The sequence below is a fragment of the Eubalaena glacialis genome, chromosome 11 (assembly GCF_028564815.1).
Source record: "Eubalaena glacialis isolate mEubGla1 chromosome 11, mEubGla1.1.hap2.+ XY, whole genome shotgun sequence".
NCBI classification, from domain to species: Eukaryota; Metazoa; Chordata; class Mammalia; order Artiodactyla; family Balaenidae; genus Eubalaena; species Eubalaena glacialis.
Window position 1 is genome coordinate 6695606 of NC_083726.1, and position 124395 is coordinate 6820000.

Consider the following 124395-nt stretch of genomic DNA (forward strand, 5'->3'; position numbering starts at 1 on the left):
CCGGGGCTGGGATGGAGTGTTTGCATTTTCTCAGTGGCCTGGGCACTGGTCATCAGCTGAGTGAGAGGACGGGCGAGGAGGAAGTGAAGACAACACAGCAAGTGTGCAGTGGACCAGGAGGAGAGTGAGAGGGGAAAGGACAGAGCGGCGAAGGTAAAACACTGGGTGATGCAGGCAAAACGTTTAGCACGGGTCACTCTGTGAGGAGGTACAGTAGCATCAGGCAGGCCCGAGTTCAAACACCGATACTGCCCCTTCTCAGCTGCTTGACGTTGAGTTACTTAACCGCTCTGAGCCTCGTTTTTCTCATCTGTTAAATAGGGGAAATGGGATTATAAACCCATAGAACAGGCGGCAGGGAGGAACGGCGAGCGCGCCATACCTGCTGGCCCGCGGCTCGGGGATGGTCCAGCCCCGGGCGCCGGGAGCGATGAAGATGCGCGGGACCCCTCAGGGGCGGGGCGGGGCGGTGCTGACCACGCCCCGGGACTGAGGGGCGGTGCTCCCGCCTGCCGGTGCTCCCGCCTGCCGGGCACTACCCTCCCACCGCCTCGCCGACCTCCTGCCGGCCCGCCCGGCCCGCTGGGCCCAGTTGGCCGCCTCCCGGAGCCGCGGGAGCCGGAGGTATGAGGGGCTCTGCGGAGGGTGCAGCTGGGCGGGCTCCGGGACACTGACCTGGGGGCTCCCCGCGCACCGGTGGGGAGGAGCGCTCCGAGAAGGAAGGGGAAGGGACAGGGGCTGCGGAGGGGTGGGGAGGGCTCGGCCGCCGCCCGCCCGGGCCACTTGTCCCGGAGGGACACTTATGTGCGCACCGACTGGGCGCCCTGGTCCCCCGGCCGCCGCCTCCACCCCAGCTGCGCCCCAAGTTGAGCGCGGCGGCTGGGCCAGGAGCCCGGCCCGCGGAGGGAGGGCGCAACCCCCCCCCCCGGGAGCCCTCCGGGTAGCGCCGCCCTGGCCGGGGTCCCGCGGGGGCGAGAAGCCCGGGTCCGAGTGCGGGCTCCGCCGGCCCGCGCTGCGTCCTTGGGCGAGTCGCGCCGCTGTGTCTGGGGGCACGGAATCGCCCCGGGAGGCCTCACCGCCCGCTGCGCTCGCCCCTGGCCCGGGAGGGGGCGCCGCTGGGGAGAGGGGTGGGGAGCGGCCGGCTGGTGGGAGACTGCGGGGGATGCGAGGCGTCCCCCCGGGCCTTTAGGGATGCTGAGGCTTTGGACGGCCGGCAAGGGGAAAGGGCTCTCCAGATGGAGGGACGGCCTGGGTCGGATCCGGGAAGCGGCGAAAGTCGGGCCTAAGCGCTCGCTCTCAAGGATCCGGATCCTTAGACCACTCCCTCTTTCGGGAGTGCTTCTCTCCCTCCCTCTCCTCCAGATGGGAAACCCTGAGTCCCAGCGGGAGCGGTGGTGTGCTTGGGAGAGGCTCTGGCTCGGAGGTCCAGTCGCAGAGGCCACGCCCCTTCGCGCTAGGGGAGTCCCCTGGTCTCAGTTTCCGCATCTGACACCTGCGGGTAGAAGTTCCCACCTCCTCGTCAGACTCAGCTGAGCCTCTAGCTCTGAGAGGGTTAAAAGCCACCCCTCTCTCAGAAGGACACCCTTTGGTCTGCTCCAAATGCTGAGTGATTGACTGCTCTGTGGAGGCTCCTTGGGGTCTCTGAAATCGATCTGTGCCCTCCTTCAACAAACACCCGGGAGCACCTGCTATGCTCCCGCTCTGGCGCTCCCCCCACCACCCGCTGCCTCCACTCCAGCTGTCCAAGGACTTCCCCTTTGTTACCTCCTCCCAATAAAGGAGGAGCCATCCTGCTCAGGGTGACAAAGCAGGGCCCAGGCTGGGGGAACTGTCCCCTCAGTGCCCACAGCCAGATCCCCTAGGGGAGTCCCCAGATCAGGCCCAAATAAAAACGGGAAAAAAAGAAAAGGAGAGTCGAGATGGAACCCTCTCAGTTGTTCATTTTCCTCCCAAACATGTTTCTAGTGCCTCTGGGGCCTGTCCCTCCTTGTCTGCTAGGGTCATGCGATAGATATCAGAGGACAAACACCGAAGTGGAAACTCTGTAAAATGTGTTTTGCTTCCCTGTACCCATCGAAGCCCTATAGCTGCCTAGGTTAGTGGACTTGCTCCTGGTGTGTGCAAGGGTCCCAGGTCCCCAGTGTGTGCAGGGTTGGCAGAATCTTTCAAGGTGACTTACTTGGAACATCAGAAAGTTGTGACTCACCACATTACCTAATCAGCCCCAGCCAGCAGCTCCCAAACCCATGCGGCCATGGTGGTCCAGATCTTCAGGGACCCGGGGCAGCAGGGGATGCAGGTCCCCTCGGGTCTGAGTTGGTACCAGGGCAGAGTGAGACAAGGTGGCTGCCAGGGACATTTTTAACAAGACCAGAAGAAGGGGTGGATGAGAAAAGGGAAGCTTGAAGTGTGAAAACGGCTCTTCCCCGCCACGACTCCCCCACCCCGCAGCTGCTGCACCTCCAGGTGGGTAGAGGGGATGGCTCCACCTTTGACCTGGCTACCCAAGCTGTGCTCAGGCAGTGCTCTCTGGAATGCACTTCCTTCCAGCCAGGTACCTCTTAGGTGTGCCCTCAACTCCCGTTGATTGATCTGCATTTCGTTGCCTTACCCCTTCTCTCCAGATTGGAAGCTCCTGGAGGGAGGAAGCTTGCCTGAAGCCCAGTGCCCAGCCTGACACATAGTAGGCATTCACTGCATTTTGCTTGAATGAATTAACTGAAAGAAATAGGGAAAAAATTCCATATTCACATCACTTGGAGATAACTATTGTTAAAAGTTGCCCTTTTTGCCAGACTTTTTAAAAAACACATTGGTACATATTTGAGTGTCTTGTTTATACAAACATTTTAAATTCCTCACCTTTCTCAAATTATTTTTTATATTTTTCAGTGCTTAGATATTGTTACATCTTATTTAGTTAATGGATCTCATTTGACATTTAGGTTTTGTTGGGTTTTTTTAATATTTGGCTCTTTTAGATGTTACATTGAGTTCATACATAAATTTATACATTGCCAGATTTTTTTCTGGAAAGGGAATTACTTGGTAGTCACTATATATGAACCTCTAGAATGGTTATACCTAGAACCAGCAGGCTCTCCAAAGGGAGTGTACCATTGCCTACTTCCTTGGGCTATGAGTGTGCATTTCTTGTTATTTCCTGGAAATGAAATTACTGGGTCAAGGAGCATGAACATCTAGGATCTTTGTGTGTTTCTTAATCATTTGTTTGAGTTCATCAATGAGATATTTGCACCTTGTCTGGTCTCTTTGCGGCAAAGATCTTCTCCCAGGTTATCATTCGGCTTCTAGTTTTGCTGCTGATGGTGTGTGTATTTGAGCAGCACGTTTTTAGTTTTTATTTTACTTTATCTGTGTGTGTGCTTTTCAATAAGGTAGACTTGGCTGCACTTATAAACTGATGGGAAAGAGCCAGAAGAGGGAGTGGCTGCAGCCCCTGGAGAAGGAGGGGCAGGTCGGTAGAATGAGGTCCCAGAGGATGCAGGAGGTGGGAGGGGTCTGGAACTGGTCCAGAGGGATCTTCTGAGCTGATGAGGACAGGAGGTGTGAGGGAGGGGGCTGGGAGGACATCTTATGAATTGTCTTTGATCTTCCTAGAGAAGGAGGTAAAAAAAGCAACAGTGGAGAGAGGGTTCTGCACCCGAGGTCCCCAGCTCCCTGTTGCTGTTTGCCCGCCTCATTCCCTTGAGTCCTCCCTGCTTCCCTGGGAGGTAGCAGGTGTTATCACCCTCACTGACAAACTCCAGAGGGAGGGGAAGTGCCTTGCTTAGGGTCAGTCAGCTGATGAATGGCAGGGCTGGGTTCAAAGAAGGCTCTCCCTACACTAACCACATGCCCTTGAGAATCGCTTTCCTCTCCGAGCCTCCATCTCTAGTAGATATCGGGAAGCGGTACCCATCTTACTCTGTCTGGTGCTTGGTGAGTGAGCATCCCTTCCTCCCCTGTCTACCTCTGTTTGTCTTCTCTCTGGAAAGACCCCAGTGAGTCCAGGAGCTTCCAGCTCCACAGGGTTGGCCACAGGACTAGGAGGGCCCCTTCCCCTTCCCTTCCTTGTGGGTGCCTGCACAGTCTCCCCTGTGCCCATGCTGTCACCCAGCAGGAGCCAAGTCCAGCAGGAGCACACAGCCTTCTGGATGTCACACCTGTGCAAAGTCTGAGTTGCTGGGTGAACGTGAGAAAATGGGAAAAGAGATCTTTACGTTCTGTGAGCAGGCTTGATTTGAAAGCACAGAAGCCATTGTCCCTGATACAGATACGGAGCCCAGAGAGGCACCCCTCCCCTCCCAGTTGTCTGAAGTCTTCAATTGCTTCTTCCCACGGGCCTCCAAGGCAATCGCCTGAGTTGAGGGCAGGCTTCCATGAACTGAGCCCCCTCTAGGTGCCAGACACTTTGTTACCTGATCTTTTTTAAACCCTCTCAGCCATCCTGTGCTGTCAGCCCCATTTTACAGATGAGGGAACTGAGACTCAGACTCAAGCGCCTCTTCTTTACCACAGTGAGATCTGAGCCCCTGGCCGTGGTGCAGTCCCAGGTGAACTTGGCTCCTTTCACCTGGCAGAGGGTGTTTGAATCCCAGCTGTGCCTCATTTCCAACTCAAACTGTAGTTGATAATAAGAGGACCTGCCTCACGCAGCTATTGGGAGGATTAAACGAGTTACTGAAGGAAAACCGCTTTGACCATTGGCTGTGCATGGTAAGCCCTCAGGAAATATACACTCTTGTTATTATTAAACCACATAGCTCCATGCCTGACAGGGAGCTTTTAATAAATGTTAACTCAGCCACGCCCATCCCTTCCTGCAGTGAGAGGATAGGAAGGCGAGCACGCCCTGACACCGGAGAGAACTTGGACTTTTTAAAACCCTTCCGGAGACAAGTGAATGATCTGTATCTAAAACCTTAAATGACATTTCCTTTGACCCAAGCAGCTCATTTCTAGGAACCAGTCCTATAGAAGTAATTAAGGATGTGTTCAAATATGTAAGCGCTAAGAAACTCACCACACTGTTGTCTATAAAAGCAAAAAGATAGAAGCCACATTTCCAGTAGTCAAAATAGTCAAGATGGGATACAGATGATGAGATACAATGTAGCCCTGGAAAGTTAGGGCATGGAGCTGTGTTTACTGACATAATGGGAAGGCATAGCATATATTTCCAAACAGTTTTATTCAGGTAGAATTTACATACCATTGCATGCGTACAGTTCAATGAGTTTTAAGAAGTGGGTCTGGTTATGTAACTACCACCACCATCTAGTTTTAGAAGACAGGGGCCCCGCATATTTTTAAGTGAAAAATAAAACAAGGTGTAAAACGGTGGGTGTAATAGGATCACTTTTTGTGTGTCTCCTGTCCACAGCTCTGTGTAAACACTGCTCTGTGTGAGTGGAGGCGTCAGAAAAGGACTAGAAAGGGTATTACCAAAATGCTGACATGTCATGTGCCCTCACCTCAAGTCTTCAAGATAAAGAGCAAAGCAGGAGGTGTCACTGCAGGGTGGTGACTGGACCTCCCCCGCACCTCCACCATGTGTGCGCGTGCGCGCGCGCACACACACACACACACACACACACACACGCACACACTCTAGAAAGACTGGGAGCCCCACCGGCTGTGATCCCACCGTTGGCGAAGTGTCTGTGCATGCGTGCTGTGGAAATACAGAGGCAGTACCCAAAGGTATGAAGAGAACCGGGACAGCAATTGTGGTGGATTCTTGGCAATTGGCCCTCATCTTACCTATGATGGGGTTAGGAGGTTGCCGGGTAGGGGAAGGTGGAGGGACATTTTGGGAAGAGGGAAGAGCATATTTCAGAAACTTGGAATTCCCAGGTTGAGCAATAGAGAGGAGTTGGTTTTCCTTTCAAGGTTTTACCGTCATTTTCAAAGGCATTGAGGGTATCAGGATGGCTCTCCTGTATCCCTCACCACTCAATCAGTCATCACGCATTTATGGTGCGTCTGCTATGCGCCAGGCCCTCCCTAATTTAATGTCATTTATAGTCTTCGGCAGAGTGGGCCGCGTCTGGCGCATTGCCGACTTTCCTCTGATCCCAGTAAACTCCAAGGCCAAATTCACCCTGGCCCCTCCGCAGAGGACTTACCCGTGGGCGCTGGAGGTCTGCCGGTGGTCTAGGCTGTGGGTGAAGCACAGGGTTTGGGGTGAGTGCTGCTTACACACATGCTCCTTTGGAAGGTAGCCACGAGCTCGTACTGTGTGCCGGTGTGTGAAGCACTGGGGACCCAGCCCACTGGCCACAGTGAGAGCTGTGCCAAAATCCAGATAGCTTCCTGGAGGTGGCGGCTCTACTCACCTAGGTCAGGAGAGACCGAGGAAGGAAGGCCTGAGACTGGGGAGCAGACACTCCTGGGTGGGTGCAAATCCTGCCTCCCACCTTTACTAGCCGGGTAGCCCCTTTCCTCTGCACCTTAGTTTTGTCGTTTGTAAAAGGGGCCACCGTGGTGGACATGAAAACACAGGACGAGCGGTGCCTGGTAGGGTGCCTGACAAGCGGCGTGTTCTTGGCAGGTGGCAAACTTCCTACCTCTTCTGCTCCGGAAGTTCCTGGGCAGGGGAGCGTGGAGGGACATTTTGGGAAGAGGAAAGAGCATGTTGCAGAAGCCTGGAATTCCCAGAGCCTGATGGTTTGAGCAAAATGGCAGATGTCAGCTTGGCTGGTCTGGAGGTCGTGGGCCTGGAGAGGGGCAGCGCTGAGGGGAAGTGCCCGCAAGGCCTCAGCATTGTGGGGTCTGTAGACCTTCTCGGGGCTGAGGCAGGAAGCCAGGGAGGAGGCTGGGGTAGTGGGTCCCCCGACAGAGACAGAGACGGGGAGAGCTGAGCTGGGCTGTGGCCACGGTGCTGACGGGGCAGGGAGAGGCCTGGGGGAAATCTGTTCAGAGAAGCTCTCCCCCTCCTTTCCTGTCTACAGCTCCCTCTCCCCTGGATTATCTCAATAGCCCCATAACTGCTTTCTTGTTGCTGTATGTCCCCTGGGGTTTAGTCTTAAAAAGCAGCCAGATCTTAAAGATTTCTTTAAGACATAAGTCACACTAGGGAATTCCCTGGCGGTCCAGTGGTTAGGACTCCACGCTCTCACTGCCGAGGGCCTGGGTTCAACCCCTGGTCAGGGAGCTAGGATCCCACAAGCCGCAGGGTGCCGCCAAAAAAAAAAAAAAAAGACATGAGTCACACTATAACCCTTTCCTCCTCAAAATCTCCCAATGGCAGCCCCTCCCAATCAGCTGTCAAGTCCTCCCAGTGACCCTCAAGGCCCCCCCATGGCCCAGTGTCCCCTTGTCCTTCTGGCCTCCTCTCCTGGTGCCCTCATCCTCCCACCTTGCTACTCTGGCAGCGCCTCAGGCACACATGCCTCGGGGCCTTTGCACTCACTGATTTTCCTCCCTGGACGCGCTTTCCCCAGATATCCATACAGCGTGTGCCTCGCTTCCTTCTGGTCTCTGCACAAATGTCAGCTTTTCAGAGAGGCCATCCCTAACCATTCTGCATAAAGTGGCACCCCAGCCCCCAGTCCTCCCAGCCCAGTTTCCCTGAGAGCAAATGTGTGGGCGTCCAGATTCATGGTGACTTATAGCTCCCGGAACTGAGCCGAAAGTGACTCCATCCTGCTCATGAGAAGCTGGCCCCAGGCAGCCTGACCTTCAGCCCAAGCGTCACTGCAGAGCTGCAGTGACCCTGGGAGGGAGGGATGGCCTCGGGGAAGAGAGGAGGTCCGAGACTTGGAGGCAGGCATACCTGAGGCAAACCCTACTCCCCCTCCCCCGTTTACTAGCCATGCTGAGCTGGGAAGGTCACCTTTTCTCTCCTGGGACAGGTGAGTACTCAGGTACTTCAATATTAAGGGACACAGCCTCTGACCTTATTTTGTACCCTCAGATGGAGAGGCAGAACGTACCAATTATACTTTCCAACAGTTGTAATCTGCACCCGCTCATGGTTTACAGTTTGCAGATGCCACTCCCCTAGGTTGGTTACCTCATTTGATCCTGGCTTTCTGGGCAGTTTAGGGATCATTTACTCATTCTTTCAAAAAATGTGTATTAAGCACCTATTATGTGCTAGGGTCTGTGCTGGCCATGTGGGACCAGACTAATGAGTAGAAGTGGCCTTGGTCCCTGCCCTCTGGGAGCAGACATTGTTTTTCATGGTATCGGTGTCACTGAGTATTTAATCAGTCCCTTCAAGAAAGACCTTGGGTTGTTTCTAAGCGTTTGCAGTTGCAAACAAACCTGTGACCAATACAGATACCACTTATCTGTAGGATAAATTCACAGACTGGGATGGCGTGGTGAAAGGGTACGTGTATGTGTAATTTTGTTTTTTTAATTTTATTTATTTTTGGCTGTGTTGGGTCTTCGTTGCTGCACGCGGGCTTTCTCTAGTTGCAGCGAGCGGGGGCTACTCTTCGTTGCGGTGCGCGGGCTTCTCATTGCGGTGGCTTCTCTTGTTGCAGAGCATGGGCTCTAGGCGCGTGGGCTTCAGTAGTTGCAGCACGCGGGCTCAGTAATTGTGGCTCGCGAGCTCTAGAGCGCAGGCTCAGTAGTTGTGGCGCACGGGCTTAGTTGCTCCGCGGCATGTGGGATCTTCCCAGACCAGGGATTGAACCTGGGTCCCTTGCATTGGCAGGCGGATTCTTAACCACTGCGCCACCAGGGAAGTCCCACGTGTATGTGTAATTTTGATAGATGTTGTTCACTTGCCCTCCGCCCCTGAAGCAGGACCATTTGGCTTGCCTACCAGCACTGTGCGGGGGGGCCTGTTTCCTCACAGCCTTGCCAGAAAAATGTGTTGTCAAAGGTTTGGATTCATGCACATCTGACAGGTGAGAGATGCTGGGTGTTCTGACTTGCATTTCTCTTACTTACAAAAAGCTCCCCCATCTTGCTTACCTGTTTAAGCATCATTTTGTGTGTGTGTGTGTGTGTTTGTGTGTGTGTGTGAACTGTCCTTGGCCCATTTTCTTTTGGATTGTTGGGTTTTTTCCTCCTTGATTTGTGGGATCTCTTTATAACTTAGAAAAATTAGACTTCTGGGATCTGAGGGACACAAAAGTCGTTCCCAAGTTGTCACTTGTATTTTTGACTTTCTTGGTATTTGGCGAAAGGTTGTGGGAAGTTTGTGTTTTTTTTTTCGAGTCAAGTTTATTCTTTTTTTTTTTTTTATGGCTTCTGGATTTCACACATAATTAAGAAAACCTTTCCTGACAGGTATATGTTGAACACTTCTGTTTCATGGTCAAGACAGGATCAGAGACCATGGATACTGACAACTGATTAGTCTGTTCTCTTCTGTCTTTTTCCATGACTATATCTACTGCCTCATCTTGATTTACAAGCAAAACCTAGAAAACCTACAAAAATAAGTGTTTTGTGGTTTATCTAGGAATAATACAGAAAATATTGCTGTTATTTTTGGTGAAGAAAATCAATTTTGTATAGTTTATTTCAACCTAAATAAAATGTGAATTTTGTTTAAAAAAAAAAAAAAGAAAACCTTTCCAACTCTAAGGTTATAAAGGAATTCACCCATGTTTTGTTCGAAACATTTATTATTTTATATTTGGGGTTTATTCTAGGGCACATTCTGAGGTATGAATTCATCTGGTTCTTTTTCCCTAGTGGCTTCTCTGCTTGCCCAACACCTGTATTAAAAGATCCATTTTTGCTTTACTGTTTGGAAACACTGCCTTTACTGGATATGCAAGTACCGTATTATTGGGATGGCCAAAATTTCACTCGGGGTTTGCTGTAACATCTTATGGAAAACCTGAACGAACTTTTTGGCCAATCCAATATTCCTGTGATTTCTTTTGTTTCATTGCCCTGTCTGTTCATATGCTAAGACTAGGTTGTTTTAATTATTGGTACTTTGTGTTTTAATATCTCTCCTAAAAGGCCAGTCCTTCCTCATGTGTTCCTCCTCCTCAGAGTTTTCCTGTAGGTCTTGCTTGTTTATTTTTCTAGATGAACTTTAGAATCAATTTGTTGAATTCCAGAATCGCATACAATTTATAAATTGGCTTAGAGAAAATCGACATTTTTATGAAGCTGAATCTTCTATCCAAAAACATAGTGCAACTTTCTACTTGTTCAACTTTATTTTGTGTTGTCAGCAGCTTAAAAAATTTTGCTCACGTAAATTTTGAACATCTTTTGTTAAGTTTAACCCTAAGTATTGTGGCTGTAGGTGGGAGTCTTTTCTTTCATTATATCTTCTGCTTCTGTCTGCTTGTGTGTGTGTGTGTGTGTGTCTCCTACCACCTTACAGTATTCTTTTATTAGTAGTAGTTTTTCAATAGTTTCTCTTGACTTTTCCAGGTATACAACAGTATCATATGAAAATAATAATTGTTTCAACTTTTTATTTTCAGGTTTGTTTTTTTTCCTATTCAATTTTTATAGCTCTAATTTCTTTCTCTTGTCAAATTGCTTTGATGAAAACCTCCAGTGCCCGTGAGGTGCTGGGCACCTTTGTTTTTCTCCTGTCTTCAGCAGGAGTTCCCTCATGTGTGAAGCTGAGTACTCATACTCCCCTATGAAGCTGGCTCTTGGCTTTGATGGTGATATATATAATTTTGTTAAGGAAGTATCCATTGATTCCTAATTTATCCAGAAAGAGTGTTGGAAATTTTATCAAATTTTTTTAGCATTTCTGGGGATGACAGTATGATTTTTCTCCCTAGATCTATGGAATAGGATGAATTATATTATTAATGATATACTAATATTGAACCACCCTTGCATTCCAAGAATAAACCCCACTTGGTTTGGTTTTGTTTTTATAAATTTATTTATTTTATTTATTTTTGGCTGTGTTGGGTCTTCGTTGCTGTGCGCTGGCTTTCTCTAGTTGCGGCGAGTGCGGGCTACTCTTCGTTGTAGTGTGCGGGCTTCTCATTGCGGTGGCTTCTCTTGTTTCAGAGCACGGGCTCTAGGCACATGGGCTTTGGTAGTTGCAGCACACGGGCTCAGTAGCAGTGGCTCGCGGGCTCTAGGGCACAGGCTCAGTAGTTGTGGTGCACAGGCTTAGTTGCTCCGCGGCATGTGGGATCTTCCCAGACCAGGGTTCGAACCCATGTTCCCTGCACTGGCAGGCGGATTCTTAACCACTGCACCACCAGGGAAGCCCCCGCACTTGGTTTTGATGTTTCATTCTTTTGATGTGCTGCTGAATTGTATTTGCTTGTCTTAGGATTTTTACAATAATATTCATAAGCAATATCGGTCAGTAGGGTATCTTGTGCAATCTTTGTGAGGTTTTGGTGTCTATGTTATACTTAAAATTTTTTTTAAGTGTTCCTTCATATATTTTGCTATTTAGCACTTTTAAAAGCATTGGAATTTTCTGTTATTTAAGTTTGTAAAATTCCTCTCTAAAAATGTCTTGCCCTGTTGCTTTTGTTTCTTAATGATCTTGTATAATTCTGTTTCTTATGTGAAAGTTGGCCTGTCTAGGCTATCTGTTCCAGGAACAGGCTTGATTTATTACATTTGTCTAGAAATTATTTTTTTCCAGTTTTAAATTTTATTTGCAAAGTACTATCTTATGATTTAAAAAAAAGTTTTCCTCTGCTTCTTTGGTTACTTTCCCATTTGGCATGTCTTAGTTTGCATTGGGTGCTCTCTCCTCATCCCCTTCACTTTCTGTTTTCCTTAATTAGGTTAATGGTGATTTATATATTTTATTGAATTTTTTCCAAAGAGCCAGTTTTTGGCCCTATTTCTTAGTCCTACTGCTTATCTGCTTCCTAACTTTTTCTACTGTAATCTTTCTTTCCTTATTCTTTCTGTTTATTTTGTGGTTCTTTTTCTAACATTTTTAGCCTGGTGCTTTCTTTCTTTCTTTTAAACTGTCCTGTTTTACTTGTCACATGTATTGGAGGCTGTAAATATTCTTTTTTTTTTTAAATTAATTAATTTATTTATTTATTTTTGGCTGTGTTGGGTCTTCGTTTCTGTGCGAGGGCTTTCTCTAGTTGCAGCAAGCGGGGGCCACTCTTCATCGCGGTGCGCGGCCCTCTCACTGTCGCGGCCTCTCTTGTTGCGGAGCACAGGCTCCAGACGCGCAGGCTCAGCCATTGTGGCTCACGGGCCTAGTTGCTCCGCGGCATGTGGGATCTTCCCAGACCAGGGCTCGAACCCGTGTCCCCTGCATTGGCAGGCAGATTCTCAACCACTGCGCTACCAGGGAAGCCCTGTAAATATTCTTTTGATTATTTCTGCAGCTGTATCGTATAGATTCAGATTCATGATATTTTGATTATGGTTGTTTTCTAGAAATCCTATAAATTCAGTTTGTATTTTCCTTTGACTCAAGAATTGTCCAAGAGACGGGGTATTTTTTAATTTCCTGACTTTTAAATTAATTTCTAGTCATACTGCCTTGTGATTATAAAATGTCTGCATTTTTTATGTTTATGGGTGTTGCTGAGGTTTTCAATTTTCACAAATGTTCCATCAGCTCTTGAAAAGAAAGTGAATTGAGAGTTTGATACAGAGTAGTACCTTCTGATTATTTTGTAGGTCTTCTGAATTCTTATTTGTGTTTCTTGGGCTGAGAGAGGTGAATTAAAGTCTGTTATTAGTGTGTTTCAATCTAGTTATTCTGATATCCCTGTAGTTTCTTCTTCCTGAAAATTGCTGCAGTGTTTTTGGTGCATTGTGAATTACAGCACTTAGCATTATAAATGACCCTTCTTTGTCTCATTCAGTGATGTTTGGCTTTAACTCCCATTGTCAGATACTAAGATTATGGCCCCAGCTTTGTTTTTGTTTGTATGTGTCTTTAAACGTTTGCTCATTCTTTTACTTTTAACCTTCTAAATCACGTTTTTTGATGTTTGTCTCTCAAGTACAGGATAGAGTTTGGTTTTGCTTGAGATCTAAACTAAAAATCTTTTTCTTTGTAAAGATAAGTGAGTTAAATCTATTTATATTTATTGATATGACTGATGTCTATTATCTTTTCTCTCGTGCTGTGTGCGTATGTATGTATGTATGTATGTGTCTTTGTGCATGTGGGAGGGCTATATTCTTTATTCTTTGACTGTGTGGTCTGTTTTCTTTGATTTAAAAAAAAAATAGTCTGATATTTAGGAAAGCTTGTATTTTTGTTCTAGTGGCTACATTTATATTTATCCTTTATATAACACTCTTAGGGACTTCCCTGGTGGTCCAGCGGTTAAGAATCCGCCTTCCAATGCAGGGGACGTGGGTTCAATCCATGGTCAGGGATCCCACATGCCACAGGGCAACTAAGCCCATGCACCGCAACTACGGAGCCTGCACACCACAACTAGAGAGCCCACGTGCCGCAACTACGGAGCTCACATGCTCTGGAGCCCACGTGCCACAACTAGTTATGTGTGCACAGGTGTGATAGGTGATTTAAAAATCTGACTAAGGGACTTCCCTGGTGGTCCAGTGGTTAAGACTCTGCCCTTCCAATGCAGGGATGCAGGGGGTGAGGGTTTGATCCCTGGTCGGGGAACTAGGATCCCACATGCTGTGCGGTGCAGCCAAAAAAGAAAAAAATAAACGCTAAAAAATCTGACTAAAACATTCTTGCAAAAGAAAAATTCTACATAATAAGAAAGCAAAATAACATTGCTTAGTTGGCAGCATTTTAATTTCTTAGTGTTATATGACATAGTGATGTATCTTATTTGATGCAATAAAATTGGGTAGTATTATCCTTCTTACTATCACCTTTGTACTTTAAATATGCTTAAACTTTCACTACTTTAGCTTTTACCTCTAACAGTTAAAGATAAGGCAACCACTGAGCTTGTTCTACTTTCTACCTTCTTTCTGCCTGCCCTACCAATTTTTTTAGTTGTATCATTTTTACATTGCCTGACTAGATAACATTGTCATTCCATTATGTCATCCTTATTCCTACCATCTCTATTTTGGAGGTGGTGGGGGAGCGGGGAGCTGAAGTTAAATATATTCAGTCCTGTTACTAAAGTTATTCCAATCACCATTTGGTTGGCTGTGCTTATTCCTCAGTTTTCCTCGTAATACATTATTGCCTAAGTCCTTATATTTTGAAACGATTGGTGTGTAACCTTTATTTTATTTTACTATTTGTTTAACATCTTTATTGGAGTATAATTGCTTTACAATGTTCTGTTAGTTTCTGCTGTATAACAAAGTGAATCAGTTATATGCATACATATATCCCCATATTCCCTCCCTCTTGCATCTCCCTTCCGCCCTTTTTATCCCACCCCTCTAGGTGGTCACAAAGCACCAAGCTGATCTCCCTGTGCTATGCAGCTGCTTCCCACTAGCTATTTTTTTTACCTTTGGTAGTGTATGTATTTCAATGTTACTCTCTTACTTCATCCCAGCTTACCCTTCTCCCTCCCCGTGTCCTCAAGTCCATTCTCTACGTCTGTGTCTTTATTCCTGTCCTGCCCCTAGGTTCATCAGAACCATTTTTTTTTTTTTAGATTCCAGATATATGTGTTAGCATATGGTATTTGTTTTTCTCTTTCTGACTTACTTCACTCTGTATGACAGACTCTAGGTCCATCCACCTCACTACAAATAACTCAATTTTGTTTCTTTTTATGGCTGAGTAATATTCCATTATATATACGTGCCACATCTTTATCCATCATCTGTCGATGGACACTTAGGTTGCTTCCATGTCCTGGCTATTGTAAATAGTGCTGCAATGAACATTGTGGTACATGACTCTTTTTGAATTATGGTTTTCTCAGGGTATATGCCCAGTAGTGGGATTGCTGGGTCATATGGTAGTTCTATTTTTAGTTTTTTAAGGAACGTCCATACTGTTCTCCATAGTGGCTGTTGGTTGTGCCGGGTCTTATTTGCAGCAGGTGGGTTCCTTAGTTGCGGCTTGCTGGCTCCTTAGTTGTGGCATGCAAACTCTTAGTTGAGACATGCATGTGGGATCTAGTTCCCTGACCAGGGATGGAACCCGGCCCCCCTGCATTGGGAGCGTGGAGTCTTAACCACTGCGCCACCAGGGAAGTCCCTCTAACCTTTGTATTAAAGAACAGCTTGGCTGTACCCTCAGCCCTCCGTATCTGTGGGTTCCACATTCACAGATTCAACCAACTGTGGGTAGAAAATATTAAAAGGAAAAGAAATTCTAGGACATTCCAAAAAGCAAAACTTGAATTTGCTGCACACATGCAACTATTTATGTAGCATGTCTATCAGTTCTCACCTATCATCCTCATATCTTTTTTTAAATTTTTATTTGCTTATTTATTTTTTTTTGGCTGCGTTGGGTCTTCATTGCTGTGTGCAGGCTTTCTCTAGCTGCGGCGAGCGGGGGCTACTCTTCGTTGCGGTGCGTGGGCTTCTCATTGTGGTGGCTTCTCTTGTTGTGGAGCATGGGCTCTAGGCGCGTGGGCTTCAGTAGTTGGGGCACGAGGGCTCAGTAATTGTGGTGCATGGGCTTAGTTGCTCCGTGGCATGTGGGGTCTTCCAGGACCAGGGCTTGAACCCGTGTCCCCTGCATTGGCAGGCGGATTCTCAACCACTGCGCCACCAGGGAAGTCCCCATCCTCATATCTTGCCATCACTCTTTCTGTCCATTTCTTCTCCAGTTCTTGTATTTCTGCTTTCTGGTCTTTCTTCAAGCTGGAATTACTCTTTCTCAAGGTTTTTATTTTGACTGTTTTAAATTCATGCTGCAATTTTGGATTAGAATTTTTATTTGTTTTGTGGCAATATTTTTATAGTGAATCTTCTTCATACATGAGGGAACATCAGTGTTCCTTTCCCTCTTCACTGACGTAGCATATTTGTATGGATGTTGTGTTTATGCCTTTAACAATTTTTTTTTCCTCTCTATTTGAATTAGTTGAATTTTCCTGGACCAGCAATTAACAGGAGGTTTTGGTGGAAATTGGGAGAGAGGCCAGGATTGTTCTCTAGATTTCTCTGCTGAAAAACTCCCTCCTCTGTTTTTACATGAATGGACTGTTCCTTTAAAATATGGCCTTTGTCTGTATCCACTCTTCTGTCGCCTCTCAGAACCCAACCCGATTCAAGAGGCTACTGCCGGGAACTTCCCTGGCGGTCCAGTGGTTAAGATTCTGTACTTCCACTGCAGGGGGCATGGGTTCGATCCCTGGTCTGGGAACTAAGATGCCACATGCAGCATGGCATGGCCAAAAAAAATAATAAAATAAAAAAATAAAATAGAACTGCCATTATTTAAAAAAAAGAGGCCACCGCCTCCAACCTTGAACCCCCCTGGTTCATTAAGCCCCCAGCTTCTGTCTTATTCATCTTCCTTTTGTTTATTTATTTATTTATCTACTTATTTGGCTGAGCCGGGTCTTAGTTGCAGCACACGGGATCCTTAGCTGAGGCATGTGGGATCTAGTTCCCTGACCAGGGATCGAACCCGGGCCCCCTGCATTGGGAGCTCGGATTCTTAGCCACTGGACCACCAGGGAAGTCCCCATCTTCCTTTTAGAAGTGGTGATTTCTGCAATCTTGCACTACTGGGTGCCCCCTGCACCCCGTTCTTTCCCCCCGGCTCGCTGCTGTATCTGCTGGCCTCAGGGGCTTTGTGCCACACTTACATGTAACTTGGAGTTTAGGGGTTTTTCCTGCTCCTGATTTCCCTAATGCTGTAGCTTGTGTTTTATTTTTTCTTTGCCCTGTTGCTCTGTCTGACATCAGTAGAAGAGGGAAGATTCAGAACTAAGAATCTGCCTTATTCCTATCGGAAAAAGAGGTCTCCGCCTCTCTAATTTTTCTGTTTGTAATATCCCCCAAAGAGCAAGCCATTGCCTGCTTGATTTCTGGCTTTGGAATACCTTACAGGCTTTGGAGGGGGAACATTTTATAACCTCTGCTCTGAAAACAGCCACTTTTACAAGGATCACTGACGTCTAGTAACTGTCACTCTTAATTCTTGAGCAGAAATCATTTATTTATGCCCTGAAAGAGCGGGGGTAGACAGGACAGCAGACCCTTCAAGTAGGGCAAATTCAGCAGGGTTGGGCAGACCTGGAAGCAGACTCCAGCCCCAGTGCCACTAGCTATGGCCCCTTGGACAAGTCACCTAAATTTTCTGAAAGTTAAACAAGGGAGCGGGGGCTGGGATTAGCTGGAATAATAGCTGCACCCCTCACTGGTGGTCAGGCTGAACTGAGAAACACAGTGACCCCAGCTAAAGCCGGGCCAGGGCCTCCTGACCCCATGAGATGCTTCCTCATCAAGCAGAAGGATGCAGCAGACTCCCCTGTCTCCTCTGTCACCCACTGCATCCCCCCTGGGTCCCCAGCCCCAAACCTCCCAGTACATAATTAATCCTGGTTTCTTCTGCTTGGCATGGGGCACAGGTGCCAGCTGGGGCCTTCATGTCCCTCGCTCGGGGAGTAGCTTATTTGGGGCGAGGGGAGAGGCAGCTGCCCCTCCAGGTCCTTTCGGTCCTGTCAACCTGGTCTCTGGCCCCTGTCTCTCTCTGTGTCTTTCCATTGCAACCCTGCCCCCGATGTGGTGTCGTGGGATCAGGGACCAACAAAAGGCATCCCAGGGTTGGCTGAGAGGGAGAGAGATGGAGGGAGAGACGGACAGACAGACAGACAGACCTGGAGGGGCAGCAGGGAGAGGAAGAGGTGGGAGGGACCGAGAGAGAGACCAGGGACAGAAAGCAGGAAGAGAGGAAGAGACGGAGTGGGGTTAGGGCATTGATTGATTGCTGATTGATTGACTGATTGGAGAAATCTTCAGAAGGTGTGATCATTTGCTTTGAGGCTCTCCTTTCCTCTCAGGTTGTGGTCCGCCCTCCATTTCAGAGGACAGGGTCCCATCAGCTGCTATCTTCTCAGTCCTGTGGGTCTCCAGGAAGAGAAGGACCCTCTGGCAGTGCCTCCTCTGCCCTTCCTATGCATATCTGCCCACAGGCTTTGGTTTCCAAACCGCACCCCGCCCCCCAACCAACAGCAGAACCAGCAAGGTCCAAGTGCAGGTAGAAATGCACGCAGTACCTAGGGCAGTCACTGCGCTCCCCTTCCACGGGTGAGGAAACTGAGGCCCCTGGCATTAAGTGACCTGTCCCAGAAGTAGAGGACAGGCAGTTGCCTGCATCCCCTGAGGCCACATCCAGAGCTGGTTCCCAGCCCCCAGGGCCCGTGGGAGGGAAACAATGGAGAATTCACAACCCTGATATCTAGTCGCACGTGTGCTGGTGTGAGAGCTGAGTTCTGGTCCTGCCTCGGCTGTGATTCTGTGTGGGTTTGAGCATATCTGAGCCTCAATTTCACCCCCTCTAGCATGAGAGGTTGGGCAGGTTGTCTCTAGTTTGGGATAGTTCGCGGCTCCTAAACCCGGTAAGTGCCAGAAGCCTTCTGTCTTGTGTTCGCTTGGTCCTGTGCATGTCCTCTCCCGGTGAGCAGGTCACCAGCATCCATGGCACCTTCTAAGCTCTGAAGGTAGAGGGTGGGGCCAGTCACTGTGGCTGGGGCAACACGACACAGGCAGTAGCCAGACCTGAATCACGGGGCCACCCCAGAGTTGGGAGTGGAATCTGTGGGGCAGGTGTGGTTCCCCAAAGGAAATTGGGATGCTGTTATCAGAAGTGGGAATGAGGACTTCCCTGGCGGTCCAGTGGTTAAGACTTTGCCTTCCAATGCAGGGGGTGCGGGTTCGATCCCTGGTCGGGGAGCTAAGATCCCACATGCCTCCCGGCCAAAAAACCGAAACATAAAACAGAAGCAATATTGTAACAAATTCAGTAAAGATGTTAAAAATGGTCCACGTCAAAAAAAAAAAAAAAAAAGGAAAAACAAGAAGTGGGACTGGATGCTGGGCAAGCAAAACCAGCAGACAGCCACCCCATCTCCCCTGGGAACCCCAGTTACGCGTGACTTATAACGCTTTTCTCCTGCCCTGGGCTGGACACAGGAGCCCAGCGAGGGTCAGGGGTGGAGCGCCCCTGCTGTGGGGTAGAGGTGGGTGCAGGCCATGAAGGGGTGTTGAGTGCCCAGTACGGGAGCCTTTTCTAGGCACCTGAGCCTGGCCCCCGAGGCCAGTGCTCCCAAAGTGGGGTCCACGGAGCTGGTGCCGAGGGCCAGGTCAACAGGGCTCTCTCTGGTCAGACCTTTAGCCCTCTGTCTCCACCAGCCATGCCCTTACTTCCAACCTGAGATGGATCACAGGGGCTCTTGATGACAGGGAGCCACAGAAGGACTTAGAGCAGAGACGTGACCACAGTTCTGTGCTAACTGGGAATATGTCCCCAGTGCAGGGCTAGAAGTGGTGGGCAGGGAGACAGGAGGTGGCAGGAACATGCCAGGCTCGACTGACAAAGGCCGGGACTTGGGCTGCAGCGAGGCCCATCTAGGGGACCGGGAGGATGCTTTGGGCCTGAGGTCACACGGGTATTGGGCTGCGGCCAACTTAGCACCATACACAGTTTCTATTCCCGGGTCTTGGGCTCCAGCACCAAATACGGTGCTACTGGAGTCTGTCCCCCTCAACCACGGCCGGCCAGGGCTCCCGCCTCCCTGACGGGCTCCTACTCCCCACACACGGTGGCAGCGCCAGGTCACTCCAGCGCTGCGGGCCCCCAGGCAACCACGGCCTCGCTCCATCTGCCTGTCTGTGCACTCATCGGTGTGGTTCACAGTGGATTAAAAATACTCAGGACCGAAATAGCCTCTCTCCCTGCAGGGGAAAACCAGGGCCAGGGGAACACAAGGTTCTTGGTTTACATCATGGCTCTGCCACTCACGACCCTGGCTGGGGGATCCCAGGCAGCTCACCCTCCCTGTGACCCGCAGTTTCCTCACTCACATGCTCACTGGCTCATTTCATGACTCGCTGATTCGCTAACTCATTCATCTGTTCATTCATTAATTCACTGATCACTCGTAGATCCGCTCACTCATTGGTTTGCTCCTTCATTCACCCACTTGGTCCACACGCTGAGACACTCACTCACTCACTCAATATTTATTTACTACATACCAAGACCCAGGCACTATTCTGGAGGCTAAACAAAACACACCAAACACAAAAAAAATACCTGTCCTCATAGGGTTATGTTCCAAATAAATAACCCAAACAAACAAGTACAAAAACGTACAGTATGTTAGCATAAGTACTAGGGAGAATAAACTAAAGGGGGAGGCTATGAAGTGGTGGGGGAGTTGGAGTCTTGGAGGGGCTGGGGAGGGCCCGTGGGAAGATGATTCTTGAGTGAAGACCAAAGGGAGGTGAAGGAATGAGCCGTGTGAACACCTGCAGGAAGAGCGTTCCAAGCAGAGGGAATGGCAGGTGCGGAGGCCCTGGGACAGCAGTGTGGGGGGATGGGTTTGAGAAAGAGCGAGGAGGCCAGGCGGTGATGGGGAGAGAAGGGGGTGTGTGAGGTCAGGGTATGGGGACACGCAGCCCCTCGTGGACTGGGCCTCCCCCATCACTCAGGGTCTGAGCAGAGGAGCAACCTGGCCGGACTTGTGTTTTTAAAGCGGTCCTCTGGCTGCTGAGTGAATGAATCAGACAGCGAGTCCGTTTCCTGTGTGGCTAACTGTGTCCCAGGCACTGAGCCGGGTCCTGGGGAGAGAGGTGTGCAGGCCCCCACGGCGCTCATGGAGGCCCATCTGGCTAATTCCCTTCTCAACAAGTGTCACGTCCCCCAGGAAGCCACCTTCTCCCGCTCTGCTGGCCCCTTTGCTCCATTCAGCCATCATCTAGTTTACTGTCCTTGTCTCTCTCCAAATGCTCTCCTGAGCGCTCCCCCAAGGCAGGGCTGCACCTAACTCTTCTCTTCTCACAAGCATGTTCCCTAAGGGGCCGAGGGGCCCAGAGATTGGAGGAATCAATGAACAAAGGAGCAGCAGGCCCAGCCTGCCCGGCCTCACTCTGTCTCTCGCCATCTTTTGCAGATGGATTTGCGGGCATGGAGAGCGTGTGGAAGGACCGAGTTCTTGTTGGCAGAGGAGGTTGGCTGCTGAGCCAGGGCGTGTCTCCAGGAGGCCTGCCAGGCTGCCTGGATCCCCACCTCGCCACCATGGGCCGGCCAGGCTGGTCAGTTTCCAGCCCATGACGTGGTCACGGTTCCCGGCCTCAGCCTTGGGGAGCAAGTCACGGGCTCCTGGCACCACCCTTGGGCCACAAGACCCCTCTGTCCTGGGAGGGGTTGACTCCGGCCCCCCTTGGCCCCCAGGCTACACCCAGTCCCCCACCGCTTTGCACCCAAGCTTCCTGGCCTTAAAGGGGAAACTATGCAGCTGTCCCCTGGGGTTACAGTAAACGGTGGCCAGGACTCTCTTAATAGTGAGCGCTGTCCTGGTCAGTGTGTACCAAGTCCCCAAGTGCCAGGCACATTCATGGTTGCAAGCTCTGTCTGCCAGGCAGGATGGCACAGCGGAGAGAACACAGACTTTGGAGCCAGGTGGCCTGGGTTCAAACCCCGCCCTGCCACTTGCTGGCCAGAGGAGTCTGCATGAGTTACCAGACTTCCGTGCCTCAGTTTCCTCACCACAGGGTGGCTGCGAGTGTTTAATGAGTTAATATGTGGGAAATGCTGAGAAGGTTGCCTGACATGTGCGTGGAGGACAGTCAGTATTCACTGAATGAATGAATATAACCCTTGCTCCAGTATTACCGTCTTGCTGCTGGTTCAGGCAGACCTGGGGCCCCTCATGTCCCAGGCATTCACACAGTCCCACCGCAGGCCTCTCTTGTTCCTCCCAACCTCCTGCAAGGCACCCAAGAATGTTCCTGCTGCTGGCCAGCAGCAGCCTGGGCATCAGGAGAGAATGAGAGTCCAAGGGCAGCAGTACTAGTCAAGTCACAGACTATATATAGCACAACCTCCCTGTTGCTTTCCCTCCAGGCAGGGGCTGGGGAAGCCAGGGGCCCAGGAGACCCCGTCACGTCTTGCCCAAGGGCTTCGGGACACGGCCAGCATGCCCACGTGCCTAGAGTCCGCCCGTCCTGCTCCGGAGCGAGCTTGGCTGCCAGCACCCAGGCCCCCCAGAGCCCCAGGCCTCCTGCTAAAAGTCCCTGTGGCTGCTGGCAGTTCTTCCTCTTGGACCAGCTCCAGGCCCAGCTGGTGGAACTGAATGGGACCGAGAGGTGCATGCATTGGGCCTCAGATCATAGGCTGCCAGCCTGGTAGTTCAAAGGGGACAGGCCTTGCCAGGCAGAGAGGCCAGACCCTGCCCTGGGCCCATGTTGGCCGCACGTCGTAGGTGGTGCTGGCCCAGCCCTTGGGGAGCTCACAGGTATGTCACAGAGTGAAAGGGACCCTGCTCAGATCTCAGCCCATGGCCCGCTGCCCCCATTTTACAGATGAGGACGGAGATGAGGCTCTGACCACCTGGCAGGCCCGTGGGCTCTGGAAGCCGGCGTCGGCTGTGGCTGGTGTTTGTAGGAAGTGTCTTTCTTGGGTCAGGGATGCCAGCAGCCTGCCCGAATGCGGTGCTCGTCTCTTACAGACTAGCCAGTTTCTGCTGGAGGCTCCTGATATCACCTGGGGAGATGACGTCCAGGCCCCCCGACTGCCTGCTGCGGCTGCTCCGGGGTGCCCCGAGGCAACGGGTCTGCACCCTGTTCATCATCGGCTTCAAGTTCACGTTTTTGGTCTCCGTCATGGTCTACTGGCACGTTGTGGGAGAGCCCGGGGGCCAAGGGCAGTTCTCTCACCTGCCTGCTGACATACCCTGCCCGCGCTTGGTCCCCCACACACCGCCCCCCGGCACCCCACCTCCCGGCAACATCTTCTTCCTGGAGACTTCTGACCGTACGGACCCCAACTTCCTGTTCATGTGCTCAGTGGAGTCAGCAGCCAGGGCCCAGCCTGAGTCCCGGGTGGCGGTCCTGATGAAGGGGCTGCCCGGCGGGAACGCCTCCCTGCCCCGGCACCTGGGCCTCTCGCTTCTGGGCTGCTTCCCCAACGTCCAGATGCTCCCGCTGGACCTGCAGGAGCTGTTTCGGGACACGCCCCTGGCAGCCTGGTACGCGGCCCTGCAGCGGCGGTGGGAGCCCTACGTGCTGCCCGTGCTCTCCGATGCCTCCAGGATTGCGCTCATGTGGAAGTTCGGAGGCATCTACCTGGACACGGACTTCATCGTCCTCAAGAGCCTGGGGAACCTGACCAACGCGCTGGGCACCCAGTCCCGCTATGTCCTCAACGGCGCCTTCCTGGCCTTCGAGCGCCACCACGAGTTCATGGCGCTGTGCATGCGTGACTTCGTGGCCCACTACAACGGCTGGATCTGGGGCCACCAGGGCCCGCAGCTGCTCACGCGGGTCTTCAAGAAGTGGTGTTCCATCCGCAGCCTGGGCGAGAGCCACGCCTGCCGCGGCGTCACCGCCCTGCCCTACGAGGCCTTCTACCCCATCCCCTGGCAGAACTGGAAGAAGTACTTCGAAGACGTCAGCCCCGAGGAGCTGTCCCGGCTGCTCAACGCCACCTACGCTGTCCACGTGTGGAACAAGAAGAGCCAGGGCACGCGCTTCAAGGCCACGTCCAGGGCACTGCTGGCCCAGCTGCACGCTCGCTACTGCCCCACGACGCACAAGGCCATGAAGCTTTACTTGTGAGGGGCCTGCCTGGCTCCCTCCCTGCACCCGGCGTCCTGAAGGAAAGGGCTCGGCCACCCTTCCTGGGGAGACCTGAGCTGCTGCAGCCCAGGATCTGGGGCAGAGGCAGCGGGGAGGGCGGGGAACTCTCGGCCCAAGAGCTGCTACCGGAAGGCGTGCTGCGGGCCCCGGGACCTGCTCCCTTCAAGCTAGCGGGAGGCTGGTGGGCCTGGTCGCCTCTACCCCCTAGGCCAGTGCACTGTCACAGGGTAGAGGCGACCAGTGGTGGGGGAAGGGTGCCCAGCCAGAATCAGCTGGAGTGCACCGGGTGAGCATCCTGGGTCTTGCAGACAACAGGCAAGCCCGGCAAGTATGAAAGCGTCTTCCAGGGCAGCGCGGGAAGCAGGCAGGCTGGGGCTGAAGTGCCCACGAGGGGAGCACGGAGAAGCCCAAGGAAAGGGGGTAGGAAGGAGGGAGAGGAGGCCGCTTGTGGGGTAGCCGGGATGCACACCCAGCTTCGTGAGCCCAAGGGGTGGGGTGCTTCTGGGGTTTGGGTTTCTTTTTCAGGGGGGCCGAGGCCGGCAGAGCTGGCCTGGGGAGCTCTTTGGGGGAGGGCCTGCCTGCCCACCTCATCCTTCTTTCCAGAAATGTTGCAGGAGTGACATGTGCCAGCTGCCCACTCACGGGCAGGGGCCCTGGAGTTCTTGTGGCTCAGGAAAAGTGTTTTAAAGGAAACACCCCTTACCCTACCCGCAATAAACACAATAAAAGTGAGAAGAATAAATACAATATTTAGTGCCTTTTGCTTGATGATATACATTCATTCGCACTGTTGGCCCCACCCTGCAGCTGAGGAGGCAGCTGGGGCTGGCGGTGGTGGTGGTGGGGACGTGCCTGAGGTCACGCAGCCTGCCTAGGTCAGGGGGGCCCGGGGGCCTGGCCACTGGGCAGGCTCACGGCCCCGGTGCCGGAGAGCGAATGCGGTGGGGAATGGGAGAAGCCTGCTTCCCACCTCCCTTTTCAAGGCTCACCGACAGCCTCAGTCAGGCCCCATGCCCGCCCCCACCCCATAATGAGCCTGAATCTGTTCTAAACTGAGCCAAATACGGAGCCCACCACCAGACTGGGGGCGTGTACCTCCAAGCTTAGGGGAGGCCCAGGGAGGGTGGTGTGAGGCCTGTGGGATCTCTCCTGCCTCACCCTGGCTGTCTGGCGGAGAAGCTAGGAGAGACAGAAGTACCACGTTGGCAGCCCCAGGGATGGGCCAGAGGAAAATCTGCTCCTTGCAGGGTGAGACCCCAGCTGGTTTGTGTTGAGGACGGAAGCTGCCTGTGAGAGCTGGGCGTTCCGCCGGGCTGGAGAAGCCCTCCCTGTAAGAAGCTAGGATGGGGGATGCTGTCAGGAACTCTGGGGCTCAGCAGGCTGCTCTTTGGCAGCCGAGGGGGAGGTGTTTAGAGGCCTCTGGATTCTGCCAGCAGAAGTTCTTGGGCAGGACTGCCCTGGTGGCGCAGTGGTTAAGAATCCGCCTGCCAACACAGGGGACACGGGTTCGAGCCCTGGCTTGGGAAGATCCCAGCCGCGGAGCAACTAAGCCCGTGCGCCACAACTACTGAGCCTGCGCTCTAGAGACCGTGAGACACAACTACTGAGCCCGCGTGCCACGACTACTGAAGTTTGCGTGCCTAGAGCCTATGCTCCGCAACAAGAGAAGCCACGACAATGAGAAGCCCGCGCACCACAACGAAGACCCAACACAGCCAAACAAGTAATAAAATTAATTAATTAATTAATTAATTTTTTAAAAAAGGTCTTGCGCAACCTGGTAAGGAGGTGAGATCCATGGCTGTAGGGGTATTCAAGAGCAGGTAATGTTTTTGATGAGAACCATGAATACTGTGTCAGTTATTTCTCCAACCACAACATCACCTCACCTATCTTTTAAAATTTTTTTAGAATGAGTAGATTTTACTTTAATAATACAAACAATCTCTCTCTCTCTCTCTCTCTCTCTCTCTCTCTCTCTCTCTCTCTATATATATATATATATATATATATATATACACTCGAGCAAGTGGGATGACCTCTTAGTGTGAAACATTGTTTTTGTTTGTTTGTTTTTTGTTTTTTTAATAAATTTATTTATTTTTGGTTGCGTTGGGTCTTCGTTGCTGTGCTCGGGCTTTCTCTAGTTGCAGCGAGCGGGGGCTACGCTTCATTGCGGTGCGCGGGCTTCTCGTTGCTGTAGCTTCTCTTGTTGCGGAGCATGGGCTCTAGGCTCGCGGGCTTCAGTAGTTGCGGCACGCAGGCTCAGTAGTTGTGGCTCGCGGGCTCTAGAGCACAGGCTCAGTAGTTGTGGTTCACGGGCTTAGTTGCTCCGTGGCATGTGGGATCTTCCCGGACCAGGGCTCGAACCTGTGTCCCCTGCATTGGCAGGCAGATTCTTAACCACTGCACCACCAGGGAAGTCCCGAAGCATTGTTTAGTCACTTGGCCATCATATCATGAGTGCCTACTAAGTGGTCACATACAGAGATGAAACAGACATGTCACTCCCTCACCCTAAACTCTTCCTTGGCTCCCTGTTGCCTAGGGAACAAAGCCCAACTCCTGGGCCCAGCATTCAAGGCCCTCCATAATCTGGCCCAGCCACCCTCTCCAGCCTTGAGCATTGCCTTCCACTGGCATTAAACCACATTCTTGACTCCCCTCCCCACCCTAATGGCCATGTGTTGGTACTCTCTATGACTTTGCTGCTTGCCTACAGTGCCTTCCCAAGCACCTTCACCAACAAACTACTGTTCTTTCCCATAAGGCTGATGTCCCCTCTAGGAAGCCTTCCCTGACTGCCCCCTCCTCCAGCCCCACAGCTTTCAGGCATCCTCCATGACCATTGGAGTCTTGGCCCGTCCCTCCAAAGATCTTGAAGGGCAGAGCCATGTCAAGGCTCTCTCAGGGTCATTCCTGAGGTTGGGATCAGGCTCATGGCAGGGGGACATCCATGTGGCTTTGCAGAGGCCTCAAGAAGTTCCCATCAGTCCATGCAGAGCTGAGGGCCCAGAGGGACCAGCTCTGTACCCCTCTCGCTGGGAGCATCAGTTAGGGCTCCTTGGGCCCTCGGCCACCCTGGACACCTTCTAACCCAAAGAATCAGGCCAGGCCAGAGCAGCTGCAGCCAGCTCTGCAGGAGTGCAGGTTTACAGGCCTTCTCAGAGGACCCCATCCTGGCATGGTGGTCAGGGCGGCAGCCTTATCCCTAGAGTCTCCTCACACCATGCCAGGCAGGGCCCTCCAAGGATGGGCAAACTCTCAGATGCTCCTGGCATCCTTGTCTCTGAGAAGGTGGGCAGGGAGGGACAGAGAGGGGACACAGAGGTTTGGGGTTGATTTTTTTCTCTTTCACATTCTAGTAAGGACCCTCCATGCATTGGCCAGGATGGTTGTGGGCTGTACCTCGCTGAGCCCTCCCCTCACTAAGGCTGCCCCACACCCAGCCTCTTAATGCAGCAAGCTCTACACCAGGCAGGATCCACCAGCCAGAAATAACAGCAGCATCCTGGGGAATAGAGGCCTCGATGGTGGGTGTAGGCGGAGCCGAGGTAACAGGAGAAAGGCTGATTCATCTCCAGGCTGTGAGGCCAGTCGGTGCCCCCTGCTCCCCTCACCCCCTAGCCTGGAGGCCCCCAGCCTCACCTGTCCTGGTGCTGTGTTCTGGTACCTCCTCTGGGCTGGGAGGAACCGTCCTAATGCCCAGGGCAGGGCAGGGGGGCCCAAAGATCACCCTTCCCTGCTTCCTGGCCCTGGCCAGCGCTGTGCCTGTGACCTCTTTTACAATGAGGAGACGGATGGTACCCACTCCTAGCCTGCTTGTGACGATCACAGGAGCCAGCACAGCGCCTGGCATGGAGCACGTTATATACAACACACCTCCGTTTCTACGTGGGGAAACAGGCTCAGCCAGTGCTGTGATTTGAACCCAGGCCTTGGCTGTCCTGAGGAAAGAGCTCAGGGCAGGAAGGAGGCTGGCTGTGGGTCTAGAGAGGGTTCCAGTGCCAGCCTGGGGTGGGAGCTTGGACTCCTCATCACCTCCTTTGTGCAACGCCCATGGACCGGAGCCCAGAGCCCTCCCTGGGCCCCTCTGCCTGGACCAGATACCCTGTGCTTCCTTCTGCCCCATCCCAAGTTCACAGTCGGCCTGATGCCTGGCAGCCTCAGGCTGCCCACCCCCACACACCACCCCCACCTTTGGAGTAGGAGCTGGAACATTTGTTGGGCATTTGTTCTTAAGTTCTCGGAAAGGAGAAGGAAGGGAGGGACGGGCTCCCGGGGAAGGCTGCCCTGGGGACAGTAATCAGATCCTAGGAACCATGTTATTTGTTTCTGGCAGATGTGTTTACAGATGTTTTTGTCTGGAAGTTGGGGAAGAAGATGAGGACCCATTCCTTTATTGGGGGGCAGCAAGTGGCGCAGCAGGGGCCCAAGGCAGGTTTGCTATCAATTATTTAATGAACCTTCCCGGCTGGCCAGGCACAGGCAAGCAAGGAAGTAGCTTTTCCAGCAGCTCTGGAGTAGGGGAATAATTCCCCCTTGCTGCTGTATCAATATTCAATTTCTTGTTTACATGTTCAGTTGGAATGTCCTCTATCTGAGAACGAGGATGAGGAGTAACTTAGGACCATATTCCTGGAAGTCTGGTTTCATGGTTCACTTGTTCCTAAATCTCTGTTTGTCCTAAAGTGGACCAGCCAGTGCAAGGCATGCTGGGAGGTTTGCTGTGAGGTGGAGGGGTCAGGACTGGACACGGCTTCGGGGCCTGACAACTGACCGTGGACTCAAGTGTGATGTAGGCTCTGCGGTGGGGTGTGGGGAGGGCATCCACCTCCCTGGGCCGGAAGCAGCAGCAGGAGGGAACCAAGGTGGTGGGTGAGACTGAACTCAGTGGGGCGGGGGGAGGAGACGCCCCCAAACGGGAAGACGTTCCTTGTAGCCACGTAGTCCACAGTCAGTGAAAATCAGAACACAGCCCCAGCCCCCATCAACTTCCAAGGAGAGAAAGAGCAGAGACGAGGTCCTGGCTGCTAGAAACAACTCAGGTGGCTGAAATCAGGAGGGCCTTTATTAGCCCACATGATATATTGGCTAAGGTACTTGGGAAGCTGCTGGTAACAAAAAGACCCCCAAATAAAGACACTTAAATAGGGTAGAAGACTGTTTCTCTCTCACATCGCAGCCCCAACGTGAGTGCTCCAAGGCCAATGGGACCACTCTGTCATCTCCAAGATAGGGCTTCCAAAGGGCTCCAGCTGTTGCTATTTTTCAGCTAGTGAGAACAGGGGAAGAGAGTGCCCAAGGCAAACATCTTTAAGGAGATGGTCCAGAATTTGCAATGGGATGTTCTGCTCACATCCCATTGGCCTGGACTTAACCACATGGCCACACTCAGCTGCCAAGGATGCTGGGATGTGTAGTCTGCGACTGTGGGGGGGGCGGCGGCAAATGTCCAGCTAAAACTCAGTAGGTTCTATTACTGAAAGGATGACAGGAAGAATGGACACTAGAGGACCATTAACAGTGCCTGCCACAAGCAACAAGGAGTCTGGTGATAGGGTACCTCTAGGGTTGATTAATTCAGTAGCTCACCAACATATTCATGTCTTCAGGGATCCAGTGTATTGACTTTTAGTCTCAGGCTGGTCCCCTCATGGCCTCAAGATGGCTGCCAGTACTACAGCATCACACCCTTAGGCACTAATGCAAAAAGGCAGAAAAGAGAATGTTCCTCCCTTGTGTCTATGAAAACTTTCTCAGAAGCCCCCTTCTCCAACTGACTTCCCCTAACTCTCCTTGGCCAGAATAGCATCATGTGTCCATTCCTGCTCCAATTACTAGCAAAGGCAGTGGAATGACCAGGATTGGCTTAGGTCGACTGAGAAAAACCCCCCAGGGCATGTGATAGTTCTATGTCATTTCATTTATAAGAACTTAGAGGACAACTTAGCTGCAAAGGAGGAGTTGAACTGTGATGCAGTCCCATTACAAGGCTCAGGCAACCCCATGGTAGCTCTGGAGCTGAGATGGCCTTGCAGAGTTGTCCTGAGCTGGGGCAAGGAGCTGGGTCCTTACAGTTCACATTGATCAGTCTCTGGATACAGGCTGTCTCTGGAAGAAGAAATGACCTTGGATGAGCCAGTTTCTTCAGCCCAGGCAAATGCTGCTCCCCTGGTGTTGCTGCCTCAGGAGCTTGGAGAAAGGCTCTCACTGAGCCAGCCCCAGGCCTCTGAGGATGGGGTGCCAGTCAGCTGGTGCCAGAGTCTCTGAGAGGGTGGGATGCAGAGTGTGGAAAAAAATCTGAAACTGGAACTAAGTGCCACTGCTGCCTGAAGAGCCCAGAAATACACCCTTACACTTATGGTCAATTGATTTTTTTTCTAAGACAATTCAATGGGGAAAAAATAGTTTTTTTCAACATATGGTGCTAGAAAACTGGATATCCACATGCAAAAGAATGAAGTTGGACCCCCCCCTCCTCACACCATATATGAAAACCAATTCAAAATGTATCAAAGATCTTAATGTAAGAGCTAAAACCGTAAAACTCTTAGAAGAAAACATAGGATTTAATCGTTACAATTTTGGATTAGGCAATGGTTTCTTAAACATAACACCAAAAGCACAAATAACTAAAGAAAAAAATAGTTAAATTGGACTTCATTAAAATTAAAATTTGGGGGGAATTCCCTGGCAGTCCAGTGGTTAGGGCTCCGCACTTTCACTGCCAAGGGCCAGGGTTCAGCCTCTGGTCGGGGAACTAAAATCCCGCAAGCCGCACAGTGCAGCCAAAAACAAACAAACAAACAAAAAAATTAAGTTTTTTTTTTTATGTTTCAAAGGACACCATCAAGAAAGTGAAAAGAGAACCCACAGAATGGAATCAATTATTTATCAATCATATATCTGATAAGGGACTTATACCTGGAATATATAAAGAATTCTTACAACAAAAAAATTTAAAAATGGACAATGGATTTGAAAGGCATTTCTTCAGGGAAGATATACAATGACCAAAAAGCACATTAAAAGATGTTCAACATCATTAATCACTAGGGTAATGGAACCAAAGCCACAGTGAGATACCACTTCACACCCACTAAGATGGCTATAATCAGAAAGACAGACAATGACAAGCGTCAGAGAGATGTCATACATTGCTGGGGGAATGTAAAAACGGTGCAGCGGCTTTGGAAAACAGTCTGTCGATTCCTCAAAAAGCTAAGCATAGAGTTACCACATGACCCAGAAATTCCCTTCCCAGTTATATACCCAAGAGAACTGAAAACACATATCCACATTAAAAACATGTACGTGAATGTTCATAGCAGTACTATTATTATAGCCAAATGCATTAACAACCCAAATATCTATCAGCTGATGAATGGATATATCCATACAATGGAATATTATTCATCAATAAAAGGGAATGAGGTACTGACACGTGCTACAACATGGATGAACCTTGAAAACATGCTGAGTGAAAGAAGCCAGACAGAAAAAGCCACATATCGTGTGGTTCCATTTATATGGAATGTCCAGAATAGGCAAATCCATAGAGACAGAAAATGGATTAGTGGCTGCCAGGGGCTGAGGGAGGGGGGAATGGGAGTGACTGCTAATAGGAATGGCAGTTCTTTCTGGAATGATGAAAATGTTCTAAAATTAGTGATGATGGTTGCCTAATTCTGTGAATATACTACAAAAAACCACTGGGCAAATGTTATGGTGATAATAATAATATTATTTTAAATATATAATTTATATTTTATATATTATATATATATTTATTTTAGTTATTTATTTTGGTCCCATGGATAAGGAGCCTAACATGGCCCCCTGGCAGTCCCAGCTTCCAATTCAGTGGAACCATTGTTCTGTCCACTGTTGGAAACATTTCCCCTTGCAAGTTTCAGGAACAGGAAACAAAAATTCCATGAGTGATTACTGGGTGTAGTCATGATTCCTCACTGTGTGTTCTGTTACGGGATATGTTGGCCTCTGATTCAGCACATATGCTTTATCCTCTAAGTCAGGACCCCATTTGTCAGGTGTTGCCTCCCAACTAGGGACACACCTTGAGTCTTCAGTAGGTCACGCCCCATATTCTTGGACCTGCTGTTTCTGGGTGGTGAAGTACCTTAGAGACAATAGCTTAATAAAGGCTCACTCTGCCCTGGAGGATCCCTTGCTGGGTTGTGGATGAAGTGTGCCCAGCTGTGCTCTCCAGTGCTGCTGAGCAGGGCCCATGGCAGAGGAAAGGCCGGGGGAGCAGCAGCTTTGACCCCAGCTTGGTCTAAAGTCACGAGATGTGACCCCCCACCCCACCCCCAGCTGAAATTTTCAGGAAGAGTTCATTTTACTGGAGTCTGGGAGGAAACAACAAGGATTGAATAGTGAAGGCTGAGAGAGAGAACATTTTACCACCAAGATCCTGCAAGATAATATTCAAAATGAAAATAATGGGGACTTCCCTGGTGGTCCAGTGGCTAAGGCTCCGCGCTCCCAATGCAGGGGGCCCGGCTTCGATCCCTGCTCAGGGAACTAGATCCCACATGCTGCAACTAAACATCCCGCATGCCGCAACTAAAGTTCTATAAAAAACGAAATAAATTAATTAAAAAAAAAAAAAGAAAATGCTGATGAGCCAAAATAATGTGAATGTACTGAACACTACTGAACTTTACACTTAAGAATGGTTGAGGGGCTTCCCTGGTGGCGCAGTGGTCAAGAATCCGCCTGCCAATGCAGGGGACACGGGTTTGAGCCCTGGTCCGGGAAGATCCCACATGCCGCGGAGCAACTAAGCCCATGTGCCACGACTACTAAGCCTGCGCTCTAGAGCCCGCGAGCCACAACTACTGAGCCCACGTGCCACAACTACTGAAGCCTGCGTGCCTAGAGCCCATGCTCCGCAACAAGAGAAGCCACCGCAGTGAGAAGCCCGAGCACCGCAACAAAGAGTAGCCCCCGCTCACCACAACTAGAGAAAGCCCGCGCACAGCAACAAAGACCCAATGCAGCCAAAAATAAATAAATAAATAAAATTTTTAAAAAATGGTTGAAAGGATACATTTTATGTTATGTATATTTTACCACAACCAATCTTTTGTTTTTGCTTTGTTTTTTTTTTTTTTTTTGGCCACGCCACGCGGCATGCAAGATCTTAGTTCCCCGACCAGGGATGGAACCCACACCCCCTGCAATGGAAGCACGGATTCTTAACCACTGGACAGCCAGGGAAGTCCCCACAATTAATTTTTGTAAATCGTAATAAAAAGGAGATGGGAAGTGTGAGGCAAGGTCAGGAAGCACTATGGCAAAGTCAGTGGCTGAACTTGAAAGCCATGCAAAAGATGTGTGTCAAGTTTGTGCTTAAAAGATAGAAATCCTGAACCTAAAGTTCCGCAAATTTCAGGGAAATCGAAGCACCTCCTTATTTGCCTTTAGCAATCCACTGTTTTAATAGCAGCATGGAACTCTCATAACAAAACCTTTCTTGGTTTGAAAGAACACAGCTGACTCCAGTGAATAATTTTCTATTGAAATGGAGGAGGGGGGATGATGATGCCAATGATGATGGTGATGATTCATTTTCCAGCCCTTATTCTCAGCCAAGCACTAACATAAGCACTTTGTGTATGTTAACTCATCTAATCCTCACACTCACCCTTTGAGGAAGGGTGTATATTGACCCCACTTTGCAAGATCTGGAAGCACCTTCTAAGTCAGGATAATTCATTTGTAGTCAATGTCATTTTCACATTGGTCTTTAACCAATTTCCACTTCCTCCATGTTTGGCCAGTCTGACTCCTGACAAGTCATGCCAGGTGAGTCCACCTGGATAGGAGCACCCCATCAGAAAGAGGCCAGCATGGGGACTGTGCCCCTGGAAACAGCTACCTGGCTTCCCTGCCCTCAGACCTCTATCCTCAGCCGATGCTGCCCTGTCACCCTCTCCTCCATTTCTGCCACTGCCTGAGCCTCGCCATGGCTAGGGCTCCAGGCTCCATCCCCTGGTAACCCCACCTCCCCTCTCACTTCTGATGTCATCTCCCCTAAGCCCTGAGCCTCCCCCATTCTGTTCTCTGTTCCAGGAAAGTCTCTACATGCCCAAAAACCTCAGAGAAGCCAAATAAACCTGAATATTTCTTCACCAGGAAATTGCACATCCTAACCACGCTGGAAAAAAAAGCTTTTTTTTTTTTTTTTTTTTTTTAAATCAGAGTTCATAAAACCCCCGATGACTTTGTGATGTTTTGGTAGAGAAAAAAACAAACAAAAAGCAGCATTTCACGAAATAGATTTCTGGCCATTGCAAAATGATCATAAACTGTCCCAACTTCCCAGAGAGACTGAAAGGAAAATTCAGCTGCAATCAGCTTCTTACTTTCCATTTGGGTTTTAAATGCAGTCCCACCCCCAGTTCGATTACCGAAGTTCAGAACTGAGGTTGAGGGAAAATATTCACACGAAGAAAAAGAGATCAGCATCCAATCCAGAGCCAAGAAACTGCTGGAAGCCCTCAGCCCAGCCCAACCCTTTCCCATCACAAAGCCACAGAATTTCAGGACTGGAACTGTAGACCTACTGGCCCAGCTGTTACATCCCTGGATAAGCACTTTCCCTTCCATTTGGATTGTCTATAAATTACCGTACAATTTGAGATGCGGAAACAAACACTGAAATTAACAATGACTTAAAGAAGGTAGAATTTTATTTCTCTCTTAGGTAAGAGGCGAGAGGTGGGGAGTCAGGGCTCAAGGATTTAGCTGCTCCCCAAAGTCATTCAAACACCCCAGGCTTCTGCTGCCCTGTCTGTCCCTCCACACTCAGCTTTCATCTCATGGTCCAAAGCAGTTGCTCCAGCTCCGGCCATTGCACTCATAGTCAGCCAGCAGACCTGACCCAGAGATCACTCCCATCACTTCTGTTCTCAAGGGAAGCTGGGGAAAAAAAAAAAAAAGCAGTTGTTATTTGGGAAGCCAGGTGCCCAGCTAAAAAGTCTACTGCTACATAAGACAGAGAAATGGGTATTGGGGAGGAACTGGCCATGTCTGCCACAGAGGGCTCCTAGCGGAAAATGCAAGTCATTCTATGGCACAAATTTCCAGAATGAGTTGTGCTGAAACATAATGAATGTCACATTTTGTTTTATTTGGCACTCGCTAGCATCTTGGGCACAGTTCCACTTTGTTGTTAATGTCAAAATTGCATCTCAAGAAAAAATGTAATGACTACTGGACTTTGCTGCTAGTTCAGAGGGTGGGCTCTGGAGGCAGACTGCTCAGGTTTGATTCTGGGCCCTCTTCCTACAAGCCAAATGGCTTTGGGCAAGTTACCTACCTGTTTGTGACTCAGTTTCCGCATCCGTAAAATGGGGATAATCATTGTTCCTGCCTTACTTGACTGTTGTGAGATTGCATGTGGGAGTACCCAGCACCATACTGGGCACATAGGAAAAGCTTGATAAATGCTAGTTCTATTATTCTTCCACCCCCTGAGCCTCTAGTCCCATTTCTGAGTCTCAGTTTCCTCATATGTAAAATCAAGGATGTGGTAGCTAGTCTCCAAAGATGACTCCAAACAATCCCTACCCTCTCTGTTCACATATGCCCCTCCTCCATCAAGATGTGGAGCTTACATGTAACCCCTTGAGTCTGGGTTGGGATTAGCACCCAGTGGAAGTGATGGCCACTCTGGGCCTGACCTTTAAGAAAACAGGCAGCTTTCACTTCCTCCCTCTTGGAACCCAAATGCCATGCTGTGAGGAAGCCCAAGCAGCTGCATGGATAGGCCCACATGGAAGGCAACTAGGCTCCCAGCTCACCCACAGTCTCCACTGAGCTTTCAACCTTGTGAGTGAGCCATCTGGGAAGCGGATCTTCCAGGTAGTCAACTATCCCAGCTGATGCCATGTGGAGCTGTGTCAGTCACTATTAGACTGAGGAACAAGTCCTGAGAGCAGGTGAGGGGATTAAGAAGAGACGGGGTCAGGAGGGTGGTGTACAAGCACACACACACTTTATTTCCCATCAAAACTCTTTTTATAGATTGCAGTAGGCAATACATGTTTTTGTTAAAATCACAAGACAGAATCATCAGACAGTATTTCCTTAATGTTGAAGTTATAGTACAAAACATTCTGCGAATCAGAATATAAACATGCGTGAGAACAGACTGTGATTACCAAAATATGCCAAGGACAAACTATAGTTAGAGAAACTGCAAGCAACCTCACAGGCCAAGACTCATATCTTCTCTAATAGCTCTTTCGGGTCCTGTCAAGAATTAAGCAGGACTTTGCCATGCTTTAAGCTGCAAGGACTGTGTCAGCTTGCAGCTGGTTCCCGACAGAGCTGAGAGATGATCCTGCCGAGCCTATGAAATTGCAAACTGTGAGCAAAGAAATGACTGTTATTTTAAGCTACTAAATTCGGGGGTGGTTTTTTATGCAGTGATAGACGACCAGAAGGCAATTTGATATGTAGAAGTAGGATGCTATTGAAATAAAAACTTTAGGGACTTCCCTGGTGGTGCAGTAGTTAAGAATCCACCTGCCAATGCAGGGGACATGGGTTCGATCCCTGGTCCGGGAAGATCCCACATGCCCTGGAGCAACTAAGCCCATGCACCGCAACTACTGAGCCTGCGCTCTAGAGTCCGTGAGCCACAACTACTGAGCCTGAGTGCCACAACTACTGAAGCCCGTGCACCTAGAGCCCATGCTCCGCAACAAGAGAAGCCACTGCAATGAGAAGCCCGCGCACCTCAATGAAGAGTAGCCCCTGCTCGCTGCAACTAGAGAAAGCCCGTGCGCAGCAACGAAGACCAAAAATAATTAATAAATAAATAATTAAATTAAATTAAATTAAAACTTTAAACGTGTGGCATTAGTTTGGGAACCAGATGGCAGGAAGGGCCTCGAGGAAACTGTGAAAGCTTAAAGAACAGTGAGGAGAGTGCTATTGGATGCTGAAGAAAATAGGACCCCAGTTATGTAGCCGAAGTTGGATAAAAGCAGACGCTTGTTTTAATCTCCTCCTATTCACCTCTTTGGTGAGAGAGGGATCCCCCACCTGAAGGTGGTGGGAATGGCTGAAAACACAACACCCAACACTGGACAGATGAGACAGCAATCTGTTTACGCATCATATATACTCACAGCCCAGGGAAAGAGGACACTGCACACCATGCAGACACACACCTAACTTGCCCTCAGGAACAGTGTGAACAACCAGGGGCGGGGAAGCCAGGCTCTGTAGTATCAAGAGGGTGAGGTGCCTCTGGTTCCCATGGGCGGATGTGATGGGGTTTGTTTGTATAATTCCTCGGGCTGCCAGGGGGCTGAAACCCGCTTCACAGGGATAAGCAGGAATTGTGCCAGGTCCATGTGACAAGGTGGGTTGTTTAGCTAGGGGACCTTATCCACAGGAACGGAGTTCTTGTGCAGGGGATTTGCTGTCAGGCCATTTGAGGTTCTCCCAATTTCACCAGAAGTCAAGGCAGTACATAACACTGGGTCTAAATTTTAGTCTTTATACCACAATGCTTAGCAAAACCGGTGGCTGTGGTGGTGTGGAAGATAGACAAAGTGTCCAGTGACCATGTAGGTCTGGTTAAAGGGACTACCAGGCAGAATGTTGAAGATGCCAGGTATCCTCTGCCAGTTGCCTGTGATAAAATACAAGAGGAATTAGGAGCCAAAAAGAAGCTGGTCAGGTTTTAAGCAGAATTAAGAGGAAATACAAAGGAGCTAGGATTTGTTGGCTTCAAACATATAAACTATTATGTATTTCATTTCTTTAGGAATGAGGTTGTCAGGATGAACGTTTTCAAAAAAATCTTGGCTGTTTTTGTGCCGAGGACAGAGCCTGGCATGCTGCTTATCTGCATTATTATTTGAAAAAAATGCATTCCGATGCCTGTGTTCTGCCACAGGTCCTGTGTCAGTTTCAGCAAGTTCTTTACCTGCAAATAGTCTGTTTCTGTGAACAGTTTAATTAAGCAGAGCAAGTGACCGGAGCAACAAGCAGGGCACCTGGGGAGCTGAGATGACCAAAAGGTACCAGAAGGTAGTATTTCCCAGGCAAAGTTAATTTTTTCTGCTTCAACCGCCATAATATTGTTTCCCAGAGAAAATGGTCAGTGATGTCAAATAGGGGACGCAGAGGGCTCAGGGGCTGGTCGCTCTGAGGTTCCTCCAGGGAGCCAGTGGGCATGTAGGAAGTGGGCAGGTCAGGCTGCCACAGGTCCAGTTCACTATGCAGGTTTTCTCACCCACGTTTTCTTGTTTAAGTCACACACCCACCTTACTAAGTTGTCATAAACGTTCCCATTTTAGAGATGAGGTTATTAAGGCTCAGAGAAGTCATCAAGATTTGAACTCCTGTCTCTCTGGGAATAAAACTCATGCTCTTTCAACCACACCAGGGAGTCCCAAGCTGTCTCCCAAAGACCCTGCCCTGTGAATACCCAGGGGACCCACCAGAGTCCCCGATCTCAGATAGGAATGAAAACAGACTACATGGCAAATCCCATCCTTTGCATGCTACAATGCACAAACCTGCAAAGCTCATCTGTGTCAATGAGCAGGGTGGGGTGTGGACACCCCCAGACCCCACTCTGACTTGGGCCAGACCCTCTCTTCACAGGGCACTTTTGCAGTGTCACTCATTCAACTACTATATATCGTGGACTACCATGTACCAGTCCCTGGTGCAGTGCACTGTGTCCAGCCTGGGGCCAGACTGCCTGGGCCTGAATCACATGCAGCTGTGTGATGCTGAGTAGGTGGCCTCAGTTTCCTCATCTGTGGAATGGTGGTAATACAGACATCTACCTCCCAGAGTGGTCAGAAGGAATGGATGATTTAAGGTGTATTGCACAGTGTCAGGCATATAGCAAGCACTCTCCTTTCGTTATCATCATCATCATCATCATCATCATCATCATCTGATGAACAGATGAATGGAATTCATTGCAAAACTGTAAGATAGACAGGAAAGGCTATAATGAACCCCATTTTATAGATGAGAAAATTGAAGCTCAGAGGCATTAAAAAGGTTGCAGAGACAGAATGGGTACAATTATTCTTATTTTACAGATGAGGAAACTGAGGCTCAGGGAGATAAGTAACAAGCTCAAGGTCAAAGTCAGTGTCAAAGGCAGGCCTAAATGCTCTGGCCCAGGCTCCCCCTCTGCCCTCAGTAATATCCCCCTCTTTGGAATTCTGCACTAACGCAGCAGGATTTCACAGAGGGCACAGGTAGCCTTCGTCACCAATGGCCAAGAGGACAGGTGGCCTGAGATGGTGTAGGTCCTGCAGTAGCTTGTACCTTCCAGCCAAATCTGCCCGTGGCCTCACCCGTTCAGGTCTCACCTGCTCAGGTGCTGCAGGAAGTCCCCTGGAAAATGTTGGCTCAGGAACGCCCCTCCCCCTCTCCCACTGGGCTCAGCACCTGTGCCTGCCCAGGTGGATGGAGACAGGGGGGCTGGACTTGGAGACCCACAGGACCTCACCCTCAGCTGGCTGGATCAGAGGGCCCTGGCACTCTGCCTGAATTGCACCATGATTGCTTCCTTTGGGTTTAAGGTGGTATGTAGCCGGAACTTCCCCACGAAGCAGAAATTACCCTGAGGGGAGACTATTAAGAGTTCTTAATGGGTTGAAGAAAGAAAGGGAGGGGCTGGGTGTGTTTCTCGATTTTTAGTGAAAGGAAGTAGTTTGTTTTGAAGGGAGGGTAGTGGAAAGGGATGGAAGAAAGTTCCAGAGTGTGGAAGTTGGAGGGGGAGTTGACTGGCACTTATGAGAGGTTTGGGGGAGACTGCTGTTAAGAAGCGCTCACGTGGATTAAGCACGTTCTTTTGCCAGGCTCCGTCCTCAGCCTTGACCTGCGCGACCTCATTGAACCCGCCAGGTGGGGACGCCTAGCGTTGAGCCCTCCACACGGCCCGCCCCGCGGACGCCAGCTCGGCCTCCATTCAAGCGCTTCATCTAACCACCTCTGGAGCCCCTGGGGCGCAGGAGAACTGGGGGACAGGGCTAGAAATGCTGAGGGCAGCGGCGGAATAAACCGGAGAAACGAAGGCGAGGGAAGGAGCTGGAGACGGAGACAGGGAGGATTATCGTGAGCGCTGGAGGCTCGGTGCTGCCTCCTTGAGGTTGCGCGGGGGACCCAGACGGAGGGCCCGGAGGCTCCAGGGGACACCCGCCGCCTGCCGGGGAGTCTGCGGGCGCCCTCGACCACAGCCACGGGGGTGGGGACGCAGGTCTCGGCAGGCGGACCCCCGACCCCTCACCAGAGCCCCGGCCGGCCTCTCCCACCCTGGGCTTTCGGCGCTCCCAGCATCCCCAGCTCTCCCACCTCCGGGCGCTTGTTCAAGCTGTGCCCTCTGCCTGAAACACTCCCTCCAGGCATTAAACTCCTCGTCCTCCCAGGCCTCCCCAGGCAGCCTCCCTTGGCCGTGCACCCCGCCCCTGGCCAGAGTTTCTGCTCCTGCCTCCGGTTTCCCCGGAGCCCCACAGCCCTCGGGTACAGCGTCCTCTCCTCCCCACCGAGGGGTCCGCAGGGCTCCGATGGACAGACGCCGAATGAACTGGAATATCTGGAGCAGCGGAGACGCCGGGCGTGGAGGGTAAACCCCCGCGGACTCGCACACCCGCCTCCCAGGGCCGGCTACGTGGTTGAAGGGACAGCAGGACCTGGCGCGGGCGCAGGGAGCCTTTTCCTGGCCCGAGGGCGCCCCCTGGGGGCCGGAGCCTCCCAGCAGGTACGTTCCCTGGCTTGGCGCGCCCCCGCGTCTGATCCTCGACCCCGGGCGCCACTGAGAGCCTCCCCCCACCTCTCCCCAGGGTCCTCGTGGTCTGGGAGGACCGACTGTATCGATAGGTCTGTGAGTCAGAGGGTGCGCCTCCTCGATGAATACCCGGGCGACGAGAAGGAGCGGGCGGGAGGGCAGATCCGAATCAGCACGGACCCGGCCTTTCGTCCCGGACTCCCCCTCCTCTGGGTGACACGCGCACACTGTGCGCACACACGCACGCGCCGGGTGCACACGCTTGACGCACGGCCCACCCCACACATGCACTCACTTGTGCACACAGACACACACGACACTCGCTCGCACACCTTACCTGTGCATGCGCGCGCACACACGTAGACACACCGCCCTTTCTGTAAGTGTGGTCCACCCTTCTGCCCACCTAGCTCGCCTGGGTCATCACCAGATGGTGCTCCCCAGGCCTTGCCGCCCCCCCTCCCCAATCCCTCTTGCTGCTCAGGTTAGTTGCAGGGCTGGGGTGGTATTCCCCAGCTTCCCAGAATCCCCGGGTGGTGCCCACCTTCCAGACCAGACCCTTCAACTCCCCACTCACTCATGTGCCAGACCCCCACCCCCACCCCACCCCACCCCGGAACAGAATACGGGATAAGCTAGCCCTGTTGTGAGAGTGGTGTTGACAATGACTAGCGTGACTGCACCTTAACCCAGAGTTAGGAGCCGTGGTGGTGGAATTTTAGGTCATGTGACAGGCGGGGGGCGGGCTCTCAGCAGTCTCCCCCAGCCTCTTTTTTTTTTTTTTTAATATATATATATATTTTTTTAAATTTATTTATTTATTTATTTTTGGCTGTGTTGGGTCGTCGTTTCTGTGCGAGGGCTTTCTCTAGTTGTGGCAAGCGAGGGCCACTCTTCATTGCGGTGCGCGGGCCTCTCACTGTCGCGGTCTCTCTTGTTGCGGAGCACAGGCTCCAGACGCGCAGGCTCAGTAGTTGTGGCTCACGGGCCTAGCTGCTCCGCGGCATGTGGGATCTTCCCAGACCAGGGCTCGAACCCGTATCCCCTGCATTGGCAAGCAGATTCTCAACCACTGCGCCACCAGGGAATTCCCTCCCCCTCCCCCAGCCTCTTTATTGACTAATTCATCATTCCTCCTCCTCAATTTGAAATGCCACCTTTATACTTAGGTCTATTTCTGGGCTCTCAAAGGGTTCCATTGATGTCTACTCTGCATTGGACAGAACCAATTGTTCTCATCTAGGGAGAGCAAGAGGACTTTCCGTGGGGCTGGGAGCCTCCTCTCACTGCCTGCTCCCACTTCAGTTTCCCTGTGTAGGGGAGGAAAACTTCCGGCTACCCTCTTAGGTTCTGTGGCCGAGAATTAACTGACATAAGACAGATTATGTCCAGGAGAAAAGCATATAAACTTATTTAGTATCTTTAGGTGTACAACATGGGAGTCTCCAGAAGAAAAATGAAGACCCAGAGAAGCCACTGGGCCCCAAAGCTTATATACCTTTTTACATAAAGAAGACACTTTGTGGGGATGTGACAGGATGAAGGGGCTGGGGCCCGGGCAGTAAGTTGTAGGACAGTGACAAGGAAAGATGTGGGGAAAACTAATAGAAAATCAGGGTTATTTTATTTATTTATTTATTTATTTATTTATTTATTTATTTATTTATTTATTTATTTATTATCTATTTGGCTGCACCAGGTCTTTGTTACCACCTGTGGGATCTAGTTCCCTGACCAGGGATTGAAGCCCAGGCCCCCTGCATTGGGAGCGAGGAGTCTTAACCGCTGGACCACCAGGGAAGTCCCAATTGGGGTAATTTTAGCAGTTTGTACAGATCCCTTTCAGCATCGCCTCCCAGTCTCTGGTGATAAGAATGTTCTCTTCCTGGTGCAGGGAGGGCACCTTTCTCTTGGGAAATGTATGACCTGCTTTTAGGTAGAAAGGGGAGGGCAGAGAGTCCCTCCTGCATCTTCTGTTTCTCAAGTGCCTTCAGCTCAAAGTAATCAGTGTTCCAAAGCAGCATATTCTGAGGTGGGATGTTCTGAACCCTTTTACCTGGAAGGGATTTTTTCCCAACACTTAGATCTCTGGCCCGTTATGTCACCATCAGAGCATTAGATTTGTTAAAATTGATGAACTAATACTGATACACTATTATTTACAAAAGTCCACCATTTACATTAGAGTCCATGCTTGGTGTTGCGCAGTGCTATGAGCTTTGACAAATGTAAAATGTCACGGATCCACCATTACAGTATCACACAGAATAATTTCACTGCTCTGAAAATCCACTGTTCATCCTTCAAAATCCACCTATTCATCCTTCTCCCCACTCCCCCAGAACCCCAGGTGTTGATCTTTTTACTGTCTCTATAGTTTTGCCTTTTCCAGAATGTCACATAGTTGGAATCATAGAGTATATAGCCTTTCCAGACTGGCCTCTTTAACTAATCAATAGCATTTAAAGCTACTCCGTGTCTTTTTGTGGCTTGATAGCTCATTTCTTTTTAGCACTGAATAATATTCCGTTGTATGGATGTGTACTCCACTATCCATTCACCTAGGGAAGGACATCACTGTTGCTTTCAGGTTTGAGCAATTATGAATAAAACTGCTATAAACATCCACGTGCAGGTTTTTGCGTGGACATAAGTTTTCAAGTCAGTTGGGTAAATACCTAGGAGTGTGATTGCTGGATCATATGGTAAGGCCGTGTTTAGCTTTGTGAGAAACCACCAAACTGTCTTCCAAAGTGGCTGTTTTGCATTTCCACCAGCAATGAATGAGAGTTCCTGTTGTTCCACCTCCACGTTGGTATTTGGAGGTTTTGTTTGTTTGTTTGTTTGTTTGTTTTTCAGTTTTTTGGGTTTTAGCCGTTTGGATTTTAACAGGTCTGTAGTGGTATCTCACTATTGTTTTAATTTGCAATTGCTTAATATATATGATATTGGCCATCTTTTCCTGTGCTTATGTGCCATCTGTATATCTTCTTTGGTGAGGTGTCTGTTTGGATCTTTTGCCTATTTTAAACTGGGTTTTCTTATTGCTGAGTTAGGAGAGTTCTTTGTATATTTTGGATACAAGTTCTTTATCAGATATGTGTTTTTCAAGTATTCTCTCACAGTCTGTGACTTGTCTTTTCATTCTCTTGAGTTCTACTTTAAAAAGCCCATTGTTGCCACCATCTACGCTGCAGCCTCTAACCCAGCTTCCATCAGTAGTAAGAAGGATATATCGATCCCTGACTTCCTTGTCCTCCTCTCAGTGGGTTTGAACTTGGGCCGGGGAAAAGGGTCCATGTATTAAGCCCCTAAAACCCTAATCCCTACTCCTGCAAGTGTTGTAATGAAGATCACATGGTGTGGTCTTTATAAAGCCCTTGGAACAGGGCCTGGAATATAATAAATGCTCAATTACCTTAGATAATTATAATAACAAGCATTATCTCTTTTAATAGCTAATGGAGTCAGTCCTTCCTCATTACTCTTCCTTTTCAGAATTTTCCTACAGCTATTCTCACACATTTACTCTTCTAGATGAATCATTTGATTAATTTTTAAATATCCTGTTCGAATTTTATTAAATGAATAAGTAATTTAGAAAAAATAGACATTTTAATGATGTTGGGTTTCTCATACAAGAACAAACCCTGTCTTTTTTTTTTTAATAACTTTATTTATTTATTTAGGCTGCGTTGGGTCTTCGTTGCCGCACGCGGGCTTTCCCTAGTTGCGGCGAGCGGGGGCTAAAAGTTTTCATTGCGGTGCGCGGACTTCTCATTGAGGTGGCTTCTCTTGTTGCGGAGCACGGGCTTCTCGTTGCGGTGGCTTCTCTTGTTGCAGAGCACGGGCTCTAGGCGCGCGGGCGTCAGGAGTTGTGGCTCACGGGCTCTAGGCACGTGGGCTGAGTAGTTGTGGCGCACGGACTTAGTTGCTCTGCGCCATGTGGGGGGGGGGGGGGGTCTTCCCGGATCCCGGATCAGGGCTCGAACCCATGTCCCCTGCATTGGCAGGTGGATTCTTAACCACTGCGCCACCAGGAAAGTCCCTAAGGCCTGGCTTTTTATTTAAGTCTTTATACCCCTTTCTTCACATAGAACTTACACGATCCTTGCTAAAGGAGTTTTTCTTAAATGCCATGACGAATGAGGTCTTTTCTTCAGGGACATTCTAATCAATTACTATATATCTGTATTTATAAATAGACATTGATTTTTTTTTCTTTTTTTCCATTTTTTTAAGTTCTTTTTGACAATTGATTTTTGTAATAGACTATTTTTTGGAGCAGTTTTAGGTTCACAGCAAAACTGAGTGGAAAGGTACAGAGATTTCCCATATACTCCCTGCCCCACACGTGCACAGCCTCTCCCATATCAATGTTCCCCACCAGAGTGGTGCATTTATTACAATTGATGAAGCTACATTGACACATCATTGTCACCCAAAGTCCATTAGGGTTCATTCTAGGTGTACATTGCATGGGTTTGGACAAATGTGTAATGACATGTGTCCACCATTATAATCTCACACAGAGTAGTTTCACTTGCTTTTTAAATATTAATTTTTTCTAATCTCCTTAGAGTTTCTAATAGGTTTTCTAATTGATTCTCTTAGCTTTTTCGGGTAATAATCTAAACACAGTGAAATTTTGCATCTGCATTTCCAACACTTAATCTATTTTATTTGTGTGTCCTAATTGCCTGGGTTAGCTCCCCCAGAACAGCATTAGATGGTAGTGGTGACAGGAAGTCCTTGCCTTATTCCAGAAGTTAATGGAAATGCATCTACTGTTTCACCAGTGAATATAATACTGGTTTTTAGTGTCATATATTTACATATTTTTATCATGTTAAAGCATAAAATCTGTTCCTATAGCAATAAAGTCGTTTTCTAAAATTAAGAATGGATGTTGGACTTTATCAAATACCACCTTAGCATCTACTGAGATGCTTATTTGGTGTTTCTCCCATAATCAATATATTTGGTGAAAGATAGGATTCTCTACAATTCAGCAAACGAGGCTCACAGAGGTCAGGTCACCTGCCCAGGGTCACACAAGGGGCAGGTGGCAGAGCTAGGGTCTCTTTCTTTGAGCCCAATGCTGCCTGCTCTGAATGCCTGTGACCTTGCAGCTCCTGGTACACCCGCACCCCTGGTCCCCTGCCAGGCCTTACCCACCCCTTGCTGGCACAGTCCACATAGCTTCCGCGGCGCCCACGGCCCTGCTCTCCTGCAGGAGAAGCTGGCCCAGCTCAGCAGCCACCCGTGTCTCACCTGTGAACACAGTTTAACACAGGAGACTAGCCTTGGTGAGTGGAGAGGTATCGAGCAGGCCCCGGGTCACAAGTAGGAGGGTAAGAGAAAAAGACGTTTCCCTCCCTTGCACCAGGTTTGATAAAGAGGGAGGAGCGGGCCGCTGCCCTCCAGGCAGAGGCAGGATCTAAAGGGGGCAGAGAGAGCAGGTTCCGGTGGGCATGTGGGCTCAGATGAAGAACATCAGGCTTTATATCAAGTCTACCCTGGTCATCCCAGGTCTCTGCCCCGGCTTTGCTGTGTGATCTGGACAGGGCCCGAGCCTCTGTGTGCTGACTGAGGCACAGAGACCCATGAGGAGGCCCCTGGGGGTCTGGGCTGGGACGTGAGGTAGGCGGCAGGGGAGGAGCTGGCCCACTTTGCCTTCTGCTCTGGCTGCCACCGCCAGGCACTGCCTGCCCACCCCCACCTGGAACAGCTGAGCCTGGAGGTGTCTCAGAGCCCCAGCAGGACGAGCATTTATTATGGTGACTCTGCCCTAGGAATATATATATTTAAAAAATATATATTTTGCATGCCTTGTCTCATTTGCTTTAAATTAACTTATTGTAATTAAATCCTCAGAATAGTCCCACCTGGAAGATGACGAGGTCTTCTCAGTGTTGAGTGTTTTACATACCATCTCATTTACCCCATTTTACAGAGGAGGAGATTGAGGCCCAGGGAGGGAAAATAACTTACCCAGGGTTGTTCAGGGGGGTGGTGGCAGGGATGTTAGTATTCCAGCCTTCTGTAGACTTTCTGAGACCTGCAAGGTTACCGCGGGGCTCCGTCCTCCTGTCACCACTTGGCCACACCAGTGAAAATAAACGGTGTGAGGGGCAGGAAGGGACTGCCAATTAGCTGAGGGCCTCCTGGGATTGAACCCCACTTTACAAATGACAAAACTGAGAATTCCAGTGGCCTGCCTGAGGCCCCGGAGCAGGTAAGAGGTGGAGGCCAGATTCAGATGGGGTTGCCTGTTGCTGCTCTGCGTGGGAAGTGAGGGCAATGCCCGTTTCCTCTCTCCTTTTTCAGGGTTTTCAGTCATTCTCATATTGTCCACCTGGGGGCGCTGGATAACAAGGCTGCGGCGGGAGCTCTGCAGAGAGATCTGTGCGCCGACTGGCCTAGGACGCCTCCCCTCTGGGCCCCACTGTTCCCTCCGGCTGCCGCTCACCTGCTCCTCCCCAACACCTGCCCAGGGGCCCGGGCAGACCACCAGGTGGCATCTTTTGCTCACCCTCCAGAGCCCTGAGTGTGAGAAGCCAGGCCTGTGCTGACCAAGATCACACATCCGGCCTAGATCAGGATAAGGGCGGTCTGGCCCTACCTCTCTGGCCTCTCACCTGGCCAGCCAGGCCCCGGGCCCTGCCCCCTCGCCTCTTCCATCACCAGAACTCCTCCTTTTCCTTCTCCATCTTTGCCCTAAAGCCGAGGGCCCAGACAGATGGCTGTGACCTCACGGGGCTGCTCACAGGCTCACGGGAGAAGTCTGGCCTTCCCTCCTCTTGATGCCCGCCCCCATCTACCTCTCTGTCACCAGCTGTTTCTGGGCCTGAGCCCCCATTCCTGCAGCTCCTGAAGGCAGGCCCACAGGGGCCTCCATGCAGTGTGCAGAGTACACCAACAGCACAAGATCCCCTTGTGGGTAGAGAGGTGTGTCCAGACAGGACAGGGCCTCTGCGGGACAGGACCTCAGGGGCGCTGCCGTGGGGTCCTCTGCCCCCGGCATTCCCAGCACGAATGGACTGTGGGACTTGACTTTCTGTTAACCAGACTCTAAGAAACTGACCAAGAACCCAGAGCGGCCAGGTCCTCGTTTACACAGAAGGACACACCTGTGGGGTGACCTGCCCAGCTCCTCTGATTGTGGGCACGTCCCGCTGGGGCCAGGGGGTCCTTAGGTCATTTAGTGCTACGTGGATGTGGCATTAACTAACGTGGACTTCCATGGAGAGAAAGCTCCTACCTTTTCAAGTCTCTTTCCAGCCTTCTGTCTGGGTAGAGGAGAAAGCTTGGTTCAGCGTGAGGACACCTGGCCACCTCTGTGACTCGGGCCGAGCACACTTTATATCCAGAGGAGAGCAGGCCCCGCTCAGGCCTCTGGCCAGCCACAGCACGCAGTTAAAATGTAGTCTATTTCCACTGGGCTTATCTTTATGGTTTCTATTTCTGGCAAGTGATACTCATTCTCTACTTGTGATGACATAGTTTCTTTTTTTTTTTTTTTTTTTTTTGGCTGTGCTGGGTCTTCATTGCTGCACACGGGCTTTCTCTAGTTGGGGCAAGTGGGGGCTACTCTTCGTTGCAGTGCGCGGGCTTCTCATTGCGGTGGCTTCTCTTGTTGCGGAGCATGGGCTCTAGGTGCGCGGGCTCAGAAGTTGTGGCTCACAGATTCTAGAGCACAGGCTCAGTAGTTGTGCAGGGGCTTAGTTGCTCCAGGGCATGTGGGATCCTCCCGGACCAGGGCTCGAACCTGTGTCCACTGCATTGGCAGGCGGATTCTTAACCACTGTGCCACCAGGGAAGTCCCTGACATAGTTTCTTTTTTAAGGAAAAAAGTGAATCCATTTAAAGACTTAACAGAAGAGGTGGGGCTCAGTGGAACAAACCTCTTGCAGGCCCTGGAATGGCTGGAGTTCGGGAAATGCAGCGTGTGCTCTTCTGAGCCTCCCAGACACCTGGTAGGTGGTGTCATCCCTTTGCGCAGATGAGGAAACTGAGGCCCCGAGCGGGGAAGTGACCATGACAGTGAAAGCCTCTTGACCGAGTGGGAATCTGCCTCCCCCCACTCCCATACCCACGCCTGGCGTCCCAGAGCCTGGACCCCTTCTCACAGGGCCAGGAGCCCTCACCTTGGCTAGCAGCTGGGTTTAGGGGCTGGGATGGCAAAGCCCTGGAGTGTCAGGGGCCTGAGCAGCAGTTCTGTCTCCAAAGCACTCGCCACTGGCCCTCGTGTTCCTGAGAAGTACCCCCTTGTGGAGGAGAGAGCACAGACCCACAGAAGGGGTGTATGTCACACGGAGGACGTGTGTGTCATCATCTCCATGCTGCAAATGGGGAAACAGACGGCAGCCTAGCCACGTGCGCAAGTCACACAGCCAGTGGGTGGAGGGGCTGGGCCTTGAACCTGGGTCTGCTGGACACCAGACCTGTGTTCTTTCCTGTGCCCAACCAGCTGCACTGAGACTGAATCCTGGAGGCCGACTCCTCAGGGACCCACCCCAGGGCTTTCTCTGGACTCGGTTCTTTTTGCCTGTTTGTTCCCATGATGCTCCGTACTGGGGCCAGAGCCAGAAGCATGAAAGAGCCCTGCACTGCCTATCCCCCAACCAGCCGTGGGCAGCTCCCACGCTGCTGTGGGCCTCAGTCACAGCCTCTGGGCAATCTCTGCCCGTATCCCACACAGGGCTGCAGTGGGGGACCAGGGAGGTGGTAGGCAAGCTGAAACTGAAACCCGGCCCTCACTGCGCTTCCCTCCTCTCCCTGACACTGGGTCTCTCTCATCCATCTCCCCACACAGGGTGCTGTCATATAGTCAAGCTGTCTCGTCCTCCCCAGCTGGGACATGGATGGTCAGTTAGTGAAGAAGCCCATGGACTTAGAGGCACACTTGTGCCTTAATATTTATTATTTATTTATTTATTTAGGCCGCGCTGGGTCTCAGTTGCAGCACGCAGGATCTTTAGTTGTGGCATGCAGGATCTTTCAGTTGCAGGCATGTGGACTTCTTTGTTGAAGCATGTGGACTCTTAGTTGCGGCATGCAGACTCTTAGTGCAGCATGCATGTGGGATCTAGTTCCCCGACCAGGGATCGAACCCAGGCCCCCTGCATAGGGAGCGCAGAGTCTTACGCACTGGATCACCAGGGAAGTCCCGGCACACACGTGCCTTAAACAGTTTGCTTTAACTGGTGTAAATGGACATCCCCTTGGAATCTGTCGATGAGGACCCCAGACCTTTCTAGAGGCTGGGGCTGCTGCCTGGAGACACGAGCATGCTTTTGGCCTAACCCACCCCCATCAGGCAGCATCTGGGACTTCCAGGCTTGGCTCCCAGGTAGAGGTCAAACCTTCAGAGGCTTGAGAAGCCATCCAAGTACAGAGCCCGTCTAGATTTTGATGATTTCTTCTCAATGTTAAACAGTCATTTCACTCACCTAATCTGCAGACTTTTTTTTTTTTTTTTGGCTGCGCTGCGCAGCACGTGGGATTTCAGTTCCCCAACCAGGGATGGAACCCGTGCCCCCTGCAGTGGCAGCGCAGAGTCCTAACCACTGGATCGCCAGGGGATTTCCCCATTCCGCAGAAAATTGTTAAGCAACTTACCTATATCAAACTTTTCCACGGGATTCAAGTTTATTTTCACAGAAACCGCCACAATTTTTCTGTTTGTCCTCAAGTTTCGGCAGCTTACATAACATTGAATTACTTCAGGGGTTACAATAGCAAAGACTCAACAGGCACAAACCAGTTTGGGGACAAACGTCCTGGATCTCATTCAGGTGCGGGTGGCCTGGGGAGGAGCCCAGTAGGGCTCCTATGGGCATGGAGGGATGGGGTGCCAGAGAAGGGAGCAAGTTCTGCCTCTGTTTTGTGTCAGCTATTCAAGGACAGATGCCCCAATGGTCCCCACTCCTACAGTTTTACGGACGAAGCGTGCCCTCCAGCCCCCTCCCCGCTTCACAGAGTTAGGGCTCCTCATCCTTGCGGTTGCCACATTCTCATCACACACCTGGTCACCAAAACCTCTGGGAATTGATGAGGTGGCCCCTTACCAAGGCCCACTGTGCCCCATTCATTTCTTTCAAGTCAAGGTCGGGGCTGGAAGAAGCCAGAGAGGCTACCTCCTCAGGCCCAAGTTGAAGGGGCACCAAAAAGCAGTAATCAAGACAACCCAATTAACAGTGGGCATAGGGTCTGAATTGACATTTCTCTGAAGAAGATACACAAATGGCCAAAGAAGCGAAAAGATGCTCTTGACACCATTAGCTATTAGGGAAATACAAGTCAATACCATTTCTCACCCACTAGCATGGCTAGAATCAAAAGGACAGACAATAACAAGCACTGGTTTGAATGTGGAGAAGCTGAAAGCTCGTGCACTGCTGGTGGTTATATAAAATAATGCAGCCACTTTGGAAAACTGGTGGTTCCTCAACAAGGTAAACATAGAGTTGTATGACCTCCACTTCTAGGTATATCACCAGGAGAAATGAAGACATACGCCCACACAAAAATTTGTACACAAATTTGTAGAAAATTTGTACACAAGTGCTGTTCATAGCAGCATTATTCATAATAGCCAAAAAGTGGAAACAGTCTAAACATCCATAAATAGATGAATGGATAAGTATATATCCATACAATGGAATATTATGCAGCCAGACCTTGGTTTCTAATGCCATTCTCCAATAAAAGGAACCCAGTCTCCTTGGAGAAATGCCTGATTCTAGAACTAGGGCAGGGATTATACAAAATGAGCCTGGAGCACCTTGCAGTGCCAGAAACTAAGGAAGGGCTCAAACACACACACATACACACACACACTACATTAAGGGGACACAGGCCAACTGAAAGAGCTCCCAATAGGCAAAGATTGAACAATCTGAAAGAAGAGAGGAAGGAAGGAAGGAAGGGAGGAAGGGAGGAAGGGAGGAAGGAAAGAAGGAAGGAAGGAAAGAAGGGAGGGAGGAAGGAAGGAAGGGAGGAAGGAAAGAAGGAAGGAAGAGAGGGAGGGGAAGGAGACGGAAGGAGGGAAGAAGGAAGGGAGGGAGTTTCAGAGGAGGGACCGGGTGGGGCTGGTCCTTGGTCACCGGTCCTCACAGGTTTCTGCTGGTCACCCATCTTCACAAATCAGCATAGGATGGCTGAAACTGAGCAGCTCCCTGCTTTCTCTTCATCCCTATGGGGTTCAAGAGGCTTCTCTGGGGAGACTGCCTGGGTCCCAGTGGCCCAGATACACCAGGAAGGCCCCTGCTCTCTGGCAGTGTAGCCCACTCAGGAAGCAGGTGCAGTTAGAAACATCTTGTCCCGTTGTGCAAGAACCCAGCAGAGGTGGGAGTGGAAACCCAGCTTGACACACAGTGTGGTCACTCACCAAGCCCTGGATCCCAGCATGGGGCAGAGGTGGGGGCATCTTCCAGAGGGGCACCTTCCTCTAACTCACACAAGCCATCCTATTAGCCAGCAGTAGTGCTGGGGGCAGATGCCTTGGCTCCAGGATCTACACTCTCCCTTAGCTGCTCCCCACTTGCTCCAGCCCTGGGTCCACCTCACCTCTCCAGTCAGGGCTGGGAGACTTTCCTCCTCCGTGTGTCCTCAAGGAGCTCTGTCTATGCTGGGAATCCTCCCCGTACCCCAGGCAGGCTGCTGGCTTTCTGCTCTGCCTCACCCTTCCCCTTGGGCAGTGAGCACAGGGAAAGGGAAGGAGGAAAATACAGGGGAAAACAAGAGAAAGCAGAGCCCAGATCAACATCTCTGATCCGATCTCTCCACACAGGCAAAGTGCCTGGCCCTTGCCACATGCACAGTGCAGCTCGTGTGGGGCTGGCTCCCTTCCTCCTTGGACAAAATCACACAGTGTTTTGAGGTTCTCAGAGCACCTTCCAATCCTCCCCTTGCCCAAGCAAGTCAGGGATGGAGCCTTTTCTAGCTCTAGGATCCAGTGGTGACTCCCATTGGGTGGCACCCAGCTCACAGCTCGCTTTAACCACCAGCACCACCCCACCGTAGTCACAGGCCTGCTAGCCCTTTATCCTGGGAACCCTCCCCGCACCCACCTTGCACTACCCTTTCCATCCCAAGGGGAGTTACCAACTCCCCACTTGACTCCGCCTCCCTCACCAGAGTGATTGGCTAAGGGGTAGGCACCTGACCCAAATTGGGCCAATTGGAGAGTGCCAGCCCTTTGGCATCACTCATTGGTCCAAAGATGGGCACGTGGCAAAACAGACCAATCAAGGTCCTTCTCTAGGATTTCTCTACTCAGACCCAGCTGTGGGGCAGGAGGTCCACCCCCTGGGAAGACACCTGTTGTTGGCAAAAAGAGGCAAAGAAGTGGGGCAGGGAGCCCTGGCAGGGGCCTTCAGTAAACTTCTTCCTGCGCAGGTGGTTTGAATCAGGTTTCCGTCCCAGGCAGTTGCAATCATGTTAAGAACATGGACCCTGGAGCAAGCCAGCCTTGGCTTTGAGTCCCTTCCAGCACTCACTAGTGTGTCGCCTTTGGCATGTTACTGAATAGCTCGGTGCTTCAGTTTCCTCAGCTTATTGGGGGATTGAATGAGTTACAATAGGAAGCCCTCAATAACACCAGCTCTTCAACCAGGAGCACTCTGGGTCCTACGCCTTCTCGGGCCCTTGACCCCTCCCATGTAGTACCCACAGTCGTTCAGTCTGTCCATCAGAATACCTGGGTATGGTTTGCTTCCTTCTTGCTGAAGCCTGCACACTGACTTTCCTTAATGATCAGGCTGCAGTGGTCAGCCCTTCCTTCACTGGCCTGCTCGGGCTCTTGTTTTCACATGGGTAGTGGCAAGATGGCAGGCAGCCCAGCCCCAGGGATGGCTCAGAGACCAATGCCAGTGATGGACACCATGAGAGAGACTCAGAATTGCCCCTTCCCTTGGTGGTTAACTTTGTTTTGGGGTCCAGCTCACCTCACATGGCACCCGAGGAAGTGCCCGGACAGTGCTGGGAGGTGCTCAGGAAGTGCAGGTACTGTCGTACGAGGTGCCCAGCTCCCTGCTCCCAAGGTAGCTGCCCTCCCAGGGGGCTGCTCAGCCCCTCACACAAACAGCTATCAGCCAGGCTTGCCCCATCACCATCAGGGACTTCCATCCAGACCTGCCCAGATCTGCTCAGATCTGCCTGAGCCCTAGCTTGAGCTCAAGTTGGGGATATCATTTCCTTTTTTTCTTTCTTTTTTAAAATGTATGTATGTATTTATTTATTTATATTTATTTTTGGCTGCATTGGGTCTTCATTGCTGCACAGGCTTTCTCTAGTTGCAGCGAGCGGGGGCTACTCTTCGTTGCGGTGCGCGGGCTTCTCGTTGCGGTGGCCTCTCTTGTTGCGGAGCACGGACTCTAGTGGTGCGGGCTCAGTAGTTGTGGCACGTGGGCTCAGTAGTTGTGACTCATGGGCTCTAGAGCGCAGGCTCAGTATTTGTGGTGCACGGCATTACTTGCTCCGCAACATGTGGGATCTTCCCAGAGCAGGGATCAAACCCATGTCCCCTGCATTGGCAGGCGGATTCTTAACCACTCTGCCACCAGGGAAGCCCTGGGGATATCCCTTCTACTCCCAACAACCTTTCTAACCAAGGAACAAAGAAAGACCAGGTTTGTAGTGGGTTGTAGTGGGTTCCACATGGAACCTCAGACTGTGACCTTACTTGGAAAAAGGTCTTCACAGATGCAATTATATAAAGATTTCAAGATTAAATCATCCTGGATTTAGGGGGCCCTAAATCCAGTGGCTGGTGTCCTTAAAAGAAGAGGAGAGGGACTTCCCTTGTGGTCCAGTGGTTAAGAATCCGCCTTCCAATGCAGGGGATATGGGTTCCATCCCTGGTCAGGGAACTAAGATCCCACATGCTATGGGGCAACTAAGCCCGTGCCCTGCAACTACTGAGCCCACACACTCTGGAGCCCACGTGCCACAACTAGACAGCCTGTGCGCCACAGCCAGAGAGAGAAGCCCACGCGCTGCAACTAGAGAAGCCCACACACCCCAACGATGATCCCAAGTGCCACAACTAAGACCTGACATAGCCAAATAAATAAAGAAATATTAAAAAATAAGAAGAGGAGAGGACACAGACACAGAGAGAAGAAGGCCATATGGAAACAGAGGCAGAGATTGGAGTTATGCTGCCACAAGCCAAGGAACACCAAGATTGCTGGCAACCACCAGAAGCTAGGAGAGAGGCACAGAAAGGTTTCTCCCTCAGGGCCTCCAGAGAGAACCAACCTTGATTTCAGACTTCTGAGCTCCTGAACTGTGAGAGAATAAATTTCTGTTTATTGAAGCCAGTAAGTTTGTTGTAATCTGTTATGACAGCCTCAGAAAACCCATACCCACTTACATAATGCACCCACTGGCAGTGTGGCTATATTACTAGGAAGCTTTAAAACTTTGCTCACTCTTTGCCCAAGCAATTCCATGTCTGAGCACTTATTTTTATGAAATAATTGGAACAATGCAGAGATATATGTGCAAGGTGTTCCCCACAGTGTTGTTCAACGCAGTGAAAAGTTAGGAAAGAACTAAATACCTGTCAATGGAGCTTGGTCAAATAAATGATAGCATCCCATGTAACAGAACATCGGGCAACTATCAAACACCATTATGTGTTTAACATCAAAAGAGATTACATAGTCATATGTGAAAAAAAAGTTTCAAAATAGTATATCTGCACAAAACATATTAATCATAAAGAAAATATGGGTAAATTGGACTTCGTTAAAATAAAAAAACCTCTGTTCACCAAAATATAACATTAAGAAGCTGATTTCAAATGCTGGTTCCCCCACTAACTGGCTGTGAGAACTTGGGTAAACTTTTCAACCCTCTCTGCCTCAGTTTCTCGTCTGTAAAATGGGGAGGCTTTCTTCATGAGGTTTGCTCCAGTCAACTATTATCATGTAACCAACCGCTCTAAAACTTAGTGGTATAAAACAAAACAATAGTCTTTTAATTTGCCTATGGATGTGAAATTTGAGCAGGGCTTGTGGGGTGTGGGTCATCTCTCCACAGGGTGTCAGCTGGGGTGCTTAACTGGGGGCTGGAGGACCTACTTCCAAGATGGTATACTCACATGGCCAGCAAATTGGTGTCGGCTGTTGGCTGAGGAGCTCAGCCAAGCTGAGGGTCAGAGACCTCGGCTCCTCTCCACGTGGGCCTCTCTATGGGCTGCTTGGGCTTCCTCATAGCATGGTGGCTGGGTTTCAAGAGCTAGCATCCCAAAAGACAGGAAGTGGAGGCCACCAATTTCTTATGGTCTGGCTCCCACCAAAATGGCAATGTCACAGAGCTTCTATTGGTCAAGAAGTCACAGAACCCAGATTCAAGGGGAGGGGACACAGACCCCCATCTCCCAATGGATGGGATATCAAAGAATTTACAGATATGTTTTAAAACTGCTCTAGGGTTGCTGTGAGGATTAAGTCAAATCATATAATCACAGTCTCAAAGGACCATCCCATGGATGACTTATTAAATAGAGGGAAAAGACCTTTACAGGGAGAAGCCTGGCAGACATGGCTCGGCCAAGTGGTCAAAGCTAGCCTCACGGGCTTCCCTGGTGGCGCAGTGGTTGAGAATCTGCCTGCCAATGCAGGGGACACGGGTTCGAGCCCTGGTCTGGGAAGATCCCACATGCCGCGGAGCAACTAGGCCCGTGAGCCACAACTACTGAGCCTGCGCGTCTGGAGCTTGTGCTCCGCAACAAGAGAGGCCGCAACAGTGAGAGGCCCGTGCACCGCGATGAAGAGTGGCCCCTGCTCGCCGCAACTAGAGAAAGCCCTCGCACAGAAACGAAGACCCAACACAGCCAAAAATAAATAAATAAAAATTAAAAAAAAAAAAAAAAAAAAAAGCTAGCCTCACAGTAATGGAACAAACTGACATCATTGCTGCTTCTTAAAGAAGCCAAGCGGGCTTCCCTGGTGGTGCAGTGGTTAAGAATCCGCCTGCCAACGAGGGGGACACGGTTCGAGCCCTGGTCCGGGAAGATCTCACATGCCACGGAGCAACTAAGCCCGAGCATCACGACTACTGAGCCTGCGCTCTAGAGCCCGCGAGCCACAACTACTGAAGCCCGCACGCCACAACTACTGAAGCCCACGCGCCTAGAGCCCATGCTCCGCAACAAGAGAAGCCACTGCAGTGAGATGCCCACGCACTGCAACGAAGAGTAGCCCCTGCTCGCCGCAACTAAAGAAAGCCCACGCGCAGCAGTGAAGACCCAATGCAGCCAAAAAAATAATAATAAATTAATTAATTAATTAAAAAAAAAAAAAAGAAGCCAAGCATACTCCTGCTTCAGAGTCTTTGCACTTGCTGCTCTTACTTCCTGGAACACTCTTTCCCCAGTTATCCACAGGGCTTGCTCATTGACTTTCTTTAGGTCTCTGCTAGCATCACCTCAGGAAGGCCTCCCTGGCCCGTATATAAAACAGCAACTCCCACTACTACCTGTACCCTCTGACCCTGCTCTGCCTTTCCTTTTCTCAGCGAAGTTACGTCTGTTTTTAAAAAATCGTTTCTTGTTTATTCTCCACACCACCACCCCCACTAGAATGTCAGCTTTTCAAAGGCATTTTTGTCTGTCTTTCTCACTGCTATACCCCCAGCATCTAGAATAGTGCCTGGAACAAAGTAGGGGCTCAGTAAAGATATGAGGAATGAATGAATGAATCGGGTGGTAGCAACTCAAATGTCACCTCCTTGATGAGGTCTCCCTTGATTTCACTCACACGTAAATGGCCTGGACCCACTGTTTTCAGCTTGGTGCTTCTGTGTGTCTCTGGGGACTGAGCCGCATTCATCTGTGATTCCCCAGCCTAGCCCTCAGCATACCATAGACACTCAGGTAATGGTGCTGCTAGGTCTAATATCCACCTGTCCACACATCCAGCTTTGTAAAGCAGGTTTACACCTGGCATCTCGATTCATCCTCACCACAGCCTTCTGACATGGGTGTGTTGCCCCTGTTTATAGATGTGACCTGGAGAGGAATGATGGCTGGCCCAAGGTCAGACAGCTGGTTGGGGGCAGAGCCACACCTAGAACCCGTCTCCTGCTTCCCAGGGAGCAAAGAGTGTGAAACTTACACTCTATGGGGGCACCTTGGGAAGATCGTAGAATCAGCTCCACCAGAGGCTGCAAACCCAGCACCTGCAGGGCCTGCCTTTGGGAGCTGGTACAGCAAGAGTCTCAGATTTGTCACAAGAAGCCAGAAATCCTAACTTGGCAACTGATTCAAATGAAGCCAAAACCCAGAACAGCCTCTTCCGAGGGCTGGATGCTGACCTTTGGCCAACAGTTTGCAACCTTTGCTCTATTGGATTCTACTAGATTCTAGATGATCCTCCATTTTACAGCCGAGAAAACTGAGACCCAGAAAGGGGAGTAATTTGCCCAAGGTCACACAGCAAGAGCCAAGATTTGAAAATCTATGGTCTGGAGAAGGCAAGATATGGGGGCAGTGACACAGACCCCCTCACCCCCGAGTCAGTCCCTGACATTCTCTGTAAGGTGGCTCAGGCCAACAAGGAAAAGGAAGACAGATGCCTAATTCCGGGGGCAAGTGGCCGTGGGGAGAGCTGAGTTTCAGAAGCAAGTAGAACTGGGTTCAAACTCCAGCTGCAACCCTCACCAGCTGTGTGACCTTGGGCCAGGCCCTTCCCTTTCTGAGCCACGGCCTCTCCGCTATGAGATGGAGACAGGATGCCCTGGGTAAGCGATGACTCACTCTCAGGCTCGGCTGGTCCAGGGGTGCGGGCCAGACTCCACTGGCTCCATGGGTTTTGGATCCTGCAGGCTGGGACTGTGCTGTGAATACTTCTGGAGAACTCTGATGCGGTTGCCACACAGCGCACGCGCGGACGCATTCCTGTTTCATCAACCTCCCAGCTCTGCTGGCACAGAGATTGCACCAGAGCAGACTGTGGCTTCCAGAAATGCCTCCGCAGGACAGGCTTGGTGACACCGGAGCCGACCTCCGGTCCCAGCACCCCGCCCCCGCTGAAGCCCGTTCACAGCCTGAGCAGGTGCCTGCTTCTACCAGTAATGCCTCAGTCACCGGCTAAAATGCTATTCCAGTCCCCGCTGCTTCTTTCATTTTTTTTTTTTTTTTTTTAACAAGCTCTCTCTTCAAATTGTAAATGCCCAAGGGGGTTAATACATGAGCTTGCAACAAATCATTTCACTGGCCTCTCCTGACACTCAGCTATGAGAGGGGGTGGGCAGGTGGCCTGTCTGGTTGGGCTCCTCACCCCTCTCCACCTCCAGGAGTGGGGAGACCCAGCCCTCCCCTCCCAGGGCCCAGAGGTCCAGCCAGCTCCTCCCACAGCAGAAATGTCATGGGGGAGTAATTTGGGCAGAAATGCCTCCTAGGAGGTCACTCCACCGCCCATCACACTGCCCTACCTCTGTGTCCCTCCTTCCCTGCCTCAGGGCCGCTCTCTCCTCCTCGGCCCCAGTCCCTGCTGAACTCCAGACACTGGACTCCATTGCTGCTCAGGCTTTCCCCGCCCCCTCCCATGCCAGGCCAGAAGCCTCCCGCCCACTCACACCAGCTGGTGGGCCTCAGGCCCCATCAGTCCTGCCTCCTGAATGCTCTTTTCATCCCCTGACCATTGGCCTGAGCCTCATGGCATGTCACCAGCCACTGCAGTCTCCCCCGACTGGTCCCTGGCCTTTAGTCTTGCTCCCCTCTGCCCATGCTCCATAGCCAAAGAGAACTTTCTAGAACTGTCTGGCAAAGGGCCTCCAAACTTAAGTCCCTTCTTTCAAGGCTGTCAGCTACTCTCAGAAGAAGAGCTCATCCCAGCATTCAAGGCCCCACTGACTTTACCTGCCTTCTTTCCTATATCTGATAACACATGCCATGCATTTTTTAATTCCCCACATCCGGGCGGAAAAATTATTCATTGTTTCCCTGAAATTAAAATTGAACTGGGTGTTCTATATTTTACCTGGCAACCCTAATGTCAGTCCAAACACCCTGGACAACATCATGAGGTTTTTTTTAGCTTAATTTTTTTTTTTTTTTTTTTTCCAGCTACGCCATGCGGCATGTGGGATCTTAGCTCCCACACCAGGGATTGAACCTGCGCCCCCTGCATTGGAAGCACAGAGTCTTAACTACTGGACCTCCAGGGAAGTCCCCTTTTAGTTTAATTTTTTAGTATAGCTGCATTTAAGTGCAATATCTTGGACATACTTATACCAAAAAACTGATTCATTGTTTATCTGAAATTCAAATCTAATTGGGCATCCTGCATTTTTATTTGCTAAATCTGGCAACCTAGGTCCTACATAGGTAACAGGGACCAGGGGGAATGGCAAGGGTCGGACAGCCCCAACCTGGACCCTGAAAACTCTGCCCTGCAGTCAGCCTGAAAGCCTCCTTTCCAAACTTCTGCCCTGGTACCTGGAAGGGGCGGGAGCCCAGAGACTCCTTGGGAGGAATTATTCCACTTCTGCCCACTTCTCTCCTCTCTCTGGGCCTAGTTTCCTTCTCTGTAAAATGAAACTCATGGTTTCTCTGCCCCGTTTCCCAACCTCTCCCAAGGATCAAACACCTGAGTAGAGTAGGGGATTCTCAGCTGACCGGATGCACCCAGAAGGCAAACAGGCTTGTGAGAGTTTCTGTTCTTTGGCGCACCCAAGGGCCTTGAGGAATAATTAAGACAAAGGTCCTTTTTTGCTTGTTTTTTCCCAAAGTACCTCGTAAACCAGTTAAACTACCTTGATGATAATTGATTCAGACGTGATCATCAACTAAAAGCATTGGATGAAAGTTTGTTGGGAATTAGGACATTCACAGGGTATCAAAGTAAAAGTTACCTTTACAATAGGGAGACCAGGCAGGCGCCAACAGGCAGGTGACCCATCACCTGCCTTTTGATCCAATCTGTCTCCAGACTAAAGGAGACTAAAGACACCTGGCCAAGTAAAGGCCATGCCTGACCTGGGATTAGAGCCTGGACCGCAAAAAATAATGGCTAGAAAGGACATTATGGGACAACTGGGACAAGTGGAATGTGGGCTGGGGATTAGACAACTGTATTGTTTCAATGTTAAATTCCCTGAATTTGATACTTGCACAGTGGTATGTAGGAGAATGGCCTTGTTCTTGGGAGATGTGTGGTGAAGTGGGTAGAGGTGAAGGGCTACGTATCTGCAACTAACTCTCCATGGTGCAGCCAGAGCAAACAGATAGATAGGGAGGAAGGGAGAAAGAGGTCAAAGGATAACAGCTGGTGAATCCGGTAGTTCATTGTACTATTCTTGCAACTTCTCTGTACATTAGACATTTTTCCAAATAAAAAGTCTGAAGGAACACCCACCCAGAATAAAATATCAGAAGTAGAAGGGGTCTTAAAGACCTTGTTCCCTGACCCTTTCCCAGAGAGGGGAAGGTCTTGGCCTGTGGTCACACAGTGAATGGCAGCTGAACCCTCCCCACTTGGTCTGAGTCCCAAGAGCAGGAATGGGCCACCTAACCAGTGTCACCTCTGGTTCTTCTCCCCGCTGTCCCTCAGCCGCCAACACTCTGCCCCTGGGGCCACCCTACAGTCATACAGGAGGTGAGCAGCTCCCGGAGTCTGGGGAGAAATCCACCCTGCCCCTCTCCAAAGAAACTGGACCACAACTCCCTCATGCGAGGCCAAGCCTGGCAGGCGGGATACTTTCTAGAGAAGCTTCCAGATGTAACCAGGAGTGAAATCTCCTTTTGTGCTTTACACACTGGAGTGTTTCAGTGGGGTGAGGTGTAAACACAACAGCTTTTACTGTAGTGAGAGCAAAATGCTTCAATAATTTATATTGTTATAATGTTAATCTTATGTACTGCAACAATTATGAAAAGGTTCAGACAGATAAATAAGAAAAGAAATGGACAGTTAATATGATCTAAAGAGAGGCAACAACAGCATGATAACTTTAGGAGGAAAGCTATTTCCTTTCTGTGTCTACAAGTGCATGTAATAATTTAAATGACAAGACGAAAAAATAGATTCCATCCTAATTGTGATTTTTTAGGACTGTTTGTTGGACTAGCATTTATAGCCTTAGTCTAAATAGTATTTACGTTTTGTTTATTTAAGGCCATTTAGGTGATGATTAAAAGGAGAAAGCCAACTTCGTCACCTCCAAATTTCACGAGAAGAAAATCCAACATCAGACATCCACATTCGTGATAACCATCATCAATCCAGGTGTAACAAAGAACACGGAGAAAATCAGAAGTGACTGGGGGAAATGCTGAGGTTCGGGGTGGTCTGTGGCTCCCCTGGCCTCTGTGGAAGGTGTCTCTGGAGAGAGCACCTGTGCCATGGGTGGCCTAGGAAGCACCTAGCAATGAGAACTTACTGGCTGCACATGCTGAAGTTAAGCTTTCCTATTTGATTACTTCCTTTGCAGTCAAGGCCAGAGAGCCCTGGCGGGCCAGCATGGGCCTACACAGAGCAGGCACCTGCCCACTGTGTTGAATTCACTCATTCAACAAGTATCTATTGAGCACCTACTATATGCTACTCTATGTTCTGTGCTAGGTTCCAGGCAGGCGGGGGACTTCAAAGCAGAGTCCTGCTCTCAGGAAGCCCACAGTCCACTGTGATGGGGTGGGACTGGGGGCAGACCATCCCTGAAGAAACACACAGGATGACTTTAGCTCAATGCTAAGTGCCAGGAAGACCATAAGAGGCTGCCTGGAGAGGGAGTCAGGGCAGGCCTTGCTGAGGATGGAACATCTCACCTGATGCCCAAGCAAGAAGCCAGGGCTGACCCTGAGGCAGTTGGGGATGGTGTTCCAGAGAGAGGGGAAGGCCTGGAAGTGGGACCAAGCCGAGCAGTTTGAGGAACAAGAAGGCCTGTGAGGCCCAGCAACGTGCTCAGGGGCGCAGGCTGAGGTCAGGCCAAGCGGGGCTTCCTCCTGCAGGCCTTGGAGGCCGCGATGGAGTTTCCGGATTTTATTTTAGATCCCATCAATGGGGGGCGCCATCTTCTCCCCTATAGAATGGCAAACGAGGCCCAGAGACCGCCAGCGTCCCACCCGAGGCCACACAGCGGGTCAGAGCCCCGCCGCAGGCTGCCGGGGCGACTGCGCAGGCGGCCGGCCTCGCGTTCCAACGGCCCCTCTCCCTCCAACCCTCTCCCCGCGGACGGAAGCGGGCGGGGCGGGGCCGGGCCTCGAGCTCGGCCTCCCGCCCCCGCGCCCCGACTGGGCCGCGCTCGGGCCCGCCCTTCCTCCTCGGTGACGCAGCCGGGGGGCTGGCCCGGGGCGCGGCGGTCTCGGCGGCGGCGGCGGAGCGAGCGAAGAGCGGCGCCACCATGGGGGCCCAGCTGAGCACGGTAGGCGGGGAGGGGACGCCGGCTGCCGCGGGCCCGGGGCGTCGCTGCGGACCGGCGGGCGCCGGACCCCCGTCTCGGGCAGCGCCGACTGCGCCCGGCCGCTAGGGGCGGGGGGGCCGGGCTCGGACGCGGGGCGCAGGACCCCACCCGGCCCCGCCCCATCCCGCCCGCCGCGCCCCGGTGGTCCCCGTGCGGCCGTGACTCACGCCCGGGCCTCTGCCCCCGGGCCCAGCCCTCCCGGCCGAGGGGCGTCACCCGGAGGCTGGCGGCCGCGCGTTCGGGGCGCCCCGCCCGCCGCCGCCGCCGCCGCCGCCGCCGCCGCCGCCGCCCCCCTCAGCCCGGCCGAGGAGTGCGGATGTGTGCGCGGGTGCGGGGGTGAACGTGGCCGGTGCCCCCGCGTGTGAGTTAGTGTGAGTGTGACTGAACACGTGTGAAGTGTGAAGGAGGGAGCGCGTACGTGTGAGTGTGAGTTTGTGAGGGCGTGTGTGACCGGGTGTGCGGGTGTGACGTGTGCGTGTGCAGGAGTGTGTATGGGGGTGAGTGACAGTGAAAGAGTGAGCAGGTGTGCGGGAGTGTGACCGTGAGTACCTGCGAGTGTGTGCGTGTGGAGTGTGTGTGAGTGTGTGTGCGTGTGGAGTGTGTGCGTGTGTGGAGTGCGTGTGTGGAGTGAGTGTGTGCGTGTGGAGTGTGTGTGCGCGTGTGGAGTGAGTGAGTGTGTGTGTGCGTGTGGAGTGTGTGTGAGGTGTGTGCATGCGTGTGGTGTGTGTGCGTGTGGAGTGTGTGCATGTGGAGTGAGTGTGTGAGTGTGTGTGCGTGTGTGTGCATGTGGAGTGAGTGTGTGTGAGTGTGTGTGTGCACGCACGTGCGGTGTTGCTGGATCGCAGAGTTTTTACCGACAACAGCCCCTGAGCCCTCTCTGTGGGCTGCAAGCTAGGCTCTGGTCTCTCTTAACACAGCAAACTTGAGAGGCCCCAGCCGTTGGCCCCATTTTACAGATGAAGAAATGCCACTCAGACTTGGCCACCGGCCGGGCTGGCAGAGTCCGAACTTGTGGAGCTGCAAAGTCCATCGTCATGCTGTCACTTTGGTTCGGCCCAGGGCTGCCCTCCCTCGCCCTCGGGCCTTGCAGAAGCCGCAGTGGTGGTGCATGGCCCACGTTGAGGCTGTGGCCAGAGGGCGGTCCCCGCCCACACACTCGGGCGCCTGGGCGCTGGCTGGGGGCGCTTGGGGAGGGCTGCCACTGGGAGGATTAGGCCCAGAGCCTCTTGCCTGGCCTCCTCCTCCACCTCCTCCCTCTGGCTCTGTGGGGCTCCCCCTTGGGGACTCGGCAGAAGGCCTCTTGGCCTGGGTGTTGGCTTGTGAATGTGTGGCCCAGCCCAGGACTCTGGGTGACATTCAGCCCAGGGGGCAGCTTTGCCCAGGGCAAGCCTGGGGGCATCACCCCAGCTCAGCGTAACGTCCTGACCGTGTTCCCAGAAATCCCCTTCCTCCCTCACTGCTCAGCCTCCGGACCGGAACCCAGACCCCCGCCCCTGCTGTTTTCCCACAGTGCTTCTCACCTTCTAGCCGTGTTGGTTGGGTTTGTCTCTGTGTCCCCAGGATCTGGCTGCTCAGTGTTTTTGCCGAGTAGCCAAGGACCCCTTGTAGCCCCTCTATGAGGGGCAGAGCCCCGCCTGAGCGTCAGGAGACCTTCACCAACCCTAAGTCTCCTCTATCCAAAGGGTGGCAGGATTGCCCTTTCCTCGTGGGCCCTGCCGGGGTCCCCACTTGGCCCCAAATACCTGGAGCAGCCCCCAGCCAGGCCTCCTGGCACAGCGGCTCCACGCAGTCTGCGGGAGGCCAGCCCGGGCTTTGGGCACCAGGCATCTTATCTGAGACGTGCAGGCCCAGAGAGAGGCCTCCTCCCACACACCGGAAGGGGGGACGCTGAGGGGTTGGCACTTGAACCTGCCAGCCACCTGGGGGTATGTTGGGGGCTCAGCCTGCCATCCCCGACTCTGGCTCCCCTTCCCCCAGCACAGTTGTGAGTGCTCAGTGGACCCTGACAGGCCGCCACCACAGGTAGAGTCCAAGGCTTTACCCCTGCCCCTGGCAGCTCTGTGCCTAGTCCGTGGTCCAGACCCGCAGCCTCTGGGAAGCAGGGCTGGGTCTCCCCTGTGGAGGGCAGCTCCACTGTCCACCTGCCCCTCCTCCTGGTTCCCTTTCCCAGAAGCGCTGAGCCAGGAGCCCCTCGCTGCAGAGCTTCCTCCACTCCCTCCCACTTGCTCCTACTTCCCGAGAAGGGGGCCATGAGGGAGGTGGGCACGCAGATCCCAGCCGGACAGCTGGTGGGCAGGCAGCGGGCAGGTAAGCCTCAGCCCAGGGGGCTGGCAGCTGGGGGGGTCCTGGCAGGTCCCTTTGCCCACCCAGACCTGACCTGGGTAGAGTGGATGGCAGGGTCCCGGTGGGGAGTTCCAGGGGGTGAGCAGCTGGCTGGGTGCCACACGGGTGTAGTAGGGCTACCCAGCCCCTCGGCTGTGGTGGGTGAGCTGGGGCTCCCTGGAGACATCCTGGGACTCTGGCACCCCGTTTCCCTCTCCCCTTCCTGTGTTATCAGAGGTGGGGAAAGGCAGGTGGTGGGTTCCCTGGTGGGCAGAGTGTGGCCTATGGGGCACCAGGTCAAGGCCTGGAGAAGCAGCTGTCCCCTAGCTCCCCTGGGGAGCTGGGGTGACGTGGTGTGTGTGTGTGTGAGCAGCACAGCTGAGGAGGAGCTGGGGTGGGACCTTGGCTTTGGCCGCCTGCCTCCTGTTTACTCTGCCCACTGCTTGCAGGGGTGGGAGTGGTGCCTTGGACGGGGAACAGGGCATCCCAACCCCTTGTGAGTCTGGTAAAGCCTCCAATTTTCCAGAGACGAAGCTTCGCCTTTCCACGGCACCCTTTTCTCTGCCCGTGTCCATCTCCCACACTGGCTTGAGCTCCCCAGGGACGGGGTCCCCTGACCTGTGTCCGCCGCATCCCACACGGGCCCTGGCAGCTGTGCCCACTGGGGTTTGTGACCTGAAGGACCAACTGACAGTGAGGGTCGGCTCACAGCTGCCTCCCAGAGAGGAATTTGCACGAAGTCCACCCTTGCTGTCTCAGTGGCCAGACTGTCCGCAGATGCAGAGGGACTGTGCAGGGCTGGGGCTCAGTGCACGGACCGAGCTGGATGCCAGTTCTCACCCTGCCTCAGTGTCCTCACTGAAGTGGAATGGCCATAGCGCCCGCGTCCCGGGCTCAAGGACTGTGTGAGATACGAGAGTGTCGCGTCTGGGCACGGGTGCTGGAAGGAAGGCTGCTGACATTATCTACCACTCACTGGCACAGCTCCTTCCAGCAGCGGCTCCAGTCCCACCACACCTCTGGGAGGTAGGTGTGCCCAGCACGTGTGGAAACAGCCAGGAATTCAGGATCCAACCCCTCAGCCCTGTGCTCCGTGGAGGGCCGAGCCCCACCCTCCCCCTGGAGGCATCTGGTCTCTTGTCCTGGTTGCTGAAACTTTCCGACAAAGTAAGAAAAGTCAGAGAGAGACTGCAGTGCAGGGGCTTGTTCTTGTCCCTTCGTGAATTTATCCACGAATATTTACTGAGTGTCTCTGCTCTGAGTGCTAGAGATGAGACACCAGGTCCCCCGCCTTCCTGGGTCTGCTGTCGCGCATTGTCTGTGACCTCACATGGGGACCCTGGCCCAGCCGTTTGAGCCCAGGGCTGGCATCCAGGGCACACGAAGCTGGCGCCTGGGATCTTCAAGTTCTGTGTAAGGGCCAAGGCCAGTGTTGAGGACTCGTCTTCAGAACCGTTGACAAATGAGTCTTTTTCATGGCCCAGCACGTAACCATGGGCTGGCATTTGGGGCAGGTGAGGGATTTGGGGTGAGCGACAGAAAATTGGGAACTGAAGCCCAGACTCCACCCTGGGCCTCCCTGAGCCACAGTTTCCTCATTTGTCAAATGAAGAATGCAGTTGGCCTGTCTCCCAGTGCTGAGGGTCGGTGAGGAAATGGAAGGGAAGGTGCTTTGCAGGCTGTGAAGTGAGCTGCAGGCCAGGGGGTCTTAGTTACTAAACTTGGCTGAGCACTTAAATGGCTGTGCTGGGGGAAATAAAACTCCAGAGAGCACCAAACATAACTCCACTTGGGCTCCTAAGGTCGTTTAAGTTTATTTCCAGGACTCCCAACAATGGTGATTTCCTGCAAATGTAACTTCACTCAACTTTTCTCCTAAACAATGTTCTCCATGGATATGGCTTCCCTGATTGATGTGGGAGAGGCCTGGAGCTGAGGACTCATCAGAGTCGCCCTCATCCCCGTGGGGTTTGCAGAGCTTGGGCGGGGGCTCCAGAAGTCTGCTGAGGGCTTGCTTAGCTAGAGGGTAAGAGCTGACATTTGAGCTGGGCTCTGGAAGTGGAATAAGAGTGGTTGGATGAGGGAAGAGAAAGGGCATTCAGGGCAGAAGGGAGAGTGTGCAAAGGCCTAAGGCAAGAAAGGCCTGTGACTGGATAGTGGGGACCTTGAGTGTTGGCAGTGGGGAGCTGTGGTGGGTGTTTGGGGGTGGTGGAGCAGTCCCTTAGTCTGGGCAGCTGGGGCCTCACTGCGGGAGCCGGGAGATTGGACTGTGCTGGAGCAAGGGGATTTGGGCTGTGGGCTCCAGGGCATCTGTCCTGGGAGGTGGCTTGGGAAGAACCACACTTCGGGCTAGACAGGCCTGGGTTGCGTGGCCATGGGTGAGTCACTTAACCTCCCTGAGAAATGGGTGTGAGTCCTCTGAGGATTGACTTGCCTTATCTGTAACTTGATGATAATCACAGTACCTATAGCCTAGGATTGAAGTGAGGATTATGCCAGAGAATTCACGTCCCACTCTTGGAGCAGTGCCAGCTCGGGGACATTGGCCAGTTTGCTCCATGCATGGCCTTTTGCAGCCTCGATTCCTCCCCAGCCCTAGGTGGGACTGTCCTCATGAACTTGAGGAAGGTGGAGCGTGGAGAGGTGAAGATTCTCTCCTGAAGTCCTGAGCTGGGTCTCAAACCCAAGTCTCCTGACCCCAGAGTCCAGGGCTGCCAACGGGCCTTAAATGCGACCCGGGGTGGGTGAAATACCACTTGGTGGCCAGGACATGGTAGGTGCTGGTTAAGTAGGCAGGTGGCCAGAGACCCTTTGTGTGGCCCTGTGCGGGCCGGAGGGGTGCGCTGGGGCCAGCTCCCTCAGGCCTTCTGTTTAGACCCATTGGTTACAGACCAGGGGCCCTGTGGGGCGAGGCCGTGGCTGCAGCCAGCCTGGAGGCTCTGCCTGCGGGAGAGGCACGGTGTTCTGAGCCAAGCAAAAGGCCTGTAACCAAAGCTGCGGCTGGGCAACTTGAAGCAGCTGGGCCGGTTTGGGGGGCAGGGCCAGGCCCAGTATGGGATCTTGGTGCCTCTACCCTTCCTTCATTTGGGTATTCCGTCTCCTGGGTGATGGTGGCCCCATGAGGGTGGTGGGAAAACCTCCTGTGTGTGTGCCCACATTCCCCAGGTTATAGACCCTTTGGTGACCTCAGCCCTCCATCTCATCTCATATCCCAGCTCCCCTGGGCTGTTGGCCAGGCGGTGGCCTTCACCTTCCTTCTATAGCCAAGAATACCGAGGCTCAGAGAGGCCTCAGGTACTCAGCCAGAGTGTCCTCCCCAGTTGATAGAGTGGGGGTTCCTGGCAGGGCTTCCGGGAAGGGAGGGAGCAGTGAGGCTGGGCCTTGAGAGGTGAGAATCTTCTCACCTGACCCTGAATAGGGCAGGGGCCCATTCCAGTTCTGTTCTCTGCAGAACATGCTACCTCAAGAGGCCTGCAAAGGAAGCGGAGAGGCCTCCATGCAGGCAAGGAACTTGGCTCTGAACTTTCTGGCAGCCAAGGCAAAAAGGGGAATTTGTAGTGTTATGATAAGAAGAATACACGCGGTCATCTGCTGTGAGAACTAAAGTCAGGGAGGTACACTAGGGAAGGTGAGTGAACAGGCTGTGAAACAATTTTCTTAAGAACCGGTATTTTGGGAGAACTTTCGGTTGTTGACCTCGCTATGTGAACCACTAGTGTGGACTCCCTTCTTCAGTTTTTATTTTGAAATAATTTCAGACTTACAGTAAAGTTGAAAAATGTATAAAGAGCCCTTATATACCCTTCACCAAGGTATACCAGATATTAACATTTGCTATATTTACTTTATTGTGTGTGTGTGTGTGTATTTTAAACTATTTGAGAGTAAATGACAGATATGATGGTTCTTTGCCCCTAAATACTTAAGCATCTATCTCCTAAGAACAAGGACATTCTTTAATGTAATCACAGGAGGAATGTAACACTGATACAGTGCTATTGTCTCATCTATGGGCCTTCATGCATATTCCACCTGTTGTCTCAGGATTGTCTTTTACAACTGTTTTTTTTTCCCCTGGCCCAGAATCAAATTCAGAACCACGCATTGTATTCAGTTGTTCTGTCTCTTTGGCCTCTGTACAGTAAGTCCCCTACAAGTTGCAAACTTTCAAAGGTGCGAACGTGTGTGAGTGAAAGACATCAACGTCAGGCGTGAGTGAAATTGCAGCTTGCCCTCCATCTCCTATTGCTGACGATCCTTCAGCTCTACCATCTCCCACCTCCCCTCCCTCCTCCAGTCAGTAACTCTTCTTGCCTGTTCACTCGATGCCAGCCCCTATATGCTAGCTGTTGTACTGTACTACTGAACTTTTCAAGGTACTGTACTGCAAGATTTAAAATGTTTTCTTTATTTTTCATTTGTTTTTTGTGTATTATTTGTGTGAAAAGTATTGTAAACCTATTATAGTACAGTACTGTATAGCTGATCGTGTTAGTTGGGTACCTAGGCTAACTTTGTTGGACTTAACGAACAAATTGGACTTACGAACGTGCTCTCAGAACAGAACTCGTTTGTATGTAGGGGACTTACTGTATTCGTTTCCTATGGCTGCATATAAATTACCACAAACTAGGTAGCATAAAACAACGGAAATTCATTCTTGCACAGTCTGGAGGCCAGAAGTCTGAAATCAAGGTATTGGCAGGGCGTGCTCACTGGAGGCCTAGGGGAGGGTCCTTCCTCCTCGTCCTGCTTCTGGTGGCTTCCGGCAGTCCTTGGCCTCCTTGGCTTGTCACCACATCACTCCAGTCTCTGTCTTCACACAACCTTCTCCTCTGAGTCTTCGCCTCTGTCTTAGAAGGACACCTGTCGTGGGATCTGGGGCCCACCGGGGAGATCCAAGAGGATCTCATCTCAAGATCCTTAGTTTAATTACACGTGCAAAAACCCTTTTCCATCCCCAGGATCTGGGTGGACATGAGTTTTAGGGGAGCACCCTCCAACCCACCAGAGCCTCCTTTAATCTGGACCCGTTCCTCGGCCTTCGTTTCTCATGGCTTTGACATTTTTGAAGAGTGGTGCCAGTTATCGCGGAGAAAGGCCCTCGGTGTTTCCTTGTGTTAGAGGCAGGTTGTGTGCTCCTGAAGGAAGGCACAGAGCCGTGCTGGGCCCTTCTCGCTTCGTGTCAGGAGGTGCACGGTGTCGGCTGGCCCCTTTCCTGTGCTGCTCCCTGGTTAGGGTGGGGTCTGCCAGGTTCTCCACTGTAGAGTTGGTCTGAGCGGTCTTGAGGCCGTTGTTGTTTTCTTACTGAGTCTCACTTGTGGTCCAGATAGTGGAGGCTGCCCAGGACTCGACTTCCGGATGGCCAAGGGTAGCTGCTGCACACAGATACCCAGTGAGGTCAAGTGCCTGCTGGGGGACGGCCTGGGTTAGCCATTTTCCATGGCTGATCTCCATCTTCACAGCCAGAGAGTGTAGCTTATGACCCCCATTTCACAGGTGGAGAAACAGGGCAGAGAGGCTAAGTGCTTTTCCCAGGGACAAAAATAGCTAGAAAGAGCAGCAGGCTGGTTGTCTTTCTTTGCAAGGGTGTCCTCTCCAGGTAAACCTAAGCAGTTTTATTTGGCCATGGGATTTGGGTTTTCTCTGTTTTTAAAAAATCCAAACTGCCTCTAGGGTCTTTGTGAGGCTGCGATATGTTTTCTCTGTTTTTAAAAAATCCAAACTGCCTCTAAGGTCTTTGTGAGGCTGGGATATGGGGGGCAGGGGGCTGGCAAGGAAGAGGCTCTCAGAGCCACGCAAGAGGGTGAGTGATGATGAGGGTGAGGCCTGATGTTTTAAGAGTGTGATTGGAGAGGCAGGTGGACTCAGGTTTGAGTTGCAGCTCCCCACCTGCCCGCTGTGTGACTGTGGGTGAGTTGCTTCACCTCTCTGAGCTGTTTCCTCATCTGTAAAGTGGTAGTGATGACAGTGCCTACCTCATAGGGTTGTCATGAGGTTAACCCCTGTGCAGGGCTCTGCATGATGCTGAGCAGTAGACTCTCAGAGCTTGAGGGGACCTTGCAGATCACCTGGTCCAGTTCAGAGAGGGGAAGGGACTTGTCCAGAGTCACACAGCCAGCAAGGAGCAGAGCTTCCTAGTGTCTAGCTCAGTGCCTCAGCTGCCCCTCCCACCTGAAGGCAGAACCCCAGGGCTTAGGGGTTTGTCTATTTGTCTAAATAGAGCTAGCACTTGACATCACTTAATAGGGCCAGGGAAATTGTCTAAAGGGAGGGAGGGAGCACAGATACACAGTGCTCAAGATTAAGCACAGGTACTTGGGAACTTTATGCTGAGCTTCCTGGCAGCCAAAGTGAAAAGGGCTACATGCTCAGTTATGTAGCTTTCTTTGTCCCCATTCCTCAGGGAAAATGGAGCTTTTCCAACGACTCAGTAACACAGTGATAGGTTTCATGAGTCTGATTTTTGTAACTTCTCCCAGCTGGCACCAAAATGGATCTGGGGTTCCCTGGATGAACATGATGGGGAGAGGGCGTTCCTGGTAGGAGAGAGGCCCGGAGGTGTGTTTGGAGGAAGGGCAGGGGGCAGGCTGACCTCGTGGGTCTGTCCTGTCGTTTCAGTTGGGCCACGTGGTCCTCTCCCCAGTCTGGTTCCTGTATAGCCTGCTCATGAAGCTGTTCCAGCGCTCCACCCCGGCCATCACCCTCGAGAACCCGGACATCAAGTACCCGCTGCGGCTGATTGACAAGGAGGTCAGTGTGGGGCCTGAGGGGGTCGTGGGGCATGGGCACCTCTCTGTCCTTGTCAGCATCACAGCATTTCACAGGCACCTACTATGTGCTCAGGGTATGGCCCCCTGTGAAGTAGGTCCCATTATCTGCCTGTTTTACAGATGGGGGAAGCGAGGTGGTCCCTTTCTAAGGCTACCAGTAAGCGACAGAGGGATTTGAACTCAGGTCTTTGCCCACAGAGCTGGTTCTTTGAACCACACTCACTATTCCCCAGAAGGTCAGAGTGGGAGGGACCCCGTAAGGACTCTTGGGTCCAAGTAACCATTTAATGGCTGTGAAAACAGAGGACAAGAGAGGAGTAACTCAGGTCACACTGTGAGTTAGGGGCAGGACCAGGACTTAGGCCTAGGCCTCATGGTCATCCCAGCTGCCTCCCATCCCAGTGCCCCTTCCTTAAAGATAAGGTCTCCTCCCCTCCTCCTTCCCCTGCCCGCAGGGTCACCTACTCAAGGCCCCTAGAGTCTTTTGCATCTGTCAGATTCCCTGCGTGATCTCGCAATCTCGCGGGTGGCTCCATCTCCTCCTCCAACAGGCTTGCTCCTGCCCTCCCCACTTGATGCTTTTCCTTTTCAAACCTCTGATCGTGATTTAAAACCATCCTCTCCCTCCTTCGCCCAGCCGCCCACCCTGTAAGGCTGTTTCCCTCCTTACTCTCTCTCATCAGAGCCCCTCCCATGTGCTATTTCTGGCCACCGCAGCTGCCTCAGGAGGGGTGTGACAGGGAAAACTGAGTCATGGGGCAGAGAAAGTCAGTCACTTGCCCGAAGCCTGAGTCCTGGGCTCTAGTCTGCACCCGGGCTCCACATGAGAGCTGGGGCTCCTGTGACTGTACTTGTACCAGGATTTCATAGAAGTTGAAAACCAGAGAGAGGCAAAAAGAAAAGAAAAAGAAAGAAAAATTACTGCTTCCCAGATGAGACCACACTTATCCTCTCAATATATCTTATACACAACTTTTTCTTACTAAAATGAAATAATAATGTTTTAAAAGCTTTTCCTTTTATAAAGTTCTTTTTCTTTGTTGTTTAATTCCCAAAGTAATGTATGATTTATATGTGCTCGCTATAAAAATTTTATTTTTATAAAATAAAAGCACATATTTATATGTGTTGTGTTCGTGAGGTGTGAATGTTCCCCTCCCCCATAACCCCGTTGCAGAGGGTCCCCTTCACGGGTCACCGTGAGCCTTTCTGGTAGTACATTCCTGTGTACATGATGTGTGGAGGTTCAGGTGTGTGTATACTTAGTTTCTCTGTTTTAATAACCTGAGTTTTTACCCAGCTGTACAATATGGACATCTTTACATGTCTAACCCAAAGCTGATCCATTATTTTTGACGACTGTCTGGTATTTTGTCACAGGGATGTCACACAGTGGACCCTCCAGGCCCCTTTGATTGAGCGGGAGGCACACGTGCTAGCAGTTACCCTCCCCCATTGTAGCCTCGTGGTGGGTCAGCAGGTGGGACTGCTCTTGATACTTTTGCTGCGGCACAGGGAGGGGTCCCGGCTGTCGGCCCTTCCCCTCTCTGAACGGGACTGGACCAGGTGATCAGCAAGGTTGCCCACAGCTCTGAGAGTCTGCTGCTCAGGTCATCACGGCCAGCACCGTGCCAAGCCCTCACAGACGTTAGCCTCATGACTTTTGCTGTGCTGGGCTAGTAATCATCAGTGTCTTTCTCTCATTTCTGTTCTTCCTCCAAAAACATCTGGCACGTGGGTTTCTGACCTTGAGCCCCAGGACCAGTTGATAATCCTGGGATCCACTTGCGGGAGGCCCTAGGGCTCTGTTTGCAGCTTCAGGCCTGGACTGTGGGGCAGAGAGGCCCACTGGCCGCCAACAAGCACTGCGTCCTAAGTGGTGGCTGGGCACCGTCTCTTCTGAGATCCAGGCCACCTGCCTTGGCTCACATGCTTCAGTGATGCTTAGATTGATGCTCTGTCCCTTTGGAGAGGTCTGGCGTCTCCCCTCCAGGTGGTAACACTGTCCATCACTGGACCTTGCCTCGTGTGGGCATGAAAATGTGCTGGACAGCTAGCTGCCTGCCTTCCAAACGGCCCCTCGACACCCACCATCCTGCTGCACCTGGTGCAGGGGAGACCTCACAGGGACCTTCCAGAGCCCAGGTCGGAGTCCGGGCACTGGGTTCGGTTCCCAGCTCTGACACAGCTCACTGTGGGATGCTCGCCTACCTGGCCCCAGTCAAGACTGGGCTCCTTCCTCGGCCCAGCCTCGCTCTTAAGCAGCCTCTGCCCAACCCTGGAGGGGGAATGGCCTTCACCCATTGACCACACCCTGGGTGCACACCCTGTCTTGGCCATGGCCAGCCCCAGTGACCTCCTGGGCAGCAAGGCTGCCATGCCTCCTGCCCTCTGCAGCCCAGCCACGGTCATGCTGTCCCGCTTCTCGGGGGGGGGCTTTTAGTGTAGTGGCTTCTAAAGCCCCTCTCTTGAGTCCCAGGCCTGGGCATGTGGGGCCTTGTCTCAGCTCTGCCCCACTTTGCTGGCCCAGTCCCTGAGCTGTTTCTGCCACCCCAGGACACTTCTCAAGCTGTGGCGGAGGTGGATCCTTTCCTCCTGTCCCTGGAATTTTCTGGGCTGTCTGGCAGCCTCCCTTTGGGATCTTTTTTTTTTTTTTTTAAAGCACAGGCTCTAGGTGCGCAGGCTTCAGTAGTTGTGGCACGAGGGCTCAGTAGTTGTGGCTCATGGGCTCTAGAGTGCAGGCTCAGTAGTTGCGGCGCACAGGCTTAGTTGCTCCACGGCATGTGGGATCTTCCCGGACCAGGGCTCGAACCTGTGTCTCCTGCATTGGCAGGCGGATTCTTAACCACTGCACCCAGGGAAGTCCCTCCCTTTGGGATCTTGAGCTCACTCCCTGCTCTGACCACCTTGCCCTGTGGCCCTGGGTGGGTCACTGCCCTTCTCTGGGCCAGTGAGAGCAGAGGCACACCCAGTGTGTGCCTGACCTCTGTGCCCTTGCACACGCGTGTGCAGGTTGTATGTCCACATGTCAGTGTCACTTCTCTCAGTGACACTCCGGTGCTGGGGAGGGTGGGGACTCTGAGTCCGGGGACCCCTCTGCCCTGGGTGCCGTCCAGCAGCTCACGCCTCGTTGCAGGTCATCAGCCATGATACCCGCCGGTTCCGCTTTGCTCTGCCGTCGCCCCAGCACATCCTGGGCCTCCCCGTCGGTGAGTGCGGCCCCAACCCAGCGCACGTGGAGCCAGTGCTGGGACAGAGAGGTGGGGACTTTGCATTTCAGTTAGTGCAGGGAAGGCTTCAGGGAGGAGGTGACAGCCACCCTGGGCCTTCAAGGGTGAGTGTCAGAATAAGAGGCCAAACGCTTCAGTGTCCCTGGCAGTGGCACGAGCACGAGCACAGGCAAAGAGCTGGGACGTGATGGGAATCCCTGGGGGTGGTGAAGGCAGCAGTGGGAGCCGAGGTCAGGCTAGGCTTCGAATGCTGGACGGCGTGCAGGGAAGTGGGTTGACAAGACCCAGGGGGCCCTGCAGGGATAGTCAGCCCAGACTCACCCCTGCTGTCCTGCAGGCCAGCACATCTACCTCTCGGCTCGAATCGATGGGAACCTAGTCATTCGGCCCTACACGCCCGTCTCCAGCGATGACGACAAGGGCTTTGTGGACCTGGTCATCAAGGTGAGGTCTTGGGGCCACAGCTGCTTGGGGCGGGGGTGACCACCTCACAGCCAAGGCCCCACAGTCTGATCTCTGAAGGCCCTGTGCTCTCTGTGCCTGGTTTCTGAGTGAATAGCAGATCATAGTTCTTCGCACGAGCCAAGCTTCGGGGTCTCGGCAGAGGGCAGGGGCTGGGGCCAGGCTGAGCATCTTCAGACAAGGACAGAGCACCTGCAGAAGAGGAACCGGGCAGGCCCACCAGCCTGTGGAGGGCTCACCCTCCTGCTCTCGGACTAGCGAAGCCCAGTGAGCTGGGCACCTGCTCATCCCCTGAGAAGCGTCCCGCAGGCCCGCTGGGGGTGCGGTCTGAGGGGCTCACGGGACCTTGTCTGGGAGCTGGGGTGAGGGGCTTTCGGGGATCCGTCGCCGGTCAGGGGCTGGGTGTACGCTGTGGGAAGATGTAGCCATTAGAAGCAACAGACCAGAGAGACAGAGAACAACCAGCAAGGATCTTAAAAGACAAGATGCTGAACAGAAGGAGAAATGACAGCTATAGCCCGGTACATTTTCATGAAAATTAGAAACACAAACTTTCCAGCAGTGATCCATGTTCTCTGATTACACACCCAAAAGTGAGAACCAGCCTAGGCCGGTGGGCTGGGTGTTAGAGACTCTCCCTAGTCAAGGCCCAAACCTCCACGGCCGCCCTGGCTCAGCACCCCTGGGGACCAGGCTTGCTCTCTCAACTCCACTGTGCAGGCCCCAGGGCCCGCTCCCTGGACCCTTGGGTGGGGGGACAGGAGCAGAGACCCCCACTGGGCCTCAGCTTCAGCCCTGGGTCTTATAGGGTCCTGGGCTGGGAGCTGTGTCTGTGAGGGCAGGAAGGGAGCTGGGCCTGTCAGTCCTGGCTCTGGCCTGGATCTCCTCTTCGCTTGGTGTCATTTAGACCCTGTGCTGGGTGCCCAGGCCCCACCTGGCCTCGGTGTCTTGTCTTTGGCTGGAGAGTGGACACTGAACAGGTGGTCACACAGAGGTCAGTGTTTGTTCAGGGGACAAGCGCAAGAGACTGAGCACCTAGAATGGGCACCAGAGCTGGGGCGGGGGTGGGGTCATGAGAGCTGCCCCCCTGAGCAGGCAGCAGTGAGGCAAGATCTGGCGGCTGACGAGGCGGCAGCCAGGTGGAGACGGAGGAAGAGGATCTTCCAGGTGCAAAGGCCCTGAGGTCAGGAGGCTTGAGGCCTTGAGGGACCGAAAAGGGAGAGGTCCGCAGGGCCAGGCAGATGCTTGGAGGCCCTGGTAGTCTGGGGCTTTGTCCGGAGGGAAAGGGAAGGTGGTGAGAGTTCAAGCATCTGTTCTTGCTGAAGTCACTCGAGCCAGATGTGGAGAAGGTGTTGGGGGGATTCAAGTAGAGACGGAATACTCACCAGGACCAGGCCCTTCCTGGCTTGGAGACCTCACTGTTCCCCTTGGCCCTGGCTAAAGGTCAGGGCCCCAGCCTGGCACACAGTCGGCTCTGCCCGCTCTCCCTCCACTCTCCCTGCCCTGCACCCCAGACACACAGACACATCCCCTGTGCTGTAGCCACAAGCTCTTCTCCCCACCCCACCCCGAAGGCCCCAAGCCCTATTAGGCCCCCTGGCCTTTGCCCACGCTGTCCCTCCCCCACTGCCTCTCCCCCTTCTCTGCTCATCACTCCTGCTTGCCCTTCAAGGCCCAGCAGAAATGCCGCCTGGTGCAGCCACCCTAGCCCTGGAGCTCCTCCTCTGTCTGCCCATCTCTTTGTACGAGGGTTGTAGCACATCCTTTTTTCCAAAGCTGAAATCCCAAAGGGCACAGGGAAGGAAATTGTTGCAAGAGTGATGTTTTTGTGGCAGCACAAAGTGGAAAGAATTGAACATCCACCAGGAGGGCCTGGTGAGCCGGCTTCCCAGAGCCTTTACTGAGCTGACAGCCGTGGGGGTCTCCTGCCGGGAGGGGTCACAGAGATGGTTCGTGGCGGAACGTTAGGCAGCACGCCTCGGGCCGCTGCCCTGGACGCCAGGCTGATGCTCTGCCCTCCAAGGGGATGTTATGGGGAGGGCAGACCGCTGGGGGGGACGGGACACAGACGGGTAAGTTTTGATGGGTGGAAGGGGCATCGTGTGAGAAGGCCACACACGGCCGCAGAAGACCCCGGAAGAGGGTCTTCCCACTGTGGCCCAGAGCTCACCCTGGCAGCCCTGGGAACGGGGAGCTGAGGACTATGGGTGTCTTGCAGGTTTACTTCAAAGACACCCACCCCAAGTTTCCCGCTGGAGGGAAGATGTCCCAGTACCTGGAAAGCATGAAGATTGGAGACACCATTGAGTTCCGAGGCCCAAATGGGCTGCTGGTCTACCAGGGCAAAGGTGATCGGGTTGGATTCCCCGAGGACCCAGTGGGGGCGGTGGATGCTGGGTGCAGGTCCCGACTCTGCTGCTGTCTGGATGGGTGACTCTCGTAGGGCAAGCCATCTCCTCTCTGGGGCCTCCGTTTCCCTGGCTGTTCGGAATTAAGGTGGCCAGCACAGGGGTTGCAGACCAGCTGCCTCTGGGGGCCAAATGCGGCCCACAGACCAGCTTTGTTTGGCTGAAAACGAACAAAGGGGAGGGTTGAGCTGGAACGCCCCTGATTCTCCAGCCTCCCTGCTCCCCACGCCATCCGCAGTGAGGAACTCATCCTCGTGCTCCTCTTTGCATCTGAGCTGGTCCCCATCCCACCTTCCCATCCCCCTCACCCTGACTGGCTGCGGGCTGTGGTGGCCGCCACACCCGAACCCCTGAGGCGGGGGCAGCTTCTCCAGCCCTTCCGATCCCCAAGCACAGCATGTCTGAGAGCTGGGCCTCACCCCTTCTCCTCTCCCCAGGAAAGTTTGCCATCCGTCCAGACAAGAAATCCAACCCTGTCATCACAACGGTGAAGTCTGTGGGCATGATTGCAGGAGGAACGGGTATGTGGACCCGGAGCCCCTCACTGAGTCCCTAGCGGGCGGATGTCGTGGTTCGGGGTCAGGGTGTGGGACGTGGCACAGATAACAAGTGACTGGGAGCTTCCCAAGGTCAGGGACCCGGACCCCGTTGTCCTGGCACCTCCCTGGGCATCTGCCTGGCACTGGGCCTGCGTGTGTGCAGCAGGCGCTCACGCGGTGTGTGGGGGGCGGCTGTGTTGCAGGCATCACCCCGATGCTGCAGTTGATCCGTGCCATCATGAAGGACCCGGATGATCAGACCGTGTGCCACCTGCTCTTTGCCAACCAGGTCAGTGGGTGGTCCTGAGGTCTGCAAACCCGACTCCTGCTGCGAGGGGGCGAGGCCCAGCAGGCACTGCTCAGGGGTCTGCACGGCTTTGCAGAGATGCTCAGGGAGGCTGAAATGTGAGGGGTGCTCTGAACGTTCTGTGCACAGCAGCCCTCGCAGGGGCTGGTGGGGTCGGGCTTTTCAGTGCGGAGCTCAGAGCGTCTGACCCGAGTAGGGCTGCTTTGGTGGAGGGGTGAGGCACCTGGAGCACCCACACCCCGAGATTCGCTCCTCTGGCTGCTTTCTTGGAACCTCAGGGTTCCCTTCACCGCACACAGAATTTGGAACCCACCAGTGAAGTGGGAGGAGCCCGAAGGGCCGTTTTCACAGATGATGTGCCAGGGTCCCATCTGCGCAAGGTCCCTGAGCTGGGGGAGTTGGGACAGGGTTTGGACCTGGGCTCCCCGGCTCCTGAATGCATGTCCTCCTCCCCACACCCGCTGCCTGCCCGCCCCGGCCTGCTGTGTGGCCTTGGACAAGTCACTCTCCCTTTCTGGGCTTTGCTCCCTCACTGTGGAATGAGCTGATGAAGCAAGGTCATCACAAGGGTCTTTCTAGGTTCAGTGTTTCATGACTGAATATGTGGATCTTATAGTGATGCTCCTTTTGCGGGAAGCTAAGACAAGGCACCCCCCGCCTGTGAGGGGGCCATGCCCAGGCCCCCTGCGCCTCTCAGATATGGTTCAGGTCAGTTTGCCCCTGGGTCCATCTGGCCCAGGCTCCGCCCCGTGTCATCTGTGAGGACACCGAGCCTGGAGGCGGAGGGGCCGGGCTGAGGTCCCCGGGCTGAGGTCCCACACAGCTGCAGAAAACTGCTCTGAGGCCAACTGAGGTGGCCTTGACTAGGGGTGGGTGGAAACAGCCAGAAATTCCAAGCTGGCTGGTGGGGTTGAGAGGGTGGGCAGCGTTCAGCTTGGTAGTGCTGGGGCAGTCTCTGTGGAGGCCGTCAGCCCTCTGTCGCCTGGACGGGCATCTTTGTGCCCGTTAGCAGGGGCGGTGGATTCTGTATCTCTGCATTTCAGTCAGTGCAATGTCACAAGTCATGTAGTCTCTGGAAGTTCCACTCCTCACCCGTGAGGGAGGAGAGTGAAGAATGCAAATAAAGTATCATATGAAAATCGTTCTGACCTCAAGGTCCCTCTGAAGGGTCTCGGGGACCCCAGGGGTCCACAGGCCACACTGTGGGAACTGCTGCTTTGCTCCAGTTGAGTCGTTGCCCCTCCCTCCCCCCTCCTCAGTGACCTCCGTGCTCGGCTTGGACGGGGACCACAGCCCCTCCTTTCCCCATCCGTAATGTAGGGTAACGGGGGACCCACCTCTCGGGACGGTTGTGAGGGTTGAGATGGCCTTGGAGAGGAGCGTTTAACATTGCAGGCATCTGCATTCTTCCTGGAGTGACCGAGTGACCGGGAGTGGAGGCTGGTGGGGAGGCAGGTTGAGGATGGCAGCCTGAGTCCAGGGGAGGCCGGGGCTCTGACCCCAGCCTCAGCCTAAGGGAAGCACGACTTTTCAGAAGGGCATTAGGGAGTGTTAATAAACAGCGGGGCGACCTGGTTCTTGGACAGGGAGACTGATATCCTGAAGGTGTCGGTTCTTCATAAAGTAATACTCGAAGTCCCAGTGGGGATATTTTCTCCCCTTTAATATGACAAAATGATGCAATATGGCCTGGAAGACAAAGTACACATGCACAGCCAAGAAAGTTTTGAAAAAGAAGAGTGACAAGGAAGAACTTAGCGCACTGGATATTAAAACATACTAAAAAGTGTCAGTGATAAAAATAGCATGGTTCTGGAGCCACACGTGAGACCTGGGCTTACTGGACTTACTGCATTTCTGGATAGCACAACAGGAAATCTAGACTGTGCTGGGACATGCTGGAACATGTGGCTAGTTACACTTAAATTAATTAAGATTAAACAAAATTTAAAACTCGCTTTCCCAGTCTCACTAGCCACATTTCATTGGTTCCGTAGCCACATGTGGCCAGTGGTTACCCTATTGGATAACACAGATCTGTTGTGGAACACTCCGTTGAACAGCCCTGGCCTAGAAACAGACCCAAGTGTAGGTGAGGCTTTGTATCTGATGCAGGTGACATACCAAACCTGAAAAGAGAAAGGAAAAGGAGTGTTGAGTTAGTTGCTATGCACTTGGAAAAAACGAAGTAGATCCCTACCTTACCTTATACAAAAATGAAGTTTAGGTTAAAGATATACATGTAAAAAATTGAAGCTTTAAAAGTAGAAGGTGAGCATTTTTACAGGAAGTATTGATGAATGAGTGAACAAGGATGGTCAGTCTAAGCAAGACACCAGGGAGAGGCCGTCAAGGAGAAGATTGATGGAACCATCTGCTTAAAAATGAAAAGCTCCCCTGGGGAAAAACACAAACTATAGATAAGGTAGAAAGATAAGTAACTGGGGATGAGACATATAATGCATCACCAATGAAAATTAATATCCTTCATGTAAAAAGTTTTTACAGACTAATAAAAGATATTACTAGACCAGTGACAAACTTACTTATTAATAATAAAAAATAAAACATAAGCTTTACTTTCCATTAATCTGATTGGCAAAGCTTAAAGGATCATTACCCAGTGCCGGTAGAGGTGTAGGGAGATGGATACTCCTGGGCATGCTGCTGGTGTGTGCATTGGTGTAACCTACCTGGGGATTGTAAAGCAGCTGCGTGTGTTGAACGCCCTAACCATGTGGAATTTTCTACACTGAACTCCACTCCCTCAAGTTTATCCTCAGGAACAGGGCAGTGAGGGTGGTCAGAGAGGCACTGTTCATAAAGAGGATGCTCAGAGATGCAAGAGGGAAGAGATACGGGGATATATGTATATGTGTCACTGATTCACTTTGTTATAAAGCAGAAACTAACACACCATTGTAAAGCAATTAATACTCCAATAAAAATGTTTAAAAAAAAAAAAAAAAGGAAAAGAGGATGCTCAGAACAATCTCCACGCCTCTCCCGTCGTCTGCCTCACCCAGCCTGGGGCTCAGTAGAGGTCTGTGAGCCAGTGACCTTTTCTGGTCGACAGAGCTCTTTGGCCCCCAGTTTCACAACAGTCTTATGAGATCAGTCACGCCACCCACTGGCCTGAGGAGCCCTGTCCGTCTGTGCGTGACCTGCAAACATACAGGGCAAAGTCTGTGGTTAGGAATGGAAAGGGGCTGTTTCGGGAGCAGATGGCTGATGCTCCCTGGGGGTCTGAGAAGGCTTCCTGGAGGAGGTGACAAGCTGCACTCTACAGGGCCACGTGGGGCTGGCAAAATGAAATCAGTGGGGATGGAAAGTGGGGAGCTGCAGGCCAAGCAGAGAGATTGCCGTGGGCAAGGCTGCGGAGGGACAGGTGTGATCGGGGGAAGTGGTATCTGTATTTCCTAGGCTGTGGATGTACAAGCTGAGACGCCAGAACATAGACTTGGACTTTCCCTGGAAGCTTTGCCAAGTGTGCGGCCCGTGGGTGGGCGGGGTGACGAGGGCCTCCAAAGGCAGTCCCTGTTGCTGTCCCTCCTGACCGCTGGGTCCTGTCCCCCCGCAGACTGAGAAGGACATCCTGCTGCGGCCCGAGCTGGAGGAACTGAGGAACGAACATTCTGCGCGCTTCAAGCTCTGGTACACGGTGGACAGAGCCCCTGAAGGTGAGAGCGCCCAGGCGGGTGGGCTGGGTGGAGGTGCTGGCCCACGCTCGCCTGGCGGAGCCCTCTGCCGTTGTGGAGGCTTCTGCTCGCGTGGTCTCCTTTGGTGCTCACTGTGGCCCTGTGAGAGGAAGGTGATGAGGAAAGAGGGATTAGAGAGGGAACGCAAGTGCCCTACAGCACACAGTGAGAAAACCCCAGAGCTAGGGCTTGAATTCACACCCGCCTCCTCCAGAGCCCCAGACCTTCCCCTGCCTGCGCTGCTCTCAGCTGGACAAAGAAGGCCGGCATTCTCCCCTTGGGCTGGGGCTCACTCGGGGGCAGGTCTCCAGGGCCAGTGCTGGGGGTGAGGGTGAGTGTTTCCACGTTGCAGTGTATACCCTGTAAGGCACCTTACACCCATTTTCTCTCTAATCATCAGCCCTGGAGTGGGGGCTGGGCTGATGTACAGTTACCTTCATTCTACCTGTCCTGGTGTTTAAACTGTTTGCCAAGGTCACATAGGAGGTGGTGAATGAGGGCTGCCCCTGAAACCTGAAACGAGGTTGCCCTCTGGGAGCTAAACTCTACTCCATTCTCCTGCCTTAGGTAGATGTGGTTACAAAAAATATCTTAACTTCTTCTCTGTTGTAAGAAAAGCAGCAGCTGAGGCTTCTTGGTAGATAACACCAGTGATGTTTGGCTTCAGGGTTAGGAGACTATAGGGAGTGGTGGGGACTGTGGTGAATTGGAGAGCATCTGCCTGTGCAGAGGGGCAGCCCCGTCCCAGCTGCGGGCAGCCCTGCTGTGCAGGAGTACTGCCCTGGAGGCCAGCCTTTCCATTTTTCAAGGGAAGCTGGGGGCCTGCACTTTCATGGGAAATTTTTAAATACTAGAAACTGGACATTTTCAAAGCACCCACGTGGGCACCAGCTTGCTGCCACACTGCCCGTGCTTTGCCTCCTGCTCCTCACTCAGCCACCGGTTCCCTGGGACTCAACCACCACAGTGTGGGGAACAGGCCACCCTCTGCTTCCCCCAGAAATGAGCAGGCGGGCTCTGGGGGTACCCATCTCAAGAGGGTCCATCCCTGAGAGAGGAGCCACCCTCCTGGGTTGACCAAATCAGATCCTGGGCCCCCTGGTGGATCCATGGACCCGACAGTCTTGTTCCGGGGCCTCTGGCTGGACCAGCCGTCCTGGGCCCACCCGCGTCTCAGTGAGTCTCCTCCTGGTCGGACCCCTCACTCTGTGTGTTCCTGAAACCAGCCTGGCCCGAGCTGATGTTCTAGTTGGGGAGGATGAACAGGAAACAGGTTTATTAGTAAATTATAAAGTACAGTAGCAGGTGATTAGTGAGACCCAGGAAAGACAAAGTAGAGTCAGAGAGAGTGGAGGTCGGACAGGAGGCACTGGTTCTGGGAGTCCGAGCTTCCAGTAAAGAAAGGAATATTCATCTTGTACCCACGTCTCATTCAAAAGGGGGAAATGAAAGCTGGTTTAGCTCCCTTCTGGTTGCAGGTTCTAGAGTGTGGTCAGGTAGGCTCATTGGCCACGATGGGCGTGTCCTTGCAGGGGCCTCTACCCCTGTTGCCTGCACACGGCCTGGCCGCAGGAGGAGTGGACACTGCCCTCTGGTGGTGACACCTGGCAACGCCTATACCGAAGTGCCTCCTGGGGACAGTTTTAAGAGTAACCAGTTACTGGCCAAGGAGAGATACAGTTGGGTAGTCTCCCGGTATTTTACACTTACATTTATTATTACCCTGACCACAGTTCGAGAGTAGTTCAGGTACTGCCGTAACATTATAAGCAGAAACTAACACACCATTGTAAAGCAATTAATACTCCAATAAAAATGTTTAAAAAAAAAAAAAAGGAAAAGAGGATGCTCAGAACAATCTCTGAGCTGAAAAGGGTAGATGCTGAGAAGGAAAAGGGTACCAGGCCAGCGGGCAGTTGTGGAGCTAAGGAAAAGAACAGGGGAGAGGGGCCAGCTGACTATGTTTCCCCTACAAAGTCACCTTCAGTATACATGTAAAGAAAAATACACTATCTAAAAACGTCCTTGTGAAATTGAGATGTGTCTTACACACCTGTACATTCATTACACTAGCAAATATGGTTTAGTCCCATGCAGTTTTTTTCAAAGTAATTTTAGATCTGTTAATAAAATGTTATCTACCTACCTGTGTCCCGCCTTGTTCCAGAGGGATTTTAGGCACCTTACAAAGACTCATAGAGTGAATCGGAGTGGTATAAATGGAAAGTGGGAGTGAAAGAAAAACAAGGGCAGGGCCATCGAATGGAGCTGGGACTGAGGTTTGTACAGAAGCAGGGACTGAGATGCACACTCGCTGTGGGTGGCCACGTGTGTCACTCTGAGCTTCCCAGCAGCCACAGTGAAAAGGGAGATGTGGTCAGTTACTCAGCTCAGTGTCCGTGAGGTAAAGAATTCCCCATTGCTCAGCACAGCAGGGTCTTCCTCATCCCAAGACCAGCTGGGACTGGCTTGGCCCCTCGCAAGGGACCCCCCCCATGGCGTGTACATGATGTGATGCAGAGAGCATTGTCCACCGTGATGGGGGAGGACGGCCCTGAGCGCAGATGTGGAAGCCAAGGCGTAGATCGGAGCCAGAGCGGAGCCGGGCTGGGTGCCGCCTCCTCCCCCTCTCCTCGGGCCCCAGTCATCAGAGCCCCATTCTCATGGCAGAGCCCTGCCAGCCTGCCGTCCCCGTGGGCCCACCGTGTGCCTGGAACTGGCTGGTCCCCCTCCCTGAGCAGCCCCTGCTGGCAGGTCAGTCCTGAGGGCCCAGGTAGGACTAGAGCCCTGCCAGCCTCGGGGCACCAGCAGTGACTTGTAGGAATAAAAGTGGCTCTGGATCTCAGGTGAAACCTGGAGACACACTGCGCGTGTACATGTGCGTGTGCAAGACAGGGAGGCCAGCAGGACCTAGAGGAGCTGTTGCTGCCACGAGGGTCCTGCATCTGCAGCTTCAGCCTGGGTCCTGGCCTTGCTGTTTTCAGGCTCACCGATTGCTTGTTTGGGATGCATTCCTTTACTCATTATTTACTGAGTAACTACTGTGTGGGGGGCTGTCTGGGCACTGGGACCACAGCTGTGGACCAGACACAGCTCCTCGTGGACCGACACGCAGTAGAGGGAAGAGTCAGACAGTGGGCACAGGGCCGGTAGGTAGCATGGAGGGTGGTGGGGTAGGAAATGTCACCCTGACCAGCCTGGCGCTGGCTGGGGGACCTCTGGGACTTGGGGCTAACATCCCAGCCCTGTCCATGCCTTTTTGTGTGACCTGGGACAACTCAACTCTGGGTCCTCTTGGCCTCAGTTTCCACATCTGTAAAATGGGATCAGTAACCCCTGCCCTGTCCGCCCACAGGGCGGTTCTGAGGGCCACATGAGAGGCCAGTGGAAGTGAAATGCTTTGCACGCTGTGAAGCGTGGTGGGGGAACGTTGATGGGCTTGCCTTTGTGGTACAGATGAGCCAGGCTTGGGGGCAGGGGATCAGGGTGAGGGTTTACTTGGCTCAGCCTCTTCATTCTTCAGTGTTTGTGGAAAGAAGAGAGGAATTCATGGCACAGGAACTTTGTCACGGAGGAGAGGGTGCTGGGCGGGTGGGCAGTCGGCAGTTGGTCACACGGCCGTACTCGGGCTCACCTCGTCTCCCACCCCGCAGCCTGGGACTACAGCCAGGGCTTCGTGAACGAGGAGATGATCCGGGACCACCTTCCGCCCCCAGAGGAGGAGCCGCTGGTGCTGATGTGCGGACCCCCGCCCATGATCCAGTACGCCTGCCTGCCCAACCTGGACCGCGTGGGCCACCCCAAGGAGCGCTGCTTCGCCTTCTGATGGGCCGGCCCTGGCCACTGGCTCCGCCCCGCACTCACCGCGCCCTGTCGCCCTGTCCGTACCCACCCCTCCTGCTGTTGTTTGTTAACACCACTCTCCCCCACGTCTCCTGCTGCAGCCGGGTTCAGCCTGGCCTGCCCGTGCCTGGGAGGTCACCCCGCTGGGCTGGCCCCCGAGGGGCCCCTTTGGGAGCAGGGCTCTGTTACAGGTGGCTGCTGTCGGCCACCTTTAGGGCAGATTCCTGTCTGGGCCTCACTGGAGATGCCCCCCCCCACCCCCCGCACAAAACACACACACTACTGGGCCGAGGCTGCCAGCACCATGCTGCCCACCCTCCCCAGAGCATACCACACTCTGGAAATAAACATAAATATACGGGCAGCCCATAGCTGCAGGTGCCAGGCCCCTACCCACTGCCTGCTTCAGGGCCACAGCCAGGCCTCAGCACCTGACACTACGTGATAGGTAACACCAAAAAGTCCTCTTGACAGGGGCTGCTGGGGTGAGAGGCTGCCCTGACCCCAGGGCACAGCAGGCCCGGCCAGCAGGGAGTTGGGCTCTCCCTGGGGCTGGACTAGGAGGAGGGGGCTGACCAAGGGCCCTTCCATCTGGCACACGGGCCCTCCCAAAGCCTTAGCATTTCCCCAAAACACCAAAACATTCGGGCAGCTTTGGGAGTTCCAAGCAGTCGACCTCTGATCGACCAGCTTGGGGTCCCGGGCCGCCAGTCCTGATGGGAGAGCTAAGATGATGTGTTTATCCCTCTGTCCCAGACCCCCCTCCTGCTGCCCTCACCCCGGGTGGGGGAGATTTTGAGCAGAGCCTCTTGTCTGAGGGACATTCTCAGTGGCCTCGACGTTGCCTTTAGACCACAGCGTGTCAGCCTCTTGCATATCGGCTTTTCAGAGTCATTTATGAGCAAACATAACGTTGAAGTAAAACTTTGCTAATCTGAACACTTTTGCAGTTCCTGGAGGCTCTGTGACCTACGTCATTGTGGGGGAGGGGGGGAGGAAGGGGCTGTGTAGGGCCTGGCTTTTATTTCTATTTGTTTGTGTTTGTAGTAGAAAATTTGGGGACTTCCCTGGCAGTCCAGTGGTTAGGACTCTGTGCTTCCGCTGCAGGGGGCCTGGGTTTGAACCCTGGTCGGGGAACTAAGATCCCACAAGCTAATGTGGTGCAGCCAAAAAAAAAAAAAAAAATTGGGAGAGTACAGAAGAGTATATACAGGAAAAAAAATGCCGGAATCCAGAGGCCAACACTTAGAACTTGGATGAAACCACATCATCCACTGTGTGGCCTCTGCTTTCCCCCTAATGTCAGATGTGCTTTGCCCCTGTGGTCAGAAACTCACCATAGGCCCAGATGGATCATGATTTTTTTATGTAGCAAATCCCTGTTGTTGGACAGTTAGGCTGTTCACAGTTTGCGGATTTTGTAAATAACAGTGGCCATGTTCACCCTCCTTTTTTTTTTTTAGTTTATTTTTATTTTTGGCTGCATTGGGTCTTCGTTGCTGCTTGCGGGTTTTCTCTAGTTGTGGCGAGTGGGGGCTACTCTTCGTTGCGGTGCGTAGGCTTCTCATTGCGGTGGCTTCTCTTGTCGTGGAACATGGGCCCTAGGCACGCGGGCTTCAGTAGTTGTGGCACGCGGGCTCAGTAGTTGTGGCTCGCGGGCTCTAGAGCGCAGGCTCAGTAGTCGTGGCGCACGGGCTTAGTTGCTCTGCGGCATGTGGGCTCTTCCCAGACCAGGGCTCGAACCTGTGTCCCCTGCACTGGCAGGCGGATTCTTAAGCACTGCGCCAGCAGGGCAGTCCTTCACCCTCCTTTCTGATGACTTCTTTTAGGGTAGATACCTGGGAATAGATGGAGTGTGGACAGTGGGGGTCCAACTTTTAACCCTCCCCTCACACCCAGCCTTATTCACATCATCTCAGCCGTGTTAAAAGGTGTCCCCAGTCCCAACTTGGGACAGCCCCGTGTGTCCCCAGTGTTTTCCTTTTTACTCTGTCCTCTGGAGAGCCCTGAGAGAAGTCGCAGTCAGTAGCACCTATTTCCGACAGGGAGAGTGAGGCTCAGGGCAGTGAATGGCTTTCAGGGTGGAGGTCGGGCCTGAGGCAAGGCAGGTGTCGCCCTGTCCTCGGGAAGCTACAGGTGAGGAAGGGAGTGCCTTCATTCATTCAGGCACTGTTCCAGGGCCAGGGCCAGGGCCAGGGCTGCTCCGGACACACCCTTCCCTGCTCCTGGGGTGCTCGCGAGAAAGACACTAGACAAGTAACAGGTGATGGGAAATGCCAAGATGGAAGTTAAAGACGGGACAGTGTGAGGCTTCCCCGGTGGCACACTCGTTAAGAATCCGCCTGCCAATGCAGGGGAGACGGGTTCGAGGCCTGGTCTGGGAAGATCCCACATGCCTCGGAGCAACTAAGCCTGTGCGCCACAACTACTGAGCCTGCGCTCTAGAGTCTGCAAGCCACAACTGCTGAGCCCACGTGCCTAGAGCCCGTGCTCCACAAGAGAAGCCACCGCAATGAGAAGCCCGCGCACCGCAATGAAGAGTAGCCCCCGCTCACCGCAACTAGAGAAAGTCCCTGTGCAGCAACAAAGACCCAACGCAACCAAAAATAAAAATAAATAAAATTTTTAAAAAAGACGGGACAGTGTGGGAATGAGGGCTGTTCTTAGAGTTGGGCAGCAGGAACGCCCTCTGAGGAGGTGACCTTTGTGCTGGGATGTGAAGGGAGGGAGCTGGCCCAGCTGTGGTAGGTGTTCAAGGCGGAACAGCAAGTGTGAAGGCCTTGTGGCTAGAACAAGCTTGTGGAAGAAACTTCCAGAAACAGATCAAGGAAGGCAGGTGGCTGAGGGGACAGTGAGGATGAGACTGGAGAGGGAGGCAGGACTAGGGTACTCCAGAGGGAGTGACCAGCAAGTGCAGAGGCCCTGGGACACAGTGAGGGCCAGTGTGGCTGGAGTGGAGTGGGGAAGAGGAGAAGACGGGGGAGTTCACAGGAGGCCTCGGGGCCGGGGAGCCACGTTCCCCTCTCATCTCTCACCTTCCATTCTGTCTCTGGCCCTCACACATCCTGGAGCAGGGCTGGGACTCCTCGGCGGGCAGGGGAAGGACTCAGCCTGCGCCTCTCAGGCCCTGATGGCTCTTCTCCACACCTGCTGTCTGCTGAGGACTCTGCTGAGCACTTGACACACATGAGGGCTCCTGGTGCCTGTCCCCGTCTGCAGGGTAAGAAAACAGGCCTGAGGGTTGAGACTTGCTGCACACTGCCTGAGCCTACAAGAGGCTGTCTGCTGAAGCTGGGAAGAAGGGCGTAAATTGGACCTGGTCCCTACCTTCTTATAAGTCTGTCTCTCCATCTGTAAAATGGGTGAGTGAATAGGCCCGTGATTCTCCACCCTCTCAGACGTGACACCATTTAAAAACAACATTTACAACAGCCCCTTTACTCTCCTGAAGTGAAGTCACCGCTGATATCACCTACCTATACAGAATTTTTAAAAAACACAAAGGGGACTTCCCTGGTGGTCCAGGGGTTAAGAATCTGCCTTCTAATGCAGGGGACGAAGGTTTGATCCCTGGTCAGGGAACTAAGATCCCACATGCCGCGGGGCAACTAAGCCTGCGTGCTCTAGAGCCTGCGTGCAACTACTGACCCCACGCACTCTGGAGCCCGCGCTCCACAACTAGAGAGGAAGCCCTGAGGGCCACAACGAAGAGCCTACACATCACAACTAAGACCCAACGCAGCCGAATAAATAAATGAATATTAAAAACAAAAACGCAAAACTCCAACTTACATTATAAAAGCAAAATAGGAAAGGACTTTATAAAATGATGCACATTTCAGCATGTAAATGCTGGCCCCAAGGCCCCTAGACGGAAGCATCAGGAGTCTGCATGGACGCAGGGTCCCTGCACTGGCGCAGCCCCTAATGCCGCCCACCTTCCCCGCTCTGCCGACAGGGGTGCGGTTTTCCGAGGCGGGGCACAATTGTTGGGTAGTCTCCAAATAAGGCGGGACCCAGTTCCTTTGGCTACAGCGCAGGTGCATTGCTGGCAATTCCATATTTGTTTACATCGGGCAAAAAGTCCTGCGTGTTCATACAAGAAATGGAGCGAAACCCAGGATCAAAGAATCGTTAAGCGGCCCCTCCGCCCCGGGCGTTGGGAGAGCCAGCGGGACGTCCCATCCCGTCCCCGCCTCCACGTGACCGCATCCCTGCCGTTCCGACAACCAAACACGACCCCACGAAGTTCCGAAACGCTTCTGGGGGAGGGCCATCGCGCAGTCACAGAATTACATGACATCAATGACCCTACTATTGTGGTAGTTTAAGAAAATTATTTAAGCGCTATTTTTACGCTTCGCTTTCTTCGAGAGGGCCTCAACTCCCGCCCTCCTCTGGTCCCTTCCTAGTTCTCCGCACCTGCCCTCCGCTGTACAGCCGGCCCGCGGCTGGTTCCTGGTTTCCGCCTTCTCTCCCGGCACCGCCGACAGGGAGGCGTTAATAATAGTCCTGTTTCACGGCTGAGGAAAGGAGGGCCAGCCAGCACCCAATCACGGCTGCGCAGGCGGGACCCTGGATTTCCCTCCTCCGTCTGGTTGCCAGTCTTCACTAGCTCGTCTCTCCAATCCTTTCTGATGCCAGGTTTTCAACTGTGGTGTGATGTTCTTTCAAGGACACACAACTCCACTCGATGCGTTGTACTTACAGTAGGGATTCCTAGGACACTTAGTCTATATGTTCGGGACTGCTGTAAAGGCGTTGCAGCTTTAGTCTTTATGTTTCTGTTGTTGGTGTTGTTTTGGCCACACCGGGCGGCAGGCGGGGGGTGTTACTTCGGCGACCAGGGATCTGACCCCGGGCCCGCGGAAGCAGAACCGCGCAGAACTCATCACTAGACCGCCCAAGAATTCCGTTTCTTGCTGTTGTTGTATTCTTCATTCATTGGTTCGACATACTGAACCTGACGCCAGGATCAGTGTTGGAGACTGAAATTATACCAGTGAAAAAATTCCACATTCGGAACACTCCCTTTGACGCTCGCAGCCATCTAGCTTATTTGCCCCATTTTACAGGTCAGGAAGGCGAAAACATTTACTTGTAAAGATTCAACTGCCCGGAAATGTGAGCCGTGGAAACATGAGCACCGCATTATAAACCACATAACGAGCCTCCTGTGTGCAGCACGTTGTCACCCCCAAAAAATGAACTCATAACACTCTCCGTTACAGCAATTAATATGCCCCAAACAACTAACTATATTGACTAAACCCAACCTTAACAGTTTCACGAGTTAACAGTCCCCCACAATTCCGTGAGGTTTGATCATTCTGTTACTCCACAAGCGCGAATCCGAGTAACTCCTTGATTTCCCCGTGGCTTTTCCTCAGTTGTGCTAATGACTATATTCTGCTTTTTAGGTGCAACAGGTACGGGCAGATCGCAACTCCCAGGCATCCCACAAAGTAGGCGAGTCACCATAGGGGCAACCTTTACCCGCTCAAAAATTCGTCTCACATTAGCAGTGAGGATTCGGGCGTCACCCCGAATCGTTATTTTCCTTACTCATAAGTTTAAGGCATAAACTTCTTTAATGTTTACTTCCTAGGTAATGAATCCCATTCTCATTAGCGCTATGGTGAGTGTCAAAGTTGACCGTCGAACCGAGAACCTCTTTCCTTTGAAGATTGTCTTACTTATTTAATTTTTTTCTGTTGCTTTTCATTTTATTTGCTCATCTTGAGAAAGAGGGAACCTTAGGGCTACGACCCGCCGTATGCAGATAAGCAGAGGACATCGCAAAGGCTCACGGGGAGAGCCCCGCCCCTTCCGGTCCTTGCTCGGTTTGATCTGTCGCGAGACTTCGTCAGACGAACGCCGGAAGCCGCTAGTTGCTCCGTAGCGGCCGAAGGGGCGGGCTCGAGGGCCGGGGGACGGTAAACTGCTCGCGGTTCGCGCGGCGGTGCAAGATGGCGGACATCTCCCTGGACGAGCTCATCCGGAAGCGAGGGGCTGCGGCGAAGGGGCGGTGAGCGGCCTTTTCTCCTTTCGGGGTTCACGGCCCGAGTCTTAGCGGGGCTCGGGGCGGAGGAGGGAACGGTCTGGGCGCGACGCGGAGGGCCGTCTGCGCCCGCCCCCTGCCACAGCCGCGCTCCCCATTGGCCCGGCCGCCGCCGCCGCCGCGGGCCCGGCCGCCCGGCTGCCCACTGGCTGCAGGCGCCGTCGCTCCGGCAGGCCGGGGGTAGGCCGGTGGGACCGCTGACGGCGGAGGGGCTGGACTGCGGGGCTTGTGGGAGCGGCCCGAGGGGCGCCTCGCGGGGCCGGAGCTGCGGTTGCGGAGGGGACGCGCTGCCCGCGGCCCGGAGGGTCTCTTCGGCGCAGCCCCTCGTCTGAGGAGCCGGGCGCTGCTCCACGGTCTCAGCGCGGCCTCAGAGTTAGGACGACTGGAGTTGCGCGGGGAAGTGACTTGCTCAGACTCTGCCGGTCTGTTAGTGCCGAAACCGAGACCCACACCCAGACCTTTAATTTCCAAATGTTGCGCCTGGCTCCCCTCTAACACTCGACTCCCTTTGTGCGGCATTTCAGGTTCTCTAAGCGCTTTGCTGCCCAGGCGGTCTCATTTGCTCTTTTCGCAATCCTGTTGGCCCGCTCTTAATGTTTTCCCCGTTTTCCAGATGAGGAGCTGGAGGCGGAGTGACTTGCCCGAAGCCACGGAGAGCTGAGATGGGTGCCGAGTGCACTTTATGAGCTGGTTGAGTTGGCCTCAGGCTTGGGCGGAAAAACAGGTGGGACGGGGCTGGAGGCCGGCCGTTTCTCGATGGTTCGCAGAGAAGACTGTTCTGTATCTGGGTGAGGAGTCGCGGGGGTGGTTCGCAGTTAGGTGCTCCAGACTTCCGCTGGACCCTCAAATGTTGTGAGTCATTTCCAGCCTTTGTGTGCTCCAGTTCACCTGTATGAAAGAGTGGGAACTTCGGCCAGTAGTTTTCTAGCACGCGTTGAATTAGTTCAGATGTCCTTGTAAACAGCCGGGCTGGAAAGGTAGATGTAGTTTTCTCAGATAGTCATTCACTCAGCAGACGTGAATTTATTAACACTGCCTGCGTGCCTGTGGCTCGAAAATGGATTCTTTTACTCTCTGAAAGGTATCCGCCCACCCTCACCTCTGCACACATAGCCACTGCCACTGCGCCCGCCACCACGGAATTCACCAGCCAGCACTTCACCTGGCTTCTGGTTCATGACAGGCACCCAGCATTAGTTTTCTCTACCATTACGTGTGAGTAGTTCTCTCCTAGGTCTTCCCTCTAGTAACTGGTGTGGAATTGGCGCTGGGTCCTCGGGCCACTTCTGAGGCCGTCCAGGTTTCACAGGTTTGCTCGACAGCTGCTGAATGAGCCAGCTTCCCAGGACCTGCGCTTCCTGCAGTCACTCCCCTCAGTTCCTGACTGCAGGCGGTCTGTACTTTTTTGGTGTTGATGTGTGCAGAGTCTTGTGTTGGGCATTGGGTGAGCATGCAGGGAAGGGAGGATGCGTGGACCCCTGGGAAGAGCAGAGACTGTGCAGCCAGGCGGACCTGGTCCCTTGGCAAGCCCCACTGTTGGGTTCTGTGCCTCCCTGGCCAGGTGACTTCTGAGCTGGGCAGTTTCCTCATTTGTAATAATGGTTCCTGGTAAGTGGTTGAGAGAATTAAATGAGAATGTAAGAATGTATATTTTAAAGTTTGTACCAGATAGTAAGGGTTTAGGAAATGAGTTTAAAGGAGTAGAAGCCCAAATCCCTCCCCCCAGGGGACATAATAGCTAAGCATTGGGGTCCTAGAGTCAGACTGCCAAGTTTCAATCCCTGCTTCTCCCACTTTCCATATGATCTTATGAAAGTTACTTAACCACTTCATGCCTCTCCCCTTATCTATAAAACATGGATAATATTCGCTTCATTAGGTATTGTCAGGACTAAGTCAATCAATGTATCTGAAGTACATCAAAAAGCATCTGATGGGTACTGAGTGCCCAATAGATGTTAGTTGTCATCATCGTTACTGAAGGCTTTTAAGTACAGAAGTAACATCCAGTCTTCAGTGTGAGAATATTGCTTTGCTTTTATGTGAAGATTGGATTGGGGGAAGTGCAGGCCAAGAGACAGTGTAGAAGAAACTGGACTGCATGCTGTGTTTGGGTTAAACCTGCTGGAAACTCCATTTTTAGTTTGCTTGCACAGCCAGCAAAGCGAAAAACTAGATGGGGTGGGGAGGGAGTCCCCATCAAGAACTGAAAGGTCTGAACAAATTTCAGTGAACAAATGTCATTTCCTACAGTAAACAAATGGCTATTTTACATGCTTCCTAGAAGAAATCACCTTACTGGAAACTTTGGTTTAATGTAGCATGGTTGTCCCAGGAAGAACTTTGTGCTTAATAATTTAGGAAGAAAGAACCTATGACCATCTCAGAAAACTTCTCTCCTCTTCTTAGTGGAAATAGCAAAGGACTGAGCCCGTGGAAGTGTAAATAACCCCTTTTCACAGGTCGTGGAATGTGCTTGTTCTTCAGAGCAGCCATTCTGTTTTGTGTTCATCACATCGTGTAAGTCAAGAAAGGTGTCATTATCATCGTTATTACCTGGCCCCCAGTTAATCATCAAAAGGTTCCTTGATTAATACGAAATTAGAGAAAGGGGGGAATGATTTTATGGTACTTCATCCAGGCCATGGTGAGGTGCTCTCCTTCCCCACACACAGCACATTTCTAGTGGCTCCAGTTGTTCAAGACCCATAGATGAGTCTTCCCAGGGCAGCACTGGGCACCAGCTGCAGCGTGGGCCTGCCACTCTTGTCGATTTCTTCCTTTAGATGTGAGAGTATCACTGATTTGGTTAGTCAAGTCACCCCGTCTTTGGTTTGCTCAGTTCACCCCTCACAGGATAGCTATCTGTCACTCCCTCCATGTAGTTAGATGAAGGTGACACGGCAGGCTTAGTGGGGAAGTTGGGCCTTGAGTGTGCTGGAGGTGAGCAGCTCTGGGCCAGATGCATATGTGAGAGTCCTTGGAGCCATGGGGAGAAGAGGTAGGGAACTTTCGAGTTCTGGCCAGGGCTCTGGTCCTGGTACTCACTGCTGGTTTCCTTATTGAAATAAGGTAAAGGAAATTAGATCTGAAACAAAGAGGAGGGAAATGAGTTGTTACATTAGCTTAGAAGGGAAGAATTATAATTTTAAATGGAACATCTGCACAAGACTCTCTTGAAGGGTAAGGGGATCGTGTCTTGTTTTTCCTTGTGTCTCTAAAGCACATAGTTCAGACCCTCAGTAATTGTTAGAACGAAACTGTGTTTTCTCCCTAAGATGACCTCAACCCACACGTTCTAACCCAGAGACCCCCAGGGATTAAAACCCACTTTAGAGTAGTCCAGGGTCCCCCTTGTGGGCCCGAATCCTTTGGACTGGACATCTGTCCAGAGCCAGCTGCCACTCTGCTCTCCACAGGTAGATCCAAGAGGGTGAGGCATTCCTAGCCTCAGACAGACCCTCCCTGGTCATGTGTATGCCAGGCTCCAGTAGGGGACTGGGGGAGGGGGCTCAGGCTCCAGAGGGTGTTTGCCCTCTCGCCCACACCACTCTTCCTAGGACCTGGTGGCGTACCTGGTGAGCGTCTGGAAGCAGTGTACAGTTGCACTGTTTCAGGTGTGATGGGGCCAGGCAGTTAAGAGACTTGCTCAAAACTTCCCTCTCTCCCCCTCCCGAACATTTACTGAGGCCAAAAGTGCAGAATGTGTTTCGGGAACATCAGATAGTCTGCCGTGGGAGGTGAGGCTGCAGGCAGTTGGGGCCAGACTAGTGGTTCCACTGAGGGGTTGGGCTTAGTTAGGGAACTCTTAGCAGTTCTTGGAGTAGGAGGGTAACATAACTGGTTCTATGTTTTAGAGACCTGCTTCTAGCAGGAGTGTTTATTTGAAAAATTCCTGATGACTAATGCCTGCCATATAAGCAGTACTGCTGCCTGCTGGGATGAATGGCTGTCTTTTCATGCAGGGAGAGGAGCAATGATTATAAAAAGCCTGAACACTGAAACCCCCTGAAGCTGCTTATGAAAGGAGTTGAAAGAACTGGTGTAACCAGGGAACTGAATATATGGAATTGAGGGAAAGTAGCTTACTCGTGCTCTTAGGTCCACAACTGTATCACCTCCCTCCCCGAAATGTACCTTTTGTGCTGTTCAAATGGATAAAAATACCAGCACGGGACATCTTGGTGGTCTTTCCTGCTAGACAAGCAGTATGGTGTGTGGGTCTCCGGTGGGTACACTGTCCGCCAGCCTCAGTGTGTGTGCTCACCCTCTCGTCACTAGAGGGTACACTGTATCCCTGGATGTGACTGGAGTCCTAATTTTTTCCTTAGCTTGGGGACAGTATTCACCCTTCCTTAACTCCTCGAATCCTGTTCTTTATTTTTGACCCACGCTTGATTTATTGGTATTTTAACTAGGTATAGTGAAGTTCAAATCCAGCCTTCACCATTATAGCTCTGTTATTTGGGATAGTTACTCTCCTTGAATCTCAGTTTCCTCATCTATAAAAGGTGGATAATATCCTAATTCTCAGAGTTGTGAGGGTTAAAGGAGGTGGGTCAAAGTTTATGGATCTTTAGTAAGTGCTCAAAACTGTTAGTTGAGAGTGCCTTCTTTATAAAATCTTTCATAAACCCTGGTAGCCAGTTGCCCCTTGTGTGGCCATGGCAGACATTGCTTATCAACCATAGACTTCTGTGAATTCTCAATGCAACACTTCAAGCAGCCATTACAAATTATCAGAGAAGGGAAATTGTTGAGGAATATGAATAAATTAAGGTTGCAGAAGCCTAATCTCCCCCACCCCTCCTTCTGCAAAGGTTTACTGGTCAGACCCAATTGGAATGAACCAAAAACTTTTGAATCTGCCCCTTTCTTCATTCTCTGTTCAAGGACATGAATTTTGTTTTCAAGAATCTCATTGTTGGGACTTCCCTGGTGGCGCAGTGGTTAAGAATCCACCTGCCGACGCAGGGGACACGGGTTCGAGCCCTGGTCCGGGAAGATCCCACGTGCCGCGGAGCAACTAAGCCCGTGCACCACAACTACTGAGCCTGCGCTCTAGAGCCCGTGAGCCACAACTACTGAGCCCATGTGCCACAACTACTGAAGCCCGCGCTCTGCAACTAGAGAAAGCCCGCACGCAGCAACGAGGACCCAACACAGCCAAAAACAAATAAAATAAATTTTTTTTAAAAAAAGAAAGAGATAACCTGATAATCCTACATCCATTTAAAAAAAATTCTCATTGTTCCTTTAATTATTCAAAATAGTTGCTTTCAGTAGCTTTTTCTTTTTTTTCTTGGCAATAATGTTTAATTGCTTGAATGACTGGTGAAATTGGGTAACTTGACTTTTTGAAAGCATAATGCCATTGGGTCTAGATTTGCCCAATTTTATGGTATTGTAAAATCATGGTGTATCGCACGATAAGATCATCCCATCTCCTGTAGTTATAAAGATCAGGAACCTTTGGTAGGGGTACCCTGGTGATGGGAGGAGGTGGGATTTGGAGAAGACAAATGAAGATAGGAAATCTTCATTCAGGAGGCCAGGCTCAAGTTTGGGTTAGGATGTGTCTGACCTCTACTGTGTGGTGGACCTGGTCATCAATGAAGTATTCCACTGTCAGTGTTTATGCAGCCTGGTTCCCTTTGTAACGTCCACTCAGTCGGAGACCAGCTGCTTTCTCTTCCAGGAGGCCTTTCCTGAAGCTCCTGCAGCTCGGCAAGATCCTTGTGGGTCCCACTTTTGGAGTAAGGGCCAGAGTGGCCCTGTGCCATGGCTGTGTTGGTGCCCCTCTCTCAGCTGGGAGAGCGATTGGTGGCCAGGATCCTAGCAGGGCACTGGACCAGTTGGTGAGGGCTGGGTGGAGGACTGGCCTTGCAGGAGCAGTCTTCTCTAGGAGAAGCCCTTCCAGGGCAGCCACACCTTCTCCCGTCTTACCTCCCCCGGGGCTTGGAGTAGGAAAGAGAAGCTTGGAATCTGTTATAATGGAAAGAGTCTGGAGTCTGGGGTCCAGTTCCAGCCATGCCACTAGCTCTTTGATTTGGTTTCTCCTCTGTAAAATGGAAGTGATGGCAGGTAATCTCAGAGATTGTGAGCCTAAAAGGAGAATGTAAATTAGTAGCCCTGTAGGGTCCCTGACATAGCTCTTTGAGCCTTTGTCATTCCCCTGGGGCAGTGTTGACATAGGGGAGGAGTTGTAGGATGTACCCCCTAGGAAGCTCTTAATCCTGTGGATGATGCAGGCTTGTAAACAAATCATTGTGATGCTGCATGGTAGGTGCTTTAATAGAAGCTCTGTTCAGTGCTTTGAGGGCTCCAAGGAGAGAGCTTTCAGCTGTGGAAGTTATATGGGAGAAGTGAAGGAATGCTCTTGAGGGTGGGGAAATGGGGAAAACTTAAACGCCTCCTCAGCTCCGCCCTCCCCCTCTGCGAGAGCAAGGAAGCTACAAGCTGTGGGTTGTAGGGGGCGCTCTCCACATTTGGTCTGCCTAGGGTGCCTTTTGACACTACTCTTTCCAGAAACCCTGGGCTACCTCTAAGCCCTCCCACAGCCCCACAGACTTTGTTTTGTTTTGTTTTGTTTTTAACATTTTTATTGGAGTATTATTGCTTTACAATGTTCTGTTTCTGCTGTACAACAAAGCTATACATATACATATATCCCCATATCTCCTCCCTCTTGCGTCTCCCTCGCACCTTCCCTATCCCACCCCTCTAGGTGGTCACAGAGCACTGAGCTGATCTCCCTGTGCTATGTGGCTGCTTCCCACTAGCTACCTGTTTTACATTTGGTAGTGTATATATTTCATGCCACTCTCTCACTTTGTCCCAGCTTACCCTTCCCCCTCCCTGTATCCTCAAGTCCATTCTTTACGTCTGTGTGTTTATTCCTGTCCTGCCCCTAGGTTCATCAGAACCATTTTTTTTTTTTAGATTCCATATATATGTGTTAGCGTACGGTATTTGTTTTTCTCTTTGTGACTTACTTCACTCTGTATGACAGACTCTAGGTCCATCCAACTCACTACAAATAACTCAATTTCGGTTTTGGGTTTTTTTTTAATATATATAAATTTATTTATTTATTTATTTATTTATGGCTGCATTGGGTCTTCGTTGCTGCACGCGGGCTTTCTCTAGTTGCGGCGAGCGGGGGCTACTCTTCGTTGCGGTGCGTAGGCTTCTCATTGCGGTGGCTTCTCTTGTTGTGGAGCACAGGTTCTAGGCTCGCAGCTTCAGTAGTTGTGGCACGCGGGCTCAGTAGTTGTGGCTCACGGGCTCTAGAGCGCGGGCTCAGTAGTTGTGGCGCACAGGCTTAGTTGCTCTGTGGCATGTGGGATCTTCCCGGACCAGGGATCGAATCAGTGTCCCTTGCATTGGCAGGCAGATTCTTAACCACTGTGCCACCAGGGAAGTCCCCTCAGTCTCCCAGAGTCTCTACATCAGAAAATAGAGCAAGGATGGACAAGCAGTCCCACCTACCCACCTTAAACCTAATCTGAATGATTCTGTAAATGACCCCTTCCACTCTCTCTTCCACCTGTTTTTGTTGTTGTTGTTTTTAAATATTTATTTATTTATTTATTTGGTTGCTCCACATCCTAGTTGTGGTATGCGGGATCTTCGTTGATGCGTGTGAGATCTTTCTTTAGTTGTGGCCTGTGGAATCTTTTTTTTAGTTGTGGCATGTGAGACCTAGTTCCCTGACCAGGGATCAAATCCGGACCCCCTGCATTGGGAGTGTGGAGTCTTAACCACTGGACCACCAGGGAAGTCCCTTCCACCTGTTTTTTGTATAAACCCACCGGAAAGTACTTAAATCCTAATTTGCCATTTTTCAAAGAAAAATGACATTATGCATCACTGACTTAGGTCTGGCTCTGGCATAGTAGTGGCAGCAGGTGTTTTTCCACTCTGCTTAGAATAACAAGGTGAAGGTCCAGGTTTTCTTTTATTGGTGCCAGGAAGACTCATCTTTGGTTGCACTCCTGCTGTTAGCAGAGGAGCTGGTGGACAGTCTCACTCCAGCTGGTTGGGGAAGAAAGAGGCAGTAGGAGAACCCAGTGGCTTGCCCACTATGAAGGATGCCTCCTGGGAGGCCTGCACAGTGATGTAGGACATGGTATAGGAACTTGTTTATTCAGTAGTTTTGCCTTCTAACTCCAGGTCAGAGATTTTCAACACTGCTGTTCTCCAGGATCACCTGTTGAGTGAAAAATGCATATGCCCAGGCCTTCACCCAGATTTTGGACTCAGTAGCTCTGGGGTGGGGTTTAGAGAGCTGTATTTTTTTGTTAGTTTTCTTTTCTTTTCTTTTCTTTTTTTTAGAGCTATCTATATTTTTAAGAAGCTTTTTAGATGTTTCTGATACTGAGCCAGGGCTCAGCAACACTTACAAAGCACGGGGCGGTGAATCAGGAATGAGCCCCATCCGCCACTTCCCTCCCAGTCCAGGGTAGGGAGAGAAAGGAAGAACACAAAGGATGATAGACACAAAGGAGGGCTGTTCTGGAAGAATCAGAGAGGGTTTCTCAAAGAGGAAACGTAGGAGTTGGTGTCCCCAGGCAGGGCGCCTGCCGCAGGACTGTTTGTGTGGCTGGAAGCCTTATGGTGGGGTGGGCAGAAGCCCACAGATCCCAGAGAGGACTTCCAGGATTGTACTAGAAGCGTCTTCTGTTTCCTCGCAAGCCATTAGAAGAGCCAACGAAGGAGCCCCAGAAGAGAATGGGGCTTGTTTTATGGAGCTTCGTTCCTTTCCAGTTTTAACAGTTTCTGGATTGACATTTTTGTTGTTGCAGATTGTGTTAAGTATATATTTGGTCTTTGTCCTGGCACACAGTTTCTAAAACCCTTGGAATTTCCTGAGTGATAAGGGTGATAGGAGCATCTTTTGTTCTAATGAGGCAACTCTTGGTGGGCCCCTAGAGAGCTTCAGGACAGGGGCTGGTCACCAGAAAGACCTAGGCATGATTAGCCTCTTGGAACTTGCAGTTCCACCCCACTCCCCACCCTGGACCTCCAGGGAGAAAAGAGGGGCTAGAGATTGAGCTTATCATCAGTAGCCAGTGATTTGATCAATTATGGTAATGGAACCTCCATAGAAACCCCTATACAATTGAGTTTGGAGAAACTTTGGGTTGGTGAACACATCCATGTGCCAGGAGGGTCGTGTTGCCATACCCCTTCCCTGTACTTTGCCTTACACATCTCTTCTGTTTGGCTGTTCTTGAATTGTATCCTTTGTAATAAACTGGTAATAATAAGTAAACTGTTTTCCTCAGTCCTATGAGCTATTCTAGCAAATTATGTAACTTGAGGAGGGGGGGTCGTGTGAACCCTCCATTTATAGCCCGTCAATCAGATGAACAGGAAGCCCAGAACTTGGAATTGACCTCTGACTTGAGGGCAGTCTTGTGGGACTGAGCCTTTAACCTGTGGAGTCTGTGCCAACTCTAGGTAGGTAGTGTCAGAATTGAGCTGTCAGACACCCAGTTGGTGTCTAGAGACTTAGAGAATTAGTTGGCGTGAGGAAGAAACCTACACATTTGGAGTCAGAGTGTTGTGAATAGAAACAGTTCAGAGTGATTATTTTTCTTTCTACCAAGTCTTTATATCTTAGTCTGTTAGTCCTCTGGCTCCAAGCCCGACCCATGTGTTGGCTTTCTTGGTCCCAGCCCAGTGGGGGTATCTGCCTGCCCTGGAGGCAGGAGGCTGGCAGAGGCCAGCTGGGCACCCTTTGTTAATCACTTAAGCTCTCTAAGCTTGTTTCTTCTACTGTAAAATGGGCATAATAATGCCCGCTTCACAGGGCGCTGAGAGTGCTGATTGAGAGCAAGGATGTGGAAGCACTTTGGAAACTGAACTTGCCCTTCAGGTGTGTGGGGTTATGATGTCTGGGAGATATGCTTATTTTACGTGGTATTGTTTGGAGGTGTCCATCATAGTGTCTAAAAACACCTGGTCTGGGGAGCAAAAACAGTCTTACCTAGTGATAGAAACCAGCAGGCCCTCCTTCCTAACTTTGTTTACAATGCAGAGTTAAAAGTCATAAAACTACGACAGAAGTCTCTATTAATTGTTTCCTCTGACAGGGAGCAGCTTTCTGGTTTCTCCAGGACTTCCTCTGTTTCCGGTATTACCATGGCTCTACTTCCACAGCCTGCTGTTGATATCCAGATCCTCTTAATGTTGCAGTTTTTATTTGCAGGCTCAATGCCAGACCAGGAGTTGGAGGTGTCCGATCTCGTGTTGGGATCCAACAGAGCCTTCTCGGCCAGCCAGCACGCACGGCCACCTTCCAGCAGAGATTTGATGCTCGGCAGAAGATTGGCCTCTCAGATGCCCGGCTCAAGCTGGGAGTCAAGGATGCCCGGGAAAAGCTTTTGCAGAAAGATGCCCGGTTCCGGATCAAAGGGAAAGTGCAAGATGCCAGAGAGATGCTGAATTCCCGCAAGCAGCAGAGCACGGTGCCCCAGAAGCCCCACCAGGTGGCTGATGCCCGGGAGAAGATCAGCTTGAAGCGGAACTCCCCTGCTGCCTTCATGAGCCCACCCATCGGGACAGTGACCCCTGCTCTGAAGCTCACTAAAACCATCCAGGTAGGTTGTGGCTCCTGTCACAAATTCCTGGAAACCAGTAACAGCTGTAGTTTCAGGCAGGGACCGAGGACCAGGGGTGTTTAGGCAAAATGACAGTTCCCCCAGCTGTTTGTATAGTAACCATATGAGGAAGGCAAGATATCATCTCACTTTTCTGTAAAAGAAAAGGGTGGGGGGTAGTCCAGAGAAATTAAGTGATTTTCTAAGTGAGATAGTAGTAGAGGGAAGTGAGAGGAAAGAACAAAACATTTGTTGAGCTCGTGCTGTGTGGCAGGCACTTAACATTTATTCCTCACTGCAACCATGGACTATTACCCCAGTTTTATAAAAGAAGAATCTAAGTCTCAGAGATGTGAGTAATTGTGCACAGTTACACAACCGGTCAGTGGGAGGGAGGACCAGGATAGAAGCCCAATCAGACCTGGCTCTTAGTGCAGGGTCTTGGCCACCTGCACAGCTGCCGCCCCAAAGGGAATGGGAACAATATCATTTAATCTTCTCAGCAACTTTGGTAAAAGGAACAGCAGCAGCAGTGAACATTTATTAAGCCAGGTTCATTGAGCCCTGCAAATGCGTTGTCACATGATCTCGGGGATGATGAGTCTTCCTGTCGCTTTCCTGCTTTGGGCATAAGGCACTCTTGTAGGGCCTTTTACCACAGACCAAAACTGAGTGCCCACCATATTTTAAGTTAAGTGATCCTCTACTCATAAAGAGAACACATGCAGGCCCTGTGGGATGAATTGTGACCACTGGGTATTTCTAGGTTCCGCAGCAGAAGGCCATGGCACCGACTCATGCCCATCCTGCTGGAATGAGGATCAACGTCGTCAATAACCACCAGGCCAAACAGGTGGACTGTGTGTGTGTGTATACACACGTGTGTGGTTTTGTTTGTTTGTTTAAATTTTTTAATGTTTATTTATTTATTTTGCCTGTGCTGGGACTTAGTTGCGGCATGCGGACTTCTTAGTTGTGACTTGCAGACTCTTAGTTGCGGCATGCGGACTTCTTAGTTGCGGCATGCATGCAGGATCTAGCTTTCCGACCAGGGATCAAACCCAGGCCCCCTGCATTGGGAGCACGGAGTCTTACCTCTTACCCACTGGACCGCCAGGGAAGTCCCCCACACTTGTGTGTTTTGATGTGGCCTTCCAAGTGGATTAACTGAGGCCTGGCCCAAGGTTCCAATTTGAAGAGTTGGAGGAGGGATTAATTACATTTGACACTTTTTGCAGTGTATGAGTTTTAAAAAGAAATTTCTTCAATGCATAGGGAGAGAGAGGCAAATTGAAAGTTTTTTTTTTTTTTTTATAAAAGTAGTATGTGCTTATACAGAAAATTTGCAAAACAGAGAAAGGTTAAGGAGGGGGAAAAAAAAGTCGTCACACTCTGGCTCTCTACAGCCAACCCCTGTTGAAATTCTGCCCTGGTTCCTTCCTGTGGTGTGTGTGTGTGTGTGTGATTATTATTTATTTAATGCATAGTTGTAGTTGTGATTATGTTATTATCCAGTTTCATGTTGTTTTGTTTTCACTTTATAACTCAAGCGTTTTTCTGTGTTTCACATTTGCTGTAAACATTTTAATAACTGCTTGATCCATTGAGTTGACATTTGAGTTTATTTCAACCATTTTCCTGTAATTTTCACTGTTAGAAATCCTTCTATGAACATCTTGGAGGAAAAAACCTCTTTCTAGAGTTTGGGTTTATTTCTATAGGCCAGATTGCCCGGCACAGACTTTGTAAGCCAAAGGATATAAACAGACATTTTAGGGGCCCTTGATAGGTATCTACAAGGTACCCACTTGTAGAAAGGTACTTCTGATGTATCTGGAATTGCAGCACTTTCATTGGGCCCTTGGGGGCAGGGAGGCAGCCTGCCAGGACTTGAGCCCCAGTCTCCCAGACCAGTTTCCCCAGGCACTCCCCCTGCACCCACTTCTCCCCCCACCTCACTTACTCTAGCCCTCATCTCCCTGTTGTCCTTACTCCAAATGTCTGTTGAGAGCCTGCATACCACGTTAGCTTATATTTCTTTATTTTCAGAATTTATATGACCTGGATGAAGACGATGATGTTATAGCTCCCATTCCTAGTAAACGGATGACATTTGCAGCCTCAGGCAGCTTTCTCCACCACGTGGTATGACATCTTACCTTCTTGCTACACTCTGGGTGTGTCTGATCAGGTTCATGGGAGAGGTGATGGAGAGTAGGGCCTTTCAATTCAGAAATATTTCTTCATTGGGGTCATGAGATTATCAGAACCGGAACTAGTCCACCCTCTGGCTTTTATAAATGCTGAGACCAGCAGCGTGTCCACTGACTTGTTCAAGATCCCACAGACAGTGAAGTGCAGAGCTGCAGCTCCCAATTGCTGTGTCTGAGTCACTGCAGGGGAAATATGAGTGATCCCATGGAACAGAATCACATTTTATTTCCTTTGTGGCAGGACATTCTGCCTGGTCCCCTTCCTTCCATGGTCAGCAGCTCTGGCTCCATTCTTGAGTCTGGATTCCCTTGGTTAGTGTGTTAGCAAGAATAAACAGCCTTGCCTGAAGGCTCCACCAGGTGCAGCCTGCATGCCGGGAAAGCTTGATGGACTGGGATGCTGGGATGCCGTGCAGAGAAGGAAAGAAAGTCGTTTCTCGGAATATCAGGGACCTCTGAACATCATGCTCAGCTCAGTGCACGCGGCCAAATTACACATAGGGAGGCGAGTGGGTGCCCAGGCTAAGTGCCTTTGTTTGGTCTTCAGAGACCCAAAGACTCAGTTTTGGTCACTGCACTGAATATGTGGACTGATTTCCTGGTTACCATTGAAGCTCTTAACGTGATGTGTGAAGCTGAATGATGCCAGTTTGTTACAAAGGGGCTGGGCCTTTCCTAACTCAGTTAGTGGCTAACCCTAATTGGAAAAAACCCTGTGTTTATATTAACTTACTTAAGACTTCCTTTCCTTCCCACCCTGTGAGATGGGTACTATTCTTACCGCTATTTTACGGATGAGGAATTGGGCACAGAGAGTGAGATAAAGCTGCTCAGCTCGTGAGTAGTGGATCGAGGATTGAAGCCGAAGCAGTCTGGCTCCCAGGCTACGTGTTTAACCACTACACTCACTGGCTCTTGAGACTCAGAAAACAGCTGGAGAAATGTGGGATCCAGCATGAATCTAGATTCACCTGGATTGGGAGAAGCTGGTGAATTGACCCTGTCCCATCATCTTCCTGTCTGGCTGCTGCATTCCTCCTTTTTCCTAAGTCGACAAGACCACCTGCCACTTCTGCCTCATGCATTTTTTTTCCTCAGACACATTAAAACCAGGGAGTTCACTGGTTTATATTTCCAAGGGGTCACGTCCGCAGTTAGGGGTAACAGGGGAGGGGGGGAGGGAGCTGTTTCTGCTGCTTTGCACGTGCTGACTCTGCCAGCACATCCCTGACAGTCTGGGAGCTGAGGAGGCAGGGCTACACATGGTTCCTCTGTGCAGAACAGGGACCAGAAAGCTGGGAGTCCGGGCCTTCTTAAGAGCGAGTTCCTATTCCCAGCCAGCCCATCGTGATAGAAGCATATCTAGGAGTGAACTTGACCCCAAGCTTTTGGTCTCTAACTCCAAATTGTAGGGTTTTTATAAAGTCTAAATGGTATGGGTGAGCCTGTGGCTCCTGTTCAGGACTGCGTGGAAGCTTCTTGGACAGGGCTTCCCGCACTGGAAAGGGGCTTCTATGAACACACGTGCAGGCTGTTTTTCTCTCCTCCTGCCCCTTCCCTGGCAGCTGGCACCTTTCTGGCTTTAGATCGATAATGGAACTGGGGAGGTGGGGGAGGCCTTGAGATACTGGGGGTTGTCAGCCCCCTGGGGTGTCTGGGTCCCTAGCTTTTCAGATTCCTCTCTTCCTCTTTGTTTAGGCTGGGGTGAGCAGTTCCAAGCTTTCCATGTCCAAGGCCTTTCCTCTCACCAAAGTGGTTCAGAACGATGCATACACAGCTCCTGCTCTCCCCTCCTCTGTTCGAACAAAAGCCTTGACCAGCATGTCCCGGACATTAGTGAACAAGGAGGATCCCCCCAAAGAGCTGCCGCCCGCTGAGGTGAGGTGAAGGTGAAGGAGAGGAAGTGACCACACTAGTTGAGAGTTAGCCTGTGCTGGGTGGGCAGTGTGCTGTGTGCATCCTGTTAGGTCCTCATAGTGCCTCTGTGAGGTAGGCGTTGCCGCCCCCGTTTTACAAATGAGCAAACCAAGATCCAGTGGCCCCTGCCCTCAGAGAGCTCACAGGCAAATAGGGAAAACAGAGCTGCAGACAGAGCACTGTGCCTGGTGATACAACAGAGGGCTGCCAGGAGCACTGAGGAAAGAGCATCTAATTCAACTGGACAGATACGGGAAGGCTTTAAGGAGAAAGTGCCATCTGAGCCTGGCGGGTCTTGAAACATGAATGGCATTCCAGGCAGAGGCTCGGGCCTGAAAGGGCCTGGTGTATTTGGGAAATGATGAGAGGTTCCATTCCCTAGCATAGGGTGATGACATGATTAGAGGGGCCCAGTTGTGACAGGCTCTCCATGGGGGTTTCCTCTGGGCCTTCCTGGTCGTTTGCCTGAAGTGAGCTCTGCTGTTCACTGACTTCCGGTAACGTTCTTTTGTCTGTGGCAGCCTGTCCTCAGCCCTTTGGAAGGCACCAAGATGACCGTGAATAATCTGCACCCTCGAGTCACCGAGGAGGACATTGTTGTGAGTACTGTGGCCGGCCAGAATTTCAAATCTCAGGCCACTTCTGTTTCAAGGGTCCCCAAGAGCACTGCCCTGTTAGCTGATTCTCTAAGAGGACTCACAGGACTTAGCATAGAGTTGTATCAGGGCTAAGATTCATTACAGGATACAAAGCAAAATCAACAGAGGGAAAATGTTCGTGAGGCAAAGGCTGGAGGAAAGCAGACTCCAACTTCTGGAGTCCTCTCCCATTGGAGACACACAGGATACACTTTATTCCCCCAGCAGTTGGTTGTAATGACACGTGTGAAACCAGGGAAGCTCATTAGCGACTCAGTGCCCAGGGTTTTTATCAGGGACGAGTCATGTAGGCACCCTCTGCCTAACACCAAAATTCCAGACTCAGAAGGAAAGCAAGTGTTTAGCATAAACCACAGTGTCGGCACAAACAATTTAGGCTCAGTGCGCCACTCTTACCAGTTAGGGTGATGGGAGCCCTCCCAGAATCCAAGTTCCCAGATGCCAGCCTAGGGCCAACCTTGGAAGCACACCTTCCAAAGGAGAGCAGTCAGGCCAGGTATGTAACCCTTTCCCTCACAGCTTCTAAACCAGAGCCAGGGGAACTCCCTGGCGGTCCAGTGGTTAGGACTTGGCACTTTCACTGCCGGGGCCTGGGTTCAATCCCTGGTCAGGGAACTAAGATCCTGTAAGCCATGCAGTGTGGCCCCCCCCAAAAAAACCAGAGCCAGGTGCCCAACCTAAATCTCAAGGCCAGGGAATTGTGCTAGAATGGGATCATTTAGTCCCACTGTGCAAAATCCAGTGGTTCATATTTTCCTGAGTCTTTGGAATTTCTTCCTCCTTTAGGGGTTTTCATGATAGCTCCAAAGTAAAAGGAATGAGATGGATTGGTGTTACCTGGTGGTTGGCCCCTCTGGATTGCCCTTCTGGTCATCCTGTCCCACCCTGGGCAGTCATAGGCAAAACCCAATTCAGGTACCTAGTGAAGGGTGGCCCAGAGTTAACCAGGACTTTTCAACCTCATTTTCATTCAGGCACCAATAAGACAGTTAAAGAATCCAGGTGCCCTTTTTACTCAACTGTTAGATCACAGAATGAATGCAGCTGGACTCCAGCCTCTCCCTGCAGCTGAGTCCCAGGTTCTGTAACAGCCCACACTGGCCGCCACATTCGTTAATGGTTTTAATTGTGAAACATGAGTGCTAGGTGATCACTTTGTGAACGGTGCACATGAGAATGGAAATTGTCGCCTACTTTGTATAAGACTTGACAAATTAGAAAGAAAGCAATTTTTTCCTGATTATAAAAGTAATAATAGCTTTTATTTATTGAGTAATCATAGCTATTATTATTTATATACTTACTGTGTGGCAGGCATTTTGTATGCAGGATCTTTGAAATTACAGAGGAATGAAAAACGAATTACCTGTAATGATTACTACTCATAGTAAACTGCCAGTAATCATAGTGAACTGCCAAAAATTGTCATCCTCACCTCTTTTCTACCCAAATAGGTAATGTTAAAAGAAAAACTAATAGAGTTAGAATCACACTTAGTATTCAGTTCCGTATCTTGGTTTTGATATGTAGCATTTTCCCTTTTATCATTAGAAACAAATCATTTCAACGACCTTTTCATAAATCTTCTTTTTGTCCCCATAACCACCTTGTGAAGGCAGTTGCAGGTGAAGAAACGGCTTGGGTGCTAGTCGGCCTTTGCAGTCTGTATCCATATTGGGTTCCCTCTCTGGCCTCAGTCTGTGAAATGAGGAGGGATTGGAGTTGGAATAAATGATGATGATGACACAGGTGTACAAAGCACTGCCTTGAAAATGATTTCAGTTGAAACCCCTCAGTCTAGCCAAACCAGGATGATTGGTCACCCTGCATAGAACTCCAGAATTTGTGTCTCTGATTCCCAGGTGATATATTAGCCACTGTCTTTGATGAGCCTATATGTCTGTCCATTCTCATTACAGACACTCTTGACAGAAATCCCGTATTCCATAACTATTACCCTTGTTGAGGAAGTGGGCACTGAGGCAGGAGGACTTTGGGGGTGACTTGGAGTCACAGGGACTCCAAGGCTTGTAAGCCCAGACTCAGTGCTCACTGCCAGAACAGCTGTTCCCCTCATCTTGTCCCAGGTTGAGGCCTGTGGATGTCCCAGGACCACCTCAAACGGAGCCTCCCTGAAATCTTGGCTGCTGGGCGTATGCAGTCAGAGCACGGCCACCAGTCAGCCCAGAGCCCTGGCTGGGGTGTGTGAATGGCAGGCAGGGAGGATACTGCCCAGAATCCTCCCCCAACCCTAACTAACCCCTCTTGTTCTTCACAGGAGCTTTTTTGTGTTTGTGGAGCCCTGAAGCGAGCTCGGCTGGTCCATCCTGGGGTAGCAGAGGTGGTCTTTGTGAAGAAGGACGATGCCATCACCGCATATAAGAAGTATAACAACCGGTGTCTGGATGGTAAGTCAGGGAGAAAGCAGCCACCTCACCTTGCTGCTCCTCACTGCTCACAGCAGGCCTTCGGAGAAAGCCTTCCTCTGAGATGGGTGGGTGGACCTCCTGGTGCGTTAAACCCTCCGGGGCCACCTATGTACTAAGAGCAAGCAGAGATGTTATGTTTTTAATAGAAGTGTAGTTGATTTACAATGTTCGTTTCAGATGTACAGCACAGTGATCCAGAGATACACACACACACACACACACACACACACACATTCTTTTTCAGATTCTTTTCCCATATAGGTCATTACAAAATATTGAGTATAGTGCTATACAGTAGATCCTTGTTGGTTATCTCAGCCTCTGCTTTTTTATGGGATTATTTAATCCGTTCACATTTTATGTGGCTTTCTTTTGCATTATATGAAAATCTAATGCAGCATTTTAGTTCTTTTAATGATTTTTTTCCATTGTATTTTTTGAGTCACTTTCTTAATGGTTGCTCAAGGGTTTACAGTATACATTGTAGGTTATCAGAATCTATTTCAGATTAGTATTAACGCAGTTGCAGTGAGATTTAGAAATATCACTCCTATAGGGCTCTATTCCCTCTTCCCCTTTTTTTGTGCTGTTATTGTTACACTTATCACATGCTATATAAAGTGGGAATCCAGTACTTGTAAGGTTAATCCTTCATGGACAAAGTAGAATCTGAACATACACTTTGAATCTTTTTTTCACTTAATTTTATACCGTAAGCATTTTCCCTTACTACTCGCTTCACAAACAAGTTTGGATTGCTTCATGCTGAGTCCACTTTCTCCCTTACTTTGACTCTGATCTCCTGCATGAAGCTAGCTCTGTTGCCACTTGGCTTCTTGGTGCCATCATTGGCAAGGTTTCATGGACCTCATAACCATGGGGTTTCCTTAGTCTCTGGGCTTTGCCGAAACCTGACAGCCCCATCCCTAGCTGTGCAGCCAGAGCTGCCAGTGGTGTATGCTTTGACTCCTGGTAATGAAAATGGCAGTCCCTGTCCTTTTGTGTGAGGAGCTGAAGTCTCATGGCAGAGCCTTTTCTTTTTTCAGGGCAACCAATGAAATGCAACCTCCACATGAATGGGAACGTTATCACCTCAGACCAGCCCATCCTGCTGTAAGTTCCACAGGTGGGGTGCTGGGGACCAGGTGGAGCTTTTCTGCTTGCTTACTGTGCATGATCATCTCTCTATTCTGAGGGGTAAACTGCCTGTGTCACAGCTCCATTCCATTTCCTCTGCTCTGATAGCAGGCAGTCAATCAGGAAGCTTAAATTTGTACCAAGTGGCTTGTCACATCATTTCTGCAGGGGATTGACCCCACAGGGGCTAACTTTAAGACCTCGTTCCCAGCCTTATAATTTAGAAACACCTGAGAAGAAAGTGGCGAGCAGGCCAGTTGTGTCCCTCTTTGCACAACTGTGTGTGCATTGTCCAGGTGAGCGGAAAACCCTGCCTCCTCATGATTGACTCTGGGGGACAGTGCTGGGTGCTACCCCTTGTTTTGTTACATACCCAGGCATACATTGCCTGGTCCAGCACTGAGGACTTTTTGAAGCCTGAGATGCAGAAAATGTCTAGACTGACATTCAGGAGGAAGTCCTTTTGTAGACAAGGATACAGAGACCCAGGGAGAATGTTAGCCTTGCCGAGGTGGGAGGGGTAGTGTGGGGCAGGCCTGAAATAGACTTTGAAATACCGAAAGACGGCACTTTGAACCCTGGATATTGCGTTGTGTGACTTACATAAGTTTCTTAAACTGTGTTCCAGGATTAAGTTGTATTCTGAAAAATGTGCGTTTTATGACCTAGTGAGTTTGGGAACCACTGGGCTAAACGCAGTTAAATCTACAAGACTTCTCAGAATGTGTAATATGCCGATGTGTGTTTGACCATCCCTGAGGGACATGCAGTGTTTCCTAAACTTAGAACCCCAGATCATAGCAGACTGCATCTCAATTTTCTCATCAGCAAATTTAAAAAATGATAGGTTTGCTATAAGAAATGGAGTAAAAGGGTACGGAAAGCATTATGTTTGGTGCCCAGCTTTTAAGAGATCCTCAGCTAACGGTGCGACCGCTCTCTACTTAAGGGAAACCCACAAGGACTTTGACTTTTCTCTGCTCTCTACAGACGGCTGAGCGACAGCCCCTCAGTGAAAAAGGAGAGTGAGCTGCCTCGCAGGGTGAATTCTGCCGCCTCATCCAACCCTCCTGCCGAAGTGGACCCTGACACCATCCTGAAGGCACTTTTCAAGTCCTCAGGGGCCTCTGTGACCACACAGCCCACAGAATTCAAAATCAAACTTTGAGCGGGGGAGCGAGACAGCCAGAAGCGGGGGCAGAGGAGGGTGGCTCTGTTTCCCAAAACAAAGATTGTGACCTATGGGCCGTTGGACTGGAGGCCCCTGAGCGTGGGAAGGGTCGCCGGGGGTAGAGAGCTTCCTCACTGGATGGTACCCGCCTTTCTGTGTTGTGTTCTACCCTGTGCCCTTCTGTATGTTAACATTTCCTGTAGTATGTTTCTTCTCTCTTCGCCTCATCACCAAGGTAAGCTTGTGTTGCTCAGAGTGTCTCCCCCTAAACTCAGCCCTGAATTGTTTTTTTTAATCTGGAAATGGTGCCCTGAATTCTCTGGGTGGCCGCCTTGTGGCCCCATGGAATGCAGGGCAGGGGCTGTTTGAAGGACACTGCTTTCTTCAGGGGTGAGGGTTTTCTTCAGGGGTGAGGGCTTTCTCTTTTTTAAACTTTTCAAAGTGGGGAATGGAAGCCCCTGCCATCCTCATAGGAACCAGGTCAGCTCAAGAGCTCTGCCGCTCACTCTCCTGGTCAGTGGAGGTGGCCTAGGTGAGGATCAGGTCACAGGCCCCTTGTCCTCTCACTGCAGTTGTTCCAGACCAGTGTGGTCTGGAGAGGACCCTGTGGCAAGGGCAGGGTGAGACTTGCTCTGCTAGGAAGAGTGCGCCACTGGCTCTTGGTTTGGGGGACCCGTACTGTCTCAGTCAACCTACAGTAAATTCTTGAGTTCACGCTCCCCTCTTCCCTTGAGTTATGCCGCGTGCGCCCTTCTGGGTGTCACTGCTGGGAGGGGCTTGCATCGTTAGCCTCCCATTTCTCACTCAGTACAGCATTGTCACACCCTGGTTTTGGTGCAAATGCCAGCTCTCTGCTGGTTGGGTGTTTCAAAGGGTCTGCCTCCCTTTCTGTGACTCTGTGGGTCTGGGGGGTTATTTGAATAGGAATTGTTGACTTACTCCTAGATTTTTTCTTCTGGCCTCAGGTACACGTACAGGACAATAGTTAGGGATGCTGAGAGGCGGCAAATATCCAGCAGCCACCAGGGGGCACTGTTCCACTATTGTGAGGGACCCATCCATCCCTGACGGGAGGGTATTTTCCTGCCTTGGCAGTCGGGGTAGGGGAGCGGTGGGTGGTGGGGAGGGAGTTGAGAGAGCAAAGTAGCCTTTCCAGGCAAGCTGGTGTGTTGTTCCCTCAGCATGGTTCCAGGCATTTGGGGCAAAACTGTAGAACCTGGGGCAGCCCCAGAATATACCAGCACAGCATTGCTCCAGTGACATTCATTCTCAGTCTCCTGCCGGTTTGTTGGGACTGTAAAGGGAATCCAGCCTAGCAGAGCTGGCGTGTTTTGGGGAGCGGGATTCTGGGGGGGCTACAAATCAGTAGCAGGTGGTATGAAAGGCACAAGCCTAGAAAGTATAAAGGGGACCTGAGACACTAAGAATCTCTCATGACCTACTTGGGGCCAGTCCAGTGAAGAAAAACCTGGAAACTCATGTTTCCACAGAGTGAAATCTGTCAAGCAGGGGGGACCCAGGGTTTGAACCGAGCTCAGTCCTCCAGGTCTGAGGTTGCCCAGGCCTGGGAAGTCCAAGGAATCTGCCTGATGGTGCTCCACTTTCCAGTACTTTAAATAAGGCTGCTTTCGTTCCCTTCTCCCCCTTTGAATGGGTGCAAACTTAGTTCTCTTCAGCAGCTGGAAGACATGCCTCCTACACTTTCCCCTCCTTGGCCCCAGAGAGTGTCCATAAGACACTAGGACCTGGTTTCGCAGGTACTGGAGACAGATCACTGCGTGAACTCTGCTTTCGGTAGGGACGGTGCATATCCCGACTGCACGGCTTTATCCTCCTGTCTCCCCTCCAGTAGCACACCAGGCTGCTCTGCTTACCACAGGGTTCCAGCGAGCCCGCCTGCAGCCGCCTGCCACCTGGGCCCTGTCCTCTGGCTGGCCATATGGTTGGTACATTGCAGGGCAGAGCCTGTTTGCCCCGCTGTTCTACAGGATGTCATCGTGGGAAACAGAAGAGAAGGTGGTAGGCCAATCCTTGTGTCCTTTGCCTCCCACTCCCCTGCATTCCCCATCTGTGTCTCTCTTGTTCAAAAGGAGAGGAAGAGGCATTAAGGGATGGAGGAAACTGTGTTACCCATTTCTGAATAAACATTTGTTATTCCTACTTTTGAGCTGTCATTTCTTAAAAGATTATGCTAAGAGGCCTCATGGAATTTGGCACAAGAAAACGAGGATTTGCCTCTGCTTTACGGCTCACCAGCTATGACCTTGGGACAGTTGTTCCCAGGACTCGCTGAGCTGCAGTCTCCACAGCTGAGAGAATGTCAGCATCAATGTCTTGGAAGCACCTGGCAGAGGAACTCAGTACCTTCTGGGCCTAAAGTGCCTCACTGTGTATTAAGCGTGGTCAGCTCCAACATAGAGTTAGGTCTGTTCATAGGGAACAGGGGAGCCTTTGCCTTGAAGTTACACTTACGGGTGAAATTTACTTCTTAGATCAACTATGCATTAGAAAAAAAAATTATACACATAAAATTTATCATCCTAACTATTTTTAAGTGTACAGTTCAGTGGTATTAAATATATTCACATTGCTGTACAACCCTCACCACCCTCCACCTGCAGAGCTTTTTCATCTTGTAGAGCTGAAACTCTCTCCATTAAACACCAGCTCCTCATTCTTCTCCCGAGATCCTCCCCTGCCCCTGGCAACTACTCTTCTGTTTTCTGTCTTTATGATTTTGACTCCTCATGTAAGTGGCGTCATAACAGTATTTGTCGTCTTGTGACTGGCTAATTTCACTTAGCATAATGTCCTAAGGTTCATCCGTGTTGTAGCATGTGTCAGAATTCCCTTTTTAAGGTTGAGTGATATTCCACTGTATGTATACACCACATTTTGCTTATCCGTTCATCTGTTGGACACTTGGGTTGCTTCTATGTTTTAGCTGTTGTGAATAATACTATGAACATGGGTGTACAAATATCTCTTCAAAACCTTCAAGACCCTGCTTTCAATTCTTTGGATATATACCCAGAAGTGGAATTGCTGGATCAGGCGGCAGTTCTGTTTTTAATATTTTGAAGAATCACCATTCTGATTTCCACAGTGGCTGCACCGTTTTACATTCCTATATGGGAAGATGGGATGGAAGTACTTATCCCTATCCTTTCCACTAAATACAACCCTGGATATTTTATATAAAACAAACATAAGACTGGAAGGTGGAGAGAAGAAAGACTGGCTGGGGACCTTGGGACCCAATGAATGACTGGCATTGAGTTCCCTGGGTTTTCTTTTTGCTTCATAATAAGCCAAGCTGGGTGCTGGAGAAGCAGACCAACAACCAAAAAACCCAAGTGAGGACCGGAAAGGGGTTAGCTTAACAAGACGGAAAGAGAACTCTAGTGAAACACCACAGGAAGAACTGCAGCCCCACCTTCACCAGTAAATGCCAAGTTGGGTCTTAGACTTCCAATCCTTGCTAGGCTGTACTGGGGGCACCCCCAAATCTCTGCGGGGGTGGGGTCAGGAGAAGGCCAGATAGGGAGCTGGGACTTTAAGTTGGTGTCCGTGGAGGCCACTTGAGGAGAAATGGGGCACCCCAGCCCCTCCCAACCAGGGTATTAGCAGAGGTGTGGTGGGATGATGGAGCTCACTGCCACCCACATCTGGCAGTAATGAAGCAGTGCCTTTTCATGCCCATCAGAGGAGGTGTGCTGTAACAAGATTTAAATAAGATCCAGAGTCTTCTTAACATAATACCTAAAATGTCCATGTTTCAGTCAAAAGTCACTCTTACCAAAGATCAGGAAAATCACACCCTAAAGGAGAAAAGACAATGGACATCAACACCACGATGACAGAGATGTTAGAATTATTGACAAGGATTTAAAAGCAGCCATCATAAATGTGTCGAGCAATTAACACTGCAATAAGTCTCAGCAAAGAAATAGAAAATGTAAAGAACCATTTAAAGTCGAAAAATACAGGGCTTCCCTGGTGGCGCAGTGGTTAAGAATCCGCCTGCCAATGCAGGGGACACGGGTACGAGCCCTGGTGCGGGAAGATCCCACATGCTGCTGACCAACTAAGCCTGTGCGCCACAACTACTGAGCCTGCACTCTAGAGCCTGTGAGCCACCCCTACTGAGCCCATGTGCCACAACTACTGAAGCCTGCGCGCCTAGAATCTGTGCTCCGCAACAAGAGAAGCCACCATAATGAGAAGCCTGCACACTGCAACGAAGAGTAGCCCCTGCTCGCGGCAACTAGAGAAAGCCCGTGTGCAGCAACGAAGACCCAACACAGCCAAAAATAAATGAATTTTTAAAATGTATTTAAAAAAAAAATACAGGGACTGCCTTGGAGGTCCAGTGGTTAGGACTTCGCTCTCTCACTGCTGGGGCCGTGGGTTTTATCACTGGTCAGGGAACTAAGATCCCACAAGCTGTGCGGTGCAGCCAAATAAAGTTGAAAAATACAATTACTTCCCCCCCCAAAATGGAGAAGAATCAGTGAACTTGAAGTTAAAACAATAGAAACTACCCAACCTGAACAGCAGAGAAAATAGACTTAAAAAATAATAATGAAGGACTTTGGGGACCTATGGTACTAAAAAAGTCTAAAATCTGTGTAATCAGAGTCCCAGAAGGAGAAAAGTAAGCGTGGCTGAAAAGTAGTTGAAGAAATAATGGCTGTCAGGAGTTCCCTGGTGGCCTAGTGGTTAGGATTCTGGGCTTTCACTGCCGTGGTCTGGGTTCAATTCCTGGTTGGGGAGCTAAGATCTCACAAGCCATGTGGCATGGCAAAAAAAACCAGAAAGAAAGAAAGAATGGCTGTAAGCTTCCCAGAAATGGCAAAAGATGAAAACCTGCATGGGACTTCCCTGGCAGTGGTTAAGACTCCACGCTTCCAATGCAGGGGGCGTGGGTTCGATCTCTGGTCAGGGAGTAAGATCCCACATGTTGCGCAGCATGGCCAAAAGATTAAAAAAAGAAAAAACACCCCTGCAAATTCAGAGAAGCCTAAACAAGGTAAACCTAACGAAATTCACACCAAGACACATCACAGCTAAACTGAAAACTAAAGAAAAGAGAATCTCAAAAGCAGCAAAAGAGAAATGATATCTTACCTATAAAGGGACAGGAGATTCCTCATCAGAAACCATGAGACCAGAAGGAAGTGGCACACTTCAAGTAGTGAAAGAAAATTATCGTCAACTGAGAATTCTATATCAAGTGAAAAATACCCTTCAGAACGTAGAGGGGACTTTGACATTCTTAGATGTAGGAAAACTAGGAGAATTTGTTGCCAGCAGTCCTACCCTAAAAGAATGGCTAAAGAAGAGCTCTGAACATAAAGGAGAAAATAAAAGAAGAAAACTTGGAGCATCAAAAAGGAAGGAAGAAGGAACAGCAGAAATAGTGAAACTTGGGTAAATATTTTCCTTCTTTTGTGTTTTCTAAATTATGGTTGATGGTTGAAGCAAAAATTATAACATTGATGTTCTCAATGTATGTAAAGGAAATATTTAAAACAATTACTTTATAAATGGGAAAGGACTAAGGGATATCAAGAGAAAGAAGGTTTCTACACTTAGAAATGTCAACAACATTGATAAAATGTCAACAGTATACTGTGGTAACTTATGTGTATTTAATGTAATTCTTAGAACAACTTCTAAAAAAAGATAATACACCCCAAAACGCTATAGATAAATCAAAATGGAATTCAAAAAAAAAAAAATTCAAGTAACCCACAGGAAGGCAGAAAAAAGAAAAGAACAGAAAACAAAAAAGATGGGAGACTCAAGCCCTAACATCACTAATTCTGTTAAATGCAAGTGGTCTAAATATATCTATTGAAAGAGATTGGCAAAGTGGATGAAAAAGTGTGACTTAACTACATGCTATCTACAAGAAACTCACTTCAAATATAACTATAAGGTTGAAAGTAAAAGGACAGAAAAATATATCATGCAAACAATCAAAAAAGAAGTAGGTATTTAATATCAGATATATTAGACTTCAGAGCAAAGAAAAGTTACCAGGGACAGAGAGGGACATTATATAATGAAAATAGGGTCAACCCACCAAGAAGGTACAATCCTAAATATGTATTTACGAAACAATAGAGCTGCAAAACTGATACAAAAACTGATAGAATTGAAAGAAGAATAGCAAATCCACACTTCCACTGGAGACTTCAACACCTCTCTCTTAACAATAGGTAGAACAACTGGACAGAAAACCAGTAAGGATGTAGAAGAAGTTAACAACACTATCAGCCAACATGATCCAATCAATATAGAATACCTCACCCAACAAAAGAAGACACATTCTTTTCAAATATCCATGGAATGTAAACAAAGATAGTCCATATCCTGGCCCATAAAACAAAAGTCAACAAATGTGAAAGAATTGAGACCATACAAGCTCCTTGGTCACAGTGGAATCAATAATCCCTGGGTTAAACATTGAAAGCCTTCCCTCTAAGATCAAAGGCAAGACAAGGATGTCCACTTTCACCACTTCTATTTAACTTTGTACTGGAGGTTCTAGCCAGGGGGTTCAGTGGGGGGAAAAAAGCATCAGATTGAAAAGAAAGAAGTAAGTTCATCTCTATTTGTAGATGGCATTGTCTTGTATATAGAAAATGCTAAGTAATCCACTAAAAGACAACTAGAACTAATAAACACAGCAAGGTTGCAGGATATCGATACACTTGCAATGAAAAATCTAAAAATCACATTAAGAAAATAAACAATTCCACTTAGCATAGAATCAAAAAGAATAAACTACTTATACATAAATGTAACAAGTGTTAGAATACTTTTACATAAATATAACAAGGGTTAAACTCATAGTCTGAAAACTATAAAACATATTTTTAAAGAATTTAAAGGGAACCTGAGTAGCCAAAACAGTCTTGAAAAAGAATTGAAGGACTCACACTTCCTGATTTCAAAATTTAAGTACAAAGCTATCAAGACAGTGTGGTAATGGGACTTCTCTGGTTGTCCAGTGGTTAAGACTCCACACTACCAATGCAGGGGGCGCAGGTTCGATCCCTAGTCGGGGAACTAAGATCCCACGTGCCACGTGGCATGGCCAAAAAAAAAAAAAAAACCTAACTATTAAAGTATAGAGGGCTTCCCTGGTGGCGCACTGGTTAAGAATCCACCTGCCAGTGCTGGGGACACGGGTTCATGCCCTGGTCCGGGAAGATCCCACATGCTGCAGAGCAACTAAGCCCGTGCGCCACAACTACTGAGCCTGCGCTCTAGAGCCCACAAGCCACAACTACTGAGCCTGCGTGCTACAACTAATGAAGCCTGTGCCCCTAGAGCCCGTGCTCCTACAACAAGAGAAGCCATCGCAATGAGAAGCCCGCACACCGCAACCAAGAGTAGCCCCCGCTCGCCCGCCGCAACTAGAGAAAGCCCGCGTGCAGCAACGAAGACCCAACACAGCCCAAAAAAATAATAAAGAAATAAATTAAATAAAGAAATAGAAAAAAATTTTTTTTAAATAATAAAGTATAGAAAGTCTTGAAAACGAGAAAATTCTTTTAAAAAAAAAGTATGGTACTAGCATAAGGATAGACATATAGATCAATGGAATACAGTGGAGAGTCCAAAAGTAAGCCTCACATATCCGGTCAATTAATTTTTTTTTTTTTTGGCTGCGTCCGGTGGCTTGCAGGATTTTAGTTCCCTGACCAGGGGTCGAACCCGTGCCCCATGTAGTGGAAGCGTGGAGTCCTAACCACTGGACCACCAGGGAATTCCCCTGGTCAATCAATTTTTGACAAGGGTGCCAAGACAATTCAGTGGGGAAAAAGAATAGTCTTTTCAACAATGGTGCAGACAACTGGATATCCACAAAAAATAAATTTCATCAAAATTTTAAAATTTGTGCTTTAAAGGACACCTATGACAAAGTGAAAAGACAACTCACAGGAGATAGGAGAAGATGTTTGCAAATCATATATCTGATGAGCGAATTGTATTCAGAAAAGATGAAAAACGAAACTCAACAATAAAAGGACTGGCACTTCCCTGGTGGTCCAGTGGTTAAGACTCTGTGCTCCCAACGCAGGGGGCCCAGGTTTGATCCCTGGTCAGGGAACTATAGCCCGCGTGCTGCAACCAAGACCCAGCACAGCCAAATAAATAAATATATAGTTTAAAAAATAAAAATAAAAGGACAAATAACCTCCCAAAATGAGCAAAGGATTTGAATAGACATTTCTCAAAAGGAAAAAAAAGATACACAAATGGCCAACAAGCACATGAACAGATGCTCAACCTCATTAGTCATTAGGGAAATTAAATCAAAATCCAGTAAGATACCACTTCAGTACAGTATCTTCCAGTAAGATACTTCTAATCAAAGATAGAGAATAACAAGTCATGGTAAGGATGTGGAGAACTTGGAAACCTCATACATTGCTGGTGGGATTTTTTTTTTTAATTAATTTATTTATTTATTTATTTATGGCTGCGTTGGGTCTTCGTTGCGGTGCGCGGGCTTCTCATTGTGGCGGCTTCTGTTGTTGCGGAGCACGGGCTCTATGCGCGTGGGCTTCAGTAGCTGTGGCTCGAAGGCTCTAGAGCGCAGGCTCAGTAGTTGTGGCACACGGGCTTAGTTGCTCCGCGGCATGTGGGATCTTCCCGGACCAGGGCTCGAACCCGTGTCTCCTGCATTGGCAGGCGGATTCTTAACCACTGCGCCACCAGGGAAGCCCTGGTGGGATTTTTTTTTTTTTTTTTTTTTTTTTTTTTTTTTTTTTTTTTTGGCTGTGTTGGGTCTCCGTTTCTGTGCAAGGGCTCTCTCCAGTTGCAGCGAGTGGGGGCCACTCTTCATCGCGGTGCGCGGGTCTCTCACCATCACGGCCTCTCTTGTTTCGGAGCACAGGCTCCAGACGCGCAGGCTCAGCAGTTGTGGCTCACGGGCCCAGCCGCTCCGCGGCATGTGGGATCTTCCCAGACCGGACCACGAACCCGTGTCCCCTGCATTGGCAGGCAGACTCCCAACCACTGCGCCACCAGGGAAGCCCCCTGGTGGGATTTTTAAATGGGACAGCCACTTTGGAAAACAGTTTGGCTGTTCCTCAAAAAGTTAAACATAGAGTTACCATATAACCAAGAAATTCCACTCCTAGCTATATACCTAACAGAAATTAAAACATGTCTGCACAAAACTTGTACATGAATATTCATAGCAACATTATTCATAACAGCCAAAAGTAGGAACACCCATATGTCCATTGACAGATGAATGGATAAAGAAAATGTGGTATATACATACAATGAAATATTATTCAGCCTTAAAAAGACAGGAAGTTCTGATACATGCTACAACATTAATTAACCTTGAAAACATGGTAAGTGAAATAAGATGCAAGAGGACCTTATATGAAGTACCTAATGTAGTCAAACTCATAGAAACAGAAAGTAGAATAGTGGTTAACAGGGGCTGGGAATAGGGGAAAGCGGGTACAGACTTTAAATTTGGGACAGTGAGAAAGTTCTGGAGGTGGATAATGGGGACAGTTGCACAACAATGTGAATGTACCAAATGCCACTACATTGTACACTTAAAAATGATTAAAATGGTAAGTTTTATGTTTATTTTACCACATTAAAAAAAGGAATGAAATACTGATACATGCTGCAACATGGATGAACCTTGAAAAAATTATGCTAAGCAAAGGAAGCCAGTCACAAAAGACCACATATTGTACGATTCCATATATATGAAATGTCCAGAATAAACAAGTCCATAGCGGGCGACTAGGGGGTACCAGGGGCTGAAGGCAGAAGGAGAAGACTGGGTGGCTGGTAATGGGTATGGGGTTTCTTTTTAGGATTCTCAAAATGTTCTAGAATTAGATAGCAGTGATGGTGGCACAACCTTGTGAATATACTAAAACCCACCGAATTACATACTTTGAAACAGCGAGTTTTATGGTCTGTGAATTATATCTCAATAAAGCTGTTATGAAAAACTTAGTGACTTAAAACAGCAAGAATAATTTATGTTCTCAGTATTCTGCTACTTGGGCAGGGCTTAGCAGGGATGACTCGTCTCTCCGCCACATGGTGTTAGTGGGGTTCACTCCTACAGCTTCGTTCCATCAGTACAGCTGGGGCTAGAACAACTGATACAGCTTAATTCACACGACTCAGCTGGCAGCCTCCCTCTCTCCATTTGGTCTCTCTCTCTCAGAAGTCTAGGTCAAGTTTCTTTATATGGCTAGATCCCAGGAGGATGGAGGCTATAAGCTTAAATCCTGGGCTTGAAAACCCCAGTATATGACTTCTGTCACCATCTGTTGGTCAAAGCAAGTCACAGACTGGCCAGATTCAAGTGGGGACATAGCCTCCAGCTCTTGATGAAAGGAGTGGCAGGTATTTACAGGGCTGGGAGGAATTGTTGGCAGCTATCTTTAGAAAAAAATCTCCCAGAGATTCTTTGAAGCTGAAAAAATAGGACCTTTGCTTCCAGCAATAAGCAGAACTAAGTTATATGGAAAACCCTCTCCTTACAAAACACCTAGAAACTCTTCATATAACAACCTTCCTTTCATTGCTGTACACCTGTGAAAATAAGGAATATCTCCAGGCACAAAAATGAAGAATCTAGATATTGGAATGTTAAGTTAGCAGTGAAGCTATAGCTACCCTACAGGTATTTGTTGATACAAGGACTTAAATACTGGATTTCAAAGGCTAAAGAGGGAAGAGGAGACAAAGCTATCAGTCTACTCAAGGTGGAGTGTTGGAACTTAGAGCCATGCACTAAATTCCCTAGTGGTATCTCCTGGGATTACCTACCAGATAAACTACTTGCGCCTGAATCCTTGTCCCAAGGTCTGCTTCTGGGAGAACCCACTCTAGAACAATTGGTACCAGAAGGGAGTCTAAGAAATAGATACTCAGAATTAGATTCTGGAATTGGAAGACTCAGCAGCTAGATGGCAACAAAGATCCAGTTGGTGACAGTAACTGGAGTAGGTATTATGGTGGATTAAAGATAGCTGCAAATTATTTGACACTCTTCCCTTCAAGAGGTGGGGTCTGTGCCCCTCCTGAATCTGAGTAGGCTCTGTAACTGTTTTGACCAGACATGACTCAGCCAGCTTCTGGCCCCAGACTTTGAAAGGTTGGCCACTTCCCCACTTCCTACCCCTGGAACACCCTCTGGAGGCCTTGAGCCACCACGTATGAAGACTCACTGCTGAGACCATATACTGGGAAAGCCATGGGTAGGTGCTCTAGCTGACAGTCCCACGTGAGCCCAGCCTTCCAGCCATCCCTGCTAAGATGCCAGATATGTGTGAACCTGACTTGGACCCTTCATACCAGACCATATGCAAACTGAATACCACAGAGTGACCTCAGTCAATGCTATATGGAGCAAAGGAATCACCTGGCACAAATTCCTAACCCACAAAATCATGAGAGATAATAAAACAGCTATTGTTTTGAGTTAAGTTGTGGGGAAATTTGTTATGCAGCAACAGCTAGCTGAAATTTGTGGTGATAACACTTGGCATGCTGAATCTCATAATTACTAAGACTCATCTCTTCTGCCCTGGGATGGGGCACATTGGGGAAGGGGGTACACTGGCTTAGGCAATGTCTCTAACATTTGAGATACATGGGGCAATGGTAATTTATATGGAAAGTGAACTTGATTATTATTAAGTGGCAATGATGTGCTGAGGAAGAAAATAACAGGCTCGGGACAGACATTTATCAATCCATGGCCCAGT

At 50.8% G+C, this 124395-nt stretch overlaps 3 protein-coding genes, 2 long non-coding RNA genes and 2 other non-coding genes across 13 annotated transcripts; 5 read left to right on the top strand and 2 right to left on the bottom strand.

Moving 5' to 3' along the window:
• The first annotated feature begins 497 nt into the window (after nucleotides 1-497).
• A4GALT (alpha 1,4-galactosyltransferase (P1PK blood group)) lies at nucleotides 498-24367 on the top strand. 5 transcript variants are annotated; one of them, XM_061205392.1, is made up of 3 exons: nucleotides 503-624; nucleotides 20931-21072; nucleotides 21884-24367. In XM_061205392.1, exon 3 carries the CDS (start codon nucleotides 22447-22449, stop codon nucleotides 23593-23595), a length of 1149 nt encoding a protein of 382 aa, XP_061061375.1. In that variant the 5' UTR covers nucleotides 503-624; nucleotides 20931-21072; nucleotides 21884-22446; the 3' UTR covers nucleotides 23596-24367. The 5 variants fall into 5 exon arrangements, with proteins under 5 accessions (XP_061061377.1, XP_061061375.1, XP_061061374.1 ...); XM_061205391.1 differs by having other exon boundaries at nucleotides 22342-24367; XM_061205393.1 differs by having other exon boundaries at nucleotides 504-624; nucleotides 22488-24367.
• A 15029-nt stretch (nucleotides 24368-39396) lies between these two features.
• LOC133100898 (uncharacterized) lies at nucleotides 39397-61842 on the top strand. Of its 2 annotated transcripts, XR_009702557.1 has the most exons (4): nucleotides 39397-39540; nucleotides 40193-40393; nucleotides 59505-60141; nucleotides 61555-61842. It is a non-coding gene; the product is annotated as an uncharacterized LOC133100898 (long non-coding RNA). The 2 variants fall into 2 exon arrangements; XR_009702556.1 differs by lacking the exon at nucleotides 61555-61842 and having other exon boundaries at nucleotides 59505-60210.
• An 853-nt stretch (nucleotides 61843-62695) lies between these two features.
• On the top strand, nucleotides 62696-87360 carry LOC133101790 (NADH-cytochrome b5 reductase 3). Its single transcript, XM_061206724.1, has 9 exons — nucleotides 62696-62800; nucleotides 71783-71914; nucleotides 75071-75143; nucleotides 75502-75608; nucleotides 77845-77974; nucleotides 78472-78555; nucleotides 78777-78862; nucleotides 82461-82560; nucleotides 86232-87360. The coding sequence occupies exons 1-9, from the start codon at nucleotides 62780-62782 to the stop codon at nucleotides 86402-86404; spliced, it is 906 nt and encodes a 301-aa protein (XP_061062707.1). The 5' UTR covers nucleotides 62696-62779; the 3' UTR covers nucleotides 86405-87360.
• Nucleotides 87361-87788: 428 nt separating this feature from the next.
• On the bottom strand, nucleotides 87789-91121 carry LOC133101791 (uncharacterized). Its single transcript, XR_009702690.1, has 3 exons — nucleotides 90844-91121; nucleotides 89457-89634; nucleotides 87789-88259 (listed from the first exon to the last, which is right to left on the bottom strand). It is a non-coding gene; the product is annotated as an uncharacterized LOC133101791 (long non-coding RNA).
• Nucleotides 91122-91853: 732 nt separating this feature from the next.
• Nucleotides 91854-92003, bottom strand: LOC133101834 (U12 minor spliceosomal RNA). Its single transcript, XR_009702725.1, has one exon. It is a non-coding gene; the product is annotated as a U12 minor spliceosomal RNA (small nuclear RNA).
• Nucleotides 92004-92305: 302 nt separating this feature from the next.
• POLDIP3 (DNA polymerase delta interacting protein 3) lies at nucleotides 92306-114775 on the top strand. 2 transcript variants are annotated; one of them, XM_061204501.1, is made up of 9 exons: nucleotides 92306-92449; nucleotides 102699-103089; nucleotides 103856-103942; nucleotides 105139-105234; nucleotides 107001-107180; nucleotides 107741-107818; nucleotides 110157-110286; nucleotides 111354-111420; nucleotides 112435-114775. In XM_061204501.1, exons 1-9 carry the CDS (start codon nucleotides 92391-92393, stop codon nucleotides 112610-112612), a joined length of 1266 nt encoding a protein of 421 aa, XP_061060484.1. In that variant the 5' UTR covers nucleotides 92306-92390; the 3' UTR covers nucleotides 112613-114775. The 2 variants fall into 2 exon arrangements, with proteins under 2 accessions (XP_061060484.1, XP_061060485.1); XM_061204502.1 differs by having other exon boundaries at nucleotides 111354-111433; nucleotides 112435-112510.
• A 5895-nt stretch (nucleotides 114776-120670) lies between these two features.
• TRNAG-CCC (transfer RNA glycine (anticodon CCC)) lies at nucleotides 120671-120743 on the top strand. Its single transcript has one exon. It is a non-coding gene; the product is annotated as a tRNA-Gly (tRNA).
• Nucleotides 120744-124395: the final 3652 nt, after the last annotated feature.

Bases quoted from the DNA above. Each gene is read 5' to 3' on its own strand.
- LOC133101790 (XM_061206724.1), top strand. From the start codon at position 62,780: ATGGGGGCCCAGCTGAGCACG. The intron at 62,801-71,782 runs GTAGGCGGGGAG...CTGTCGTTTCAG, and splicing joins TGGGGGCCCAGCTGAGCACG to TTGGGCCACGTGGTCCTCTC. The intron at 78,556-78,776 runs GTATGTGGACCC...GCTGTGTTGCAG, and splicing joins CATGATTGCAGGAGGAACGG to GCATCACCCCGATGCTGCAG.
- A4GALT (XM_061205390.1), top strand. From the start codon at position 22,447: ATGCCAGCAGCCTGCCCGAATGCGGTGCTCGTCTCTTACAGACTAGCC.
- POLDIP3 (XM_061204501.1), top strand. From the start codon at position 92,391: ATGGCGGACATCTCCCTGGACGAGCTCATCCGGAAGCGAGGGGCTGCG. The intron at 103,090-103,855 runs GTAGGTTGTGGC...GGGTATTTCTAG, and splicing joins AGCTCACTAAAACCATCCAG to GTTCCGCAGCAGAAGGCCAT. The intron at 107,819-110,156 runs GTGAGTACTGTG...TGTTCTTCACAG, and splicing joins TCACCGAGGAGGACATTGTT to GAGCTTTTTTGTGTTTGTGG.